Below are 117,028 nucleotides of genomic sequence, written 5' to 3'. Positions count from 1 at the left end.
AGAGAGAGAGAGAGAGAGAGAGAGACACAGAGAGAGAGAGAGAGAGAGAGACAGAGAGAGACAGAGAGAGAGAGACAGAGACAGAGAGAGAGAGACAGAGAGAGAGAGAGAGAGAGAGAGAGAGAGAGAGAGAGAGAGAGAGAGAGAGAGAGGAAGACAGACAATGCTCACCAAACTCCATCATGTTTTCCTCCCTGTGTCCTAAGTTTTTTCTTCTCTCATGATATTGTCAGCTCTGATGGGTTCTATGATCCTCTCTCTGCAGGTGTCACAAACCTACCTCTACAGCCCTCTTCCTCTCCTGAGTTCTAGCTCTGCATTATTACCAACGTTCCCCTGGCTACTTTTATCTGGATGTCACATACTGGTCTCAGATTCATCATATCCAAAACCACCATTCATCTTTCTCCTTAAACCCAGTCTTTCTCTTAGCTTTTCTATGTCTGTTGAGGACATGACCATGCAGGCTCTGAACTTTCTCATCATTCATAGCTCTTTTCCCAGATCCAATTAGTGGCAAAGTCTTATTGAATTTACCACCACAACAATTCTCAAATCTTTCCCCTTCTCTCCACTCACAAGGCAATGATCATAGTTCTATTATTTAATAAGATATCTGTATAGTCTTTTGTAAACCTTAAATTGCTATGTAAATGCAAACTACTAGTAGTAGTTTACACCCTTGTCACTTTTATCACTGAACATTATAACAATCTCCCAATGCTTTCCTGGCTTTTAGTTTCTTCATTCTAATCCACCTTCATACAACGGAAAACTTTTATTCCTAAACCCTAGGTTTGACCATGTTAAACTCCTACTCAAGAAGCCTCCATAGCTCCCTATTGTCTCTATAATGTTTTATTAATTCCATTTGGTAATTAAAACCTTTCACTATCTGGTTCCAATCTATCTTTCCAGGCTGATTATCCTTGCTCTCCCATAAATACCTTACATTTTAGCCAAACTGGTAATAATAATAGTAACTAATATTTAAAATCTGCAAAGCCCCTTACAAATATAATCTCTAGTATTAAAACAGTTCTGGGAGATTGGTACTATGAAGAAACTTGGGCAGAGTTGAAGTGATTTACCCAGGTTCACATAGCTGAGCTAATAAGTGTTGGGGGGATGGGAGAATTTGAATAGAGATCTTCCCAAGTCCAGAGCAATGAGGTAGCCCACTGGATAAATTGTCTGGCCTGGAATCAGGAAGGAATCAGGAATCATCTGCCTGAATTCAAATATGGCCTCAGACACATCTTAGCAATGTGACCCTGGACAAATCACTTAACTCTTTACAGATGAGTTTCCTCACCTATAAAATGAGCCAGAAAAGGCAATGGCAAACCACTCCAATGTCTTTGCCAAGAAAACCCCCAAAATAACTGTTTTTTTTCCAAAGTAAAATACTATATTTATTGTACATTTTTTTCTTAACTCTAGGTGCAACACTCTATATTTACTACACCACCTGGTTGCCCATATTCACTGAATGCAACATTCCGAACCTCTGTTGCATCCTTTTTTTAAAAACTCTTACCTTCTGTCTTAGAATGCATACTGTGTATTGGTTCCAAGGCAGAAGAGCAGTTAGGACTAGGCAATGGGGGCTTGCTCAGGGTCATACAGCTGGGAAGGGTCTAGATTCAAACCCAGGACTTCCCATCTCTAGCCCTGGCTCTCAATCCACTGAGCCACCCAGCTGCCCCTCCACCTCTGCTTCTGTCAAAGCTTTCACCCATATTTAGAGGACATTCACTCCCAAGTGCCACCTTTTGAAGGGCACAGCTCTCACCAAGACTCAGCTCAAGTAATATCTTCTATAATAGGACTTTCCTGATTCCCTCAGTTGCTAAGGGCACCTCCCACTTCCCCAAAATATTGCAAATAATACAAAATAATGCATTTATAGTTATCTTGTATTTATTCATATTTCCTTATCTGTCTACCTGCTCCTCTTCAAGCCTCCTTCCCTCACTCTCTAATGGAAGCTCCATGAGGGGAGAGACTCTCTGTTTGGATTCATATTCTCTAATAGCACTGTATTAAGTACTTAACTGATGCTTATGAAATACTTTTCCAATTGAATCAAAGCTGAGTCCTACTTGATTCCCATCCTGTGATCTCAACTTGATCAAGGCAAAAATTCTCAAGATTACACTTGAGACTCCAGTCTGGGAATTTTTCTGATTCAGAATGTGGTGACTAAAGAATGATTTATATTCATGTTTGTACATGTGGTCTGAAAGCATGAGATAATTTAAGGAGGATGGCAAATATAAATTGCATAAAGTTCACAATATGAAGTGATTCATTCTAGAAACTTGGTTCAAATCCTGTTTGATAAATACAAGCAAAGTGACTGTACCCTAAATTTTCTCATCCTCCTGCTCTTGGGCAGAAAGATCAAAAGCACCGTTTGAGTTGGCTAAAGGCAATGGGATATTGCAAGTTAACATTGGCATCCAGAGCTGAGTAAATACCCTAATTAATATTCTGTCTACTCCTAACCAGTTCCATCAATCTCTTTGATTGTTAGGCCAGAACAAATTACCTAAAAATAAACCAACAGTTAGCCTACTTTAAAAAATTACATATAATTACATACATAAATACATACATAGAAAATACTTTATAAAATTACAAGTCTCCATTCAGCACATTGAAGGTATCATGAAGAAGAAATCTCTCTTGTGGCTAAAAAACTGGAAGATGGTTGACCAGGTCCTAAATATGAAATTACAGATCTCGTAAATCAAAAGCTCTCCTCCATTCTAGTTATTCAGGCTATTTTCGTTCTATGACCTAATCACTTTCCTCTTCTTACTCCCTTCCTTTGAAATCATTACAAGTGACAGCTGAAAAAGACCTCAAAGAGGCCGCTGGTCCAGCTTCTTGATGGGAAAGATATCATTATTCACATTTTACAAATGATGTTCTGGAGGCCCCAAAAGGTTAAGTGATCTAAGATTACACAGATGAAATATAATGGGAGGTAAATTAGAATTGGGGCTGTAAAATTTAAAATTATATCTTAATAATAAAAATATTATCTTTTAGGAGGTTTATTAAATGATTATTAGAAATCAAGGATAAAGAGGATACAAAATAAAAACCACATGCCCATGGCTGATCAGCCAGTTCAAACACCTGCCTTACCACCATGAAGATTGGGACAGGAAGTAAGGAGGAGAGACCCTTTACATCCTTGCCTAATATCCCCTGTCTACAGGAATTACATAACAACAGGAAGTCAATGGGCTCCTGGGAAATGTAGTTCTTTTTTCAGGGTAATAGATTTTCAATTATACAGGGCCTTCAGTCCTATCCTCAAGGACCCTCCCTACCCTACCTGGCCCAGTTTATTTATTCTTATTCTTATATTATATTTTATCTCTGCAACTCCTTACTCGCTCCATGGCAACCAATGCGATTAAGACCCATCCCCAGAGAACCTCAATTTAACATATTTTTATAGGAACACATGGTATAGTGGAAACAATGTTGAGTTTGGTGTCAGAGGCCCTAGATTCCCATCCTAGACTGCCTGCATGAGCTTGGGCAAGTTAATCTTTCTACACCTCAATTTCCCCAAATGAAGGAATTAGACTAGTTGTTGATTGAGGAGGTGGTGGTTAGAGGACATCACAGATGGGTCCCTTCCACCTCTGATCCTAAATTATTTTGTTAATCATTTAATCCAAAGTAGTTAGCATTTATAGGAATTACTCTTATTGGGAACACAATGAAGTTTATGATTGGAGTGAAAATCTAGCAAGCAATGGGGATGGGAGCAGGAAGGAGGCAATTTCAAATTTCCTTTCAGGTGGAAAACAGAATCTGTTTCAGACAATGGAACACTGAGCTTGCCCAGGTGAAAAGCCCCTCCTTGCCTGTGTGTGTGAGTCCACCATGAACATCAAGCCCTCAGAATTCCTTTTCTTCTCTTCCCTCAGGCTGCCCACTTGGTCTAACCTGTTAAATAGTCTGAGGGAACAGAATTTATGTGTGTGTTTTCAATTCTTCTCTATTTGGACTGGGAGAAGCAGTTTAATCTTTGAAATATGTGTTCCCATAACAAAGGCTGGACTCACATAAAAATTGCTCACATCATCCTGTGAGCCAGAAACCGACTGAAGAGGCTTTTTGGAAATCCCCACAAGGTGTGTGTACTTATTCCTCATTCTGCAAAACCATTTCTTTAATGAAATGCAATATTGAAGAGTTGCCAAAAATCGATGCTCTCCTATCTGCCCAAACATATGGTAGTTCCTTTCTAGCCAATTAACTTCCAATGAACTGGGGAAGGATTGTAATAACCTGCATTCTGAGCCCTCTTTGTGCTCAGCCTCTCCGATGTGTTATCTCAGCATTGGCTTCTCTCAGAAGATCAAAAAAAGTGGAAGCTTGTAGACTTGTCTCAACTTGGAGAAACCCAGGAAGGCAGGTTACTAGAATTCAGCTGGCTGTTTGTCAGGTCATCCTGGTTAGATTTATGTCACCTCCTCAAATTCAAATGGAGAGGGGGCAATCTTCAGTTCTCCCTTGGTGAAAACCAGGCAGCAATCACCATCTCTCCCCACCCCTTTTTCCTTTGAAAAATTCCATTGTTCCTAGAATGGGGGAAGAGTGTAGAAGGCACTGCTTTCCCAGGGTTCACCAGTCAGAATTACTGCTATGTTAACCTTGCCTTGGGGGAGGTTTCCTCCATCAGGAAGTGTGGTATATGTTCAGTTTTACGCTGTCTGAAAAGCAGCAAGTTTTTGTGTTTCCTGAAATCTTGTTCCAAACATCGTTATTAAATGTCTCAGCAACCATACAATACATTTATGACTTTTTTCCATCCTCAAGGTCAATAGACAAGTTTAACTCAGCATCATTTGCTACTAATTTGCTTTTTTTTAAATTCCCATTATTTTGGAGGTTAGGTGATACTGTTAAGCATGTGAGAGTCTTGTTTTTTAATGTTATAAGTGGGAGAAGGTTTCCAAGAAGGAGGAAAATTTGAATGGTGTTTGGCTTTCAACCGTTCAGCATTTATTTCCTGGAATTCCATAATTAATAATTTGAAGAATCTAAAAAGGAAAATTTCCTTTGACTACTGGAGTTGCTCGTGTAGTTGTTCAAATAAGCTCCATCTGAAGCTTTCTGGTGAACTTCAGGAGATCCAATTACACACCTTGGAATTCTACTGGGACATTTCTTTTAATGGTTATAAAGATGGAGGCCCCACAGACACTCTCTGCTTTACCATCCATCAGAGGACATGCCCCCTTTGAACTGACCCCAGTTTAAGAGTGGCAAATAATCTCAACCCACCGGAAGGAGACATGACTTAATAGGATGAGTGAGAGAAATTCCTTGATGTCAAGAGACCTCAAAGCCACAGAGGTTATCTCCAATGCTCAGGACATAGAATAGATGAAGCCCAGATCATTCCAGTGGAGCCCCAAGTGAGCTAGTTATCTCTGTTCCCTAGCCTCAGGCTGAATCTTTAACCCTAGCTAATTCATAAATGCAGGCTACTGGTCCCAGGGGAGGATGGATAAGGAAGCAGGGGACAAGAAAATCCCATCATCACTAACAGAAAAATGAACCAAAGGGCTGATTCTACAGTTGGTGGGTTAGCAAAGTTTCCTTTACACACAGATCACAATTTCTAATCCAAAAGGTTTTCTCCTTTGTTACATTTCTGTGATGATAGCAAATCATCAAAAAACCATCAAATGTGCATGGTTTCACTCACTAAAAACCATCTTGACACTGTTCAAGAAGCCAGACTGGTCTTTCCAGGATTTCATCAAATTGCTCAGTCATTCAAATTGCATGCTGACAAAATAGGCTAAATACATTTTTCAATGTCATTCTCTTGAGCAGATTTCCGCCTAGGGGTAGGCATGGGAGGGACTCTCCCAAGGTGTTATCTGCAGAGAAGTCCAAAAAAGGACACTTCTTAGAATCATTTTTTAAATAAAAATAATCTTTTAGTGACAGAAAATTCTTCTTGCTGTTGAATGGAGGCATATATTTTGTGTCAAGTTAAATTACATGTCATATAATAAAGGTACAAAGATTCAGGTGGAGAATAATATACAAGAAGCCCAATTTTCAAATGTAGAAGGGTACAAGTTTCAAACCTTAGACTAGCATGTACAAATGGTTCATCTTATCTCAGCTACTCCATCACTGCTAAAGATTCAGCTATCATTCGGGCTTCTATTACAGACTCACACATGACATTCCTTAAGCTAAACAAATTAACTTATAGTTAATTGTGATCATCTTTAATTTATCAAACCACACCATATTAAGACAATCTCTAGTAAATCAGATGATCTACATTTTAAAGTACAATAGAGTCCCCTCTCTGTATCTGCTGATTCAGTTACTCATGGTTAGCCATTGAGGGAAAATGGATTTAGATGAAGCTGAGTTGCATGAAGTCATCAACCTCAGTCTCTCTTCCAGAATCACTGAAGTCCAGGGGCAAGACAAAAGTCAGGAATGCTGCTGATGACTCAGGATGCAATGGATGGTCTTGGTGTCCTTGATGTCTGACCAAGTTCTAAGTGCTCCACTGCACCTGCTTCAGCCACCTTCATGGCCCTTGGAGCAAATTGTTCCCATCTGCCCATTCACATGCTTGAGGTGGACACCTCTTTAATTCACTGATGGATCTCTTGCTTACCCACAACCTAGCTTGGTTTGTCTCCCGAGAAATTTTACAGCTTGTGGTTACTCTGCATGCTACAGCTCCTTGGAGCCACAAATGAGAGTTCGGTGAAAGGTGGACCCCAAAGATAGATGAAGAGCCCTGAAAAGGGTTCAGTAAGCCTTCGCTCCAGAGGGGCCAACCCTTCTGGAATACCCTATATTTGAAAGGACCATGGAAGAAAATGAGGAAGGTGGGGCTTCTAGGGGTGGGTTGCTTGACTGGCATTGCTAAGTGCCTTCCTTTGTTAGGAAGTCTCAATCCTAGATGGTTTACAGTGTATGGTTGCTTCTTGGAGCTACAGGTGAGAGATGAGGGTCACATAGACACCAAAGACAGGTAATCAGCCCTGAAAAGGGGTCAGTAAGCCCTCACTTTAGAGGTGCTGATCCTCCTTGAACACCAATACACTCTGAGAGAGAATATAGTATGTTATAACATACAATTTACTTTATTATTGTTGTATTTAATGTTGGCAATATCTTATTGTGTGTTTATCAATTAAACTTTATTATATATAAGTATGAGAAATAAGTAAGCATAAGAAAATATTTGGAAGTATAAGAAATATATGGATGTATAAGAAGATATAAGAAAATCACTTTACATAGGCGGTCAGCAGATGTTTACTTATATCTTCAATTTCAGTCATCTATGGTAGTTTTTGGAGCATATTCCCCCTAGATACAGGAGTCCTATTGTACTATGATCATTTACCCTATAACTAGCAAAAGAGAACATCTTTTGTTGTTCTTTGTAGATAATGGTAACACAATGCACCTTCTCTTTTCTCTCTACACTGTCTCCCTTCATGACCTTCTTCTACCACCTCTTTTTGGATGATTTTAAGATTTATGTCCCTAGTTCTGATCTCTCTCCCAAACTCTGGGTTAGAATTTCCAAATACAAACTAGATAGATCTACCTAAAGGTATTCCATAAGAACCTGAAGCTTTACATGTCCATCCCTTAGTTTATCATCCATCCTCTCTTCTCTCATAAATTTACCATATCTGTCAATGGTACTTCTATCCTCTCAGTCTCCTTAGGTTCTTTCTTTTTAGTTTCTATCCAAATACTCACCAAGTCCTATCAATTCTGCCTATACAGCATCTCACATCTCTTTAATATTCCCTTTTCATTATGTTAATTCAAACCCTCATTAGGAGAGATAATTGATCAGAACTATTGCAGCATCTTATAACCTGTCTTCCTACTATCATCCTCTTGACTTTCTGGTCATATTCATCCTATTCATATTGTTGTATCATATTCCTAATACATCTCATTGCCACTTACAGTCTCCTGGTGCAAAGAAAGGAAAATATTCATCCATATACTCCACCCCTTCCAGTTGTTTGTTGATTAAACAATATTTAGCTAGGCAAGTATTTATTACCTAACTATCAAACTCCTCAGTCTGGTTTCCAAGGCCCTATTTAATCAATAATTTCAATTGGTGTTTCTATTATTGTCTTATATTATGCAGGTGTCCCTTCCAAATCACAGGTGTTAGCGGGGCAGTGTCCCTGCAATATAGAAAATCCACATACAATTTTTTGGTCCTCCCCTCCAGAGAAGTATGATTTTTTTTCTTTTTCTTTGACGGGGTATTTACAGTGCCTTATATGCATTTATGTTACTTAACTTTTTAAGATATCTCTACATTTCTAGCTTCTAGCTTCTGCTAGCTTTCACATATTCACAAACTTTTATTTATTTTAACTTTTAAAAGAAATTGTGTATATGGTTTTAAAAGATAAAATATGTTGATGTTGTAAAATATTATACATATTTTTCTGCAGTTATGAGTTTCTAAACTTTTTCTGTGTCATCCGCTGACCTTCACATATGGTCTATGACTTTCCCAAAACACCAACATTTCCACTTAATTTTTCATGCCGACCCACAATATATGAAAACCACAATGGGAAAAGTCACTATGTAAAAGAGATGCCTTTAATTCTTAAAATATACTCAAATCTAGCCAAAATGGATTACTAGACAACTCCCAACCATGTTTCAGGCTCTCCATCTTTGTTGTCATCATTCCCTATATCTAGACTACTTTCCCTCTCTCTTTGTATCTATTGACATCCTACTCCAACTTGAAGCCCCACGTTCAAATGCCATTTCATCCAAGAAGTCTTCCTAATGATCCAAGCTGAAAGTGATTTTCTCTTCATTTGATTTCAGGAAACTTCACATTGCTTCTATACAAATTTGAACTCATGTGTAATAAACATAAATATATACCTAATGTTAATAATCATAAACTTGAGTTTCTTATATGTCTATGTGTGTATCTATACAGAAGGGCATTACACATTTATAAGGTCCTGCCTCCTTTATATCTGGACAGTTTGGCTACCGAAAGGGACAAAAAAAGATCATTTATGTAAGGAAATCAAGGATAAAATTAGCTTGAGAAGAAATATTTTCTCCGATGAATGTTAAGGAGAGACACAGATTGTCCTAAGGGGACAGATTGTTCAGATGGGGAAGGAAGAGAGAAAAGAACCATTTATTATGTATCACTATATGGCATCATGCTCAGCCCTTTACAAATATCCTCAAAACAACCTTGGGAGGAAGTTTTACAGTGAAAGAAAAAGACTAGGCTAAGTACTCTCTAACCAAACTCTGACCTTGTTTGGTGGGCAAGGCAAACCGAGGTCTCAGATTCAGCTGGGGACCCAGATGGAGACTCAAACCCACAACAGAAAAGGACACCCCAGGTCACACAGCAAGTAGGGCTCTAAAACAGAATTCAAACTCAGATTTTCCTGACTCCAATATTCTATCTGTTGCACCTCTTACCTGTCCCAGCAGAGGCAAGAAGAGATGGTGAAATGGTAGCTGATTAAAGGATGAATGAGCAGCAGAAGGCAATAAGAAAAGCTGCTTACAGAATAGAGACACTTCCAGGACGAAGGCTGACCAGGAGGCTTAAACAGCTGTTTTGCTGGGCAGTGTTGTTAGAATAGAGGCATGGCTTTCCTGAAAACTTATTTGTGGAAGAAAACCCAAATCAGCTGAGAGCTGACTGAAGTCGGATGGGCTTACAGCTCCTGAAAGGCTTTTTGAAGAGAGCTAGGTGAACTCCTTGCTCCATCTAAAGTGCAGAAGAAGAAACTTTTATCTATTTGGCTTCTATACTTTCAGCAGGAGAAACAGGAGGAAAGAGAGCTTTTGCATCCATTTTGCTGTGAGAAGAAATGTGACTGTACTGATGGAGACAAAGCAAAACCATCCTGCATTTTGAGGCGCCCCTTGCATGGCCCTATCTATGGATTGAGATCAACTTTCCAGGACCTGAGACAGATGTGAGTCCTTGGCCATTCTTTAGTGTAAGAGAACTTAAGCTCTGGTAAGTTGCAGCTTGTCCTTGCTTCAATAACCTGAAATCAGAAGGAAAATGGTTTTGCCCAGTGGAAGAGCTGTAAGGATCAACTGCACTGCACTTGGTATACACTGTTCTTTAAACAGACCAAGGACATCAAGTCTTCCACGTAAAATTGTGAGTTTCTCTGGGCACACTGGTTTCTCCCAAACACAGCCTCTCTGATCTGATTGCGTTGGTGGGAGATGGGTGGACTGCAGTATTCTGATTATTCTTGCTCTTTCCTTCCACAGAATAAAAATGATTATTTTTGCTTTTTCATTTAATAAATGTTTCATGTTTAGGTGTCAATGACATTATTGTGCCTAATTGATTTCTATAAATAGGAAGCATACGAGTAAGAGCCTGGGAAGTATTGAAGCCTCACACACATACCCAAGACCAAGTAGTCACAGGGCCAAGCATGTGGCTGAGAGTGGATTTCCCCATTACTTTGAGCTTGAGAGAATTGCAGTGGTAGTTTCAGGATCAGAGATTCGGCCAACACCCACTCTAAGAAAGCCAGTGTGGAAGCATGTAGAACTGGAGGCAATCCAGAGACAATAAATGGATGCTTCCTTAAGCGCACACTCATAGGCTACCCTTGGCCAGGCAAATGGATTGCTTCTGTTATGATCAAAATTCTATGGAAACTGTATTGATTCATAATTATTTTTAAACAGTGAAAAGAGATTTGGAGAGAGAAAAGGCACATAACCACGTGGACAGCTAGTCATCTAGCTAACCCCAGCTGGCTGCTCATCACGTGTCTTCGTTCACTCCTGCTGCTTGGCTAGAACAGAGAGAGCAAACGTCCTCGACCCATAACTTATAACCCCCCGGGACGACTTTTTCTGGGTCACCCTGGCTGTACAGACGACCTCGGTCTGGGTCAGAGGCCAGTTTTTTGCACCCCAGGAGTCATGGGACAAGAGGTAAGCAGCTTCCAAACTCCCAGAGTCCTCCCATAATATGTAGGTACCCCCCTTATCCAAATAAGCATCAGGCTTGTTTTTAATCCAATCAAGCATCAGGGTGAGACCAAAATGGAATTTCAAAACTTTTTTTTTAAAGGAAAGAGGATTTATATTAAATTCTCACAGTTCTAAGGTCAGGTTAAGTATATATCAATTGTGTGTATTATCTCATAAATTGGATGAGTTACCATGAGCTGTAGCATATTACAGTCAAAATATTATACAGCATAAAGAAGCTAAGAAAAAAATAAAATGGACCTGTCATATGGAGAGAAGGAGAGATAATTGATGGACAGCATAGATGCCCCACTGATATCCTAAAGAAATTTTAAGGAAGGCTCTCAAGGTCACTAGTATTAAGAATATTACATTAAAAGATCTTTGAGGAGAGATTTTTGTTTCTCTTGTCTTTGTATCTTTCCAGAGTGCAACAAAATATTGCTGTATTACGTTGCTCAACTATTGGTTGTTGAAGGAACATTGAATCCCTAAATTTTAAAGCTTTTTTTTTTTTTTTGCTTTGGCCATTTTTCAGTTGTGCCTGACGTTTTGTAACCCCATTTAGTGATTTCTTAGCAAAGATACTAGAGTGATTTGCCATTTCCCTTCTCTAGGTCATTTTATAGATGAGGAAATTGAGGTGAACAGGAGTAAGTGACTTTTCCAGGGTTGCCTAAGTATCTGAGGTCAGATTTAAAATCAGGAAGATAAGCCTACCTGACTCCAGGTCCAGCACTCTGAACTGTGCCACCTTGCTTCCCCCTAAACAATTCTCCCTGGATTACATATCTTGAAGCTATATTTTATTTAAACTCAAAGCCTAACCATGATAAGAAAAGAAAAGCATCTATCCGATTCACGATGTACTCTCTTCTAGTAGATTTGTTTTATTTGAAAAATAGAGTCCAAACATTAATTTTCAATAAGGTGCCAACATTTACACAATGTGCTACAATTTTTTTAAGCTGACATTGTTATGCTGTCATTCCAAAACCAAATGAAAATAGATCTCAGAGTTCTCCCATGGGTTCATTTCCAGCATACCCAGGACATAAGATGAATAATATTCCAGTGGCAGTTAGTTTGGGATCTGGTTAATCTCACCCAGGTTGGGTACGTTCACTAGGCTTCTAGTATAAATGTCAGAAGCCGAGTCTAACAAAATACTGTTCATGCAAAATTAAAATACAATACTTAACTTGGGTCATGATTCAAGATTTCTCATCCATTTGGCTTCTCATCTTTTCCAGTCCCGAGCCCTGATATTAAGTAGTGAGATGAATTTGTATGTTAAAATTACATTCTGAAGTAATTATTCCTCCCCAAAGATGGTCAAGCCATGCTAACCTTTCAGCTTTGTAGCTTTTATGAGTGTGAAGGCTGACATACATTGATAATGTCTCTTTTGCTAAGATTTCAGAGACTTTTTTCTGAGTTGCCTTGGCCAAAGAATTCATCAGTCCCCTAGAAGCAAGCCAAGTAGTGATGAATCTCTGTAGGTAGCTTTTCCAGCATGGAAGAATCTGCCAGAGTTCCTGTTCCACTGGCATAGTCTTCATTGCCTGAAGGTCAACCTAACAATGGGAAAAGGAATCTGAGAGTAGTTTGAAATTGAGTCTAGAAAAGTCAAATAACCTTATTTGTTGATTAGGGTGGGAGTTTTTTTCAGAAATGTATCTGTCAAATGGTATACAACCACTTCATTTCCAGAGAATCCATTTACTCGAGAGTAATTTGTCTGTTTTTCATTTGCCATTAGTTTGTCCATGAATGGACTTCTTCAGAGGAAGAAGGTGGGAGAGATGAAGGAAGAGACCTCGGAGATCATCTAGTCCAGCCCCCTTATTTTACTGTCGAAGAAAATGAGGTCCAGTGAAGGGAGATGACTTTCCTAAGGTCCCACAAGTAGCCAAATAGCAGAGCCAGAATTTGAACTCAGGTGTTCTGTATCCAAATCCAGCATGCTTTCCATTGCACCATGGAAAAGATTGAACTGGGGAATTTGACTGCTAGTGTCTTTATTGCATAAAATTCAGGCAAAAGAACCAGGTCACCCTTGCAAACAAATTTAAAAGTATTTGATCCTGTAAATGAATATACACCAACCTAAAAAACCTACATTCCCTTATATTGTAAATATTAATTTCTTCTGACTCACCTCCCAGAATTCTAGGATGCTTCTTAAAGGGATTGAAATATCCTATGTGTCTACAAGAAATAGCCCCAGGATTCCCCCAAGAACTGGCAACTCAGCACTAGCCAAGTTACCAGTGTAAATTTTCAAGAAAATAGGAACGGAGAGAAGCCGAATTATTTTAAATGGTACAGAGAGGCAATTAATTAAGCTCTCTCTTCCTTATTATTCACCTTACTCCAATTATTCAGATACTGGGTTTATTCTGAGGAGCTGTGAATGAAAATAAATCTTGTAGACTTACTGATATTTGCATGTCCCATCATTGCTGAATTGCACCTTTTAGAAACTAAACCCAGAAGGCTTTAACTAAAAGTGGTTCTGGATGACAGAAAATCATACGATGGCTCATTCTAATTCACATTGAGGGTATGGCATGGTCTAAGGGTGGAGAGTAATAATTTCATGCAAATGACAAGGAATCAATTAAATCAGCTATGGATTTGCCACCCCTACCTTTACTTCTCTTCCTCCAAGTTTCAAGATGCTTCAATTTGTCCACTATAAGACTGAAACCACAATTTAAAAACATTAAGCATGGGCCCTCAGGAAAGTCATAATTTTTACAACAAAGGCAGTTGTTGAAGGGCTTGAAGGTTATTGATAGAGCAAAAAATGGGGTCCTATCTTCACAAAAAAAAAAGTTTTAAAAATTTATTTATCGTCTTCTGGACTTTTCTATAACGAAGTAGTTTTCCATGTTTTGTGAGAGGGAGCAGAGGGAAAAACCAGGACTGACTGATTTGGGTCAATGTCTTGACCTCTCCCACAAAAATATACCACTGCCATGGTTTTATCCAAAGTGAAAAAATCTAATGTCTAAAATCAATCTGAAATGCCAAGATTAGAGATTCCATGTCTTGGAACGTAAGGCAAAGGGAGGGAAGAGATTCGTAGTAGGGACAATTGAGTATCTAGTTCTTCAGGAAAATTGAGTCAGAAAAGAGTAGGAATGGGTCCAGAAAAGAAAAGGCCACAAAGGAAAATAAAAGGAGTAATTTGACAAATTCCACCTAAGATGGTTGCACCACTGTTTCATCCTGAAGACATCTTAACCTTTTGACCCCAAATGGGAAAGGAAACGTATGTTCTATTTACTTTACATTTCAAGGATACTCATCCTATAGAAAAGGGAACCAGGAGGTTGAAACGAGACCAATGCTCCCGAGATTTCAGTGGTCGATTTGAAAGAACATACTGAAACTGCTGGTCCAGGTTGCACTCCAGAGAGAACAGAATGCGAAGGATTTATTATCTATTTAGAGACTCGTTCTTATTTTTATTTTCTCATCCGGTTTAGAGTGGCTTTCCATTATGAACCTTTACTTTATTTGAAAATGGTAATTTAAAAAGATCTGGGGAATTGGGGGGGTGGGGGAACTGGGTGGCTCAGTGGATGGAGAGTCAGGCCTAGAGACGGAAGGTCCTAGGTTCAAATCTGGCCTCAGCCACTTCCCAGCTGTGTGACCCTGGGCAAGTCACTTAACCCCCATTGCTTACCCCTTACCACTCTTCTGCCTTGGAGCCAATACACAGTATTGACTCCAAAACAGAAGGTATGGGTTTGAAAAAAAAATAAAATAAAATAAAATAAAAAGATCTGGGATTTTAAAAAAGGTACTAACAGTGGCTAATCTATTTTGATGATATATGCCCCATTTGGAACTTAGAACAAGTTTTCATCGTATGCTGGTGTCAGGAACTGTTCTAACACATCAAAAGCATTTCTGTTGTCCCATGTTGAACTTAAGAATTTAAGAAATTTAATTAAACTGCATTTAAGAAAATTTAATCAACAGGAGTAAAGAAATTAAGTTAATGCAACCCAGATTCAAATAAATCACCAGCTTTGGATGCCTTCAAAATAAGAATGTATTTCTTTCTATAGAGGATAATGCCATCCAGAATCAAACTCAAGAAATCTTTCATAGTGCAGTTTTAAGATCGAAGTCTTGCATAGAGAAGAGAGTCATTCTTCTAAAAAAAAAGTCTTTGATTTTAACACTCGGCCATGATGATGGCTATGCAACAACTGAGTGACCAAAATATGTGAAAGAGAAAAAGACTTTCCAGGAGTGGATTTCTTTCCATTCTTACATCTTTAAGTCTCTCCAAATTTAATTTTTTAAAACAAAATAAGTAACAAATGTCTTTTTATGATTCAGTAACAAAGCAACAAAACTTCAGTTACAAATAAATAAAGAGATTTACATACTTATTCCTCTAGGCTTTTGAATTTGAAGCTTCCCATTTGTTCCTAAGTGAAGGCCTCCCACAAGGCCCTCCTTTAGTGTTATTGTTGCTTCTTTGCTATGTGTAGGCCACACTAATTACATTTACCTGGGTACCAGCTGAGCTCTTAGTAAACACTTTAGGGAACCACAGTTTGGAACGTGTAGAGGGTTAAAGTGCTAACTTATCTATTCAGTAAAATTCTCATCCTTCCTCAAGCCCTTTTGGAGTGTGGCTTCACGCTGCTCCCTCTGCGTAAGATTTTTTCATTTTGGTTTTGTGGCATATAGTTATTTCCTTTAAAAAACAAATGATGATGCAGCCTTTTTTGTTTTTCTCCAAAGTAATATTCCCATGCCTTAGCAGTACGAGTGGCCTAATTGAACATGATGGATTCAGGGTCCTGATTGGCCATCTGAGCCATATGTCTTAGCACATCCTTTTTTGTTATGATGCCGAGCAGCCTCCTGAAACAGGAAAAGAAAGAAGGAAAGAAAAGAGGTCAACAATAGTCTTCCAAAATACACTGACAAAAAACAAGATTTGATCAGAATGCAGGCATTGAAAGCAAAAAGTACTTTGGTCCCATTTTCTGTCTTATAGGAAATACCAAGTTTGGGGTTGACATCAGAACATTTTACTAAATGAGCTCAAGTTCTTAAGAAACCTGAGGAAGATTGGAAATGCTTCTTGACAGTTTTTTCACTCACAAAAAAAAGCATCAAATAAACCCCAGAGAATCATAAAGGAAACTAATTGATACAATATATAAATACAAATATATATATACAAATAAATATAAATACAAAACTAATTGATACAATATATAGCTTACATAAAGTTTCAGGTTACAAAATAAACGTTCAAAATCAATAGCATTTCATTTAGCAATCACAAAATTCAGGAGTAGCAACAGAAAGGAAAATACCAATAAAAATAAATGCAAAATATATAAAATAACTTGGGGTCAATGTACTAAAGCACAGCAAATAGCTTATTCTCTCTCTGTCTCTGACTCTGTCTCTGTCCTCCTTCCCTTCTCTCTCTGTCCCTCTGTTTATGTCTCTTTCTCTCTCTCTCACTCTCTCCTTCCACAAAACACTCCTTCAAGGAATATGAACTTAAATAAAGGGTAAAAAAGAACCTGAAGGGATATTCAGTGCTAGCAGCTGCTAACAATAAGATTTCCAAATTTAACTTACAAATTTAGTGTTATGCTCATCAAAACTAATAAAGGAATGTTTTACAGTTAGACAAAATAAAATCAAAATTCATTTGGAAGAATAAACAATCTAGAATATCAAGGTAAATAATGGAGAATAGTCCAAAGGAAGGGGTAATAGTGTTTTCAGATTACAAACCAGATTGTAAAACAGTAATCAAAAGCACTTAGGTTAAAATTACAAAAGTAGATTAATAGAACTAGACAAGACAGAATCACAAACAGTAGAACTCAATTAACCAGTGTTTATTGAATCTAAAAACATTAATCAGCTAGGAAAGAATTCTCTATTAAACAAGAATTGCTAAGAAAACTGGAAAGTAGACTAGCAGAAATTAGATTTGGACCAACATTCATATTATATACCACAACAAATTCAAAATGGAAATTTTATATATTATATATAAATACATATGTGGGAGTTCTGTATATTAAAGATCATACCATAAAAACTCAGGAGAAAAACAAATAAAGCATTTTTTCACAGCTATGGATAAAGGATAAATTCTTAGCCAAACAAGGAATAGAGGTGATTTACAAAAGATACAAGAGAGATTTCTGATCACAGGAAATTGAAACAACTTTTGAATGAACAAAATTAGATCAACTAAGGACGAGAAGGAAAATTTATGACTTGGAAAAGAATCTTTGTGTTAAATATCTCTGATAAGGGTATCATATTCAAAATCTATAGAATTAACAGAAATATTTAAGAGTAGAAGCTATTGTCCAAATGGTCAAGAATTGCGAAACATTATATGAAACAATGTTCTAAATTGCTAACAAGAGAAATGCAATTCAGAAAAACTCTGAGTTTTCTCTTTATGCCCCCAGAAGGATTAACAAAGATGAAAAAGGATAGTAATTGTCAGTGTTGGAAGGGCTGTGCAAAAATAGGAATACTAATATGTTCTTGGTATAGCTGTAAATTAATACAACCATTCTGGAAAGCAATTTGGAATTATGCAAAAGAAGTAACAAAAATGTCTATAGTATATACTTTGAGAGATAATTAACCAAAAATAAAGGTTCTGTGTGCACTAAAATATTTATTACAGAATTTTTTGGTTATGGTAGAAAGAACTTAACCATGTTTGCCTCATTTTCCTCATATGTAAAATGAATTGAAATGGGAAAGAAATTGCAAACTACTGCAGTATCTCTGCCAACAAAACTCCAACTGAAATCACCAAGAGTGACATGACTAGTTGTAAATTGATACATCCATTCTGGAAGGCAATTTAGAACTATGCCCTTTGATCCAGCTAAACATCACTGCTGGGTTTATACCCCAAAGAGATAATAAAGTTAAAGACTTGTATAAAAATATTCATAGCTGTGCTCTTTGTGGTGGCAAAAAATTGGAAAATGAGGGGATGCCCTTCAATTGGGGAATGGCTGAACAAATTGTGGACTATGTTGGTGATGGAATACTCTTGTGCTCAAAGGAATAATAAAGTGGAGGAATTCCATGGGGACTAGAACAACCTCCAGGAATTGATGCAGAGCAAGAGGAGCAGAACCAGGAAAACATTGTACACAGAGACTGATACACTGTGGCACAATTGAACTTAACAGACTATTCTAGTAGTAGCAATGTAATGATCCAGGACAATTCTGAGGGACTTATGAGAAAGAACACTATCCACATTCAGAGGAAACACTGTGGGAGTAGAAACACAGAAGAAAAACAACTGCTTGATCACATGCTTCAATGGGGATATGGCTGGGAATGTACACTCTAAATCAGCGGTTCTCAACCTCTCAATTTGTAGCAATGAGAATACATAATGCCTATCAGGTATTTACATTCCGAATCATAACTGTAGCAAAATTACAGTTTTGAAGTAGCCACCAAAATAGTTTTTTGGTTTGGGGTCACCGCAACATGAGGAACTATATTGTGGGGTCACGGCATTAGAAAGGTTGAGAACCACTGCGAACATCCTAGTGCAAACATCAACAACATGGAAATAGGTTCTGATCAATGACACATGTAAAACCCAGTGGAATTGAGCATTAACTACAGGAGTTGGGTGGGAGGAGGGGAAAGAACGTTAATCATGTAACCATGGAAAAATATTCTAAATTAATTAAACTTTTTTTAAAATGTGATATGACTGAACAACAACTGAACAAAGAAATAGAAATAAAGCAAATTTCTACTGCTTGAAGAACAGTTAAACAAACTGTAATAGGTGAATGTAATGGGATATTATTGTACCATGAGGAAAAAATTATATAATTCAAAGAAGCCTAGAAAGACTTCTATGACCTGAAGTAGAATAAAGTAAGTCAAAGAAGAAAGGTATATATAATTCAGATTCCTAAATTCCTTGTAATGGAAAGAACCAACAACACCTAAAACTGTTTAACTATAATGACCAAGCTTAGCTCTAAATTAGAGATGAGAAAATATTCCTTTTTCTCTTGTTTGCAGAAATGGGGGACTACGAGTAAGGAAAACAGAATACAGACTTCGTTAATGTGTCAAATAATTTTGCTGAACTGTTTTTTCTACTTCTCTTCCTTTTGTCACAAAGGCTGTCTTACTGGGGAAGGTAGATGGAGGAATACTGTCAGAAATAAAGGTAATGTAAAAAGAAAAGATATCAAGAAAAATGAAAAAAAAAAAACAGGAGCATCAAATGACAACCTGTTTACAGAAGATAAACCCTAAAAAGGGAAAGTAACAGGTTTGAGAGAAGAGAGACCATTTGTAGAACTTCACCTGTGATTATATATATAGGGATAGGGGCACCCTTTTGCCATTGCAGGCCAATATCTTCTCCCCAACTTAGAGTCTTTAGCACTTTAAAAACCACATTCCCATATGGAACTATGCCCAAAGGGCCCTAAAAGACTGTCTGCCCTTTGATCCAGCCATAGCACTGCTGGGTCTGTACCCCAAAGAGATAATAAGGAAAAAGCCTTGTACAAGAATATTCATAGCTGTGCTCTTTGTGATGGCCAAAAATTGGAAAATGAGGGGATGCCCTTCCATTGGGGAATGGCTGAACAAATTGTGGCATATGTTGGTGATGGAATACTATTGTGATAAAAGGAATAATAAAGTGGAGGAATTCCATGGAGACTGGAACAACCTCCAGAAAGTGATGCAGAGCGAGAGGAGCAGAACCAGGAGAACATTGTACACAGAGACTAATACACTGTGGTACAATCGAATGTAATGGACTTCTCCATTAGTGTCAATGCAGTGATCCTGAACAACCTGGAGGGATCTATGAGAAAGAACACTATCCACATTCAGAGGAAACACTGTGGGAGTAGAAACACAGAAAAAAAACAACTGCTTGAATACATGGGTTGAGGAGATATGATATTGGGGATACAGACTCTAAATGAACATGTTAGTGCAAACATCAACAACATGGAAATAGGTGTTTTTTTTTTTTAATTTGGTCAATTTCAGACATTATTCCTTGGTTACAAAAATCATATTCTATTCCTCCCTCCCCTCCCCCCACCATTCCCATAGCTGATGCGCAATTCCACTGGGTTTTACATGTGACCTTAATCAGAATCCATTTCCATGTTGTTGGTGTTTGCATTAGGATGTTCATTTAGAGTCTACATCCCCAACCATATCCCCCTCGACCCATATAATCAGGCAGTTGTTTTCCTTCTGTGTTTTTACTCCCACAATTTGTCCTCTGAATGTGAATAGTGGTTTTTCTCATAGATCCCTCCAAGTTGTTCAGGATCACTGCATAGCCACTAATGGAGAAGTCCATTACATTCTATTGTGCTACAATGTATCAGTCTCTGTGTACAATGTTCTCCTGGTTCTGCTCCTCTCGCTCTGCATCACTTCCTGGAGGTTGTTCAGGTCTCCATGGAATTCCTCCACTTTATTATTCCTTTTAGCACAATAGTATTCCATCACCAACATATACCACAATTTGTTCAGCCATTCCCCAATTGATGGGCATCCCCTCGTTTTTCAATTTTTGGCCACCACAAAGAGCGCAGCTATGTACAAGTTCTTGTACAAGTCTTTTTCCTTATTATCTCTTTGGGGTACAGACCCAGCAGTGCTATGGCTGGATCAAAGGTCAGACAGTCTTTTAGCGTCCTTTGGGCATAGTTCCAAATTGTCCTCCAGAATCATTGGATTAATTCACAGCTCCACCAGCAATGAATTAGTATCCCTACTTTGTCACATCCCCTCCATTCATTACTTTCCATTGCTGTCATGTCAGCCAATCTGCTATGAGGTGTGAGTGAGGTGATACCTCAAAGTTGTTTTGAATTGCAGTTCTCTGATTATAAGAGATTTTGAACACTTTTTCATGTGCTTACTAATAGTTTTCATTTCTTTGACTGGAAATAGGTTTTGATCAAGGACACTTGTAATACCCAGTGGAATTATGGGTCAGCTACGGGAAGGGTGGAGGGAGGGAAGGGAGGGAAAGAATATGATTCTTGTAACCAAGGAATAATGTTCTAAATTGTCTTAATTAATTAATTAGTTAGAAAAAAAAACACATACCCATGGCTGGTTAGCCATTTTAAAAATCCCCACTCACCACTATCACTGATGATTGCTGTATCATGCCCAAAGAGAGAGAGCAGGAGCCTCAATGCTGACTCCCTTTATCCTCTGTCTACAGGAAGTACGTAATGACAGGAAGTCAGTGGGCTCTTGGAATAAGTAGTTCTTTTTTTACAGTAACAGATTTTCAATTACACAATAGAAACTGATTTACACACAGCCAGTGTGTCAGAGGCAAGATTTGCACCCTGATTTTCCTGACTTTAAAGTCAACCCTTTATCCACTATTCCATACTAGTGTTTAAAACTGTAGCATTGGGGCAGCTAGGTGGTCTGAGATAATAGCTAAAAGTAGATGGAAAGATAACAAAAGAAAAAGATAAATACCCTAAGGGTTACCATTAGAACAATCTTAAAAACAACTTATGCAGGCCTGGGCAGATTGTTTGTAATGGTTACAGTCTTGGGGAAGAACTCTAGTGGAGAATATGTTTAATTGAAAAGCTTAAAGCAATCACTGGAGGATTTAAATAATAACAGCTAATACTTTCATAATTCTTTTCAGTTAATCATCTTCATACATTATTTCATTTGATCCTCACAATAACCCTGTATGGTCAGAAGCCCCCCTTTTGACGAAGAGCCTAGACCAGCCAGACTTTACTCTGCCACCATTTTTTTAAAAAAGACCCTTCTCTTCTGTCTTAGAATCAATACTAAGCATTGGTTTCAGGGCAGGAGAATGGCAAGGTAAGGGCTCTGCAATGGGGATTAAGTGACTTGTCCAAGGTCACCCAGCTTGGAGGTATCTGAGTCCAGATTTGAAGCCAGGACCTCCCATCTCAAAGCCTGGCTCTCTATCCACTGAACCACCTGGTTTCCCCTGCTACCATGTTTTTTTTGCTTGCTTGTTTGAAAAAAACCCTTACTTTTCATCTTAGAATCAATACTGAATATTGATTCCAGGGCAGAGGAGTGGTAAGGGCTGGGAATGTGGGTTAAGTGATTTGCCCAGGGTCACACAACGAAGAAGTGTCTGAGGTTAGATTTGAACCCAGGACCTCTTGCCTTTAGACCTGGCTCTCAATCCATGGAGTCACCTAGCTGCCCCTCTGCCACCATGTTTTAATGGCCTTCTCGCACTATCCTTGCAGCCCCTTTCTCCCAAAGATGAGTTTTTGAGGAAGGATTCATACAAGTCTTGCTTTAGTCTTTGGGCTTTGCCACCATGTTTTTGCAAGAATTTCTTCCCCTTCTCCAACACCCCCACACACACACACAGACACAGACACACACACACTTCAGCTCTTCTTCATGTTGTTTTCCTCTATTAAAATATGCACTCTTTCAAGGTAGGAATTGTCTCTCTTTGTGTTTTTATTCATATCATCGTTGTTGGCTTGGTGTTGTTACTGTCCCCATTTTATGCTTAATTATAGATAATATGTTATGTATTTAATATATATATATATATAATAGATAATAAATAATTATGTCTATAGATTAGAATTCTACTAGATGACTAACTTGGAAGGGGGAAAAAAAGCCCTGTGGAAATAAGCACTGGTAAGGAATGGTGACACAAGCCTGTATTCTCTGAGCCTCGTAAATCACTTTAGTTTTACAAGTTCTATGTTTCAGAAGAACTAAAGATTACTGAGTGACTGAACTAATGCAGCACAAATAGAGTGAAGCTCAGGGAGCCACCAGCCACCAGAATTCCTATGGGAGGGGTGAGCTAATCCAGCTCAGAAACAGGGGGCAGACTGAAGCTTCCCAACTACTCAATACTGGGATCAAATCATAAATGGCAGCTGTAATCCCATCCTGGTGGCGTAGAAACACTTCAAAAAAAAAGAAACAGGGGAGAAAGGGGCAAAGAGAAAGAGGGGAAGGGGAAGAAGAGAGAGGGAGGAAGCCTCCAAACTGCTCAATATTGGGATCAAATCATAAATGGCAGCTGTAATCCCATCCTGGTGGCGTAGAAACACTTCAAAAAGAAGAAACAGGGGAGAAAGGGGCAAAGAGAAAGAGGGGAAGGGGAAGAAGAGAGAGGGAGGAAGCCTCCAAACTGCTCAATATTGGGATCAAATCATAAATGGCAGCTGTAATCCCATCCTGGTGGCGTAGAAACACTTCAAAAAGAAGAAACAGGGGAGAAAGGGGCAAAGAGAAAGAGGGGAAGGGGAAGAAGAGAGAGGGAGGAAGCCTCCAAACTGCTCAATATTGGGATCAAATCATAAATGGCAGCTGTAATCCCATCCTGGTGGCGTAGAAACACTTCAAAAAGAAGAAACAGGGGAGAAAGGGGCAAAGAGAAAGAGGGGAAGGAAGAAGAGAGAGGGAGGAAGCCTCCAAACTGCTCAATATTGGGATCAAATCATAAATGGCAGCTGTAATCCCATCCTGGTGGAGTAGAAACACTTCAAAAAGAAGAAACAGGGGAGAAAGGGGTGAAGAGAAAGAGGGGAAGGGGAAGAAGAGAGAGGGAGGAAGCCTCCAAACTGCTCAAGACAGGGATCAAATCATGAATGGTTGCTGCACTACCAGCCTGGTGGGGTAGAAAGGAGGAGGAAGAAAGTCCGCAAAATCAAGAAATGGACCTTAATTTGGGATCAAGTCTCAGTTTATCAGTGAGCAAGTAGTGATTTAATATGGTGACATGAGTCACTTCTCCCAGTGTCTATTTTCCACCCTGCAGCATGGAGATAAATGGTGTCTGATGGCATTGCATCAGGAGGATACTGTCAAGATAAATTTACAGCCTTGGAAGAAATGGGGCTTTAGAATTATATCAAGTAATAATAAATTGAACATGATAAAAAAAAAATAGGTCAAGCCACCACCATATTTCCTCCTGGGATGCTCATCATTGCGTAAGTGTTGCACCTAGAGTTTATGTATGAACTATTTAGGGAAATTTTTCACATCTGGAATGAATGGCTTATACTTTTCAACACGCACAACTTAAAAAAAAAAAACAAGTTGGCATGAAAAAAATGTAGGTCTGATTCAAATAAACAAAGCCAGTTCCAGAAATGTTTGTCAAAATACTGAAACAAGACACACCTAAGGGAAGCAAGGAGCTCGCAATCTTTTTACTCATTCTTTCATTCTCCAAGATCTGTGGTTGCTGTTGAGAGACAAGACATGCCTCTCTACTTTCCCACCCTGCCACTCTATTCCGGACCAAGAACAAACAAAGGTTATTAAGACTGAGACACAATGAGGCTCTAAATTCCAACGGCTATTCTAGTTCAGTTTGTGTCTCAAAATAACCCTTTTCCCCTCCTCATTATTTCCTTTGATTTCAATGCTTTAGATTTTCAGTTTCCATAATAATAGCACCATCTCATTCATTCAAATGGAAGAGAATATTACTCTCCAAAATGGCATAACCCAGTTCCTTGCCAAAGAAGGGTATTTCTCTCCCTGCCACACTCTTTCAGCTATTAGTAATTAGTTCTTAACCTTCTTCAGTGGCCATCTCTGAGCTGCTGAATACCTTCCCTCTCCCCCACTCTGGAGAGTTAGGTGTTCCAGGCTTGGACTGGGGGACAATATACCAGCTTTAGCTATAGCCCACAAGTCTCCCCTAAGGCTCTTCCTTGGGTCAGCTCCAAATTCTAAATGGGCTTAAAAATCAAATGGTTTTCTTGCTTATTAGGCTATTATTCCCACCAGCTGAGATGCAGCCTCATCAGGAGAAGATTAGCTTCTCACACTCAAAATACTCATGTGAATTAGTGGGATAGTCTAAGATCCCAGCGTTTGGGAATCTGCCCTTCAGAACAGTGTAGAACCACTTGGGCAAGCTTCTAGGGGATGGACCGTAGGGGCAGGGGGAGAGCCAAGTCATGATCACAGGGAAAGCAGCGATTGTCACCGGGTCCACAGGAGGATGGGAGTCTTAGCTGTACTACTCAAATACATTGGAATATTTCACCACTCAACCATTCTAGCCTGTAGTCCCTTCATCTTTAAAAGAGGAGACTGGGTGGCTCAGCAGATAGAGAACCAGGGCTGGAGAGGGGAGGTCCTGGGTTCAAATATGGCCTCAGACACTTCCTCACTATTATAATCCTGGACAAGTCACTTAATCCCAACTGCCCAGCCCTGACCACTCTTCTGCCTTGGAATCAATACTTAATATCAATTCTAAGAGAGAAGATAAGGGTTTTTAAAAAAATTAAAATAAAAATTTTTAATGGAAACTAAAATGGATTATTTCTGTGATTCCTTCTAATTTGAAGGTAATAATATAAATATCACTTGCCTTCAGAGTGTTTTTTTTTTAATGTGGCATCTTTCTTCTTGTATATGGCCCCAGTGACAGACTGTGCTTGCCATCTGACAATTAACCCAAATGATACGGAGAGTCTAATCACCAGCAGGTTTGACATTACATGAAGAATTCTATGTTCATGAGAACCCCAAAATAAGCAAATACGAAATGAATAGATGTCAGTACCATGTGGCCGGTGACAACTACCAAATGGTAAGTAGGCGTGAAATACAGTTTATGCACCATCGATAAATATTCATTTATTCACCTTTCCTGCTCTAACTATGCAACTGTTGTCCAAAGGCCAACAGGATAATAAACTACTAGAGGAATAGAACCACTGACATTCCAGGTGAAATCAGAAGACAAAGAAATGACAGTTCATTGTAGTCCATGGTAGGATGGCTCACAGGCTCTCGATCCTCAGAAAGATAAAGGTGTTAAAGGAAATTGGTTTTGTCATGCACCCAAAGGCAACAAGAAGCACTCATGTAGAACAGATAGAAAGACCACCATGAAGATAATCATAATTTATACACCAATCTTTCCTGAAGATGAAAAAACAAGAAATTTCTATAAAGAACTTGATAAGATTCTCCAAAAGAAGTCAATGCATATATTAAGTCTTGATGATTTCACTGGGAAGGTAGACTCAGGGGAAAATAGTAGGAAAAATATGTTAGAAAGTATGGTTTGAGCAGTATTTTTGGATGAACAATTGTGAATGACTTGGTTACGCTCAGCAATACAGTAATCCAGACAATTCCAGAGATTCAAGAAGAAAAATGCCATCTGTCCTCAAGGAAACAACTGATAAAGTCTGAATGTGAACCAAAATGTCTTATATTTTATTTTCTTCTTTTTTTTCTCTTTGAGAATAACTAATGTGGACTAATATGGGAATAACTAATATGGAAAAAAGTTTTAATTTTAAATATATTGTAATTAAACTAAAAATTAATTTAATTTTAAATATATGGGAAAATGTTTTACATGATTGCACATGGAAAATCTATATCTTTTTGCTTACTTCTCAGGGAGGGGTGATGGTTGGGATGGCAAGAATAGGAAGGAGAGAGAGAATTTAGAACTTAAAACTTAAAAAAAAAAACTCATGTTAAAAAATTGTTTTTAACTGTACATCTCCTTTAATACATCAATACCACTAGTAGGACTATATCCCAAAGAGATTTTTTTAAGGGAAAAGAACCTAATTGTACAAAAATATTTATAGCAGCTCTTTTTGTGGTAGTGAAGAATTGGAAATTGAGGGGTTTTCCAGGGGGAATGGCTGAACAAGTTGTGGCATATGATTGTGATGAAATACTTCTGTGTTATAAGAAATGAGAAGTAAAATGATTTCAGAAAAATCTGGAAGAACTTACATGAACTGATGCAAAATGAAGTTAGCAGAAACAGAAGAACATTATACACAATGGCAGAAATATTTTTTGATGAACAATTGTGAACGACCTAGTGATTCTCAGCAATGATTCCAGAAACTCATGATGAAAAATGTCATCTGACATCTAAGAAAGAACTGATGGAGTCTGAATGCAGAGTAAAATATACTGTATTTCTCTTTCTACTTTTTTTGTTTGAGATCTCTGCCCCAAAATGACTAAGATGAAAAAATGTTTTCCATGATTGCACATGTAAAATCTATAGCAAATTGCTTACTATCTCAGGGAGGGGGGAAAAGAGGAGAGAAGGAGAGAATCTGGAACTCGATTTTTTACAAAAAAACTGTCAAATATTGGGAGGAAATGAAATATTATTATTAAAATTGACTTTACATATTAGAGAAAAAAATTTTAAAGTATGGTTCACAATATGAGAGTCAGCACGGCATAAGCAGATAGAGAACTAGCCTCAAGGTTTGGGAGATATGGGTTCAACTCCCAAGTACTGACTGTGTGACCCCAGATAAATCATTTAATGTTTCCATTATTATATGAAATTCTCTAAGACAATCAGTTGTAGACAAGTTGAAACCTCCATTGCTATAGGGAGTTCCAGGTACCAATGAAGTCATAGATTCAGGCCTCTTCCCTAATGTGATCCTATGGTTTACAATTAAATAAAAGAGGCTGGAAGTCAGAAGCCTCACATCTGTATGTATGAATATTTTCATTTTTATTATCTATAGGATCAAAAGGTACTAGCATGGAAACCATTCTTTTAAAAGAAGTTGATATACTGATAGGAAAAGCTAGCTATTAAAATGAGCATTATTTTTAAATCAGCTATTTATATGCAGGCAGATCAATGACTAGTTTAATCAATAACAAAAATTAACACCAATTACAAGACAATACAAAGATGAGGAAACCCCCTGAATGCAATGAAAACATTTCCAATCTGACCTATTTAGGCAATCTACATTAAAAAATAGTAAAAGTAAAAATAACTGACTTCTCAGATTATCATCATTTCGTCAAGAACTTTAACCAATATAAAAGCTAACATAAAAAGAAAAATAATACCCTAAAACCCATCTCAGTAGAAAAACCAAGAGACAGACATGGCAGCTAAGCAAAAAAAAATTTTTTTAGGGTAAAAACAATTTAAAAATCATTATGAAGTGTAAGATTTTAATCAATATCCAATAACTCCAAGTATTATATTTTATAAAGCTTATTAATAATCACTTGAAGTAAAAAGAAAATAAACTAAAAGAAATAGAAATTCAAACCTAACTGTCTAATAAAAAGTAAACCCATGTGTGTAGATTCTCCTGCCTGGCATAAAGTTCACTTTCTCAGCTCAATCAGGGAAAAAGAGAAGAGAGAGAGAGAGAGAGAGAGGGGGGCAGGGTGGCACACAAACTTTATCTCCAAAACATAAGTATGAACGTGAGAACAAAAGTGGGATGCTGGGATTTAGAGTCCTAGGGAGCAGATTCTAATTATACAGAAGGAAGATCAATGAAGATTATGAACACAAACATTTCAGAAAGCAACAACAACAACAACAAAAATTAGAGTAGGTAAAAGCGACTGCAAAAAATTGATTTCATTTAAGTTCCAAATCGTACAGATGTTCCACCCAGAGAATATAGATAACTCTGGAAGAAGGATAACAAATAAATACAAATTAGAACATATTTGCCAGCATTTCTACAATCATCTCTTCTCATCATAAATCACAGAGGAGCCCACACAGTTAGACTAACATTTCAGTTCCCAAGGTGCTAAGCAAAGAACTATAAATAGAACTTGGAGAAAAAGAAGCCAAGAAGACCATCTGGGCCTGATCAAAGGTGTACAGAAGAGTATGCAAGTAGTGATATGATTTTAAAAGAACCAAGGGATTAATTCTGAAGGTATGCTAAAATATGGAAGATAATGAAAGAATAAAAAATACTAGTAAAAATATTAAATTTAAAATGGCATGATTACCAAAGAGGAAAAAAAATTGGTTGAGAAGATATCAATAACCGCTGGCCTAAGTACCCACCTTCTTCTGATCTTTATAAATCTTCATGAGAATGATGTAGACACATATCAAGAGTCTATTTGATCAAAATATGAAAAAGGAACAGGTGGGCTTCTTTAGATGATTTTCCAAAACAAACTACATTTTCATAGTCACAGGTGGCTAAATGGTACAGAGAATTTATCATCTTGCAATATTTTTTGGTTTTAATTACCAAAAAAAATTTGATATGACTGGATGAAACTTAGTCACTCCCTACAAAGAGAGGGTCACTCCTATGGCTTATGTTAATACCATTCAAGACTCCTTGAAAGAGACAACCAAAGAGAAAATTTTGTGTAGTCATTTTTTGGTTGTCACTATTAAGGGAGATTTGGATGCTCACTACAAGTGTCACAGAGGACATCCTGAAAAGTGCCAATGGAGAGAATATGCCCTCTTCAAGGTTCTCCAGACACTTCTGTTTGTGAGAAACATGGCCCTTGGAGTACCAACCCCTACAATGCTAACTGGCCTCCTCAATGAGATCCAAGCCCGCTCAAAAGAAAGCCACTGAACAATTGACATAGGAAAAATAAAATGGATAAAGAATGCATGTTACAAAGCATGGCGGCATTGTCCATTGACATTAGCTATATCTTGGATATACACTGGAGATGGACTAAATGGATATCACCATTGAATAAGAGAATGGCGGGCTGGATTGCATTTAGAAAACCATTCACCATTTTCAATGATCCCAAGCTGTTCCCTGAAACAAAAAGCTCATCTTTTCATCACCAGTATTCTTTCAGTAATGCAATATAGCTGCAAAACACAGAATACCAGGATCTTCAAAGAATCAAGTTTGGGATAACCCAAAAGGTAATGATTAAAATGCAAGCTGGATTTAAGTAGGCTACAGAAGATTGCCAACAATGGCTTGCATGCAACATGACTGTATAAATGTGAGTTTTGGGGGTTTTTTTATTATTACTACCTAATGGAGTTTCTCAGTTATACATATCGCCCTCTCCTACTGAATAATGCATATGAAAATGCTCATTTTATTTGTTGAATCAGAATAAAAAGGACAGGATATATGTAACTAGAAATGGAGCTAGACCAGTCATATGGCAATAGCAAAGGATATTATATTGCACTAGTATCCACATATTAAAAGACTCAGGAAGACCTCTTTTGTGTTAGATAGTTCATCTATGGAACATATATAAAATCACACAGAAGAAGGTAAGGATGGGATGGGTTGCAATTTTCACTGGTGGGATAGAAGATGATGGGAGAAAGTAGATCTTCATGGATCTAATTACGCATCCATTCTAGCATAGAAGCTTGAGGTCTAATCCTAGATTACCACACACAAAGAACAAAACAGCACATCGATTCTTCAATTTCAAGAAATAATTACTTTTAAACATGAGACATGGTTTTATGTTAAGAACTCTGGCATGGAAATCAGGAGACCTCAGTTCTATTCCTAATAACTAGGTGTCTAATATCAGCAAAGTCATTTCCCTTCCCAAGGTCTCAGTGTCTTCATCTGTAAAATCATGAGGCTGGGACGGAAGGTGGGAGAAAAGGGAGAGAGTTGGGATAAAATTAAAATTAAATTAAATAATAAATTTAATATAAATTAAATTAAATTAAATAATAAATTTAATAAAAAATAAATTAAAATTAAAATTAAAAATTTTAAATGATGCTTTCTCTAATGGGAGGAGAGCAGGGAGGGAGTTGACAAAGCATCTTAATATTTTAAATGTTACCAACCAATAAATTAAAATTTTAAAAGTAGTTCATTTGAATTGGGGGGGGGGGAAGGCAAGAAGGAATCACAATAGGACAGATCGGAAAGGTAGAAATTTAATTGCATATAATTAATAAGAAAATTTCGCTCTACAGTTGTGGATAGAGCACTGGCACTGATATTTGGAAGACTGAACAATGATGAAAAGATTAGAGGTGATGGACTTAGTCTGGAAGGGGTATCTTATTCCAGGCAGAGAAGCAGATGCAAAGGGGAATGATTAAGCCTGTGATGTCATAGAAAAATCCTTTGGCCAATTCAAGTCAGGATCTTCTCTGAAATGTTTGGTCTTTAAGAGCTTCCTCACGAACTGAGAAATTAGTCTCACAGAGTCAGTGTGTGAAAGAAGGTAGTATTTGAACCCAAGCCTTCCTGGCTTTGAAGTCAGCACAAAATTATATAATTCCATTTCTTCCTCAAGTATATACATACATACATATATATATATATATATATATATATAAATCACAAAATGAGGAAAATTGTCCACAGTTGATGGGAAAAAAGATCTTAAGTGTTTTTATAAGTGTTAATGAAAATTTAAGGTCCTCTTTTTAAAACTAGTAAAGGGCAAGAGCAGCTAAGTGACTCCTGGTTCAAATCTGGCCTCATACACTTCTGAGCTGTAGGACAGTCACCCCTGGGCATGTCACTTAACTCCCCATTGCCTGGCCCTTACTGTTCTTCCACCTTGGAACCACTGCTTACTATCCATTCCAAGATAAAAAGTTAGAGTTGGTTTTTTTTAATTTAGGAAAGGACAATGAGAAAGTGGGCAGTTAATATTGATAAACAAGAGCCCCTTAACAACAACAACAAATCTGATACCAAGAAAAATTTCATTCAATCCTCCCAGGCTTATTCACCACAAATGAAAGGGCTACCAGGATAAGGTTTCACTCTGTGGATGTGGATGTGTGTTTGTGTTTGAAGGCAAAAAAAGGCATTTTTTTTAGCTATCAAACCAACTCTTCCTCCAGTCTGCTATTATTTCTTCCTTGTTTACTGTACTTAATTGTGCCTCTCTCTCGAATGCTTCTCAATCTCCCCTAATTTCTTTTTTTCTTGAGCTGTCTTCCTACCACTCTCTTCCAGACTACTGTTCAGTAAGCGTTGACAGAGCCAAGGCAAATCTGTTTGGATAAGTCATTACTTATCGATGTTTGCCAGCGGACAAAAACACACCTATGACCCCCAAACCAGCAGACGTGAGGTCGTTTCAGACCCCCTACGTTCCCAAGCCAACATCAAACAATCAACCATTTGTCGGAGTCCATCTTTTAATGCGCCCCTTGGACCATGTCATCTCGGTGCCACAAAGAAAAGAGATTCTCAAGATGGCACCATGTCAGTGGTTTTTCAAGGGCTAGACTGAGAAAAAGAAGCGAGGCCATTCATTGTCCACTCCTCAGGTAAAAGGGAAGACAAGCGCAGTCTGGCAGGGGCCAGGAGGCCCCATTTTGTTTAAAATTGAGATTTTGGAATTAAAATTGGAATTGCGTGTTGGCTATGGGAGGGGGGTGGGAAGAGAGGGAATGAATATGAATCCTATAACCATGGAAAATTTTTCTTAATAAAATTATAATAAAATTAAAATTTTAAAATTTATATAGAATAAAATATAAAAAATAAAAATAAAATCATTTTTCTCAATAAAATTAAATAAAAAATTAAATTAAATTAAATTAAATTGAGATTTGGAAGGCTTGATCCTTCCCCAGTGATGGAGCATGACACAGTGAACAGGTTCTACTCCACTAAGAACAGTTTAGCTTTGGATTTGTCTGAAAAGGTTAACTGGAATTGCAGTCCTTTTACCCCCTGCCAAGAGCTTGGGGGAATGACTTTTGCTTTCTCCATTTTCTTGGGGGAAACCTAACACCACTCACTTCTCTTGCCACCAAGGGGCTCCCAGGCCATGCTTCTTGGGGGGGGGGGCACCCGCTTGTGTCTAGGTGGGTCTGCTAACACTATCGGTGCCTTCCCCTCAGGACTCTCTGGGTATTTAAAGAAGCAGCTGGAGGCCCCCTTTTGGCCTTCGCCCCTCTCCCCCAGCTGCCGGCGCTCCCCCCACCCCATCGCATCACTTCACAAACCAGGTGATCCTGACATTTGCAGATCGTTAGCAATTTTCAGTGGGGAAGGCACAAAGAGAGGGAATGAATATGAAGAGGGAGCATGTTTGAGACATGCCTAACCTGGCTGGAAGCCCGAGGAGATGAAAGTCCCTAGCAAATAAGGATATCTTGCCAGCACTCACATATCAGCATCTGTGTTTGTTTAAAAAATAAAACAAGAGAGCGTGTGATTTTGTTTTCTCACAGAACATTCGGAGCCAATTTCTGTCCCCAGATCTTCACATGAAACACTCTGGGGAGCCAATGAGTTGGGAGAGAGTATTAAGGGCAGAATTTCCTGACTAAATTGGAAATTCCAATGATAACTGACATTTCGGTTTTTTATGTGTGTGTATTTTTTTAAGGAGGCTGAAGTGTTATAAACTTGAAATGCTATGGATGACCACACTGGTATTTAATTCTGCATTCTATTCGGGAGAACTGGAAATTCAAGTATGGGAAGTCTGCTTTAGAGGCTGCCTAGGGAAAGGCTCTCCAGAATCAAGGCCAAGGGCTTGGATTCATTAAATATTTATCGATCTATGATATAAACTATTATTATAAATAATATAAAATAGTATTGAATATCCACACTGCATGGGATATCAATATGACTAAGACACAGTCCTGGCTCCCAAGGAACTTACAGCCTTGTAGATCTATTTGTGTACTTCTATCCCCCAGGAAAGGACTGAGTTATCCATTCAGCCTATCTTGGCCTAATAATAAAATCATCAAGAGTTGCCAATTTCCTCTAGCCTAGGCTGCACTTTGGGGCCTTTTCTACCTCCTCAACCAGATTTTTTTATCTGCCTTTCTAACAGAACCCAGGAGAATATAGCGTCAAACAATGGTCCACCAAACGCTTATAATCAAGGGAACAACATTACTTTAATATCTACCTCAACCCTCACTCTAAAAGCATAAATACCATCTGGCAATTTTTTACAATCAAAGGCACCAGGTTGTTTGGTGGGCCCAAAGGCCCAGAATTTCCAATTGGAAATGAAGCTAGTTTTTTAGCAGTTAAAACCACCCCAGCTGCTCAGCGAGGGAAGAAGGGATGACATATATGTGCGTGCACACATGAATGTGTACAGCGTATGTCTGAGCATACACACAGATTTAAATAATTTCGCCACTACCGTCAAAGACACAACTCGACTTCCCCTAAATCTAAAATCGTAGCACTTTCTTCTTTGGAGTTAAGTGGAAAAAAAATATTAGTTTTGGAGTCAGAAGCCATTATGATTTATTTACCGATTTCCCCTAAATCTAAAATCGTAGCATTTTCTTCTTTGGAGTTAAGTGGAAAAAAATATTAGTTTTGGAGTCAGAAGCCATTATGATTTATTTACCGATTTCCCCTAAATCTAAAATCATAGCATTTTCTTCTTTGGAGTTAAGTGGAAAAAAAATATTAGTTTTGGAGTCAGAAGCCATTATGATTTATTTACTGCCCTGAATCTCAGTGTTCTCATCTGAAAAATGAAGGAATTTGACTAGATGCCTTTCAAGATCCTTTCTGTTTTGACAGCTACAATCCTACCACCTCCCCATATCCACTCCATCGTCAGGGTCTAGTATTGTCTGATGATGATTTTTTCTCTATTTTCCCAGAAAAATCCATAGCCCGAAGGATCATGTCCTCAAACTTGGGCCAATACAACTGCATCCTAGTTCCTAGCTAGTATAGAATATCTTTCCTTCTTACGTACAAACTTCCAAAATAATTTTCCTCTAACACAATTATTTTGCTTTTCAAAAATCTCTAATAGTCCCTTCTTTCAACTTCTACTTTGTCTTATACCTGCCATTAATTTGGTATCTGTCACTTAATGAATCTGTTCCCTCGTTTTCTTCATCTGTCAGAGAAGGATAATAATAGCTTTCTTGCTTGTTTCACAGTGTTATCATGAGGATGAAATGAGTTAATTATGTGTGAAAGTGCTTTCAAAAAGTAACAACAATAATAGCTGACATTTGCATCACGCTTTAAGATTTGCAAAATGCTTTACGTTAAACAATGAAGTGCCATGTAATATGTTACTATTATAATTATCACCATTATGATGCTCGGAGGCTTCTCCAAAAGTCTCCCTCCCCTCCACCTCCACATCTCATTTTATGTATTCGACACGGAATTATTGGTATATGTATATATATATATATATATGACAGAAGACCGGACTTGAAGTCAGGAATATCTGGAGTCAAGTCCCGTCTTCTAATATACTGGGTGTCACAAAAAAACCCTTTAAGTATATTTAATTTAAATTTAATTTTTTTTAAGTAATGTCATTAATGATACACATATAACCAAGTGGAATGCTTGTCAGCTCCTGGAGGGGGAAGGAAAAAGAACATGAATCTTGTATCCATGGAAAAATATTCTCAATAAATAAATAATTTTTTAAAAACTCATTTGAATATGTAAAAATAAATAAATAAAAATAGTGTCTTTAAACAAGTCAGTCAATGATTTGTATTGGTTGACACAATTCATCGGATCATAGCGTCACACCCAGAGTTTCCAAACTCAAAATCCTCTCTATGCCAGTGAAATCAGAGGTCTACACTTTTAAAAAAAGAATCGTACTTGCTGAATGACAATGTCATATAGGCATAATGTACCATAAAATAATCCATCAGCAACATGGTTAGTTACCCTAATTAAAATGGCGTTTCATAAAATCATAGCAATTTTTCCATCTTTTTTTAAAAGATCTTCCATCTTAGAATGAATATTGTACATCGGTTTTAAGGCAAAAGAGTGGTAAAGACTAGGCAATGGGGATTAAGTCATTTGCCCAGGGTCACAGAGGCAGGAAATGTCAAATACCAAATTTGAACTCCTGCCTCTATCCACTGAGCCACTTCGCTACCCCCTCAAAATGCTTTAAGGGTAGCTAGAGATTGTTTTTTTGTTTTTTTTTTTTGTTGGGGGGTTTGAGGCACAGTTTGGCCTCAAACGATGATATAAAACCTTTCAGATCTCTCCATGTTCAGAACTCAGGGCAGGGGGAGAAAAGGGGGGAAAAAAGCCTTTTCAAGACTGGTTTTTCTCAGTGCTTATCATGCATGGTCAGATATTATTCATAGGCTGAAAAGCATCTGTTGCTGAGAACATTTTCATTATTTGCTCAAGTAGTTCCTGTCTGCTTTTAAGTTGCATTCACATCCAAATTCCTCGCAGAAAGAAAGAATAAATAACACTCGTGAGAAGGCACGCTCGCTGCTCAAAGGAGGATGCCAAATTACGATTCTTCCTCTGCCCTTGACCACAGTCAAACGCTGTACAAATCACGTAGTCTGTCTCCGATTTCTCAGTTAAGAAGGGCTGACTGGGATGTGAACAGAGCTCCTGGAAGCTCTCCTACATCAGCCTGGACCAGATCCCACCACCACCTCCTCCTCTCTTCCTCCTCTCCCTCATCGCTTTCTGTCTTTGTGCCTCTTGATTATATTTCCAAACTGGCATCACCAGATGTCCTCCAGACATCTCTCCCTACATGTCCTAAAGGCATCTCTGACTCCCTCTCCTCCCACCCTAAATCACCCAGTTCTCTTCGGAGTGCCACCATTGCACTGGTTAACTTCAGAGGTGCCTCCAGCTCTTCCCTTTTCCCCGATATTCCATCAGTTGCCTAGTCTTGCTGATTCTTCCTCCAAGCCATTTCTTGCATTCATGCCCTTCTCCCCACTCACAAGGCTGCCTTCACTTTTGGGTCTTTGTTATCTCTTCCCTGGACTATTGAAATATCGGAAGTCAATAAGTATTTATTGAGAACGTCCTATGTGCTTGTCACTGTGTTTAATGCTTTATTATTTTTAAGATTTATATTATATTTAATGATATTTATATATTTCTATGCCATTTATCTTTATATATAAATAAAATATGGTATACATAAATATATTTAATCTTTATATTATACATTGCACATATATTTCTATTTTATCATATTTATATAACATATATGTGTCTATTTCATAATATTTATTCTCTATATAAATAGAATATGATATATTTCTATTTAATAATATTTCTATTTCTAGTGTATTATATGTATTTATGAATACTTCTATTTATATAGTATATAATATATAGTTATATTTCATATTTATATTTCTCTCTAAATAAATAGAATATATACAATATATTCATGGTTAATATCAATATTTATATTATATAATACATAAATCTATTCTATTTCATTATAACATAATGTATATTTCTATTTTGTGATATTTATCTTCATAGTTAATATTTATATTATATAATACATAAATAGATTCTATTTCATTATATTTATAACATATAATGTCTATATTTTGTTATATTTATCTTTATATAACATAACGTCTATATTTATATTTCTTTATATAAATACAATAATGTGATAAATAATATATTTATATGTATAATACATAATTATATATCTATTTTGTAATGTTTATATGACACAATATATATTTCATATCATGTAGGTTTCTCTTTATATTAATAGATTAATATGCTATGCATATTTATATTTAATAACATTTATATTATACTTTATAAATGTGATACAACAAATAGTACACATTTATTTTCATGGTATTTATATTTATCCTTTTTTTAAAAATCCTTACCTTACGTCTTGGAATCAATACTGTGTACTGGTTCCAAGGCAGAAGAGTGGTAAAGGGCTCGGCAATGGGGGTCAAGTGACTTGCCCAGGATCACCCAGCTGGGAAGTGTCTGAAGCCAGATGTGAACCTAGGATCTCCCATTTCTAGATCTGACTCTCAATCCACTGAGCTACCCAGCTGCCCCTTTATAGTTATCTTCATAAAATATACTACTATATGATATATAAATTTATATTATTTATTATAAATATTATCTCATTTGACTTTCCCAATAAAATGCGATTACTTCCCCCACACTGCTGTATTGTTGGGGGTGCTATTATTTTTTAATTTTTATTTTTGGAGGTGCTATTATTATCTTCATTTTATAGTTGAGGAAACTGAGGCAGACCAAGATTAAATGATTTATCTAGGGAAACATAGATCATAAGTGCCTGAGGACAGATAGGAAGCCTAACACACCATCTACTGTACCGCCTCTACTGGAGTCTTAATTCATTTTCTAGCTTTCAGCATCATTCTTCGCCAACCTATCTTCCAATAGTGTAAAACTCATCTTCCTAAAAGAGAAATCTGACCATATCATGCTCCAACTCAAGAATCTTCAGTGGCTCTCTGTTGCCTTGAAGGTAAAATGGGACATTTAAATCCTTGTCCACCATCTGGCCACGTCTGCAGGGTTTCTCTTCGTGCACCTCTACAGTACAGGGAAGTTGGCCCTTTGGGGTTCGGCGTTCCATCTCCTCCCTCTGGCTTTACCTGAGCCTTCTGGAATGCCTTAGACGCATTTCCTTCTAGTCTCTACTTCTCTGAATCCTCCGCTGCTGCCCCGCCTCTGCCCTGCCCTGGCACTGTCGTGCGCTCCTAGATCCTGGCCGACATTAAACGCGTGCTTCTACTTACCCACTCCGCGTCACCAGGCATTGCCGGAGCCCCAGCTTCCGAAAGATGTCCACCACCGTCTCCATGGGCGTGTGGTCCGTGACCGTGAAGGGGCTCAGGTTCAGAATGCGCCTCAGCTTCAGCGGATGAGGGCTATTCGCAGGCAGCTCGGGCGGCTCTTCCGTGAAGTACATGATGGAATTGCTCACGATCCCGTCCTGCCGCTGCCTGGCATTTTCTGGGCAAGAAGCACAGACGGGCAGTTAGAAGAGGCGAGCCCGAGCAGGGAATGGCTACTCTGCCCACAATCCTACCTCAGGAGCTGACGTTGTTCACAAACTAACCTATACAAATGCAAATCCAGACCTCAAATATATTTATCTATCATACAGAAATTACATTTACATTCATATGTTTATCTAAATATGTTTATATTCACATGTGTTTATATATTTATTTAAATATATTTATATTCATATCTAAATACATTTATATTCATCTATATTTATCTAAACATATATTTATATTCACATATTTATATTCATATATTTAAACATCTATTTATTTAAATATGTTTATATTCATATATTTATCTAAATACATTTATATTCATATATTTATCTAAATATAGCTTTATATTCATATCTATTTATCTAAATATATTTATACCCACACATATTTATATATTTATTTGAATATATTTATATTCATATCTAGTTATCTAAATACATTTATATTCATCTATATTTATCTAAACATATATTATACTCACATATTTATATTCATATATTTATCTAAACATCTATTTATTTAAATATGTTTATATTCATATATTTATCTAAACACATTTATATTCATATATTTATCTAAATATAGCTTTATATTCATATCTATTTATCTAAATATATTTATATCCACACATATTTAAACATATTTATATTCACATTGATTTATCTAAATACATTTATATTCATCTATATTTATCTAAACATATATTTATATTCACATATTTATATTTATCTAAATATCTATTTATTTAAATATGTTTATATTCATATATTTATCTAAACACACTTATATTCCTATATTTATTTAAACATAGCTTTATATTCATATCTATTTATCTAAATATATTTATATCCACACATATTTATATATTTATTTAAATATATTTATATTCACATCGATTTATCTAAATACATTTATATTCATCTATATTTATCTAAACATATTTATATTCACATATTTATATTTATCTAAACATATATTTATTTAAATATATTTATATTCATATATATTTATCTAAACACATTTATATTCCTATAATTTAAACATAGCTTTATATTCATATCTATTTATCTAAATATATTTATATTCACACATTTATCTAAACATATTCATACATTTAAATATATTTATATGCATATCTATTATCTAAATACATATTTATATTCATACCTATTTATCTAAATACATTTATATATTTATCTAAACATATATTTATATTCACACATTTATCTAAACATATATTTATTTAAATATCTTTATATTCATATATATTTATCTAAATACATTTATATTCCTATATTTATTTAAACATAGCTTTATATTCATAAATATATTTATATTCATATATTTATATATACATTATAAAATTTATCCTTGAGAGGAATTGTCCTGAAATCAGAGCATTATTACAGCCAAATTTCTGTTTTGGCTACCACCATAATAGTGCCTACCTCGCAGGGTTGTTGTGGGGGTAACAATAATGTCTGTAAGGTGCTTGGCACATAGTAGGTGTTTAATAAATGTGTTTCCTTCCTTCCCATTTTCCCTTCTTCCATAATGGCCCAGATAAGACAAGGATCCATAAAAAATTCAAGAACAACACTTTAATAAATGTAGTCATTCTGAATTCTCATAATCTCCATACTACATGGAATGAACAGCTTTCAAAATATAGAGAGCTGGTAGAAAAAAAATCAAAACCACATGTGAATGGAATGAATGGCATACACATCATCCCCAGTATCCTGTAAGATGCCAGAGTTGTCCCAGAGATGCTTTCAGTACACCCAAGGAAGAAGAAATTATATCCCAATATTTTATTAAATTGCAAAAAAAATCAATTTTTATGCCTTGGAACAATAAGTAATATGTCAAATATAAAAGAATAACAGAAGTAGGACTGTTTTAATTTGAACTCTACTGAAAAAGTGAGGGGGGAAAATGGATCAATAGTAAGAATAGCTGCTATATTGTATTTTAAGATTTGCAAAGTACTTTTCTTTTCAACACTTTTCTGTCTTAGAATCAATACTGTGTATTGGTTCTAAGGCAGAATAGTATTAAGGGCTAGGCAATGAGGGTTAAGTGACTTGCCCAAGGTCACACAGTTAGAAAGTGCCTGAAGGCAGATTTGCAAAGTATTTTTCATTCATTATCTCATTTTAGCTTCCCAAAATTGGGAGATAACTGCAATTACTTTCCTCATTTTACAGAGGGGGAAACAGAGACTGTTTTGCCCAAAGAGTCAGTAACTGTGACTAGACTTGGACCTGCATTTTCGTAACATTAAGTCTAGCTCTCTAGCTAAATATGAAATGAGGACAAAGTAAACATTCTTAACGGTTTTTCTTTCTTTTTTTTTTGAACTTTAAAGATTAGGTTTATTTGGAGAAAACAAAACAAAAACAAAAAATCCTGGAAAAAAGCAGTCTCCATGATGTAAGTACTACCGCTAGGATTTGGGGCACACATTGGTTTTTGACATAAAAGTCATTCCTCTTTTAAATTGGTCAGAGCCTACCTGATATTCCTAACAGCAATGGAGATCGGTTTAGAAGTGCTCAATCACTATTCATCTTTAAAATGACATTAATTACAAATTAATTTATCATTACTCACAATGGGAATGTGAACCCTTTGCACGATGAGAAGTCTGAGACTAAACCTGCCTTAGTATCCAGAACTTCCAGGCCAAACACAATTATCACTGGAGGGGAGAGAGAAAGGTCAAGGAAAGACCCCTTTTTTCTCTTTTATGCTTTGGATTTTTTATAGTTTTCAAATGAGCCATGTCTTGGATTTAAAAATAGTAAAGTTGTTATGATTGCAATTGCCCTACTTATTCTCCGCTGAGAACTTAGAGCTCATTAAAAACACAACTTAATGCAGGGCTGGAAAACTGGGCTGAAAACTTTTTTTTTTAAGTAAAAAAAGCAGCAAAACAAGTCTATTGGCCTCAATAGATCTGTCTAAGGCTAGTGAATAGGAACAGACTAGAAGAGATGCATGGTACGGTTTGCCCTGACATGGTTCCAGTATCTGTTATAAATCCCTTCTCTTCTCACTCACTATTATTCACCTACATTTCTGTATGAAAGAATAAGGCTACAATAGTGTCCTCGGTGGCCTTTCATTGCAATACACTACTTTAATGGGAAACTGGTAGCATTTGGGATCACACTGAGGCGGGGGGGGGTGGAGGAGAGGAGCCCTCGTTAAAACAGAAACAGAAGGCTGGCCTGCAGAGCAAACGTCTTCAGATGATGGGGCCCACTCTGGTAACATCAAAAAGGATGAGATTCAATCAGAAATACACTGACTGAAGTCCATCTTTTCAAAGATCTGTAAGGCATTGGACGCTTCTTTGCTGAATCAAGACTTTTCTCTTTTTTAGTGATTTTCCAAAAATGCTCAACACGCCTCCATTTGCTTCTATCTGCAGGCTGATGATTTTTCACCATCACATTGCACGTTTCTATCTATTCCATCAAGAACACTTTAAAACGTTACTGCCTAGTCTGACCAGAGGCTTCAAACATTAAACAGGCGCACATAATGGACATACGACAAATATTGATCTAGAATTAGGTACACTGATTGATGGAATCCCACAATGAATGGAAAATATGGGAGAATTTACAACAGTTTGTGGAGTTTCAAGAAAATTAATGCATCTATCGGAACTAAAACTGATTCAATATATATAAAATTACTAAAAAAAGCCTTAAAATATTCTCCAAAAAAGTCCTGGGCTGACCTGGATTTGAAGACTTAATCTAACATTGAGTAAATCAAGATTTGGAGAACCGAGCTGTCCCCTTTGATGCTGAACAACAACCTGGAGGGACTCAACAAAAAAAATGCCAATATGGACAATATGGACCGGAGACAGTGCTGGTGACCATATGACTTGCCCATTCTGCTACTCAAACTGTGAGTGTTCACCGTTGCTTTCCAGATAGACTTTGATATGGATCCTTGAAGGAGAATAATAAAGGCTTATCCTGAGGCTGTAAATCATATCCAGGGATGTCAAAAGGGTCCAAGGCAATGGATGGCAAGTGCTGTGCTAGCAGAGCAAAGTGTCAGATTCCACCAAGCTGCAAAGGCTTCAAATACAAAGCTGGTGATGGATAGGACCAGCCTATATTTCTGTTGCACAGAAGAGAAACTCATCCCCAGGTTGACGATATAAATGTGAGGAGATTTTCTAGTTATGGCAACTCTTGGGGACTCTTTTCTAATTAATTAAAAAGAGTCTGTGGTCTGCATCAATAGAAGGAGTCTCCATGCCAACAATACTACGGAGATCACTTAAGTACAGAAAATCGCCTCAGCTTTGGGACTCAAATATTTATCTGTCTCATTTTTGTCACAACCTTCTACGAAAAAAAGGAGGAAATAAAGGAGTAAATTCAAGCTTTAGAGGTTCGGAGTTTATAAAAGAAAATATACTGTGGGTTTTCCTCCTCAGAGCTTTGGCTAATAAACGTAACAACATGCACATCTTCCATGTGGAAAAACAAACAGCAACCTTGCCTCTTGTAAGCACTGAAGTCATCTGTTTAGATGGATGGCTAAGATGCAACGGTTTGGATAAACAATAAGACTCTTTATTAATAACTGGCCCACAAACGCTAAACAGGTGGCAAGAAATTGCAATGTACAGACTGTATATACAGTACATCATACATCACAGGTTTGGAGCACAAGAAAAAAAATTGTCATTGGGATGGCATTTAGAGGTATGCAGAATGAGTAAAGTTGGATTAGTTGTTCTTGTTTGTTACTTTAATTTTTTCCAGAGTGCTGGATTGGACTCAGCAGCCTATTTCAAAGGGTCCAGACCTACACAGGATCTAAGAAGGCAGGAGTTGACATTGTGGCTTTGTCAACTCCCCTCTCTATTCTCATTGTTTACTTCATCTGAAAAACAGATGTGTCTAGCAGAGAGAGTAGGGGGCCTGGAAGCCAGAAGATCTGAAATACAATCCTGGGTCTACCAGAGAACCTTTTAAAATGATCTGTTAGCTACAGTATTTGAAGAGAGAGCTTCATTGTTAAAAAAAAAATGTCATTTTTTCTTTAGTGTGTATACAACTAGTGCTAATATGGGCTTCATTTATACTACAGGGAAGAACAATTAGAAAATTCATTAACCATTATCCTTCTGTTTAACAACTAAATTTCATAGACTTAAAGTTTGCTTAAAGCATCTTCTATGGCTCCATATTGACTAAATCTTCCCTTTTTGAAGAGCTTAACTTGCATTTATTTCATTTAATTTCTTTATATATCATTTAGCATAAAACAAATTCATTTTATATATGTAATTAAGTGTTAGAAAAGGTAGTCTGAGTTGTTAATTAACTGTGATAGATAAGGAAAGATGTAGCTTAAGAGCTTTTTATGTTAAGTCCACATCTTTACTATCTCCGGATTTTGAATAAAGATAACGGAAGCAATCATAGTCAGTTGTAAAAGTGGGAATAGTATTTGCTTTTCTAGGAATGTAGGTCAATTTGTCAATGAGACAACTTTGTATATCTTCGAGTTTCTTCTTGTGAGTCATTCGTTGTCTGTTACAATAGCAATAAGTCTTTTCCTAAAATATCTGAAGATAGTAGAGGCGTGATCAATAAAATGTTTGGACCTTGTACTAGACAATTATTAGCTAACCTACTTTGAGTAGATAGAGTTTGTTCATCAGTGATTGTTATCAACTGTCAAATGCCTATAAAACAACTATGAACATCCACAAGGTGTCTTTCATCAGTTTTCAGCTCAGAATTATGGCCCAGAGATTTCTTTATTTCTTACATTTTGGTGTGTAGAATGTAGAATTTGTGAAATTTACCCATATTGCAAATGCAAGTACAATTTATTTATTAGTTGTTAATTATGACTTGTAATCTGGGTACAACTCATTAGGTAAATAATTATCTTGAATATTTAAAATATAAACAAAATAATTCATTCATTTGTTAATCGTTCTTTCCTAATTCCCCAGGGAGAATGTAACTAATAATAGTCATTTATTGCAGCATACCTAGAACTATATTAGAACCTTCTAAAGAATTCAAGGTGTAATGGAGAATATTAATGGAAAAAATATGATATAATTATAATAAGAATCTAGTACATGCATAAACTATATCAGCTGCTCAGATAGTGTGTCTTCTTGTAGAAAACACTAGAAAGCTAACTTTGGGGAGAATTTTTATGACATCTAAGGGAAGTGCTTTAGCCAAGCTGTGAGACATGTGTGGAATTCCATGATTGGTTTTGGTTGGCTCATCAAGTGGTTGGGAGATTGATTTTTTTTTTTGATTGGCTGAGTAGTAAGAACTGTTAGTATCTTCAAAAAAGGTCTGAGTTCATTCTGGCCACAATCTCTTTTTGTTGTCTCTTGAGACCATATGGACCCCAAGAAATGGTGCCATCTTGACCTTTGTGTTCATTCTTTTCTATTTTAGGTGTAGGCAGTAGAATCTCCTACCACAGGAGAGGAAGCCACAGAAATCCAAGAGATGAAATCTAGGCCAGGTTTTGCAGCAATCCCAGGGATCAAGAAATGTTCTTCCTAAGCTACCTTCTAACACCATGCAGGTGAGTGAGAACCATCCAGTAGGGATGCAACTTTTGGATGTGAAATTGATGAGAATGATGCTGTCTTGGAACTAAGTTAAATTTTGGATCTGTGGCATCCAAAAATGAGCTGGTGTAGGGAAGATTAGGCCCAATAGATTTTGGTGGAAATACTTATAATTCTGAACTTTCTATCTTTAAGGTAAATATCCCTTTGTAGGAGCTGCATATTGATAAGTGGTTAAACGCAATTGGGTTGCTAGTCACAGGCACCCTCATAAAGGGGAAAGGCATACATAGCCAGTGTAGATGGCTATGATGGCCAAGGTTGAGAAGAGAGATACCCCTAAACCCCTTTGGGTACTCAGAGGAGAAATGTAGCTGTCCTGCCCTGAAAGAATGTGACCAGAATATACATGATCCATAATAAAGAAAGAACACTCCAATTGAAGACGGAAGACCCAACTTGACTAATCACTACCCATTTGTCCTTGGGCAACTTATTAAACTTCTCTAAGGCTCAATTCTCAAATCTGTAAAAAGGGAGCATTCAGGATCCTTCCAGTCCTAAATTCTATGACTCTGATCCAGTATTTAATACATATTCATTGATAAGATGATAACCCAAAGACATAAGAACCCCAAATCATAGGCGCCCACAAAGGAACTAAAAAAAAAAACCATCTTGAATTAGAGAGTTATAAAAATGCTTCAGACTCTTTGCAAATGGTCTATCTAAAAATCTTTATAATATAGGAGAGACAGAACTCTGGTCCTTTGTATAGGAAAGGTGGTATAGTATAATGGACAGTGGATTGAGTGCTAAACTTTGGGTTAGGAAAGCCTGGGTCTGAATCCCTCTGAATTAAAGTCAAGTTCCTACAGAATTTACTTAGAACTCATGTATAATCAGAAAAATTTGGACTCCATCTCCCAGAATTTTTTTCTTGTTCCAAGAGCCACAAAACTATATACACATATGTAACAAACACAAATGTGAATGGGGAAAGGATTCTTGGAACAAGAAAAGAATGCTGGGAGATAGAATCCACATTTTTCTAATTATACAGTCAGTTCCCTCATCTGTAAAATGGACTAAATGTTATGTTATCTCACAGGGTTGTGGTGATATCACCTATTATGAGCAATCATAGCACCTGTAAAATGATGGATTTTCTCAGCATATTCCCTAGTTGTGTTGAGTCAAGTCCCTGAAGAGTTATACAATTTAATATTCCATCTGGTTACAGAAGGTAATATTAAAGTTTTGGGAAGGCTCAGGTACAGGGAGGGAGAAGAACATGTCTGCATATGAGATTTCACTGAAGCAGGAAATTTCTAGGGTGGCAATTTCCTCAGGAATAAATATAAAATCCTCTGTTGGGCAACCAAATCTCTTTAACACCACTCTCCCCCCAAACCTATCTTTCTAGTCTTCTTATATCTTATACTCCATCGTTTACTCTGCAGTTCAGTGTCATTGTTGTCCTTGCTGCTGCCATGTCCTAACCCTCCCCATCTCTACCTCCTGGCTTCCCTGGCTCCCTTCGAATCTCCACTAAAACCCCACTTTCTGTAAGAAGCCCTTCCCAGTCCTCCTTATTCTAGTCCCTTACCTCTACTGATTATCTCCAATTTATCCTGTTTACAGAAGGACCTCATTTTATGTATAAATACATTCCAATACGTCAATACGTTCCAAGATCCTTCACATCAGAAGAAAATCACACATAATAGTGAACCCCATTATTTAATAAATATTTCTTATATCAACATACCTAGCTAGGCTCTTTTTTCTTAGGCTTATCAGAGGCACCAGCATCACTACTCCTACACTTTGGGGCCATTAGTAATAACTAAATAGCATTAATGAAACAAAGAGAAGCACTGCTGTGATGCACAGGACAAGGGAGAGCTACCAATACAAACTGATACAGGAGCTAATGGTTGGCTAAAAACAAGGGATTGAGTCACATTAATGCTTTTCAGAGAATGAAAATGATCGGGCAAGCAGCATGGATTCAGTGCATAACTCAAAATTTTAATTTTGCATATTCTTCTGCCTTTTTTGGATAGCCATTTGTGTATACCTGATTTCTGGGTGCTGAGTTCACATAAAACAAGGTCCTCCTGTAGATCTGATTTGGACATTGTTGTTATCTTCCCTCATTAGATTGTGAGCTCCTGGAGAGCAGAAATTGCCACGTGCTTTTCTTTGTTTCCAGGGTATTCAGCAAATAATAGAATGTTTATAAATGTTTACTGACTGATTCTACAGGGGGATATTGGCTACTCATCTATAACTCACAGTTTGGAAAACTGTCTGGGACGCAGAGAGGTCGCCCAGGGTCACACATCTATATGGGGCATCAACAGGACTGGAAACAAGATCTTTCTTATTCTTGGATGTGACCATTCAATATAAATAGTAAGAAGTATATATATATGGTCATATATATTATATGCATAATATATATGTACTATAGTATAAAATATATAGTATACATAGAGTAAAAAGTAAAAAAATATATAATAAAAATAATAATAAATATATATATTTATGATATATATAATATACATATTATATATATATAAAATATATAATAAAAAAATAAAAAGCTTAGCAATCCCAACATGAACAGTGTTAGACACAAAGTTGGTGTTCAACAATATTTTTTAGTTTTAATTATATAATCTTTGAAATGCCAGAAAATGAAAGTAAAAATGTTAGTTGATCTTGAATAAGATGTCAGAGTTGATCTGTTCTGAATGTAATAAAAGTTTATTAAATAATTATTATACTGATAGTATGTTAATAGCAACACAGTAAATCATCAGTATAAATAACCAAAAGAATTTTCTCCATAAAACCTATCTATTATGCATAATTATTTTAAGTACAGTAGCAAGTACTTAAGTACAAGCAAGAGTGTTGGATTTGAATCCAGAGGACCTGGATCCCAACTCTGCCCCTTACTACCCCTGTGGCCTTGGGAAAGGCATTGCACTCCTCCTGGCCTTACTTTCTCCAAAGGTAAAAGGAGTGAGTTGGACTAGATGACCTCAAAGATCTCTTTCATCTCTAAATCTATGGACCGTACAACTGAAAACTGGGATTAGAATTTACAATATTATAAAGGAATTTCAGAAGTCATTTATTATACATATATATGTATACATACACACACTCACATATATAGAATGTATATATATATAATTTATATATAATAATTCCTTTAATTCCTCATTAAAACATGAAAACATCTAATGAGAAAGCACTTTGTACATCTGTATAATATATATCTGTATATCTGAGAGATGAAATATTGGCTGCTCTTGCCTTCAGAAAAACCTCGTGGAGGTCTTTCCTGTGGTCCACACTAGCAGCGTGATCCTGAGTGAATCACTTCTGAGCATCCTAGGAAGCCCTCTAAGACAGTGAGTTAGAGATGAGTTGCTGACCCGCACCCAAGATGTGGTTTTTCCACAGGCGTTCCTTGCATAGTGAAATCACAGGTTTAGACCAAAAATCACAATCTGTCTGACGTCCATCTACTAAAATATAGTTCCAACCTTTTTTAAAATTCTCCAGAGAAAACTCTGCAGCCTTCCTTATTTGGAAGGCCTTTATTCCTTTGAAAAAATACTTACCCTAAGTTCTACAAGCTACAGCTTTAGAACTTGTTCTCCCGTCTATTTTGAATTCGATGCAAGTTATTAAGTTGTTACTAGATAGAGGTCACAGTGTTAAATCCTAATAATCCAAAATTCCACCCCAAAGTGCCCGGATAGCCCAAAGGTACAGAGAAGTAAAGTACAAGGTTACGGAAGGAGAGAATGCTAGCAATTGGAGGATAAAGAAGGATTTTATGGCTCTTGGAGAGAGCCATGAAGGATGATAAAAATTCTAACAGATAGTGATAAAGATGAAGTGCATCCTGGGCAATAAAGAAGGAAAAGAACCTGTATGTTCTAAATATTTATAGCTGCAATCTTTGTGGTGGCAAAGAACTGGAAATGGAGGGGATGCCCGTCCACTGTGGAATGGATAAGCACGTCGTGGCATAGGATGGCATCGTGGTGGAACACTATTTTATCATAAGAAATAAGCAGGTTAATTTTTTTTTTAAATGAAGAGGCACCTAGGTGGTTCAGAGAGTCAGGGTTCAAACCTGGCCTCAGGAGCCTGTATGACCTGGGCAAGTCACTTAACTCCAATTGCCCACCCTTACTGCTCTTCTGCTCTGAAACGGATACTTAGTATTGATTCTAAAACAGAAGGTAAGAATTTAGGAAAAAAGAAAAAGAAACCTACATGCAATTATGAAGAGTAAAAGGAATGAAACCAAAGGAACATTATATACAGCAACAGAAATATTGTTTGAAGAATGATTTGTGTAATACAGAAATAGATCTTGATCAATGATACATGTAAAACACAGTCGTCTTGCTCGTTGGCCATAGGAGGGGGAAGGGAGGAGGGGAGGGAAAGAACATGAATCATGGAACCACGGGGGGTGGGGGGATGGGGGAGAGATCCTTAATTAATTAATTAATTGATTTTTAAAAGGAAAGAATGATTTGTGTATGTCTGCCTACAAAGAAAGAACTGAGAAAGAAATAAGCAAGAAACAGTTTTATATATACATATATCTTTTTGTCCAATGATGACATCTCTAGTGTGAGAAGGGGAGGGAGGGACTAACCTGGGAATTTTAATATAACCAAAAAAATTAATTAATTAAAAAAGGAAGGAAAATTGTGCAATTCTGATCTCATCCCCATAACAGGAGAAGTACATTTTGGTTCCACAAATGTAGGAAATTAACTTCTTCCCTTACAGCTGGAGACCTGCTATCTCTGCAGGCTGAGAAGATAAGCATTTCTGATAGCTCCTAGGTAAATGCTGACTAGTCCCTTTTCCCTGGGCTATTGCCTGTCTAATGGAAAGCATAAAGACTCTGTTTACATTTGCTTTTGTGTCTACAGACATTCCAAACATTGCTGCCTAGAGAGCTTATCAGTTCATAAACCCAAATTCCTTCTCTAACAATTTGATGCCAATTATTATTTACCATTTGATTACAGTGGTGGCTTTCGACAGTAATTAGCTAGTAGTTCCCACTCAGGTGCCTGCTCAGCTAGACAATGGTAGTGGATTTCTTCACATTGATTACTTCAGGGAGGATTTTTTTAATTGTACCTTTTGCTTTAAAGTCCTTAGAAAGGCTGTATATTTTAAAAGGACGTCTGATTAAAATATTTAAAAACAAACCCAGCCTCTATTTAAAGAGAGAGAGAGGAGGATGAGGGAGAGGGAGACAGAGAAATAGAGAGAGAGAGACAGAGAGACAGAGAGAGACAGAGACAGAGAGAGACAGAGAGAGAGAGAGACAGACAGACAGAGAGAAAATGAGAGCCAGAAACAGAGACAGAAAGAGAAAGACAGAGACAAAGAGAAAGAGAGAATGAGAGACAGAGTCAGACAGAGACAGAGAACAAGAGACAGAGACAGAGATACCCACAAAAACAGAATTAAAATATAATTCTATATTTAGCCCTAACATACAAGAAATATACCCCAAATATGTAAGCAAATTTAATCTTTGGTGAATAAAACACTATGGTTTCTGTTGTATAAAATTATGCCTGGCATCTTTGAGGCACTAGGTAAGAGGAAACCAGTGGATATACTTTTACTGAGATTTTAAAAACTCGATTCCTTTTTTTAAAGTTGAATAATCGTGGATTTGAGGGAACAGTTTTTAACAAGGATAAAAAGCTGGTTTATAGCTAGGAAACTGAATATAAATATAGACCAGAATTTCTCTGAAGACCAGAGAAGGAGAATAATGGGATCCATCATGGGAAGTTCTGAGACTAGTCTGGAACATTTTTGTACAACATAGCAAAGGGAGAATAAACAGTCAGCTACTCAAGTGTGTGGATAACACTAAGATCTCACAGATTAAATAAAGTAATAAACTGACAAGGATAAATTATAGAATGATCTTATAAAATGCTAAATGTAATTAAGAGAATGGCAACTGGAAATTGAGGGGATGTCTGTCACTGGGGGAATGTCTGGACAAATTGTGGTATATGATTGTGATGGAATATCCCTGTGCCTGAAGAAACATTCAGATTAATTTTTTTTTAAACTTGGAAAGATCAGGGGCCAGCTAACTAGCTCAGTGGATTGAGAGCCAGGCCTAGAGATGGGAGGTCCTGGGTTTAAATCTGACCTTAGACACGTCCTAGCTGTGTGACCCTGGGTAAGTCACTTAACCCCCATTGCCTAGCCCTTACCACTCTTCTACCTTGGAATTAATATAGATTATTGATTCCAAGATGGAAGGTGAGGGTTTTAAAAAATCATAAAACAAAGTGAAAATATTCAGGAAAAGGGGGAGAATGATATTCCGGAGGTAGATCGCCATATCTCAGATTAAACTATCCCTGACTTTCATGGCTTCTTTCCCTTTCTCCTATGCACTCATCTGCCATCCATAGTAAGGGGGTCAGAGCCCAGAAGAAGAGAGAGGTTCAAAGCAGGGGTTTAAGATGTGAGTCGGGCATTTATAAGTCAGCAAATGATTTAAGTTTTGCTTCCCTTGAACAAGTTTTCCCCAGTCTTGGCTTTTTCTTTATTTCCTATAAATAAATAATGTCTATTTCTAGTTTCCTTTGCTGCTAACGCCACGCACATGCCCCACCCTTCTGCCTGGCAGCCCAGTGGGAGCAAAAAGGAGGTGAGGTGTAGGGCTCATAGGCAGCAGAGCTGGAGGGGAGTGGGGCACTGGAGCCAGTCCCCGCCCCCTCTCTACACTTGCTGAGGACATTCCTCACTTCGCCAATCTCTCTGCTCAGCAGCCCAATGGGAGCACTTTCTCTGTGGGCTAAGGAGGGTAGGGTACCACTTTCATTCTCTTTACTCACTGATGGCCAGGATGAGTTCTCTCCTCTGGGCAAAACCGATGAGGCGCTCGGAGTCTTTGGAAACCACCACAGGGAAGCCGTTGTAGTCGGTCTCTTTGATCAGCGTCTCGACGTCCTCCACCGTCATGCTGTCCTGGGTGAGCACAGAGAGCGGCGGCTCCCCGCGCCTGGGCCTCATGACGTCCGTGGCCAGCGTCCTGTGGGTGAACTCGTCCTTGACGTCCAGAAACGGGTACCCGTTTAGGTGGATGTGCGCCTCGTAGATGCCCTCCTTCCCGAAGGCGTCCGCCACCCACTTGCTGGTCACGGCCGCGGCCATCAGCGGCACGATGTACTCCAGGCCTCCTGTCAACTCGAACATGATCACCACCAGCGACACAGTCATCCGGGTAACGCCACCTGCGAGGAAGAGAGCCGAGGCGTTAAGGGACGCGCAGCCAACTCCAGCAGGCCCATTTCAGATGTGAAAAAACCAAGAACCTGGAAACTGGGATGATTCCCATCGCAGGTCTGCAGTCAGGAAGAACCAAGTTCAAATCCAGCCTGAGGCACTTCCTACCTGGGTGACCCTAAGTGAGTCACTTAACCCTGTTTGCCTTCATTTCCTCATCTATAAAATGAATTAGAGAAGAAAATAGCAAACTCTCTGGGCCAAGTCATTTACCTCTGTTTGCCTCAGTTTCCTCCTCTGTAAAATGAGCTGGAGAAGGAAATGGCAAACTATCTGGGTGACCCTTGAGAGGTCACTTAACCCTGTTTGCCTCAGTTTCCTCATCTGTAAAATGAATTAGAGAAGAAAATAGCAAACTCTCTGGGCCAAGTCATTTACCTCTGTTTGCCTCAGTTTCCTCCTCTGTAAAATGAGCTGGAGAAGGAAATGGCAAACTATCTGGGTGACCCTTGAGAGGTCACTTAACCCTGTTTGCCTCAGTTTCCTCATCTGTAAAATGAATTAGAGAAGAAAATAGCAAACTCTCTGGGCCAAGTCATTTAACCCTGTTTGCCTCAGTTTCCTCATCTGTAAAATGAGCTGGAGAAGGAAATAGTAAACTCTCTGGGCCGAGTCACTTAACCTTGTTTGCCTCAGTTTCTTCATCTGTAAAATGAGCTGGAGAAGGAAATGGCAAACTATCTGGGTGACCCTTGAGAGGTCACTTAACCCTGTTTGCCTCAGTTTCCTCCTCTGTAAAATGAGTTGGAGAAAGAAAATGGCAAGCCACTCCGGTAACTTTGCCAAGAAAACCCCACGAGACAGACATGACTCAAATGACAGAACAACAACTGTAACAGCAGAGCAAAGATTCAAATGCAGGTTCTCTGACTTCAAATCCCGTGCTCTTTCCCTTCTACAGTGTTGATTTCCATTGGGCACAATGGCATGAACTGTGCGGTAGTCTACCAAATCATATACACGAGGAGGCAGCATGATGTCGAGGATGGAGTTCTGAGCCTGAGTCCAGGAAGACCCGGGTTTAAATCCTGTCTGACATTCACTAGATTTCCTCAATCCGGGATAACAGCATCTTTAATTGGTACTTCATAGGGCGATTTGTGCAGCTGAAATGGGATCACGTGCAAACTGAAATACCACATGGTCTTCGTTATTTCAGTCGTGTCCAACTCTGTGTTTAATGTAGGGCTTTCTTGACAAAGATAGTGCAGTGGTTTACCATGTCCTTTTCCAGCTCATTCAACACATGAGGAAACTCAGGCAAATAAGTTAAATGACTTGCTCAGGGTCACCCAGCTAGAAAATATCTGAGGCCAGACTTAAACTCAGATCTTCCAGCCCTCTATCTACTGTGCCACCTTCCTGCCTAAAAATGCAATGTAAATATCAGTTAATATTACGACATAGAACAAAGAAAAAAATAATTATTCTATTATTTGATATCAATATCAGTTATTAGTGCAACATAGATAGAAGAAAATTATTCTATTATTCAATATACCAGTTATTAAAACATAACAAGGAAAAGATTATTTATTGCATTATTCAATATGAATATCAGTTATTATAACATAAAAGATTACTTATATCATTTGATATACATTTGAGATATTATAAAATATGAAGAAAAGATTACTTATTCTGTTATTCAATATAAATATTGGTTATTATTAAAACATAACAAGGAAAATATTACTTATTCTATTATTCAATATGAATATTGGTTATTATTAAAACATAACAAGGAAAATATTACTTATTCTGTTATTCAATATGAATATTGGTTATTATTAAAACATAACAAGGAAAATATTACTTATTCTATTATTCAATATGAATGTCGGTTATTATTAAAAATTACTAGGAAAAGATTATATATCCTATTATTCAATATGAATATGTTATTATTACAACAAATAAAGAAGACTATTCTATTATTTGATATGAATATCAGTTATTACAACATATAAAACAATTCTATTTTCTATGTGAATATCAATTAAAACATATAACAAGAAAAAGATTACTTATGCTATCATTCTATATGAATATTAACTATTATTACAATATACAAGGAAAATCTACCATTTGATGAGTATCAATTATTATTAAAACAAATAACAAAAAAGATTATTTCTTCTATCGTCCAATATGAATATCAGCTATTATGACAGCATATACCAAGGAAAAGATTACTTATTCTCGTGAAGTCCTACCTAATTCTCTGATCCAGAGCCGCCAGTTTGGGGGAGAAATCCGTTATCTGAAGCTGAGTCACTGTGCTCACTCTTTCCTAGTATCTACGGGTCATCTGTGGAGCACCAGCTGTCCACAAAGACCCCCTGCCTCAGTGTCTGCAATGCATGAATTCTCCAGGCTTCTCACTCAAATTAGAGTTCATCCTCCCAAGCCCAGAATAAGCGGAGCAAGGTCCCTGGTCCATCCATCTCCATCAACCTGACCTGCACCCCTCAGGTCCTTGGCGTTCCTGAGCAGACTGAGATGATCCGTCATTTATGTGAGGATACTGATAAACCTTAATAGATTTCACAGCTACTCTCACCGACTATTCCTGAGAGTCTAATGGACCAGATTGTGCATCTACTACATGCTATATTATTAATCAGGGGTAGCAGTCATTATTAGTAACAACAGTAGTAGTAAACTGCATTGATACAACACTTCAAAATAGCCTTGAATAAATGGATGGAAAATCTCGAGATTTTTATTTTTGCCCCAGTTGGCATACAAAGAAAAGATTCTTGGGGTGATTAGGGGGCTCAGTGGATTTGAAAGCCAGGGCTAAAGATGGATGGTTCTGGCTTCGAATCTGGCTTCAGACATTTCCTGGCTATTTGACCCTGGGTAAGTCACTTAATCTCCTAGTCCTTACCACTCTTCTGCCTTGGATCCACTACACAGTATTGATTCCAAGACAGAATATAGGGTTTTAAAAAATAGTATTGAATCTAAGGTAGAAGATAAGAGTTTAAAAAATAAAAATAAATTTAAAAATAAAGAAAAAATGTTTGTCATGGTATCCCAGGCAATGATCCCTGAGTGCACAGCAAAAGGAGACCGTCTTCCAAAATTAATTGCAAAGCAAAATAACGAGAGTTCATGAAAAATGTCTAAATGTACTGTAAAATGTTGCTCTACAAGGCTGTCTTATTTCAATGTGAGAGAATTTCAGAAAGGAATCCAATTATTATCCTAAAGTGATAAGCTCATAAAGTTCAGCAGTCAAGGCTATGAATCAATACAAATGGTATTTAAACTATAATTGCCAGGAATCCTATAAATAACTCATGCCTTTCAATTCTATTCTGTGCATTCATACTGGATCACTGTTATCAGGTCATAACTGATAACAGATTTTAAAGACTGTCTAATCCAGCCCTTTTATTTTACAAATGAGAAAACTGAGCCTGGTAGAGGTAAGGTGACTTGTCCAAGGGCAATCAGGTACTAAGTGCTAAAGGCAAGATTTGAAACCTTCCCCTCCTGCCTTCAAATCCAGCTTTCAGTCCTCCGTACCACACTTTCTTATTAAGTGTTTGCTTCTGTGCAAGGTATCACTAGGAATAGCCTGTGCTTTAAAGAACTTAAAATCTAGTCGGAAGGAGAAAGGAAGGATAGGACACATTCACAACTAGGTAATAAGAGAAGGTAGGCTATGATTAAGGAAACAAGAGGCATCTGAGTGGCAGAAGGGACTCAAGAAAGATGGGATCACTTTCAGCACAGGGGAGGAAAAAAAGAACTTGGAGAACATTTCAGAAAGTAGATAAACCTGAGCGAGGTCTCAAAGGAAGAAAGGAATTTCAACAGGAGATGCAGGGAGGATCTATTCTAGGGAATATCACCAGTACATAAAAATGCAAAGAGGTAAAATAGGTCAGGAAAAAATTGTGAAATGGCAAACAATCCAATTTAGCTGGTGCAGAAATTACATCGAAGGGAGCAGGAAACAAAAAGACTACATGAATGAAGCCCAGAAGAGCAGATTGGAGTGGTTGAGAGTTTTAACTCTCAAGCAAAGAATTTGTATTTTCGCTCTTAGGTACTAGGGATCTATTGAAAGTTTTAGACCAAGGAAGTTGATGCCATCAGACCTCTGCAGTGGAAAGCAGTGAAAGATGGACTAGAGAAGGGAAAGGGGGTAGAAAACATACATCCACGCATGAAGATTTCAAACCACAGGAGACTGGGAATCAATCTTATCAATCAACGGGGCTTAAATAGCATATGGAGGAGGAGAGGAGAGAGAGAAGTCAAAGATGGCTAAGATTGTAAGCCTGAGTAATCTGGAGAATGATGGTGCCATAAACAAAAATGAGGGGAAAAGAAGCAGATTTGGGGGGGAGGATGAGTTTGGTGAATTACACAGTGGGTATATTATCAGCACTAGTCATATATCCAAATAAAGAGGTTATATGGCCAACTGGAAATGTGGGACTATACTTCAAGAGAGAGAAGAGAGTCAAAAAATTTCGGGAATCATCTCTGTTGTTGTAGTTGATTTTTTCTTAGTCATGTCCAACTCTTCATGCCCCATGTGGGCTTTTCTTGGCAGAGAAAATTATCATTTTCTTCTTTGGGTCATTTTACAGATGAGGAAACTGAGTCCAACAGGATGAAATAACTTATCCAAAATCACAAAGCTAACAAGAGTTTAAGGCTGGACTTGAACCCAGGTTCCCCTGACCACCTAGCTACCCCAATAATTTGTTTTAACCCTATATAAACTTTTATGTGGATTGCTAAATCAGGGAATCAGAGAAAACATTTCCATGTGAATAATATCATGAATGGAGAGATGTTAATGATTTGGCACCCAAATCTACAGCTAGATAAGATAAAACTAGATAAACAAGCCATCTCAGACTAAAAGGGAAAAAAAGCCATAAAACATCACTGCATTGAAGGACAGCCACAGCCCCATTTCAGCATCCCTAATGGGATTACAAAATCAAATATAGAGCCAAATTGAACTTTAAGGTCCCCATTCCCAAGTCAGTTAACAACCACAAAAAAAGCCTAACAAGGTTATGCTCTGCTCTGGAGCCACATTAATATTTTCTACCTCTCAGAGGTACTAAGCCAGATCGTCTATCTATAGCTTCTATCTCAACTGAGCCTTTTAGGGAAATCTCAGTGGAAAATGAAGCCTTGAAAACCTAAAAGACGATAAACAAGAAGAGGACAAGAATGCCCTTGTCAGACAACAAATGTCTGAAGCCCCACCATTCCTAGCTGGCTTTTATTCTGAATACTAACAGAGGATTTGGACACCAAGCAAAATAAAGCAGGAGTCACCTTATAGACCAACACGAGGGTAAACAAGGACCCGACCCCATAAAGAACCTACCTAGGCAGGCTGCAGCTCCCACCATGGCGTAGAGTCCAGGAGTGACACAGTCTGCTCCAGGCCGGCACCAGTTCCTGAAGATGATCCAGTCATGGTGGTGATAAGCCAGCTGTTCCACTCCTATCCCCACCATTCTGCCCGCCATGGCTCCCACAGCCATGCTGGGAATGAAAAGGCCTGAAGGGATCTCCAATGAGACAGACAGAAAAAGACATTAAGGTACAAATCCCAGAGATTTTGTAACATCCCAGAGGGGTGACCAAGCTGCCAATAAGGGCTTCATTTATTATTTCGTTGATTGTCTACATTGAAGAAAATGGCAGAAAAAAATGTCAATAATGCAGATTAAACCTTAAAGTATATCCCCACACATCTTCCCTGCCTCCACTCTCTAATCTGGTGGTTAAACATCCAAGTAATCAAACTATCACAAAGTTATAATTAGGAAGAGGCAGAATTCCTCTTTTCTTCTCCGTCTTGGGCTTCTTACAAAAGAAACAAACTGAGACAGAGAGAGACAAGAGACAGACAAAAAGAGACACAGAGAGAGAGAGAGAGGAAGAGATTTAGAACAAGCAAGAAAGGAAAAGTAGAAAGAGAAAAGGAGACAATGTTTTGTTAATCATCATAGAAAGTGATAAACAAGTTTCACCTTCTATCAATTTCATGTTCATTTCAATCCATATTTATGAACTAGATAACTTTTGGAATCCCTTTTTAGCTCTAGATTAATATCAATTGATGTTCAATAATAATACAACCAACAGGTATTCATTAAATACCTACCAGAATCTGCCACACACTGTGCTAGCTGTTGAGAATACACAGGCAAAAATGTAACAGTCCCTGTCTTCAAGGAGCTAACAGACACATATAAAATATATACCAAGTAAAACAAGGTGATTTCAGAGTACCTGAGGAGTTAAGGATGGCATCCTTGTAGAAGGTGGCCCATTTTAGGTATTCTGAGAAGGTAAATTCCAGGCTTATGGAATGTGTTTTCAGGTTTATCATTATTTTCCCTTGGAACAATCCTATAAGTATTTTTTGTGTGTTTCATAGGCGAGGGTACAGAGGTTCCAAGAGCATTTCATTCAATGTCACCTACCTAACGAGTGCCAGTCTCCAAGTGAGTTTTCAAGACTCCAAGTCTAATATCCTTTCCATTCATTAGAACTGATTTCTAATACTTTCGAAATGTACTACATAGTCCACAATTACCTTGAAAGAAGAGATTTTCACTTTCATTTCCTCTTCCTCAATATCTCTGATTTGCTTGTTGGGGATTACAGAAGTGATAAACCCAACTGCAAATAACATGTAGAAATGAGCCTCTGCCGTAAGAGATTTTCTGCTGTTTTATCTCTCTCCTTTCTGTGTCATTTAGATTGGATTTTAAAATTAAATGTCAAGCACAGCATGAAAAAGGAAGAGAGGAGGCCACTGACTACTCACAGATGAAATAAAAAAACAATTCCCTTCAGCAGTCTTCCATCTTCCAAAATGCTTCAAAAATATTAATATTCTCTTTAATACTCAATCACTCAGCCTCATTTAAAAGAAAGTCCTAATTGCTCCAGCCTGTCAGTTTTTGCTACAATATTCTGAACATTTTAGAGATGGAGTTGCAAGAAACAGATGTATCTTATAATCAAAAGGAATTGTGAGACTTTTTTTTATTACCTGGGGGGCAAAATGCCAGTTATCACTATAATCCTGAATGTTTAGGTTTCTTTATAAATTTTTAAAATACATTCAAGATATTTTATTATTTTTAAAAGTACTGTCAAACATCCCAGCTTCTATGTTCTATTTTTAAAATTTGAGATTGCCTTTTGACCTTTGTTCATGAAGCATCTTTTTCATTATTCTGGTCCCTGATCCCAATCAGAGCACACAAAAGTAAACAGGCCTTGCAGCTAAAAGCAGCTGTCTCGGACTCCTTATCTCTGATCCCTAAAGCTGAGGGCACTTTGGAGGAAATGATGCCCTTTATGAGGGTTCACCTTGCTTTGTGTTCCTTTCATTCCAGGTGACTTAAAAGGAAGGTTAGATTCTTCTCTTGGGGAGCCTTTCTTAAAAACAAAACAAAACAAACATGCTATCATTCTTACATAGACGTATAAAAAATAAGTCCCTTGGATAATAGATGATCAATCCTCTGAAATCTTCAGTCAGTCATTTAATCAAGGGTACCAGCCTTCAAATAAATAAAAAATTGGGTTCTTGTTTGACCTTCATACACACCCAGGGAAACTGGATTTTTTTTTCTGCCAAAAAAGGAACAAAGCATAAAAATAGATTTGAAAGGAAGTGATAAAGCTCAATTCCATTGTCTGAGAGGAGGAAAAAAATTCTTTTCACTAAGCTAGTCTCTTTGTGGAATGATTGTGAGAAGTTCACTCTAAGCAGATTTTAACAAAAGGACCCTGAAAAACAGAAAGCTGTTTTCTCTGGTTTTGTTTAACAGGAACAACTAAAATGCATTCTCTGGGGACAGTTGTTGCCACCCAGTGCTCTCTAGGGAAGTAACTTGTAAAGAGTTCCTTAAATACAACCCTAGCCTTCATGAAAAGTAAAAAATAAAACATTAGTTTTTTTGACTGTGTTAGTCATGAAAGAATGATATGCATATATTTTTTAAAACATCCTAAACTTACATTCCAAAGAGATGAAAGGAAGACATGTGTACAAAAATATTTATAGCAGCTCTTTTTGAATTGGTAAAGAAAAAGTGGAAACGAAGGGGGTGTCCCTTAATTAGGGAACAGCTGAACAAATTATGGTATGTGAGTGAAATGGAATACTATTGGTTAAGAAATGATGAAAGGGATGGTTTCAGGAAAACCTGAGAAGACTTGCATGAACTGATTCAGGGTGAAGTGAGGAGAACTAGAAAAAGTTTATAAATAGGAAAGATGTTGTAAAAACTTTGAAAAATCTCAGAGTTGTAATCAATGCAATGATCATTCATGATTCTGGAGGATTTAGGATGAAGCATGATGATAATTCCAGGGTATAGGATTAGAGCATCTATTTCTTGGACACAACCAATGCAGGAACTTGTTTTATTTGATTATGAGCATCTGTTACAGGTTTTCTCTTTCTCCCCCCAAAACTGCCCTTCCCACTCCTCTTGATAGGGAAGTGTAGAAGTGAGGTAGCACTAGCAGTTGGAAGGACTAGTATAGATCCATTTATATCCTGTAAAGAGAGTGAGATTCTGAGAGGCTTAATCAGTGACTATATAGGTTGTATAACTAACTGAAAAAGCATTTCTATTTATCCAACTGGGGGGGAAAAAAAGCCCTGGAATATTAGTTGGATAAGGAATTATATTTTGAACTGTTTTTATCATAGGACAAGCACAGCTTAAGTTTTGGGAGATCCATCCCCAATGGCTATTAGGCAAGGAATTTTTTTAAATACACCCACTAAAGTTGGAGGCAGGAAGACCTAGATTAGAAGCCAGCCTTAGATATTTAACTATCAGATACACAATCTCACTTGGTCTCAGTTATGGTGCCTATAAAATAAAAGAGTTTGGATTTGATGACCTCAAAAGCCCCAGATCTATGATCCTTGTGAGAGAGATGCAATTATCATCACCTTTTTACAGATTATTAGATGGAATCCAAGAGAATACTAGCCACATTTACTCTTGGGAACACAAGCTTATCAACCTGGCCAGTTTCTTCTAATCCAGGTGTGTAAGGGTTAGCAAACTTTCCTAATCAGTGTCCTTGTAGCTGATAAGGGAAGTCAGTCCAGCAGGCCACCCACTGATTGATTACTCCCAAGGGCCCCCTCCCACTCAGCGAAATTGCCCAAATCCAGGAGATTTGAGCCCAACGTACCCCTGACCCCCCAATGTCATCGTGTGCCTTCAAGGGAGCCACACACACTGACATGCCTGTGGTCAATAAAATGCCTTACTTGTAATCTTCTGAGTGTTTATGTTCTTTTTCAAAATGTCCTCACAAACCAGGAAATCATGCAATATTTTAGAGCTGGAAAAGACCTAAAAAATCAAGTCTAATCCCCTCATTTTTATAAATGAGTCAACTAAGACCCTGAAAGATTAAGTGACCTTGACTAAGAAAACACAAGAAACTAACGAAGTGTTTTTAAAAGAAGCCAATATTTTCTTCATCTGAAACACAGAAAGACTATTATTCAAGAAGATTCTTAGACTGGGTGAAGAGATCATACTAGTTGCTCTCTAAGTTTACCTATAATGCTAACATTCTACTATTCTATAACTCTAATTATTGCCGATATTATAGAGAATTTGAAGAAAACTTTTAAGAATTTCCTTAAGATTTTGAATTTGAAAGATGACTCTAGTACAAAAATGAATAATATGGAAATAGGGATTGGGTGCTAATACATGTATAACCCAGTGGAATTGCTTATCAGCTCTGGAAGGGGAGAGATAGAGAACATGAATCATATAACCATAAAAAATTTAAATAAAATAAAAATTATATTAAAAAAAAAGAATTTCCCTTAAGCAACATGTATGATGGGGATTATTCTTTACCAAGATGTTCCATCCAGACTTGGATTTTTTTTTTTCTCCAATGGTGGCCATAACCCACTAACACCATCATTCTAACTCTTGCATAAATTGAGTTCTTCTCTCAAAAGAAACACCTACCTGTCTTTTAAAGTATAGTTCAGAAGCTGATGACGTGCATGCATTAGGAAATAAACTGAGAAAGATACAGGGTATAATCTGGGGGATTTCCTTCCACCCGATATCTTATCATTCAGTGGTTGGCTCCAGTTTTTATTAGGCTCCTTTTTTGCCTCATCTATTAGAGAGCCAGCCCAGCCATTGGTCCCTCTCTCCCTTCCTCCCTCCTTACCTTCATGCCAAAAGTAAATATCGTAATGATGATTTTGAAGATGAGGGCTAAAGCCAGCTGCCACATAGCGGTATAAACCCCAGCCCCAGCCGGTCTATCGGGAATGTCATCCACAGGCCTCGTCATGTTAGGGTCATTGATGTAATCACAGAGCTGGGAGGACTCCAAGGCTCCGCAATCATTGAACAGCTCCGAGATGAGCTCACTGGTGCTCTGGCGAGTGTATGGATTAGGGTAAGCAATTATGGCGGTGATGGCTGTCACCACGATGACCTCCAGCACAGGATACTTTCCTAGCTGTGTGGTCTTCCGTCTTCTACACCAGGCAATGTTACAGCGAATGAAAAGAGTCCCCCAGAGACCCCCAAAGACACCGAGGAGGATGAAGGGGAAAAGTTCAGCCATGTACCAGGGGGTGTGGTATTCCACATAAAAGAGAACCAGACGGCTGTTCCCAAAGGGATTGATGGACCTCAGTGTAAAGGCAGCCACCAGGGCAGCAAAAAATGACCTCCAGAGGGTCTTTAAGGGAAAATAATAACTGACCTGAAACAAATAAAGAGATATTAAGAGTCAGACAGAAGACAGGTAACGTGTATCTTATGCATGATGCAGAGGTAGTTGAGGAGCATCCTTTGATGCTAGTTAGAATGGTGACTGATGAGTCTTAGGCCCACATCTTTCACAAGGTGGTTGTTACCATGGCAAAAAAGTATTATTATTTTAGAAAAGAATAATTTCTATTCATACATCTGTTACTCAGTCATTTTCAGTTGTTTCTGACTCTTTGTGATCCTATTTGGGGTTTTCTTGGCAAAGATCTTGGGGTGGTTCCCCATTTATTTCTCCAGTTCGTTTTATAGATGAGGAAATTAAGGCCAATGGTTAAATGACTTTCCCAGAGTCTCATAACTAAAAATTGTATGAAGCCAGGTCTTCCTGACACCAGGCTTGGCACTCTATCCACTGCAGTATCTAGCTCTTTATATTTATTCAGTACATTGGGCAAATGACTTCATCTCTCTTGACATTAGTTTCTTCATCAATAAAGTGAACAGGGTGACTAAGTGATCAGAAAGGCCCTCTCCAAATTCTAACATCTTGTGATGTATCCTAATATTTACCTTCAGGCACTCATCACTCTAAAAAAAGAAAAAAGTTCTGAGCCCCAAACACAACAGTTAACTTATTCATGCAATTTTATCTGTAAGATACATCAACAAAAACACGTAAATGAACTCAATTAAGTCTAAAAACGTAATGGGAAAATTTTTATTAAGATTCTAAGTTCTGTTCTGTTTTTAATTTGATTCTCTACCATTTTGAAAAGAAAGAAAAATTAAAAGGGAAAGCTTGTTCAGTTATGGTGGGATATGACCCCTCATATGAAAGCAATCCCCAGGATTCTACCCTAAAATAAAAAGCAAATAAAATAGTGCCTATTTTAAGAGTAAGAAAAAGGGAGTTTTAAATCCTAAAAAAAAGACTACATTATAAATAGAGGAGGGTTTTTTTCCCCTTCAAGCAAACTCTTATTCAATAGTAAAAAATAATTCTTAAAATAAAAACAGATACAAGCTATTGGATAACCTACAACCAGTCTCTACATAACTTGGCTTTAATTTAAGCCCAGGAAATTAAGAAGTCTAGTATATTACTGCAAATGACTGCAATGACTTCTTGATACACACAACCTACGCTTCTATTCATACTCACCCAAAACCATTAATCATCTAAATTGTTTATTCTCACCTCTTCGAGACTGAAAAGTACACCCCCAATGGGGGCACCAAAGGCGACAGAGACCCCAGCAGCAGCTGCCGCTGAAAGTACCTAAAATACAAAAATTTACATATAAAAAAACAAATTCTTCAGCAAAACACTGTACAAGAGGAAGAGTGAGCTATCAAAGAGAGCTGACCCTACTCACCTCTCTCCTCTTTCCCTCATTCTTGCTATACTTGGAAAACAGGCTACTGAAGAAGTTACCACAGCAACAAGCCACGTGGACCAAAGGGCCTTCCTTTCCAAGGCTGAGGCCAGAAGATACTACCAGCACTAGGGTCACTGTTTTGATTAAGAGCGTCCACTTCCCCAAGTAGCCTCTTATAATAAAGCCGCTCAAGATGGTCTTTATCTGAAAGACAGAAAGGAGAAAGGGTTGGAAAATAAGGTAATAAAATTCCAAGATTAGAAAAAAGCAATTTAAGCTTATCAGAGAAACATGTTTATTTTTTGGAATTATTAAATCAGACAATGAGGATACGATCATAGCTGCATACAGAAATTGCTTGCATCTTTTAAAAATTCTAGTTTGTCATGGTGGCTTTTGTGCATCATCTTAAACACTGAATATTAAAATCTATACTGCCTCCTATTTTTATTTTATGTTGTACCATATTTTTAAATATACAAATAATCATAGGGACAGGAATTGGACCTGCCTGTGTTTCCTTTGACACAGAGAATGTCCTTTACCCATATAAGTGTGCACCTTTACTGAAACTTACAATCTTAGAGAATTGCTTAGAGTAACAAGAAGGTAAATAATTTGAACAGGGTCAGGATCTATCAGAGGTGGGTACTGAATGCAGTTCTTCCTAGTTTCCTCACTTATAAGGAAACTTTTAAGTATCTAAGTTCTATTTTGTTTTTAATTTGATTTACTACCCATTAGGAAGGAAAACAATAGATATTATTATTTAGGATTACATAGTAAATTAGATAGGAAAATCAAAAGGGAAAGCCTTAAGGCTAGTTTTCCATCTACTATTCCATGCTCCCCTAATATACTGAAATTAAAATCTAAATACTAAAATCCGTTAAGAGAGAATTAAAATTCTCTTTGTTTATTTTGAATTAATCAATCAAGAACTTAAAGTACCCCTATTTAATACTGAGTAAATCACTAACAAAAAAAGTTCTCCACCCCAAAGGCCATAAGCACTGCCTCCTGGGCAGTACTAGGAAAATTGAAAGGCTGTGATTGGTTCCTGTGAAGAGGGGAAGAGACAGGAAGTGACGTGGCAAAAGGAGTATACAAGGCAAGACCCAAAAGATGAATTATTGATTCCTGGTCTTTTGGGAAAGAACTTTCTTGTGGATGCATTCCTGGGCTTTTTGAGAGACCCTTCTCGTGGGTTCATTCTGGGTTGCGATGGAGAGGCTTATTGGGTGAGGGACTGGAGCTGAAGGAAGAAGCTTGTGTTGGTGGAACCCTTGCTGAAGACACTACCACGACTCCACGTGGAGATCAGGACATGAGGGAGCCCTTGCCAGGTGGTGAGCTGGACATCTTTGAACAGCAATTAATTATAGGGTATCTAGCTAGGCAGTATTTTCTACTTCTTTCCTACATCTCTCTCTTTTACTATATTTAAAAATAAACTAAATTATTAAAAGCTACTAACAGCTATTTTGACTTATGGGTTAATTATTTTATAAACGGCAACCACAATCTCATTTTTAAACTCTTACATTTATTGGCAACCAATTTTAATTGTTACAAATCAATACTTCATTCAAAGCACCTTCAATGAACTTTTAAGACACAATTGCTTTTAAACATGGTGGATTTGTGTATTTTTTCTTGTCAATAAAATTTGAACACTTTATCTAATGATATCCTCATGATAGTTAAATGTGAGGTACTGAAATGTCTCAATCTTAACCACTTCTTTTTTTGCATCAATCACCTGTTGGGCTTAAATTAATATCTCCAAGTTCTTATTTTCTATAGAGTCTATTCATAAGTCACTTGAAACAGAAAAGATAGCTATGTAGAGATTTAAGCCTAATATAACCTAACTCTGACCACATGGCTGGCTAACTCAGCCATGGTGCTCCACCTCCAAAGGAATAGAGCCAGGTTGGGTCACACGTACACCTTTTTATTCACGTTCATGAATAAAGTGCCAGCACGCAAAATGGGATGAACCAGGTCAGCAATCCAGGAAGGGGAGGGTATGAAACTCCCTCTACACACACTCCAATCCTGACAAAATCTTACTGAATAAGGCTCTGATAGTCGGCAGATTCTTATTTCAGTGTTTAGCGATGCTAAATGTTACTTATTAAGGACAAAGTAGTAAGATCTTTCCTTTAAATTCAACATATTTCTTTCCTTTACACATTTAGTAGTATCTGAATCTGAACTAAAATAATGCAACTCTAGGGAATGCTTTACTTTACATACTGAACTACTGAAGCCCCAAACTTAATTATCTTTGAGAAGTCACCAAAAAGTGATCAAATGAATCTTTGTGATGATAACTACATTTATGTAGTGCATTAAGGTTTGTTTACAAAACGCTTTACATATTATCTTATTTGATCCTCACAATGACCACTCTGGGCACCATCAAGTTTTCTTCTGTCCTTTTCCCAAGTCTTGTGTCACTCCTAGAGAAAGTGAAGCTGAGCAGAATCACCACCAATTCATGCTATCTAACCTCCCCACTGCACAGTAGCACCATTTATGCTGCCTCAGGCGCCATGGAGGCCACCCCAAAGCTTTCCTCCTCTTAGAACCCCAGTTCCACCCCATCCCCTCTCTCTTGACAGCTGACTTCACCATCTACTTTCCTGAGAAGCCCAAGTATATACATTGTGAGGCCTGAATCTCTGTAAATCTCCAAGAATTCCCTATTCTCTAAGATGTCCTCTCCTTCCTCTATTCTGTCACAGGAAGAAATGGCCCTCTTAGTGAAGTGAAGGCAAAATCGTCCAAGTAAGCCCTCAATCCCATTCTTTTCCCTTCTTCTATGAAAATCTGACTTTAGGGAATTTCCTACATATATCTTTTTTTAAAACCCTTATCAATACTAAATATTGGTTTCAAGGCAGAAGAGTGGTAAGAGCTAGATAATGAGGGCTAAGTGACTTGCCCAGGGTCACAGAGCCAGGAAGCATCTGAGGCCAGATCTGACCCCAGGACTGGCTTTCCATCCGCCATCTTGCTGTCCCTCCTCCTCACTTCTCCTTTCCCTGAACAAGTATGTTCAAGTCTCCCTTAATCCCTCCTCTTCCACCCACTATCCCCTACCTTGATCTCCACAATCAACTGTTCTTTCCTATCAAATCTTCTTTTAAAATATCTCTCACCATCTCCCCCTTCCTTTCCACTTAAACTGATGCCACTCCAGTTCAAGTCTTAATTATTCCTTGCCTGATCTATTATAATAGGGTTTTTCTTAAAGGTTTCCCCCTCTCCAAGCCACCCTCTGCTACCAAGGACACAATAATCTTCCTAATCTGACCATGTAACTCTCCCATGCTCTATCCAGAGGCAGATGGCAGTGCAATAGTGTTGGGGCTGGAGTCCAGAATGGATTCAAACTGGTCTCAGCCCCTTATTAGCTGTGTGACCCCAGGCAAGTCTCTGAGCCTCTGTCAAGGGAAACATGAGTCTTTCCATTTAAAAAATAGGGATAATAATAGTATCTACCTCTCAAGGTTGTTGTGAGAATCAAATGAAATATTTGTAATGTTTAGCACAGTTTCTGGCACATATTAAGGAATTGACAAATATTTGTTTTTCCCCTCTTTTCTTTCTATTTTTTTTCTTTTCTTCCTTCTTTCCTTTCTATTTTCAAAACCTTCAAAATTGCTCTCTATAAATAAATAGAATAAAAATAAATAAGGAAAATCAAATAAAATTTTAAAATCAATAAAAATGTTAAAAATCAAACCTCTTTAGCCTTCCACTTAAAGTCCTAAAAGAAAAAGCCAACTGCAAATCACCTTTCCAGCCTTATTCTACACTAGTGCCCTCATATGCTTATATTTTAGCCAAACTGAACTCCCAGCTCATCTCAGAGGTGTAGCTCATTCCCCCATACATAAAATGCATGCTTATCTTTTGAAATCCTTCTCTCCCCATTATAATGCACTTTGGCTGCACCTTCTTCATGAACCTTTTCCAATTCCACTAGTAATCTCCTTCTCCAATTTCCATTGAAAACTTTGGATCTGTCCTGTGCCGCTATGACAGCTAGACTAGATTTTCATACACTTGGATGTACATTTGAGCTGGCACATAATAGGTGATTCATTTTATTGACTGATTGACCTCTGAGATTTCTTTCAGCTCCTGCTTGTAAGATCCTAAGGTTTTGGTGGGATTCCATTCATTACATTTGAGAAAACCAGTACATCTTTTTTCTTAAATATTGAAATATCATTGCATACTTCTGAAAAAATAATTTAAAAATAAATATTCCTCAGAATTGTCTGCATAAAATTTTGTGGTAAATCCATTTCCTCCTGATGCCTTATCACTCTTTACATTTTTACTGACTTTCTCTAGTTCCTTTTCTGAGATAAAGACATTGCAAAACTATAAAAATCTGACAGTATAAATTTAGGAATTTCCAATGACTGAGGACTGAGAAATGTAGAGTATTCTGTAAACTCTAGATGCTACATCTTTACTCTTGAGAATAGCATTGTTTCTGACCCAGTGCCCTCAAGCATCATCCTGGGAAACAACCGAAGGAGAGAGCCAGACTGGGAGGTGCTCCTCCAGGCATTTACAACCAAAGCTATGAAGACTCCGGGAGAAAAGTTCTTGCCACCAAAGTCCTTAGCACAGTTCAATATCAGAAACTGATATCATTTGTCAGTGGAAATGACATTACAGAAGAGGCTTTAACATCTGTTTTGCTACTGTACCCTAAGAACCAAAGGACCTTTCTATCTGATTTGCAGCTGAAATATTCTACATTTCCCTGATTAGAATGTTAACTCCTTGAAAGGAAGAATTATCGTATTTTCTATTTGTACCCTATGCTTTGTACATAGTTGGTCATAAAACATGTATGAAGTACATACTATGTGTCAGGCATTGTGCTAAGTGCCCTGAGGATACAAAAAAAGGGAAAATACAGACAAATGGGGGAGCAAACTGCCTTGTAAAAATAAATTACATACAGGATAAATAGGCAATAATCAGCAGAAGAAAGGTAGCAAAATTAAGAGGGATTGGAGAGGAGAATTAGGTGGCTCAGTGAGTTGAGTCAAGCCCAGAGACAGGAGGTGAGTTCAAATGTGTCCTCAGATGCTTCCTAGTTGTGCAATCCTGGGCAAGTTTAATCTGCACTACCTAGCCCTTACCACTCTTCTGCCTCGGAACCAATACATAGTATTGATTCTAAAGGATTCAGTATTTGTAACTTGTTGACTCAGGGTACATCTATAATTTGCTTTATGTATTATTTCTTTATTTGTCTTCTCACAGACATTAAAAAAAAACACTTTGAGTAAGAAATTTGATCCTGAGGTTCTACATTTTCCTCATTTTGGGGTAACCTTTTATTTTTCTACAAAAGCTTTGTCAAGCACCCAAGGTTTCTTGGCACAGTTTAAATGGTAAGAGAGGTGATAGTGGTAGCTTATGGGATATGTAGCGATGGGATATGATTTTTAGTAATCATTTTGGTTCAGAAGTTCAGCTTTTAATATTTTAGTTCTGAAGACAAAACTACATCTGAGGAATAACAAATAGTTAAGTTTATTATAATTATATAGGACTAAAATTTGTGCAAGCACCAATTATGGTCTAGGAAATTCAGTAAAATTGATGGGAAGAAATGACCATTAAAAGAAAGACTTGTTGCAAGCATGACACAGGAAATGCACAAAAAATTTCTGACTCTCTTTGAGTTGATATTTTTGACTTAAGCATCATTTCCTTCTTGCAGAGGCCCAAAAAGCTAAAAATTACTAAAAATTTCCCACTTGATAGACTAGGGTTTGAAAAAGAGATCCTCACAGATGCTATGTTCTTTTGTTAAAGGCAATGAATTAAATGAATAGTTCATCTTAAGCTCAATACAGTCTTCCAGTGCCCAATAAGGGTATAGCTACATCAAACCTTTGGGGGGGAAGCATATATTTGTAGATAAAGAGTGAGAGGAGACTTCAATGAGGCAATGAATACAAAGATGGATAAGCCCTTCACATCCTTCGAAGCTAAGTAACTTGCAGCTCACAGATCAGGTTATGGATGTACATACAAGCTATAATCTCACAGACAGCTGAGGCTACAAAACCCATCTATAAAGGATTATACTTTTTATTCACCAGACTTAGAATTAACTTTAGCCTGGCTTATATTTTAATTTCATCAGTTTGGGAAAATTTGATTATGCCAGCTGAGATGGGAGCCTAAGAGTCTTCAAAATGAAAAAGCTGAAAAAGGGACCAGTCTGGAGGCTTAACAATTCAATTTTGTTATATGACTTAGTTATAGAAAGATCTTCAACAATAATTACTAAATAATTTCCTCACAACTATTTATACACGGTCTCCGGAGACACTGCTGGGAGGCTGGAGGAGAATATTTAGAGTTAGAAGTAGATCCTCATGAGTGTGAATAAGGAATACACTTAAGTGGTTATATCATTTGAATTCTCACAATATTTCCATTGGACTGGATTAACATATATATGTATAATTTTCAGTAGTGTTCATTTGAGTAATATGACCACTTTACAGGATTAGTTCACATCAATCAAGACCTGGATGTATATCAACATCTACTACATTTAAAAGAGAGAAAAAAGAAAACTTATTCTAGAAAAGGTGAGGGGAACTAGAAGATGAATCCCAAAACACCTGGAGACCAGGTCTATGAAAAATGAAGGAAAGAACAAAGAAAACTGTTAGAGATAAATGTTCTAAAGAAAGGTACATCAATATTTACAGCAGAGTTTTCATAAAAGAAGAGTGAGATCAAATAAACTATGAACCAGTTGGCTTTCCATAAAACTAAACCAAAATTCAATAGATCAGCTTAAACTGAACCCAATAAATGCCGTCTACATTGGATGAATGAATCACATGCTTTCTGATTTACCTTCAAGCTCTCCCTGTCTACTGACTCTTTCCTTACTGCCTACAAGCATTCCTATAACTATTCCATCCACAAAAACCTCCCTTGATCTATTTATCCCTGTGAGCTACTCTCTCCCCTATTCCTCTACCCTTTGTAGCTAAAATCTACTTCCTTTCATCTCCTTCTCTTCTTAACTCTCTATAGTCTGGCTTCTGACTTCATCATTCAACAAAAATTGCTCTCTCCAAAGTTATTAAAGAGATCCTAGATTCAAATCTGACCTCAGACACTTCCTAGCTCCGTGAATCTGGGCAAGTTATTTCACCCTAACTGCCCAGTCCTTATTGCTTTTCTGCCTTGGAACTGATATTTAGTATTGATTCTAAGACCAAAGGTAAGGGTTTTTTTTAATTGACAAATTTAATTTGATTGTCCAATCTAATGACTTTTCTCCATTCTTATCCTTCCTGACCACTTGGATGCTAAGCAGAATGTCCTCCCAACTCTTACCTGCTCCACAATTACAGGACCAGTCATATGGAAGAAGGTAGAGACCAAGGGAAGGTAAATTCTAAAGTTACTCCTCCCTCTGAACCCCACTCCCAATTTCTGCTGCTTCCTAGTCCCGATACTCTTCTTTTCTTCCTCCAACCATTTTCTTCACATACAAACACACCCCAACCAAAGAGCTCCATTATTCTCCTCACTCTAGAGTCCACATTCTAGATGCTTCCTTCTAATTTTGTTCTTCTTATTTTAATAGCCTCGATCTACTCAAATTTCCCCTTTCTCTCAAATCAAAGTGACTCTTAATTCCGTCTTTTTTTTTTTACCCCAAAACATTGGTATTTACAGTCTGCAAGCAGTTTTCCCTATCGTGTCTAGGTGAAAACAAAAAAGGACAATAGCAAGAAACACATTAGAGTCTTTTCCCTTTACTCCTAGTACTTAAATTGGCAGGAAAGCACACCCAAGTCTTTAGCCCCATCCTTTCAGAATGCTTCCTTCTTTCTTCCCAGCTTCCCAATCCCAGTTTTTAACTAAAACACATGTCTGACAGAGAGCTAGCAGAGTCCCTGTTAGCACTGATGAGTACTCATTCCCATTCCAGGGACTGGGAGATATGCAATCCCCACCTCTTTGGCAGAACTCTGGAGGTATTTTCCCATAGAAACATTGTTATACATAGGGTTCAGCATCTTTAGTACTCTTATTAAAATATTATACATTCAAAATCACAGAGTATCAGTGTTGGAAGGAAAATCAGAGAACATTTGCTACAACTTTTTATTTTGTTATTTGATACAACATATCCAACAAGGGGGTTATCTACCTTTTACATGAAAACCTCCAATAAAATATATACACCTCATAAGCAGGGACTGTGTCTATTTTTCTCATTTTATCCTTAGCCCCCCAACAACAGCTGGCATAAAATGTTTGAAATGAAGTGAATTGAATTTAACCCACCACTTAGAAAATTTCTGCTACCATCAACTGTAAACCTTCCTCTTTTCAAAATTTACCCCTTCTGCCCTCTGGGACCAAGTAGAAGTAGTTAAGATCTTTTTTCCCTGCATAAATAGGTTAAATATCTCTAATTCCTTCACCTACTGTTCATGTGATCCATGGAACCCTCATCATTTTAGTCTCCCTCCTCTTCATGCTATCCAGTTTGTCAATATCCTCCCTAAAATATGGTACTCAGAACAATATTGTGCATTTGGGAAAAGGAAGCAATTCGCATTTGTTTGTGGGATTTTTGCCAATAAAATCTGCTTATCTGTTTAAATTAGAAACCTAAAAAGAAGGCCTCAGTGAACTCACCTTTTGTAATAACCAAGATTTCAGTTCCTCTTTCATCTTGGGGTCCCTTTCTATAGTTGAAATATCATAATATGCTTATTCCTGGATTGCAATGACCTTCTAGACCTTGCTTCTTTTGATATTTTGTCTTTGATCTTTGTGTCTATGAACTTGGCTCCTTCAACATGCATTGGATGCAATTTCTACTACAGGAAAGTCACTTCCATTTACAAGATTTATGTTAACTATTTCAATACAAAGTTCCTAGATCATTCCATTTCTTTATTTTTCTAATCTGTGAAAAGTCAGGCACTTCTTCCCTATTTTTATCAGGGTCTTCTGACTCTTAAATGTTAAAATTGCTGTAGTTCATTTAAACCAGAACTTTTGAGCTAATTTGTCAACAAATTCTTTAACAATTGGTCTAAGTAGTTGTTGATGTTTTTCAATTGACTGGCCAGTTCAGTGATTAGTCTATGCCCAGATCATTCTCCCACTACCATTTTTTCAAATTCTCTCCACTCTGTTTTCCATTTTGCTGAATGGAGAAAACAAGTGTCTTTATGTTGTTTTTTTTTAAACTGCTGTTCAAGTGTTTTCCTTCTTGGTGACCTATATAGATTTGTACATTTAGAACTATTTTTTATTTACTACTTTGCTACTTTTATTATTTTTGTCCCCCCTGGGCCTAGGGTTCTGGTTTTAGGAATCAACCATGATCCATAATATCACATCCTCTGGACGCAGTCACATTTAAGTGATGAAAACTTAGAGGAATTCAAAATATTTATATATACCTATGTATAGAGCCTGAATACTGACAAAAAAAAAATATTGTGATTACCCTGTCACTGACATAGCAAAATATGGAAAATATACTTTGTCACCAGCTAAAATTTCTTAGCAGAAATTTATTTCTTTGGCTTACATTACATCATAGTTTTATTTATGAGTTATTCCTTTGCCATGTGTGTTTTTGTTGTTTATGACCTCTATTTTCCAAAGGCCACATGACTTATATCTGTCAAACAGGCTTTTGCTTAACCTGTGCTTTAAAAAAAAAACTATAAAAACTATATAAAACCAAAAAGTAACTTACCTCTGGAATACCAGAGCCACAAGCATATGGTGCAAACACCCTGACTAAGGAGACAGCCAAAAATGCGAAAGATAGAGCCCACAGTATGTACAGAAAGTAGTTCAAAATATATGCACTGGCACCCTAAAAAAAAAAAAAGATGAAGCATAACATCAGATAATGTAAAGTTTAAAAGAAATTACTCCATTATTTATTAAGATCAAAGTCATGGAGAACCTGGTCAGGTTCTGTTAATGCTCCATGCAGGTGGTCTTAACCTGTTCTATCTCAAGGACTTCCTCAGCAATCTGGTGAAATCTGCCATGGACTCCTTCTCAAAAAAAAATGTCTTAAATAACTAAAGGAAATGTTAAATTTCAGTTAAAAGCTAGTAAAAATAAAGGTTGGCTTTTCCCCCCATCCAAATTGACAGATTCCCTAAAAATCTGTGGTCTGTGGATGCAAGGTTAAGAACCCCCCTTTTTAATAGAAAAAAAATCGACTGTGTTAGTTTTATCTGTTTTATTCCTATTGGTAACAAATATGCAAATATATGACCAGGTTTCTACATGTGCTGTTTATAGTGGCCTGTTGCTATGCAGGATATCTGGTCAGGGAAAGAGTGAATTACACTGTTTGCTCTAATCATAACTTTTACAATTGTTTGTGGAAGGAGTAAGCCAGAAAAAAATTCTGCCTTCCAGTTCACTGTAGATTTGTTTTGTCTGCTACAGGGTAGATGATTTCTTTCAGCATTCATTAAGGCCACGTCCTCACAATAGCAGCCAACCATTTTGGAAAAGAGGACACTGCTGCATAACAGTCATGTTTCCAGTGTTTTAAGAACCATTCAATCATTTATTTCAAATAATGTGTTCAAATCTATCAGAGGAATAAATGCTCATTTTGCTGTTAAACAAACAGCACAAAAGAGCCTTGGACAGAGATTAAGACTTGTATGTGATACTTCTCTGGCCCCCAATCCTTCATTTCCCTGATTCTCTGGAAATCTTTTCTGGTGAAGAAAGATGGATACAAAAGTTCTGAAATCAACATGGCCACATGCGTACATGTTAATATACAAAAATATGATCTATTAGATTATTCTATCAATTATAAACACATACACATACCCAGACTGAGTAATTAGGTTGAATATATATTTTTATATCTTTTATAAATTATATATATTTTTTAAATTTCCTTTTTGGAGAAAAAAATGGCTTTATTAATGAGTAAGATTCATCTGATTTACTTGAAGTCTAATCCTTAGAGAGGTTAGAAAAGGCAGCCAGGGTGCATTCTCAAAATACATGAGGATTCTCTCATCAACCCAAATAAAGAATTTATTTTTGGACTGACAGAGGCCATGGTAAATGTGTGAGATTTCTTGAGCCGCATCTATTTAATGGGCTTGAAGGAATCAATACAGAAAACCACAGGGGAAAGGGTTTAGCAAAATGACAAATTACCTTTCAAATGACTTCAGATATGGTAAGTCAATCAGGCATAAGAACGAAAAGGTCTGCATTACTTCTAATGGGAATGTTGACAACCCACTCTATTCCTTCCCTAGGTTCTTGGTCTCTCAAGGGCATGTATAGATTGTTGTTTACATATACAGGTATAACAATATAGAACTCAAAACCATTTTATAAAACCATACATCTGTTATATTTGTGTATATATACATATATGCACATATAAACATGTATATGTGTTTAAACTACATACACATCTATAAATATATAATTTATATGTATATTATATATGATATACATGTATTATATTACATATAATTTAGAGATATAATACATGTAAATATGTGTAATTATATATAACTTTATATAATCATATATTTTATTATATATTATAATTTATAGTTATATATATTTATATTATTATAATTTATATTATAAATTTTATTACAATATAGATGATATATATTTTTATTTATATTATATATTTATTATAATAATTATAATTATACTTATATATTATTATATACTATATATTGTAATTATATTTATTTATATATTATAATTATATTATTATTATAATTATATTATAATTATAATATATTATAATATATTATAATTATTAGATTAGATTAGATTATAGATTATATTATATTATTATAATATAAACATTTTATTATATAGATATTATATCTTATAAACATGTTAAAATTATATTTATAGATGTATATGCAGTGTTTTTAACTGCATATACATCTATAAATATAATTTATGTGTATATTGTATGATATGTATATATCATATAATTTGGATATATACTATATAATACATATAAATATATGTAATTATATGTAAAACTTCACATAGCCATATATTTATATTATAGTTAGATGTGTGTATAATATATACACATAACACATTATCATATAAACATGTATGTATGTGTTTTAACCTACTTGCACATCTATAAATATATAATTTGTGTATATTTCATATATGAATATATCCTGTTATATTATATATAGTTTATTTATATATAGTACATATAAATGTGTCATTAAATGTACATTTATATTATAGTTAGATATAATATATAATTACTTATAATATAGATATACTTGTCTATATGTGAGTTCTAAAATACACGCATACCTATGTGGGTTTGATAACATGCGTTGGGTTAGAAATCAACTTTTCTACTGGACCAACCACGTATCTTTTTTGCTGGCCTTTGATAAAGACTTTATGAAGCCTGTTGACTAAAGCCTCAATTCTCTGCTCTGGGGGATTTTCACAAAGTCCTACGTCCATGTTCCTGGCACCAGGCAGGCCCTCAGGAATCCCTCCTCTATGGGAAGCACACAAACAGCAGACTGGTAGAATCGTGGTCCTCTCTTGTTCCAGGTTAGGATCAGATAAGGCCGCAACAGCTAAAGATAAGATAAATTCTAGCAAATCCTATAAAACTAGGAAAGTAAGCTGAGCCTGGGAAGGGACGGATTGTCCATAATTCAAGAACAACCTAGTAAAATTTGGAGGAGGCTGGCCACAAGGTAATGATTTTGTTTTGGCCAAAGCAGCTCACAAAGATGGTTTATTAAAGAATAAAAAAGCTGCTAAAAGGGTAGAAAGAACAACCTGACCAGTGAAATCAAGAATCCTTTTTCTACGGTGCTTATGGAGACAGAAATAGATTCAGTGACAAAGACAATGAGAGATAGAGATAGGTGTGAGGTATTAAAGATAAACGTGCATATATTAAATAGATAACTGATTACATCTCCACACATATGCCCAGATATAAAAGGCATTCCTGAAGGGATTTAAAACTAAACTCTGTTTTATATCATCAAGGATTTACACAAGGGGAAAAAAGTACATATATATAAAACACATATGTTTAATATATTCATATTATATAACATATAATACTTTATTTTATGTATTTTATTATGTTTATTATATATTTTATATGAATCCTATAATGTGAATATATTAAACACATTATATAATAGTATATTAAATATATGTGTTTACTATATTAATATATTATATATTTAATATGTTTATAGATACTTTTCTATTTTCTATTTAGGTTTAATATATTATATGTAAAATATATTTATTAAACAAAGAATATATGTTTGATATAGTGTGTGTGTATGTATATACACACATATATCTGTATTAAACAAAGAAAGCCATGGACTAATCTAGGGACTGGCGTGTGAAAGGCACTCTATCTCAATATAAAGAAGGAAAAAAATCACAGGAACTGTTCTAAATGGGGCTTCTGGCGTTTAACCAGAAATCTCACTCAGACACATACCTCTGATTGATTTACCAGAAGCTCGGACCACTTCTGCCACAACGGACACTTGTCCCTGTCTTCAAAAGTAGTCTCGTTGGATGTCCAGCAGCACTGCTCGTGGCTGTACCAAAATGCAGACAGGCAAACGCCTTCTTTTAGATCTGTCATCCAGTCCACAGCCAAGTCTATGACTCCGGCCAGAGTGCCTGAAGGAAGGAAACTATATTGTTCACGAGGAGTAGACTGAGGTCAAGAAAAATGAGTTTCTAGCATCACTGCATAGGAATGCAACCGTTCAAGCATTCATGGGGAATCGGGAAAGGAACGAAGGTCCTTTGTTGCTCTTCTCAGCAACTGAGCCATTCCACTTTGAGATAGTCAAATGCTTTCTAAACTTTTAAGTCTATAGAAATGGCATGTTTGAATCGGTTTTTAAAAATTAATTAAATATCTACTGAAAGAAGCAAACAAAAAAACAAAACACAAAAAAAAAACTCCTGTCCTCGAGAAGGTCACATTTTAAAGTGGGAGACAATATGCCAACCGTAGGGACAAAGGCAGAGTCATTTGGGACATCAAGGTGGCAAAATGGATAGAATGGCAGACTGGAGTCAAGAAGACATCTTCCTGAGTTCAAATCTGGCCTCAGAGGCTTGCTAGCTATGTAGCCCTGGGCAAGTCCCTTAACTTCCATCGGTAAAATAATCTGGGGAAGAAAATGCCAAAACACTCCAGTACCTTTTGCCAAGAAAAGAATTTGATTCAATTCAATTAAAAAAAAAAACAAACAAAAAAACTGAATGAATGACAACAAACATACAAAGACAATTTGGAGATAATCAACAAAAGAAAGCACTTGCATTCAGGGGGATTGGAAAAGGTTTCCTGAAGGAAAAGCCTTTGAAGAAGGTGGGATTTTAGCTAAGACTTGAAGGAAGCTAATTTTACTGATTTAATTCAATTACTCAGATGCTCTTTCCCTGATGTATTAACTCAGAAGACAAGAGATCCCGGGCTCCACACAGACATCATCATGCCAAGGAGGTTTTTTTCCTCTTTCATTGTATTAAATGTAAAACGGGTTTTCCATATCCTAAGTCAAAATTTCATTGAAATTCCTTCCCAGGAAGTAATCCCTTCCCTGCTCCGTTGGGAAAGCGCATCCTCCACTCTCTTTTTTGTGGAACAACAGTGACATCTAGTGGCGAGTTCCCCCCTAGCTGCCAAAGGACCCCACTCAGTCTTTTAAAAGCAATCCATTAGGCTTGAATATAAATGCTTGTTCAATCTATCAACAAGAATATATTATGCTATATACCACAGTGCTGTGCCAAGTACCACAGATGCAAAAACAACAGCTCCACTCGAGGAGCTTCCATTCCATCATTTGGCTCCAAATCTAAGGTCATTGAGCTAATTATGGAGGAAAGGTCCAGGTGGATGGATTGCAGAGATCCTTTTGGCTTCTGCTTCCAAATCTGTCCCCCATCCAAAAGAGGGATGGGGCAAAAATCACTCTGCATTGAATTCAAATGGATAAAACATTTTCATCACCATTTTTAAAAATTCCCAGCTATCCATTTTTTTCTATTTTATTTCTGTTTTTCAAATATAATCCTATTGTATCTCTATTCTACCCCCTTTTTTAAAATGTAAAATATTAAGGCCATATTTTAACCATCTTAAACAGGTGCCACGGTGGCTCTGACAAGAAGGTAGATGTAAAATCCTTTCATATCAAAGAACTACTGCATAGAATGTGTCAATAAGAAAATATTGGAGAAGGGAGAAATAGTTCTCAGACTCACAGCTGTACGGTTACACCTCCTGAAATACCAGTTTCAGAGGAATTAAAATTAAGATTAACCCAAAATTTAATAAAGAGTTTGGTATGAGTAGACTAGTATGAGCAACACATTGCAAGGACTTGTACAGGAGAGACAGCAAAAAAAGACACTGATAACCAGAAGGGGAAAGATGGGTTCTAAGTCTGACTTTTGTCTTTCTTCATATATGCAGAGCTTAGCAAAGTATCTGGCACATAGTCGGACTTTAATAAATACTTGCTCAAATGAACAAATAATGAATACAAAAATAATGGTCTAATACAAATAATAAATATAAAAGTAACTGCTTAAATTAACAAATAAACATAAAAATAATTATTTCATAGAAATAATAAATATATAGTTGTGTAAAATAATTATATTTAGTTATCATTATAGTTATATAATATATAAAAAATATCATTACCTAATATGTATCATATAGTAAAATTAAATATGTAATTATAATTATCATATAGGGAGGAAGGATAACCAATGGACAAATTATGTCTTGCACCAGTATCTATGCAACCCCTGGAAAATTAAAGGAAGGCCCCTAGCAACTGGGTGGCCACTCAGTGGAGCATTTCTAGGAACAAACAGCAAAGTTACACAAGATTAATGGATATATAGATAAGCTGCAACCTGAATTACTTGAGAGAGTACTCCGATTTCTTTCTCTTTGTACAGGTTGTTCCCCTTGCTTGGAGTGATTTCCCCTGCTCAATTTAATTTGAAACCCTTAAAGGACCAACCAACAGGCCATCTCATACTGACTCTCTCACTTGTTATTGTCCATCTTCCCTACAATAATTGCATCACACTCACTATTCATTTTAAACATACTGTTTGCTCCCTAAGGTCCTTAAAGATAGGAATTATTTGTAGATGTCTTACTAGTCTGAATGTCCAGCACAGTACGCGTTATCCAGCAAAATTTTGCACATGGTAATGTTTCCCCAGGATCTAGCACAAATATATAGCATTTGATGAAAGTTTATTGAATGAAATCCTAGATAAAGTGAAGTTTCAAAGTAATACACAGGTCAAGTTTGATTCTGGGAGAATCTAGAATCAATCTTCTTAATTTCCCAAACTTTGTCCTCTCTCTTCTGGGCCAAGAAACATATTCTGCTATATTCTAGAAATCTATTCTTTAACAAGAACATAGATGTGCATGTGCACACACACATATAAACACACACAAATACATAAAAGCCCATCATAAGTTGATTCCTGCTCTATAACACAGCTCCTGATCAACTGCAGCTCAAAGTCCTTCCATATTTCTTAGTGGATGCATGCTAACAAGGCTAGCTAAGGTTTTAAATTTCACATATCTAACTTCCTTTTTCCCACTGACATCTTTTCCCAGCGGCCTCCCATTTTAATTGGTGCAGAAGGGTAAAAGTCAGGAGACAGTTAATCAATATTTCTGAGTGCCTACTAGGTGCCCATGTGAAGCACTGTTTTAAAAAAGATAAAAAGAGAGAAGGGATGTACCCCAAAGGAAGGCTTTGACTTTTGGTATTGGGGGGAGAGAGAGGAGAACCCCCTTCTCAAAGCTACACAGTGAGGCAAAAGATAAAAGAGCCCCCAGCCTAAAGGGGGAGTCAGCATCAATTAATCAACATTTATTAAGCACCTTATAGGTCCCAGGTACTATGCTAAGCTCTGGGGATAGAAAAAGAGGCAAAAGACAGTGTCTTGCCCCCAAGGAGCTTATAATCTAATGGAAGAGTCAATGTGAAAACACCTATATAACAAGATACATAGAGAGTAATTTGGGGGTAATCTCAGAGGGAAAGCAGAAGGTGGGATTTAAGCTGAGAATGAAAGGAAGCCAGGGAAGCCAGGAGGTAAAGATGAGGAGGGAACATCCTAGGGATGAGGGGAAGGCAGTAAAAAGTCAGTTTTGTGCATAAGGAAGAACAAAAAGACTCATCTTGTTGGACTGTGGGATATGTGGAGGAGAGTAAAGTAGAAAACTGTAATAGGATAGGAAGGGGATAGTTTATCAAAGATTTTAAAAGCCAAAAGAAAAATGTTCTATTTTGTCTCAGGGGTAAGAGGGAATTAAGATTCAATAAACAGGAGTTTATTGAAGTGAGGAGGGGGTGACTAGTCAGTGCCATACTTCAAGAAGGTCACTCTGGCAGCTAAGGGAAGTGGACTGGAATTGGGATGGGGATGGGTGGGGGTTGGCAGGGCAAGAGTTGAGACCAGTCAGCAGGATGTCAGAATAATCCAAGAGGGAGGACCTGCACCAGAGTGGCTGCAGCATCTGAGGGGAAAAGGTGGCATTCACAAAAGATGTTGAGGTTGAATCAGCAAGCTTTGGCATCAAATTCTAAATGGAGTCAAGAGTGAAGAGTTGAAGAGAACACCTAGGTTTTAAATCTGGATGATTAAGAGGAGGAAAATGTTCTCAATAATCACTGGGAAGCGGGAATGAAGGAAGACTTTTGGGGGTAAGATAATGAGCTGAGGTTGGGGCACATAAGCTTAAGATGTCTTGGAATATTCAGCTCAAGATGTCCAATAGGTGACTGGAGATGTGAGCCTGGAGGTTGAGAGGATAAGGCAGGATAAATTATTTGCAGAGAGATGATAAGTGAATCTATGGGAGCTTAGGGCATCACCAATTTAAAGAGCATAGAGGGAAATAAGAAGAGGGCTCAGGACAGAGCCTTTGGGGGACACCTACAGATAGTGGGCCCAATGTGGAGGAAGATCAAAATCCAACAAAGAAGACTGAAGAAAAGTCAGATAAGTAGGAGAACCAGGAAAGAAAAACATTATGAAAACCTAAAGGAGAGAGTACCAAGGGGTGAGGCTAATGTCAAAGGCTACAGAGAGGCAAAAAAGGATGAGAATTGAGAAAAGACCATTAGATATGACAATTAAAAGATCACTGGTAACTCTAGAGAAAGCATTTCCAGTTGAATGATGGGGTTGGAGGCCAGAATGCAGAGAATCTAGAAGAAAGGAAGAGGTGAAAGGAAGTTGAGTATTCCACTGTAGATGGCTTTCTTAAGGAGTTTAGCCATGAAAAAAAAAAAATTTGACCCATGCATGGCTGGGTCAAATGAGGGTGGCTTTTTTTGTTGTTGTTGTTGTTTTAAGGATAGGTAAAAGAGAAGGAAAGAGAAGGAAGGTTGAGAAGAAAATGGCAAACCCTTTCTTTGCCAAGAAAACCCCAAATGGGATCATGAAGAGTCAAACACAAGTAAAATGACGGAATAACAATAACAAGAGAAAAGCACATTTATAGACAACAGGGATGTGTCCAATAGATGAAGAAAAATCGAGGCTTAATGAGAATAGAGATGTGAGAGGGGACGATCTGCTGGAGAAGATGGGAAAAAAAAAACAAATGGAATCAAGGAGATGTAGAGATGTTAGTTTTGGCAAAAAGAAAGACTTTCTCTTCGAGTGAGAAAGGAGTGAAGAAGAGAAAAAAGAGGAAGCAACATGACCTCAATATTTTTCAGTAAAGTATGACAGTCATCAGCTGAGAAGGTGAAGGAGGGATGCCATGGGAGGTTTGAGGAATAATGAAAATGTCTAGAAAATTATTTGCAGTGAGTAGGATAGTAAATTGATTAGGAAGGTATAAAAAAGAGGGCTCAATTGAAGCAAGGTACAAAAATGTGTAGTGGATCTAATCATCATGGTCTCATGATTTTTTTCAGCAGCACAGAAACAAGATGATGGCAGAGATGATGGGAGTGATACAAAGGGTGGGCTTGGCAAGGCACAATCAGCAAAAGGATAAAGGGGGAATGGACTCAGGCACAGAAGATAATAAAGAGTTGAACTAGTTTATCAACAGATCAAGATGGGAAAGGGATGAGCATATAGCCAATGTAGGAGTGAGGGTCTGAGAAAAAGCTGAGAAAAGAGTGAAGGTAATTATGGAGTTGAAGAACAAGGCTGGGTTTGTGAGGCACAGGGAAGGATGGGCTGATAAAAGATGATGATCAGGTGAAGGAATTTCAGAGAACAAACTTACATGCCTTTGGGGATGATAACAAGATCAAAAGTTATCTTCTGAGTGTGAGTCTGAGGTGGAGAGCAAGAAATGAATAATTTGAGGCAATGGGAAGTTAGGGTGTTTAAGACATTATCAAGTATTATGAAAGTCTCCTAGCATAAAGGGCAGAAGGCTGAAAAGAGAAAAGACCATGAGTCAGTCACTTAACTCATTAAAGAAGGAAAAAAAGCTTCCTGGGGATCAACATGAAACACACCTATAAGAATCTTAACTGGATGATAAATATGGATTGAAGGAAGCTCAAAAGAAGAGAAGCTGATGTGTGGTTGTGACAATGATAAAATCTGGAAGTAGCAATAGAATCCAAGGAGTACTCGAATTCTCCCCCCCCCCCATGCATGACAATCATTGAAATGGGGGGAAGGGGATGAAGTATGAGTTAAAGTACAGCCGCTACTGTCCAGGGAGGCTGTGCTATCAGAAGAGAGCCAGGTCTCAGTGCCAGAAAATGGAAAACTATAGAGTTTGTTAACTATACAGCAGCCATTCCAAAAATACAGTAGAAAGGGAGGAAGATCCATTAACTATAGAGCAGGCATCCCAAAGAACACAGTGGAAAAGGAGGGAGATCTGGAGCGGGATATTGTAGGGTTAGGGTAAAGGTGGATGAGAATAAGGAAATAGCAATGGGCAACATCATTTATGAAATGGCAGCTTGGGGTTGAGAATCACTGGCAAAGGAGAGTAATACTATAGAAGTGAGCGAACAGCTATTTATCTAAATTGCTGAAGGAATTTCCATTTTTTTAATATTTTATGTTCCCAATTAATGTAATAACAATTTCAAACATACATTTTCCAAAACTATAAAATCCAAATTGTTACCCTATTTCCTTTTCCTCCCCATCCCAGAGATAACAAACAATTTGATCTGAGTTATATATGAAACATCATGTAAAACATAGTTCCATATTGGTCACTGTTGTAAAAGAATACTCATATAGAACCAAAACCCCCAAAATAAAAATACAAATAAAGTGAAACAAAAAAGTGTCTTGTGGTCTGCATTCCAACCCCGACAGTTCTTTCTCTGGAGGAGGATATTGTAATTCTTTGCCATAAGTCCTTCAGAATTATATTGCTGAGCATCAATAAGTCTTGATAAGGGTATTCCCTTAATGGGATCCCCATAACCTGATGAAAACACCTCTAAAAACACAAATTAAAAATAGCATGCTAGGATAAGAAGACAGATTCTGAATCAAAATGTCAAAGAATTTGTTCAAAGAATGTGCCAGTTATGAACTCTTGGAGTAATAATCAATAAACCCATAGGACTTGAACCTAGATTTTTGGGTGACTTCCTCATAAAGAAAGAGACTCAGAGTGTTTATGTTTCCTTCGTGGGTCCACTAGGAACAGAAAAAGCTATTCCTAAAAAGTATAGATTTCCCATATGATATTTCTTATCGTATACCCAAGCAGTGTGGGAGGTGAAAAACACATACCAGGATAAAGATAATGTATAGGAAAGCCATTCTACAGCAAAAAAAGTCTTACTGTCGTTACAGTTATTACATGACTCTCTCTAACCACTATTCTTGGGTCTATACTGTAAGCCAGAATCATAAGTGAGCCATTTAACGAATTCATTTTGTTATTTAAGTAATTAAATTTTCTTGGATGGAATCAAATAAAGACTCCCTCCCTCTCCCCACCTTCCCCATGGCAAATTCCACTCTATGATAAGTTTGAAAGCAAAATGTTTAACACACCTGCCAAGAGGCCAATGAGGAGCATCACGACCCATCCTGACCAAGCGTCCAATAAGCTTTTGATGAACTCCCATATGGATTCTTTGCTTTTGCTAGTTATCTGAAACCAAGCAGAAATTGTATATTTTGTTAATAATTGCTTTGGGCATACCTTGAAATGCTGTTTAATTTAATATTTTTTTTCAATTTAGTAAACAAAGTAAGTGAAATATGATAGGAATAGTGACAAAACTTGTGATTTCACTGCTTCAGAAAACTCCTTCTACCAAAGCAAGTTGGCACCTTCTCTTCAATTCATAGTCTTAGTGAATTCCCCAGAGCAGCCAAATATTTCTGAGTGCAACCTAAGCCCAATTAAAATATAGTTCCTATATGATTTTAATGTGCTAATATGTTAATAAAATAACATATAGACCATATTTAATTGCAATAAGACAACAAATAACAAATATTAATTAATTGCAATATTTATTAAATATAAAATATTAATTAACCTGATGAAAACACCTATCACAGTAGTTTTCTAAGCCAATATGTAGCCTGCAGGCATCCGTATTTACTGTTTAGTGGTCCCCATTTCTATTTGAGTTTGACACCACTGCCTTAGAACCCTGGGAGGTTCATTTGCCCAAAGGTCACAAAACCAGTTTATGTCAGAGGTGAGACTTAAACCTTGGACTTCTTGCCTTCAAGACTAATTCTCTATTCACTGTTTTGCACTCTACTTCCAAAAATCCAATTACAGTAAACTCTCCATTATCTACTATGTTCATGAGATGGAATTTTGTATTTAATGAATATTACAATTAGCAGAATTATTGGAGATATCATGGAACAGAGGAACTGAAACCGGACATTGCATTGTCAAATGGCCCCTTCTCTCATAAGGGAGGATAAAGAGGGAATTACCTGGGAATTTTAAAGTAACAAATAAATTAATTTAAAAAATTTTTGAAACAGTTCTCACTGGGGGAAAAAAGTAATAAATATAATTTTAAAAGCCTCCTCCACAAAAAAAAAGAAAAAAGAAAGAAAGCAAACTGGGTTTGGGGTTAATATCCCTGATTTAGGCTTCTACTTCTAGTGTGTGAGCTTTGGACAAGTTAGTTCAACCTCCCTGATCCTGAGTTTCCTCATAAGTAAAATAGAGGTAATAGTATATCTTATCCATCTCACTGGACTGTTGTGATGATATGATGAGATAGTCTATCAAAAATTTTTAAAGTGTAATGTGCTATACAAATATAAGGCATTACCATAAAAATTTAGACAGACTAATAATTTTCAAAGAATTTGAACACAATAAAATATACTTGAACTAAATATAATTTAATCTTTTTCTGAAGATTCCAAAGATCTTTAGGATCTTACGATAGCTTACGGCCATTTTCTTCTCACAAATAAAAATGAGTATTTCTAATATATCTGTGTGTTTGTGATTCCCATCCCATATGACCATTCGCCCTGTCCACATTCTTACCAAATGCCTTTTAGCTGCTCCCACAAGACCACTGAATTTCCTGAAATTACAGTCTGAGTGACAATCCCCTCAGCTTTAAAGCGACCTTAATGGGGCTATGTTGCCTTAAATTAATTAAAGTCAACCAAAGCAACACTGCATGATACATTGTGGACAATGCCTGGCATTCCATCTCTTCTCCATCCTGTTACAGAGTCCTGACCCATCCCTTTCCATCTCTTTGTCTGGAAACAGTCATTGAATCAATGCCACCATTGCTTCTGGAAAGATTGTTGTCAATCAACTCTCCTAGAGCTCCATTCAATATCCCCAGGACTTCCCAAGCCAAAACATCTTTCATTGGTCATCCCACCTTTACTTAGAGTATCCCAAAATCTTAGTGTAGCGTTAAGCTTCAATAAATTAAACATAGTGGCAATCAAAAATATTAGGAAAACAAAGGGGGAAAAGTAGAAAAGCAGAGATTTTGTTTTCATTTCTACTACAAAAAATATTATATTTGTAGAAATATAGAATGTAGAAATATAAAAAATAGAATATATAAAGTTATATTTATAGAATTGAAAACAAAATCCCTGATTTTCTCTTATAGACTAAATATACAGAGTTTTAAATACAGATAAAATTCAGCTAGCTAACCCTCCAAGGATGGAATTTGTTAGGAAAAATACATCAGCACATGAAAAGTTTTAATATCTTAAAAAGCCTATTAAGCCTTTTTAAGTCTCCTCCTGTTAGAATATAAACTGCTAGAGGACAAGGACTATATTGCTCTTATATCTATATCCCCAATGATTATCACAGGTGGTTGGCAAATAATTAGAGTATATCAAATATTTTCCATTCAATTACTCACTCACATACCTTCCTGTGCCTATCTGTGTCACGGGACTTTTCCCGTAACCAATCAATGGTGTGGAAGTCCTCATAGGTCCCAACGTCAGGAAAAGGCTCATCAAGGAAATCCATCAGGTTACCAGAACCATTCATCTCTCCTGCATTAACCATATTAATAACACCTAGAGGAGAACAAGGATAGTTTCAAATCTAAACATTCTTTCCAGTCAGCCTGACTTCCCAGAAGAATAATACAGACTCACTATTTTTCCCGTCAAAGAAATAATGATCACAGCCCAGTTCCCAGATTCCCCATCATCACATCTACAGTTAGAAGGAAAACTAATAACCCAGCACTGAGTCAATGAAACACTGAACACAAAAGACCATGGCGAAGAATGAAGTAAATTAGAATTACAGAAGATGAACCACAGAAGTCTTTTGGTAGACAATTAAAGGGCTGAAATGTGGTCACAGAAATATTGAGTGTGGATTTTCTTGGTGCCTTTAAGTATTCCTGCATCAGGAAGAACAAACCACTGGGAGATTAAACTGCATTTTAATCAAATTGAAAAGTAACTATGGGCAGCATGGGGTTAGTCACCTTACAAGTCATAAAGTGGTTATATTGATTGATTTATTGACCTACGGTGTAATACAGCCACTTTAAAACTTTAAGAGGCCCTTTACAGTTTGAAGTTTGAACCAAGTGCCACGCCAAAAATCATACCCATTTGTGAGACCCAAGGGAAGTATCATATAGCCCAAGACGGTAGCAACCAATGATATTAGGGAAACAAAGGAGTAAAATAAGAAAGCAGGGACTCAGTTTTCATTTCTATGAACACAGTATTCAATCTCTTATTATTATATCATGATAAGGGAAATCTCTGATAAATTAAATAGGCAGTTTTAAATCCAGACAAGAATCAATTAACCCAAAAAGGATGGCATTTATTAGAAAAGTATAGAAGCATGTGGAAAAAGCATAAAGGGTGGTAAAGAATTAAGAGTTAAGAGCAAAAAAAAAAAAGCCAACAAAAAACAGTTCATGTTATGTAGTAGAGACATGGAGAGGACTTGTAAACCAAGATGCAAGAACCAGAGTTCCAAATGTTATGTTCCCAGGAGTTGGCAGTTTGAGCTGACAGGAGGAGGGGACTGTAAGTCACTCTCTTTCCCAGGAGGTTTGAACTGACTGAAAGACTCTGGTGGGGCTGACTTGGTTTCTTGAGGTTCTCTCACTTCAGACAGTTGAAATTGACAAGAAGGAGAAACCTGGCTGAAAAGACCCTGGTGGGGCTGACTTAGCTTTTGGACTTTGTCTCTGTCTCTCTGACTCTGGTAGTTGAAGCTGATAAGAAAAAAGAAACTTGGCTTTTGAGTTGGTGGTCTAATTGAGAGTTGAGCTGGCCAGGAGAAACTTAGAGACTTTGAACTTTGTTTTTCTCTGGGGTTGAAGCTGAGAGAGGAGGAAAGCCAGGCTGAAGAAGAGACTTTTCTTGGTGAAGAAGAAAGATGATTCAAACACTTGACCTCCATCTCCCTAACTGTCTTAGAGTCACAGTTTGTGACTAGAATACTTCCTCAAACCTTCCTAAAATTATCCCCATAGTTTAGAGAAATCCTCATCCCTCTTACCTCAGTTTCCCATCCTGTTATCCCAATAAACCCTTTGACTTGACAAGGAAAGAAAGGAGTATCTTTATAGTTTATTCAAGTGGGGAGGGAAGGAGCCAAAGGCTTCAAGAAGAACTGGGTGGAGAGGGTTGGTTAAGGGAGGGAGTGAGGGAGTGAGGAGATTAGGAAATAGATTGATCCATCAGCCATCAGTAGGGATCAATAAGCAAAACCCCAGAGCAGACCCTAGAGCATTCCCTTGTAGGGCAGTATCCCCTGTGTGACATCCCTCAGCATTTCTCTGTTCTACCTCCATTATAAATAAGTAGCCTCAGAGAACAGCAGTCATTGTAAAAGTAACAGGTTCCCCTCAGTTTATCTTTCTATTTCAATCAGTAATAATAGTTCCAGTCAGTTTACTTGAATTAGGAGTGAATTATCTATTGGCCTTTGAATCAATAACACCAGCATTAGTTGTTAGCTTGGTGACTTCCTTCAGAGGCACTAGCAGCCTGGTTTTCATTTCCATTGTCACCTTCAGTTTCCTGAGGTGTATTCTCAGTTTGCCCATTGTCCTTGCCCATAACTAGATCTAAACCCTTTTCCTTGATCAGTTGTTCAAACACTGCCTTAATCATCTTGTCTAAGTTGTTGTCAATGGCCATAACCTTCTCTGCCTTAAGGGGAATCATGAATCTGAAGACTTCTTCACTTGGGTTAGAGTTTGTAATATAGCCATGAAGAGTACATATGAATCTAAATACTTCCTTGACTTGGCTTAGAGTCTGCAACACAGCCATGAAGAATACATATACTTGTGCCAGGACCTGCTAGAGAACGAATTCATTTTGAAAAGGTAATTGTAACACAGTTATTGTCAAGTTTCCTACATAATCCACACTTTCCACCACTATTTGAGTCAGTTTGCTGTAAAGAATATGGTAAACCCAAAAGCAAGCAATGGCTGCCAAAACCACCACACTACTTGTTTGAACATATTTACTATCTTTCCTGCCTGTGGGATTGTTGGGTACAGTTAGACTAAGGGTGCCACTTGAAATAGAAAAGTAAATTGTAGGAAACTGTTACTTGTTGAAATAGAGACTAAATAAACTGAGAGAGAAACTGTTACTACTTGAAATAGAATGGTAAACTGAGGAGAACTTGTTTCTCTTACAATGACTGTGTTCTCTGGCTGGCTGTGACTAGAGAGGGCTGCTACAGGAACCTGATGCCGCTTATTTGTAATGGAGGTAGAACAGGGATACTGGTACATAGGAGATACTGCCTTACACGGGAATGCCCTAGGGTCTGCTCTGGGGTTTTGCTTATTGATCCCTACTGATGGCTGATGGATCAATCTATTTCCTAATCTCCTCACTCCCTCACTCCCTCCCTTAACCAACCCTCTCCACCCAGTTCTTCTTGAAGCCTTTGGCTCCTTCCCTCCCCACGTGAATAAACTATAAAGATACTCCTTTCTTTCCTTTTCAAGTCAAAGGGTTTATTGGGATAACAGGATGGGAAACTGAGGTAAGAGGGATGAGGATTTCTCTAAACTATGGGGATAATTTTAGGAAGGTTTGAGGAAGTATTCCAGTCACAAACTGTGACTCTAAGACAGTTAGGGAGATGGAGGACAAGTGTTTGAATCATCTTTCTTCTTCACCAAGAAAAGTCTCTTCTTCAGCCTGGCTTTCCTCCTCTCTCAGCTTCAACCCCAGAGAAAAACAAAGTTCAAAGTCTCTAAGTTTCTCCTGGCCAGCTCAACTCTCAAATAGACCACCAACTCAAAAGCCAAGTTTCTTTTTCTTATCAGCTTCAACTACCAGAGTCAGAGAGACAGAGACAAAGTCCAAAAGCCAAGTCAGCCCCACCAGGGTCTTTTCAGCCAGGTTTCTCCTTCTTGTCAATTTCAACTATCTGAAGTGAGAGAACCTCAAGAAACCAAGTCAGCCCCACCAGAGTCTTTCAGTCAGTTCAAACCTCCTGGGAAAGAGAGTGACTTACAGTCCCCTCCTCCTGTCAGCTCAAACTGCCAACTCCTGGGAACATAACATTTGGAACCCTGGTTCTTGTATCTTGGTTTACAAGTCCTCTCCATGCCTCTACTACAGTTACCAAGATTTAATCAGTGGGTAGCCAACTGGCTACTCCCTAAAACTAGCACTAAAAGAAAAGCCTTTCTTTGAAACATAGTCCATGACTTTTAACTTGATCTCTATTTTGATTTTTTTAAACTGTACAATATTGTGCTATTTCAAAATAAATCCCAAATGTGCAATTAAAAGAGGAAAAGGGGAAAAAAAGATGTGATTCAAACGTCCTGGATAATTGTAATACAGTCCTTGAGAAGGCTAAGAATTCCATTTTGGCATTGGTGTGAAATGATAACTTGGAGAGAGACAATTTTGAGATAGGGATTCTGATGACAAAGAGGATAGAAAGCTGCCCAGGTCCTACCTAACAAGGGGTTCTTCACCTGAGGTCTATAAACTAGATAATTCAATGGATATGATGCTGGGTCTGGAGTCAAGAAGACTCAAGTTCAAATCCAGCCATAGACACTTACTTGCTATGTGATACTGGGAAAGTCACTTGACCTCTGCCTGCCTTAGTTTCCTCATCTGTAAAATGGGGATAATAATAGCATTTACCTGCCAGAACAAGGACAACAAATGAAATAACTGTAAAAATATTTAGTAGAGTACCTGGCACATAGTAGATGCTATATACATGTTAGCTATTATTATAGCTAAAATTATGTATAATTATGTCTTACAAAAATTATAAAACAATATGTATATAAAATATATTATTATAAACTTTTTAAAAATAGGATAACTACATATTTATATAATTGGTCTTCTTTGTAATCCTATGTCTTTTATTTTATACACTTTGAGAAGTGATATATAGATATAATAAACGCAACAGCAATATTGTATAATGAATAGCTTTGAATGACCTAGTTATTTTCAGCAAAACAATGATCCAAGACAATCCCAAAGACTCCTGATGAAAATATGATATATTCTATTACATAGCATATGTTATATATGATATACAATATATTTTGAAAAGAGGTCCATAACCTGCCTAAGGCAACTAAGAGACCGATCACACACAAAAAAGATTAAGACCCTCTAGACTTGAAAACTAAGAGAGAAAGGTAGCGTTTTAGAAGAAAATGGCAGGAGATGCATTAGCCTCAGTATTCAGAACAAAAGCTGATGGAAAATAGAAAACAAAACCAAAGCCCCTAAGGAGCCTTTGTTTTGGATATTGGATATTTGGATATTGGACACAAGAAAGGGTTGAGTAAAAGGGAATTTAATATTAAGAACATTTCAACAACACCTAGAAAAGGACAGTGATTATTTCAAAGCTAAATCTATGCCACATCTGAAGCAATGATGAATCAAGAGGTTAAACACCAAGAAGTTTAAAATCAGATCAGAATAAAGGTCCTAAGGCACACCAAAATATTGATAACCACACGAGAACTAGACACAAAATAGATGCCTATTGAATAAGGATGTATAAATAGACTATATAGGGAATGAGTAAATGAATGACCAGAAAAACAATTATTAAGTAATTAGGGTATTATGTGGCAAGGACTGTAGTAATTTATTGAAATAGAACTACAAAAGCAAAAACAGCCTCTGTCTTCGAGAAATATATTCCAGCAAAGGGAAGGAGCGGGGCAAGGACAGAAAAGGACACTTTGGCTTGGACAGTCACAGGAAAACAGGAGAGAAAGGGCATCCAGGGGAGGAGAAGGAGGCATCCCATCCAGAAATAATGACAGAGTTGATCTGATCATGGTTCATGGCTCTGGAAGTAGTAAGGAGTGAGGCTGAGGCTTTTGTGAAAGAATGATCCAATACTTGTATGAACTAATGTAAAGTGAAGTGAATAGAACCAGAAGGACATTATACATGGTAACAGCAATACTGTATAATGGATAGCTGGGAATAACCTAATTCTCAGCAATACAATGACTCAGGACAATCCCAAAGACTCCTGATGACCATCAGCCTCCAGGGGAAAAACTGAAAGAATCTGAATTCAGACCAAAATATACAATATTTCGCTTTGTTCATTTTTTTGTTTGTTTAGATCTCTTCCACAAAACAACTAATATGGGAAAATGTTTTACATCACAACACATGCAAAATCTATATCAGATTGCCTACTGTCTCAGAGACAGAGGTAGAAGGAGAGAATCTGGAACTAAAAATTTATTTAAATGTTAAAAATCATTTTTTACATGTAATTGGGAGAAAAATAAAATATTTTTAAAAGAATGATCTAATCACTTACACATGTAAAACCCAGTGGAATTGAGCATTGGCTATATGAGGGGGATGGGAAGAGGGGAGGGAAAGAACATGAATCATGTAACCATGGAAACATTTTCTTAATTAATCAATAAAATTAAATTTTTAAAAAATGATCCAAAACCCAATCACCAATTGGGAAAAAGGGACTCCAACAACAAAATTGCTCCATAGATCTAGATACACCATAGATACACCATTTAAGTTTGGCTAATATAAATTCAGAGAGGCAGGAAAAGATTTGGATGAACTCCATATTAGTAAAAAGAATTAGGAAAACAATATATATAATGGCTATAACAACATAAAGGAAAAGAAAAAAAATTCAGTTAAATGTAGTGCAATTATATTGGGCCAAGCGCGGCCACAGAGAAGAACTGAGAAAACACACTTCCTTGCTCTCTTTGCAGAAATGGGGACTACATTTTGGGATATTGCATATACTATCCTATATAGAAGATATGCTGGTTACTTTTGATGAATTGCTTTTTCCCCCTCTATCTTGTTAAAATTTTGTTACAAGGGATGTAACTCTTTGGATAGGGATATTTTCAGAAACAACAGTGATATAAAAACAAAGATAACTAGGAAGTAAACTATGGAAGTAACATTATCTTGGTTTATGTTGTAGTGAACAAGGGGCAAGCTCCAAATTGAGAATAACATGGTTTCAGATGCTAAATACACTAGCAGTGTGAGCATGGGCAAGTTACATAATATCTCAGCATCCCTAAGACGGCAACTAAGACTAAAAGTGGCAGATGAGTAGCTTCCTACTGCAGGGGTGAGGGAGCCATAGATCTGAACCAAGAAAAGATGAGGGGCAAAAGGAAAGGGAGAACCAAAAAACATTACATGGGTCGATAGGAGGTAGTGACGGATTTACCAGTCCTGCCTACAACCACACCACCATCCCCATCACAGACAGACATGGATTCTGGGGAAATCTAGAGTAACGTTTGAATTAAAGAACAATACGGCAGGTAGGATAATAAGCTACATCTTCCTGACTCCAAGCATAGCATTCTATCCACTATGCCAAAGAGTAAACAAAGTTCCTCACATGTTATTTCATCTGATATCTTCCATCAGTAAAGTGAAGATCAGCATTTTCCCATCAAATCTGGAGTCTAAAAAAAGTTGAGGAAAGATATGTGGTCAATGGGGAATTGGGTAAATTTTGATATCTGACATAAAAGAAAATAAGGGGAAAGATATAGTATGAGGGACAATTGGGGAAACTTTAGAAGACATTAAGTCCATTTTCAAACTGAAAAAAAAATTGCCATGTGATAAGTAGACTTGATATTCAATAAATTTTGTAAGAAAATATATAATTAAAATATCTGTGTTTCCCCCACAAAACTTTTATTCAAAGAAAACCAGGGCTCCACAGAACACAATTTGAGACCTACCAAATTAGATGATCTTTCATTTCAACTATAACACTTGCTCTCTTGAAATTTTCTAAAAGAAAAGTACTGCACAAAAGGTTGTCATGGCATTAAAAAGCCATGAGAGGGTGGTGAGCAGAGCCCAGAGAGCTAGGATGGATCTGCATTCTGCCCCGGTTGCTAATTCAAGGTAATTTCAAGGTAAAGATTCAAGGTAAGAAGTTGAAAGGATACAAGGATACAATGCATGTAACTGTCAGTTACTTTTCCATTAAAAAAAAAGAAAGAAAAAGGAGCTTCCCTAGTTCTCTAAGAGGGCAGGAAGGAGGACTGTGGGTAAGAAATAATCAAGTTTTCTTGAAATTTTCAGCACTCCACCTTATCCCCTGTAATATATTAGAGCATTTATTAATTTTAATTAGCTTTTAATTAATAAAAATGTAATAAATTAATTTTATTTCTAAAATTCAATTCTATACCTCTGTCCTGTATTTTCCTCTCACCTCTCTCTCTCTCTCTCTCTCTCTCTCTCTCTCTCTCTCTCTCTCTCTCTCTCTCTCTCTCTCTCTCTCACACACACACACACACACACACACACACACACACACACACACTCCCCTCGAAAAACAACAAAAGAAATGTTCAACTTCGTCCTGGTTTTCTGATCTATCAGTACACTGGAGAGTGACCTTTGAAGCCTGCAGATTCAAAAGTAATTTGTATGTTTTTACTAGAATTCTGTAGCAATACCCAGAATAATGACCATGAAGACTAAAGAAAGAAAAGCAATCTAGTATGATTTTTTAAGTTAAATGTTATCTCTGTACTCTCTTTCCACCCAGAGTCCTGGACCTTTTAAACCTTACTCTTAGTTTTCGAAGTGCTCAGATATTAATAGATGATTCACCCAAGAAATCCTTCCCCATGTGTATTTCCTTATATAGAAAACTACTTATATAGTAGCTTTCCTCCTTTCTCCTGACTGCCTCAAATACATTTAACAAAATGACAAGCTCTTTAATTTCAAGATAAAGACATTTTCACCAGCAACAAAAGCACATTTGCACAGCTGGCTAGTAAGTGATGTAGTCAACAACTACTAAATTTAATAGCAAGCCCTTACTTTGTACAAAGCACTTTTATAAGTACAAACACAACAACAAAATCATCCCTGTCTCCAAGGAGCTTACATTCTACCTGGCTAGATGTTTTGTTTTTAAAGACTAGATCTCTCCATCTCAATCCAGGCTGGAAGTATTCAGTCCCACTAGTGATCATCAGCAGAACTTTGGCCTTCTCTGTTTCCAACTGAGGCTGGCTGAATCCACATTAGGAACAGGTATAAGTTCAACATTTAATGCCAGACAGCACAAACATCCCATTAGTAGAGCCCATTGTAGCTCAGAACTCCCAAGTTTAAGAGATCTACCAGCCAGAGCCTCCCTGGTAGCTGTGATCCCAGGTCTATGCTACTGTGACAGCTAGACTAGATTTTCATACACTTGTATGTTCATTTGAGCTCTGGCAAGGACAAATAAGAAAGAGAATGTGACCTGTTGGAAAAAGTGCTGGATAGAGACAAAGGACCTACCTTGGCTTGATTTCCTGCTTCTCTAAAATAATGATATTCCTTGACTTATTTCTCTTATCTGGTAAAATGTTATAAGGCTAAAAACTCTTTTAAAAGCATAGGACTACTATCCAATAAATCAATGGACTTTAAATATTTCATAAGATACAATGTTAAAAGGAAAAATGACAGTAGAATCGTAATTTTCTAACTCTTAACCTTCTAACAAAGCCATTCTCTTTGTGACTATGGACCCTATTTAGATGGTTCTGTAGAGGTCTGGGGCTCACTGTAATTAAAATGGCACCCACAAAAACAAACATCTAGAGGATTTCACTATATGAAAGGTAATCCTGTCCTAGTTAGACTTTCCTTACATTAATCATCCATCATGCTGCTGATGAAAATCTTTCTCAGAAAAAGGTTAAAGTCATCTCTGTTGTGCAACCTACTATGGAATCTCATGTACTGTTTAACATAGGCACAGAAAACACCCTACATATGCATCTAATGAGGGAAAATAAGTTGTTTTTTTTTCTGGAGTCTTGAAAATCTTATTATGACAGCTTGATCGAGGGAAAGGGAGAAACAGCCCACAGATATCTGTTCCCAGATGATACAAAAAAGCAACAAAGAAAGAAAAGAAAGGAAAACCAATAAAGAAGAGCAATAATTCACAGGAGACAATATCCAAGAGCCAGCAATAAAATCTATGGCCTCAGTTGTCCATACAGAAATACCCAAAATATGAGTAAAAATAAGGGAAATTCTAAACAAATTATATTATAAAATATATTAATATTTAATAATTATTATAACATATTATATTACAAATTGTATTCAAAGAGGAAAATTTGGCCTCCAAGGCTGATATTTGATGAATCAGGAATCAGAATATTCCTGATTATACAGAAAAAAACAGAAGAGATAAAAAGGACAATCCAAAAAGGATCATAATAAAGATGATAAGTTCTTATAAGGAAATCTATAAACCTGAGTGGAAAAGAAAGGTACAGATCATTTGAGTAAAATTCAATAGGTGGAAAAAGAGAAGCAAGACTTTCAAAGAAGAATACCACACATCTCTTAAAAAGAGACAATGAATCCAGCATGGCAATCGCAAACCTGATTCAGGAGCACAATGTAGTAGTGATGGGGTCCTTCTGCTACCCGCACATCTGCTGGAGTTCTAACTCTGGTTAAAGCTGAGAAGCTGACAAATTCTTATTCTGCTTTAAAAATAATTTCATTCTTTCAAAGGTGGAGGAATTAATAAGGAGAACTTCAACTCAATCTCATTTTCATTAAAAAAAAGTTGGTAGCTGAAGTAGAAAATAAGGGAGCCTTGGGAGGAAGAGACCATCTCAGTTTGTTATTCACTGTAGGAGAGAAACACAGAGACAATGACAGATAGAAAGACAGAGAAACAAAGGGGTGGAAGGAGAAAGACAGAGATGGAGAAAGAATCTAAAGAAGGGGGTTGGGGAGAGAGAGAAAAAAAGTGGGAGGGGAGGGGTGAGAGAGACAGAGATGGGGGAGAGGAAAAATGGGAGAGAGAGAAACAGACAGAGCCAGAGATGAGAAATCTAGACATAGTCTGACACGCACCAGAGATTTGGAAAGAGTGGATTTTAAAAGTGTTCCAAGGAATCTCATGGCCTAAACTTGTATAGAGGGCATTGGCCCAGGAAGATGGAAAACTTTTGAGAATAAGTCTAATATGAACATGAAATTTTAACAATGAATAAGGAACTATTTAAAGGAAAGTTAGGATTTTTAAACACACAAAGGATATGGGAATAATGGCATTTTCTCAATCTTTATTTAGCCTTCTTGACCTTTCTGTAGCCATTGATTCTGTTGGTCACCCTTTTCCTTGATATTCTATTCTCTCCAGGTTTTTGTAATACTGATCTCTCCTGGTTCTTCTCCTACTTATCTGGCATCTCCTCAGTCTCCTCTACTTGATCTTCATCTGGTTTTGAACCTGTTTACTAGGTGTATCCCCCAAGGCTTTGTTATGGGTCCTCTTTTGCCCTAGATGCCATTTTCACTTGGTGACTTCATCAGCTCCCTTGAATTCAGTTATGCTGCTTTCCCTCTGAGATCTTGTTTGTACATAGTTGTTTGCATGTTGTCTTCATCATTACACTATTTCCTTCCCTTGAATCCCCAAGAGTTTATCATAATACCTAAAACATTTGTTGTTTTCTTGTTTTTCAGTCACGTCTGAATCTTCATGACCCCATCTGGAAGTTTTCTTAGAAAAGATACTGGAGTAGTTTGCCATTTTTTTCTCCAGCTCATAGAAAATTGACGCAAACAGGGCTAAGTGACTTGCCTAAGTTAAGTCTAAGGCCAAATGTGAACTCTGGAAGAGGAGATCCTGAACTCTATCCACTGTACCATCTAGGGCCCCAAAATTGAACATGGCAGACATTTAATAAATGCTTGTAAACTAGACTAGAATGTAACTAAGAATGAATACAAAATAGTTACTGAATGATTATCAGGAGTGTTAGAGCACAGAATGATCTGAGGCTGATGAGTGACAAAGTCAAAAAATTTTCTTTGCTTTTTGATATTTATGGGTCAAGAGGAAGTTTAAGAAAAAGACAGGATCCTTTGCAGTAGATATATCAATTAAAGCAAGCAAGAGAAAGAAGGTTACTCAAGTTTTCATTTACTTTAGTTTTCTCCAACAAGGAGAATAATATTCAGACTGTAAAGAATAAACAAAAACAGGTAGCAAGAATTTCAAGAGCATTTAGCTGCCCTCAATCAAACACAGAATATTTATTAAGCACCATTAAAGTATGAACAAAATAATTCCCAAAAGAACTGGCAAATATGATCACTGAACTACTGTCAATAATATTTGATAAGTTATAGTCACTGAAAGAGATATTGCAGGTCTTTCTATCAGCAAACATAATCCCAATTTTCAAAAAATAAAAGTCAAGCTGATAAGTTTGGTTCATTCCTAGAAAAATTCTAGAATGTATAATTAAAAAGGTTAATTTGTAAGCATTTAGAAAGGAATGAAATGATCACCTTAGGGCTCCATCCAAAACAAGTCAGGCCAGAGTATCCAGATTTCCATTTTTGGCAGGGTCAACAGGCCAACTGATCAATGGAATGCCATAAACCTTGTTTACCTGGATTTCAGCAAAAATCTGATAATATCTTCAATACTATAATTATGAAAAATAAGATTGGATGTGGGTTAGACAATAATACAGTTAAGTGGAGTGACTGGACCCAAAAAGGAATTAACAGACGACGGTCAACATGGAAGGAGTTACCCTAAAGGATTTGTTCCTGATCATAGGCTATTCGACAGCAGATGAATAAATGGGAATTTATTAAGTCCTCACCATGTTAAAACAAATGGAAAAGTCCCTAACCACAAGGAGTTTACACATTTAGGGAAGAAGGAGCTAGAGAAGGGAGTTTCACTCTGAAAAATCACGACTCTAAATGAAGCCACCGGTCAATTAAATGCCATGTCCTTTCCTCTAGCAATGGCAGCACTGATTTGGTTCTCATTCCCTTAGAACAAGAAGAGGTGGGAGGAAGGGCTGGGCAGAATGGGAGAGGTCCATGAAAGGCAGCAAGGCAAACAGCAAGGGCAAGAAGCTCATTGAGTACAACTGTCCTGAGTTCTTGGTAGATGACTAACTGGGGTGTAAGGCATGGTCTGGGGCTGGTTACACATTGAGCAGGTTTACATGAATTTTTACTAAAAACACTAAATTACTAAATCACCCCACAATCAAGCTAACTTCCCTAGAGTGGAGGAGTTTGGTCTCTGGAGAACAGGTCCTAAAGGTCACTCTGGTGGTCAATAGCAGAATAGAGAGCAGATTCTGGTTTCCTAGTTGATAAGTAGCCAATCGTACAATTGGATAAAGGCATAAGTGACACTATTATTGGGTTTGGGGAGGGAGGAAGGAAAAAAGGAAGGAAAGAAGGACAGAGGGAGGGAGGCAGGGAGGATTTATATGCATTTACTTTATACCAAGCACTTTACCTTCCCTGGGAGCCTTTAGATGAAAGTTAAATGATGACTTGTCAGAGATATTATAAAGAGAATGCCTTCATAGGCATCAGCTGAATTCTAGTTCATAATCTAGAGCTCATAGTCAAAGAATCTATGGATAGATTTCAGGGGAAAAAAATTACATCTTTACTTTCACTTACCACTTACTGAAATTTATCACTTCAATTATTTATAAAAATTATTCCAAGAAGCAAACCATAGGGATTCACAACACACACAAAAAAGCTTAAGAACCCCAAGAGTAGTAAGTGTATTCCAAGGTTCCTTTCAATGAATGCTATGTTTCCAATGTTGAGAAAAACTGAATCAAATGTTATTTATAATCAACAAACAAAACAAAAACAATAAAGTCTCATATTCTCTATGCCTCTCAATCCAATGTGTGACTTTGAAGGCATAGTCTCTTTTTTAAAAAAATCACCTGAGAAAGGCTCCTTCATATTTTTTATCAAATACAGCTTTAATGTGTGCCAATAACTTAAAACTACACTAAGACTTTAGGGACATCCTTTATCTTCTTATAAAGATTTTACGGAGATGAGAAAGTAAGCATATAGGCCAATAGTCACTGATAGCTTCTGATTTGCTTTTTGCATATGTGATGATTCTCTCCATGATCTTACCTATTCTTTTGGAATCTTCTCTATTATCAAATCTCTTTAAAAGTAATCCCTAAATTTGTTTGACTATATATGTTTGTAACAGGAGTTTTGTTTTTCTTGCTTTCTCAGCTGAGGTTGGAATAAAAGGAGAGGCTATGAATCTGAAAATAATTTCATTTCTTATAAAGTAAATGTCTATATAATTTGGCACTTCCAATAATTTGTATTTGGTGGGGCCAGTCACTTGCCCAAATTAGGCTTTTTAAAAACTCTTTTATTTTTCCTTTTTTGGACAGGACCTTTGGTACAAGAAACTTTCTAAAAGGAAATTTTCTCTCTCCATCCAGATTGAAAAATATCCTGCAATTTAGAGATTTTCTAGGTTAAATATTTTGTCCAAAGTTCAATGGTTAGTCTGTATTAGAGGCAAGAATTAAGAGGTCCTTGGATTCCAAGGAATCTGTTTCTTCTATTATGCCATGCCGTGTCACTGATTTTGTCTTCTTAATTATCTCTCCTACTGAGGACTATTATTATTATTTATAAAAGTACTATTATTTATGATGGTAAAAGAATGATAAAGCAATGATGGTAAATATCAACCATCTAGAGTCTATTTTGTTAATCTTCTGGTTTCACACTTAATTGCCCTCAAATCTTTTACTAAGGTTTCTGGTAACTAATTTTCCCTACTATTGCTATCCTTTATTTTGTGAAGTAGTACCATCTCTAATTTTCCACCATCTTCCTCTGAAACATTATGACATTGAGCTTACACTCTAAATTTGTGCTGCCTTTCAATATCATGTACTTTGGTGGGCTGTAACTAGGTTATTTGGGCCCCTTCATTGTGCCAACTATTTTACACTAGATAAACTTTTCTAAGAAATAGCAATAATCAAAGACAATATCCTTATTTTTATCCATTTCCTATTTTCAGACTCAACAGAGTAATTCATGAAGTAGCTCTTTCAATTACATACAATTCTAAAGACATGAAGATGAAAAATGACACCATCCCTGCCCTCAAGGAACTTAAATCTAACAAAAAGAATAAGGCATGTACACAAACAAAAATAATATTAAGTTGTGATTGTTGTCATGTCTGACTGTGACTCTATTTGGGGTTTTCTTGGCAAAGACACTGGAGTGCTTTGCCATTTCCTTCTCTAGCTCATTTTATAGATGAGAAAACTGAGGCAAGCAGGGTTAAGTGACTTGTCCAGGGGTATACAGCTGGTAAGAGTCTGGGAGCAGATATGAACTCAAGAAAATGAGTCTTCCTGATGCCACACTTGGTATCAACTATCTATCCACTGAACCACTTATCTTCCCATGATATAAGGTAAAAAATTATTTATAGCCAAAAGAAAGATCAAGAGAGAATAACAGACAGGGGTATATATAACAATATATATAATATATAATATATAATATATATATATACATATATATATATATAAAATAAAAGAATAACAGGGGTATCTCTTAGGGATTTCCTTTTTCCTAAAAATAACAACTGATCCAATAAGATTTTGCCTTATTCATTTCCAACTTAAAGAAGATGAAAAAAGCATTAAGGAGAACTATTTCAGATAGATTCTGACCAATAAGGAAAACCTAGTTATCAAAGTATAATTAAGGAAGCCTTAAAAAGAAAGTAATCATAATATCACAGATTTCATAAGAAATAAAAAAGGGGAATTCCAGGCTCAGTCTGACATGTCTACGAGACTTTAGAAATAACAAACTTCAAATAACTTTGAAAAAGAACAGGAAGGAAAAGACTCTAGGGCAAGCCAGCTCTTGAGGCCCTCAAACACAAATTCTAAGAATGATGAAAAGAGGAAGCTGTCTAGGCACTAATTTGGCTGCACAAGGGAAATTTGTCTATCAATCATTTAACATCTCCCATTCTCTCCTCTTTTACAGTTTTTGATAACAGAATGGGGGAAATGGAAAATCTTAGAGGGGATGTAGAAAAATTGGGACACACTAACAAACTACTGGTGAAATAAAATACTGGTGAACTAATCCAACCATTTTGGAGAGCAATATGGAATCATGCACAAAAAGTTATAAAATTATATTCCCTTTGACTCACCAATATCTCTATTAGGTTTGTTTCTCAAGGTGATAATGGAAATAGGGAAAGGACCCCTATGTCCTAAAATATTAATTACAGCTCTTTTTGTAATGGCAAAGAACTGAAAATTGTGGGGATGCCCATCCATTGGGGAATGGCTAAACAAGTGATGGCATATGACTGTGATGGTAAGAAACTATATGCTGTAAGAAACTATAAACAGACTGATTTTAGAAAAACATGTATAGACTTGCAGGAAATAATGAAAAGCAAAAAGAACAAAACCAAGAGAACACTGTATACAGTAACAGTAATCTTGATTAGTTCAAAGAATAACTTTGAAAGTCTACCTCCAAAGATGAAATGATAAGTAAAAGTACATATTATATGGTTTTATATATATATAGGTATATATAAATATATATACCCCCCCACACACACACACATACCCCTTTGTCAAATGGTGGGCTTCTCTATTACAGGGAGGAGAAGGAGTGAGACAACTTAGAATTTAAAATGTAACCAAAAACCAAAATAAATTTAATTTTAAAAACAGAAAAAAATTGTGAATAGTCAGTATAAACACAACATATAAAATAAATGAGCTTTTGGTCTGCATATTAATTCTATATTATCAAAAGTAAGAAATTCATTCTAATCCCATTGCTGCCTTTAGAAATGACACTTCTCAAAATAGGAATTAATTTTAATTGCATATTAAAAGGAGACTAAAAGCTGATGGGGGTTAGTATGAGTGAAAAGACAAGTTTTTTTAAAGCCTCAACAATTTGGAACAATACTGTTTCCCTAAATGTCTCCCTCATTGTTAAAAAAAAAACAAAAACAGATCTTTCATTTCCAGGATCATAGAAACTCATAGAAAATGCTATCTATACTCATTTCCTAACTCTTTGCAAATTGGCTTTTGACCTCAAGGGAAATTTTTCCTTCCAAAGTTACCAGTGATTTCTTTAATTGCCATATCTGATAGCCTGTTCTCCATCCTCACCCTTTTAGACCTCCCTGCAGTATGTGACAATGCTGACCACTCTCTTCTCCTCAATACACTCTTCTCTAAGTTATTGTGACACACTCTTGGTTCTCCTCTTCTCTGTCTGGCCAATCCTTCTCAGTTGCCTTTGTTGAATCATCATCCTCATGCTCTCTTTGTGTGTTCTCCAAGACTCTGTCCTTAGGCTCTTTTATATTCTCTAAATATAATCTTTCATTTGTTAACCTCATTGGCTTTCATTGATTCAATTACCATCTTTATTTAGATGATTCCCATTATGGAGATTTAGCCCTATTCCTCCCTCACCCCCATCCAATCCCACATTATAAATTACTTACTGGGTAAAAGATGTTCCATAGACATCTCAAACTCAATATATCCAAAAAAGAGCTCACTATCTTCCCCCTACCCCAACCATACCCCATTCTAGAGTTCCCTACTTCTTTCAAGGTCACCACCATTTTCCCAATTACTCAGATACACAACCTTGGAGTCATCTCATTCTCATCCATCAATGGTAAAGTTTCTTTTTTTTTATTTTATTTAGTCAATTTAGAACATTATTCCTTGGTTCCAAAAATCATATTCTTTCCCTCCCTCCCCTCCTCCCACCCTCCTCCCGTAGCCAAAGCGCAATTCCACTGGGTATTACATGTGTCCTTGATCAGAACCTATTTCCATCAATGGTAAAGTTTTATCTCTTCTCTCTCTCCCATCTGTCCCATTCTCTCCACTCACACAGCCACCATGCTCATTGAGGTCCTTGTTACCCTTCTCTTGAAGTATTCCAAAAGCCCCCTGATTAAGCCCCTGCCTTATAACTCCCCCATTCTCCAGTCCATCCTCCATGTAGCTGCCAGAGTAGTTCTTCTAACACAAGGGTTTGAAAATACAGATTCCCTATGACCTCCAGGATCAAATATAAATACTTGTTTCAAAATGAATGCCTTTCACTCCCAGGCTCTCTTCATGCATCTTTGATCTAGTTAAATTGGCTTTTCCTATGCTGCTCTCCATGGTTCCCATTTCTGTTACTCATTCCTGGAATGAATGTCATTACTTTTGTTTTTTTTGGAATCTCCAGTTTCCTTCAAAGTTCAAACATTACCTTCAATCTGAGGTCTTCCCTTATCTTTTCCCCCCAGCTGTTACGGCTCCCTCTGAAATTACCTTGTATTTGTTTCATATATAAATATAAAAAATATATAAAACACAGATATATAAATATATAAAATAACATAAATTATATTGTTATTTCTATTATAAATAATACAATTATCTATAATTATCCATAATATAATTAACATATAATAAATAAAATAAATATATCAATATATTAAATAAAAATAAATATATACATATTTTTATATACTTAAATGCCTCTTCTAATGAAATGTGAACATCTTATCGTTTCATTTCTGCCTTTATACCCCAGTATTCACAATCCCTGGAAAAAGAACAGGTAAAGAATACATTGATTGTTAATTGATTGATTAACCAAGATTTTTCAATGATAAATACAAAAGGAGGAACCAAGAGTAAAATACCCAAAGATGAACATGAAACAATAACGATCTATAAACTGGAAAGCCCAGAATTCAGAGGCTTGTAATACCAGAGATATGGGTTCAAATTTGACCCCTGACCTTCAGTAAGTGGGAAAAGATTGGATTTGGAGGAAGAGAAGTTTAAATTGCATCTCTTATCTGCCCTTCCTAGGGGATCCTGAGCAAATCATTTAAACTTTCTGGCTTTAGTTTCCTCATCCATAAAATGTAAGGATCCAGTCTTCCCTTAGATGGTTTCTAAAGCCCCTTCTAGCTCTAAATCATTGATTTAATATAAGGATCCCCATCTTAAATTCTCAGCATTATCACTCCAATCTAGCTACACCTGGCTTAACTAGCTGTTTGTTGACTCTTCTGTGAAGCTAGCTACCATTTGCAAGCTTGTTTGTTGTTGTTTTTTATAGGAAAAATGAATTCCAAGTTCCAAACAACCAATTTACAAACAACCTTTTGGGGAGTAATCCATCTAAAGGTTAGTGGATTGGGTGGGTGAGAGGAGAAGAAAGTGGGTAGAGGATGGAGACCACTTGTATTAAGAGAAATAAAACTGGGTTTGAGTCAGAAGAAACTGGGCTCAAATCCTGCCTCCAAGACATGCTAGCTTTATCACCAAAGACAAATCATACAATTTCTCTGAACTTCATTTTCTTATTTGTATCTTTGTTCACAGGGCTATAATGAGTTATCAAATGAGATCAAGCAAATTCATATTCACTCAAAACCCTTTAGGGATCTGCAAACCTTATAGTGTATATACATACACACAAAATACCTATATTATACATGTTCAAGTATGTTTGTTGTTTCTGTGCATGTGTACATACAAAAATATGCTGTGATTATAGGCTTTTTGTGCCTACATTTGGATATTTCCATAGCTTCCAAAGATCTTCACTGCTCTAATGACAAGACTTTAGCCAGTACCTTTCCTTCCAATGGAGTCATCTTCACAAGGCAGAATTGAGTAGCAACCACTCATTTCTGCACTCAAGCAGAAATTACCATTCCCCATTTAATGATGGATGTCTGCCTTAATGTCTCACCTAATCTGGAAATGTAATTAAATTGACTGATTTAAAAAAAAGCTGTGGGCAAGGAGTTAGTGTCTCTCCTGAGACAATAATATATTCCTCATTGTTTAATTTTTTTTGCTTTTATATCCCTGGTACCTAGCATAATGCCTGGCAGAGAACAGATATTTAATAAATGCTTATTACCTCATTGATCATCCAAGATTTTTAAACAGTATGTACAAAATAAGGAAGAAAGAAGCAGCAAAGACTACCTAAATCAATGGCACAAAGGATCAAATAGGTAGACAATTTTTATAAAAATTGCTTCTGCAAAGGGCTATCAGAACCCAAAATAGTTCCTTATGAAAGAACCATCACTTACCTGCTTTACGAGTACCAAAGCTAGCAGATTCCCCAGCCCAACTCTATTTTGTCTGAGCATTTATGTATATTATGTATATAATATGTAATATTTTATTACATATTACATGTATTATTATGTAATAATTTATAATCATAAATAATTGCTGCCATTTACTAGGAAGAAATGAGATTATCTAAATGAGATAATATTTGTAAAGTGCTTCATATAGTGCCTAACCCATAAGAGCTACTAATAAATACTTATTCCCTCCCTGCTCCCACAAAGATAATTGCCTTTATTATCTTGGAACTGAGAAGTATTTTGGTCCACCAATCAGAGGGGCCACTATCTCAAAGAGGCAGTCACAGGAAAATGATTCCTTCCTTTCTCTCAATCATCTTCCCAAGAGAAGCCAGTCTTCCAAAGCCATCCCACTGATTGCTCTGCTGAAATATCTTTTCAATAACATGTAATACCTACTAAATACTTTCTTTAAAAAGCAAATGGAACACATGGAGATTCAAGAAGCCTTTCTTATATTCTGCTATATGTATGAAATGAGCCATATGCATTTAAGTTGGGAGTTTTTTTTTTTGTTTGCTTTGTTTTGAATAAAGATATTATTTTTTTAACTTCTAAATACCCTATACTAAAGGCTTTCATTGTGGTGTGATAGTTTGGAAGGCAGGCCCTGAGGAAGTCATGATTTGCCCAAGATCATAACAGTTCTCTTCTTAGATGCCTAATTTATCTAGAATTATCAGGGGCTCACAAGAGGGAGTTTCCTCATGCCCTGAAACAATGAAACCTGATGTCTAGTCTCTAACCCAACAAAGGAATTTGTCAATTCAGATAAGAGGTTCTTCCTGATAGTTGCTAGTACACACTATTTTTAACCTTTTTGATGCAAACATTCCATCTTAAAGAGCATTGGGAATATAATTTAACTTTTTCTTGACAACTCACATTTCTTCCCCTCATGCACACTACAACCCAGTCAAATTGGCCTTTTTACTAACTTTCATATTTGAAAATATCTTTCTATCCCCTCTCTATTTTCCTATCTATATTCTTATTTTGGTATTGCCTAGGAACCTTCCCATCCTGCTTCATGTCCATCTCTTAGAGTTGCTAGTTTCCTTTAAGGCTTGGCTCAAGTGCTATCTACTCCATAAACCCTTTCCTGATTTCCCCCAGTTACTAGAACAATCCCACCAAACAAATTAATTTGTACATATTTTTGCATTTATTTTATTTTATATTACATTATTATTATATATATTATATATTATTTTATATTTATTTTACATATATTTTATATATTGTTGTTGTCCACTTATATCCATCTCTTCATGGCCTCATGGACCATAATATCCAGGGGTTTTCTGCCTTCCCTCTCTAATTTATTTGTATTCATCCTGTAAATAGTTTGTTGACACATAAGTTATGTTTGCTTATTGTTCCCCCCCCCCCATTGTGAGCTCTTTGAGGGAAAGGATTATCTTTTGACTCTTTTTACATAACCAGCCATTAACATAGTGCTTGGCATAGAGTGGGCACTTAATAAGTGTTTACTAACTGAATGATTCTGAGAATAAAATGGGATGCTGGTAAAAGCATTTTTTTTTTGGCAAATCTTAAAATCTTCATCATCATCATCATCATCATCATCATCATCATCTCATCACTGGGTCCATAGTTGGAATCAGTTATTCCATTGTGTTTTGATACAATGATACCCTTTGCAGCCACTGAGTAATAACTTAGTTTGCCATTTGACCAACTTTTTATGGTTGCTGTTTAGTCGTTTTCAATTGTTTCTAACTCTTGGTGATCCCATTTGGAGTTTTCTTGGCAAAGAAAATGGCCACTTTGCCATTTCCTTTTCTAGCTCATTTTAGGCCAACAGGGTTAAGTGACTTGTCCAGGATCAAACAGCTAGTAAGCATCAGAGGCCAGAACTGAACCCAGGAAGACTGACCCCAGGCCTGTGCTCTATCCACTGCATCATTACAAGCCACCCCTCTTTGAATAAATACCTGCAATTTATTACAGTGCTGCATTGAAGGTGCTACAATGCTCTGCCTTCACCCAGCCATTCCTTCAAGAACTACTTGGACCCTGTGGCATAATATTTAAAGGTAGAAGGGCCCATAAGAAAGGCATTTTAAATAAAAATGTTAATTTTTTACATTTTATTTTTTTAATTATTTTTTTAAGTGTCAAATTTTTTATTCAAATCTTGGCCTTGGCTCTTTTTAGCTATGGAATCTCACTCCCTTTATCTCTTTCAGCCTGTTTCCTGGACTGTAAAATGAGATGATAATATTTGTCCTACTTATTTATGGGGAAGGAAGTGCTTTGTAAACCTTACATGTTAACCATTATTACATAGTAATACACATGTATATCTCCCTTAACAAAGTGGATGGATTTCCCAAAAAGTATGTTTGGGTATTCTGGGATTTCCACAAGCCATTCTGGGATCTGACTGTTTAAAAGATGAATTAAGGAGATTTTATCTGGATGTAAATCCAGATTTTCATGGACTAGAAAGTGAGTACCAAGCTAAGAAGTAAGTAAAAATGTAAACACACCAAGGACGCAGTGACCACCACAATAAAGTGAATATCACAATAATGACATTCACATAAATGTTTGGCTTCCCAGTGTATATAAAAGTTATAGTAACACTATACTCTAGTTTATTAAATATATAAGTAATAGATCTTAAAAATGCACATAGCTTAATTTAAAAATATTTTGTGCTAAAAAATGCTAACCATCCCCTGAGCTTTCAGAGTTGTAAGCTTTTTGCTCTGGGGGTCTTGCCTCCAAGTGGATGGCTGCCCATGGATCGGTGTAGTAAATGCTAAAGTTTGGGGTGGCTGTGACTATTTCTTAAAATAAGACCAGGATGAAGTCTGCCGCACTGACTGACTCTTCCTTTCACTTGAACCCTTAGAGGCCACTGTAAGGCTATTCATTAACCTAATTTCAATATTATTCTGTCTCTGAGAATAAGGAGGCCCAAGGAAGGCGAGAGAAGTGGTTGGTGGTAAGAACACACACAAAATTTATCAATTAAGATCATCATCTTATGTGGCTACAGTCTGGATACTCAAAAACAATGACAATAGTAACATCAAAGTTCACAGATCACCATAATGATATAATAATGAAAAAAGTTTGAAATATTTCAAGAATTACCAAAATGTGACACAGAGACATGATGCGAGCACATGCTGCTGGACACAGGGTTGCCACAAATCTTCCATTTAACACAATATCTACAAAGTGCAATAAAGTACAATAAAATGGAATTTACCTGTATTAAAAAGAAAGCATGGACTCTAAATGAACACCCTAATGCAAATACCAACAACATGGAAATGGGTTCGAATCAAGGACACATGTGATGCCCAGTGGAATCGTGCATCAGCTACGGGAGGGATGGTGGGAAGCGGGGAGGAAAAGAAAATGATCTTTGTTTCCAATGAATAATGTGTGAAAATGACCAAATAAGATAATGTTAACAAATGGAAAAAAATAAAATTTAAAAAAAATTTTAAATAATTAAAAAAAGAAAGCATGGTTGCACTTCAGTAGAATGGAATTGAAATGCAAACAGTCATGGGAGCAAAAAAATGTTTTTGGTTATACAGACACTCTCATCTCTTTATGAATATTTAAGACTGTGGGCCTTTCAGAGAAGGGACTGCTTTGCTAACCCAGTGGGCACATTTCATATTGCAAATGCAAAATACTGTTGAATTTCCCTAATTAGACTTTTCACAGGCAAATAGTTGTTTGAGCTGCATAACTGAAGAAACAGTCAGAGTTTTAAGCAAAAGCTATGGCCCTGAAAAAAATATTTTTAAAATCTGCCCCTGTCATGCTAAGAACTGAAAAGTCACCTGACACCCCCTCCCCACCCTTTCATCTTCAGCTGAGTCACTGCCCCTTCTTCCTCTGGCAAACCCAGAGCTTCCATTCAGTCCTTGAAAAAGATAAAAGAGCCCAAGGGTGCTTTATTAGTGAATGTTGAGCTTTTCCTTCCAATAAATGCCAGTTTGTTTTTAGAAATGCTGTCACTGTCGACTCTTCCACAATTGGAAGCCCAAAGCTCCTAGAACTTTGGGGATTTTGTTCTAAGTAATTAAATTTTTTAAAAATCAGTTATTTTACAAAAAACAAACACGGATCCAGGAGAACACTTCTTTTCTGAAGTAGCTCCCTCTATAATGAAAAAAATGCTGTGAAATGAAGCTAGGTAAAAAACAGGTTTCAAAAACAAAACACTATTGAAAGAAGTGTTGATGGTTAAGTGCCCTAAAGGGTTAACCAATAGGAAGTTTCCATGTTTCAGTAAGTCTTGGCCTTGATAAATCTGGAGGAGCTGAAAGCTGATTTATATTAAAAAAAAAAAAAGCAACGGTATTTTGTTCAATTAGCCGTTATTTAAGCAATCCAACAACAGTCTGGAAATATTTTCTATTTTAGCTCGTCTGTTCCCCATTTTTGTCCTTATAATTGCAGTTTTCATTTCTCAATGAAGATGGCCTCTCCTTCTTCCAATCTGTTTTTGTTTTTTGTTTTTGTTTTTTTGTTTTAAATTACGAAGTGAGTCAAGGTACCAAAAACACCTCTTGCCTTGCCTATCTTTTGCCCTGCTGGGAAAGGAGTTTTCATGAAAGGAATGAATGCACAACCCACCCCCATCCCCCCAGATCTCTTACAGAGCTTGCAATAGGACACCTGGACAATGGGCCTAGCTCAGCACCCAGCTCCATCTCGCTGAGCCTCTGCTGGGGGTGTCAGCCAGGGGACTCCTGCTCTGCCAGCCCGCAAAACGTCCGGGCCACCTGCACGCCCTCTCCTAAAGCTTGCCCTGCACAGCCACGAGACCCAGCATTTCCTAACCGTGCCCAACGACACAGTAAGGCGGCAGGGGGAAACGTGGGCTAAAACAAAAGCCAAAACCCAATGAGGTTTTGGAAACGAGGCCTCTTACCTGCAATGCAACATCGTTCAGCCTAGCCCCACCGTTTGGGAGAGCATCCTTTCTCTAGGGCTACGGCTCCAAACGCAGTGACGTCATAGGGAGGGACCAGCAGGAGTCACGTGACCGCGTCCTCCTCCGCCTTCTCCTCCTCCTCCTCCTCTGGAGAAGCTCCGGGAGACCCTGGGAGAATACCTTTGGAATCCCTTCGAATAGTCCCGTATTACTACGAAGTAGCCATAAAGGAAATTCCTTGAGCTTTTTTTGTTTGCTTTGAGCAAACTGAACCTTCTTCAAGACCCTTTGGATGTGCAGCTGACAGAGAGAGAACAATCCACCTGTAAACTTAAGTATTAAGTCCAACTATGATGTTGCAGAGAGGCAAGTGAAAGCATTAAGCAGCAAGGACCACAAGCCAAAAAGCATTTCTGGAATGCCTGAGCAAAACTAGAGGTACAGAGGCAGGCAGAAAGAAGCCAGCAAATTTGAAAAAGTTATAACATATATAACATAATGCTAGATTAAGCAGAAATTATATATTTATATATTTACATATTTATATTAAAAAGAGATGGTATGCATTCATTCCTTAACTCTTTAGAATTCTAAAATCGTTATTTGAAGCCCATTCATACTGGAATATAGCATTCATTATACCCGTAGAGTTAGCCTTCCAATAGTGAGCACTTCTGGATAAGCACGGGATAAATATATATTTATAAATGTACATATAGTACATTTTAATTTTAATTTTAAGTTACAAATCAGTAGTTAGTATGACTAATGTAAATCTATATGTTTGTGATACATATGTAATATCTTCTATATATAAGATAGCACTGATATGTTATCACCTATTAGACTATCCTATTTGTGCTATTTCCTATATATATGGTATGATATAGATGATATCACCTAAGTATAGGGCAGGAACTGTGTATATAGAGATAATATCACAGGTATGTTATATATTGTAATTCATGTAAAGCATCTATATATAGGAGAGGTACTGTATATATAGGAGATTTTGCAGGTGTTATCTCCATTATATAGGACTTCTACTATCCTACCTATGTATATATGTATCTTACATCTCCTTTGTACAAGATGGATATTGTATGTAGGGAAGGTATCAGAGATAAGCTAGCTCCTTTATATAGGCCAAGTACTCCCTTATCTGTGAGAGAGAGAGAGAGAGAGAAGAGGAAAGAAGAGGAGAGGAGAGGAGAGGAGAAGGGAAGAGAGGAGAAGAGAAGGGAAGAGAAGAGAAGAGAAGAGAAGAGAAGAGAAGAGAAGAGAAGAGAAGAGAAGAGAAGAGAAGAGAAGAGAAGAGAAGAGAAGAGAAGAGAAGAGAAGAAAGAGAGGGAAAGAGAGAGAAAGAGGGAGAGAAAGGAAAAGAGAGAGGAGAGAGAAAGAGAGAGAGACAGTGAGAGAAGAGAGAGAGAAAGAGAGAAAGAAGAAGAGAGAAAAGAGAGAGAGAGAGAGAGAAGGAAGGAGATGGAAGATAATCAAGGGAACAGGTGGGCAGAGGGACAGAAAAAGGCAGAGACAGAGTGAAAGAGAGACAGAGAAAGAGAGAGGGAAAGAGAGAGAGAGAAAGGGAGAAGCAGGGAGAGAGGGAGGAAGAGAGAGAGAGAAAGAGAGATGCATGGATAGATGGAAGACAACGGAGGGATGGGCAGGCAAAGGGAAAGAAGGACAGACAGAGAGAAATCACAGAATTGATATCTCCCGTATATAAGAGATATCTCAGATTTAACTATTCACATTAACTACTGGTTTGTGACTTAAAAGTAAAAGCAGCTAGGGGGCTCAGTGAATTGCAAGCCAGACCTAGAGATGGACAAGTCGTGGGTTCAAATGTAGCTCAGACACTTCCTAGCTGTGTGACCCTGAGCAAGTCACTTAACCCCCATTGCCTAGCCCTTACTGCTCTTCTGCCTCAGAATTTAGAACCAATGCATAGTATTGCTTCTAAGTCAGAAGGTAAGATTTAGGGGAAAAAAGTACAAGTTTGAAATGTTTCCTGAGTGTATATATATATATATATATATATATATATATATGCATGTAACATAAGCTTACATAGAAGTGTTTACAGTCAGAGGAATGACTATAATATGGCATAATTAATGCAGTATTCCTTCATGAATGGGCTTCAAATTAAGTTATTAGAGATCTAAAAATTGGATTAATGAATGCATGCATGTATACTTTATCTTTGGTATCACTTTAAAATGAAAAGTACAAATATGTATGATGTCACAGGTTTATATCACTTATACTAACAATTGATTTATAATGTACAATTAAACAATATACTATGTACACATATCTGTTTCCTTTCAAAGCAAGAGATTTTAATATGGTGACTTTCTAAGAACAAACTTCTAATAATTACAGAGATAACTCACTTTGCCACAGTTTTACCATTATCTGAATTTGCTAAGTCAGAAAATATGTACTGTGTACAGTCAACTTGCTAAGATAGAAAATATGTACTATGTCAATAGATCTCATTCACCACCAAAATTCAGACTGTCTAGAAAAAAAAGTATCTCTAGCCACAGTTTTACTTGGAACGGCTTGAAAAAAATTCCTGAAATTCAGAGTTTACGCTGTAAACAGGTAGAATTTATATGCCATCTAAAATACAATTGTGAAAATGCTTTCAAACTCTGTAAGCTCAAATGCAGTAGTGACCTTTTTAGGACTTCATTTCTATTCTTATAAGCCTTTTCATCACTTTCAGATTAAACTGCATTTTATTATTCCTCTCTTCTCTACTCCTTTTTAAAAAATTATTTATTGATTTTTAGTTCCAAATTCTCTGCCTCCTTCCATCCCTGACCCATTGAGAAAGCAAGAAATTCGTCCCCCTTTCCAATGAATTATGAAATGAAGTTGTAACTTTAGGAAATAATATGAAGTTTGCTTAATGCCACTTGGGGTTTCCTTTTCTTCCTTATTTATTTTCTGGCCCCCTTTTTTTCCAACTCTCTTCAAGTTTTTGTCCAAATTGATCCACTTTTTTTCTTCAAACAATGTTTTTCTGCTCTCAGAATATCTACAATCTTTGTAGATTTCACTGATACTGCAGTTTGCAAAGCCATACTCAAAAGCAGCTATTTTATCTGGTATTATATACTCATCCTAACATTTGTTTGCCTACATTTTTTTACATGTTATTTAAATAGCTTACCTTCTTGTTTATGACTCCCCAGGCAAGATGTCCACTTCAACTCTGAACTAGGAGCATGAGGGAGAAAGGCTGAAACACCCTCGGTTCATTTTCAGAGGCAGAGTTAAATATAGATTATATCTTTAACGTACCCAGAATGCCCCGGGGGATAAACAGTCAAGTCATCACATGTCCTGGGCTAGCTAGTAATCCCTCTTTCTTCACTCTGCTCCTAGCTTCCCTCACCCACAGGCAGTCCTACAAGAGAGCAGTTTACTTTCTTTGTGTTAGCTGTGTCTGTTACTGTCAGCTTCCCTAACAAGGGTTCAGAGTGGACACAGAAACTGCATCCAATCAGAAAAAATTTCCTAATTGATTTGAAATGCACAGGACACGTTTGTGCACAAAATTCTACAGCTCCCATTCACGGAAGAAAATGTTGATGACCCCTTTATGTGCATAAGTAGCTGGAAAAATTAATCAAGCTAGATTCTTAAGAACATGACAAACCACTTCAGTATCTTTGCCAAAAAATCCCCAGCTGGAGTCATGAAGAGTCAGACACAACTGAAAAAACTGAACAACAACAAAATTCATCCGTACAATGCAGTTATTATGAGCAGTGTGCATCTATTTTCTTTCTGTATTTCAAAGTATCTGGGATTTTTTTTAAAGTGTCATACAAAGCTTAGAATTTGAGAAAAATTGAAGAAAAAGAGCAACAAAAACTCCACCTCCCACTTCTGAGTGCAAAGTATTCCCTGTATGTGAGGCATAATTATGTTGTATAATTTTGCTAAGCTACCTTTTGGGATCTATTTTTAATTCTCTGCTTCAGGGACAACTGAGATGACATGTAAATAAAAAATACTAATAA

General features: G+C 36.9%; 1 protein-coding gene across 6 annotated transcripts; it reads right to left on the bottom strand.

The window, feature by feature from the left end:
- Nucleotides 1-11,925: 11,925 nt before the first annotated feature.
- CLCN4 (chloride voltage-gated channel 4) lies at nucleotides 11,926-116,432 on the bottom strand. 6 transcript variants are annotated; one of them, XM_016424789.2, is made up of 15 exons: nucleotides 116,173-116,432; nucleotides 112,983-113,285; nucleotides 100,315-100,454; nucleotides 95,360-95,426; nucleotides 88,358-88,512; nucleotides 86,014-86,113; nucleotides 78,434-78,621; nucleotides 74,648-74,770; nucleotides 64,837-65,043; nucleotides 64,659-64,739; nucleotides 62,907-63,452; nucleotides 58,036-58,222; nucleotides 52,214-52,612; nucleotides 38,420-38,636; nucleotides 11,926-15,963 (listed from the first exon to the last, which is right to left on the bottom strand). In XM_016424789.2, exons 5-15 carry the CDS (start codon nucleotides 88,499-88,501, stop codon nucleotides 15,873-15,875), a joined length of 2,283 nt encoding a protein of 760 aa, XP_016280275.1. In that variant the 5' UTR covers nucleotides 88,502-88,512; nucleotides 95,360-95,426; nucleotides 100,315-100,454; nucleotides 112,983-113,285; nucleotides 116,173-116,432; the 3' UTR covers nucleotides 11,926-15,872. The 6 variants fall into 6 exon arrangements, with proteins under 6 accessions (XP_016280275.1, XP_007501002.1, XP_007501000.1 ...); XM_007500940.3 differs by lacking the exon at nucleotides 95,360-95,426; XM_007500938.3 differs by lacking the exons at nucleotides 95,360-95,426; nucleotides 100,315-100,454.
- Between the last annotated feature and the right edge of the window lie 596 nt (nucleotides 116,433-117,028).

The sequence above is a fragment of the Monodelphis domestica genome, chromosome 8 (assembly GCF_027887165.1).
Source record: "Monodelphis domestica isolate mMonDom1 chromosome 8, mMonDom1.pri, whole genome shotgun sequence".
Classification (NCBI taxonomy): Eukaryota; Metazoa; Chordata; class Mammalia; order Didelphimorphia; family Didelphidae; genus Monodelphis; species Monodelphis domestica.
The sequence above is the reverse complement of the archived record's forward strand: the minus strand, read 5'-3'. Positions and strand labels throughout refer to the sequence as shown.

Coding starts and splice junctions, on each gene's coding strand:
- CLCN4 (XM_016424788.2), bottom strand. CDS start 105,014: ATGGAGAACAGGCTATCAGATATGGCAATTAAAGAAATCACTG. Junction 88,513..104,971: donor GGCAATTAAAGAAATCACTG/GTAACTTTGGAA, acceptor GTTCTCCTCTAG/GTGTTATTAATATGGTTAAT. Junction 15,964..38,419: donor TGCCTGGTGACGCGGAGTGG/GTAAGTAGAAGC, acceptor TTCCTGTTTCAG/GAGGCTGCTCGGCATCATAA.